This window comes from Rana temporaria, chromosome 1, assembly GCF_905171775.1.
Source record: "Rana temporaria chromosome 1, aRanTem1.1, whole genome shotgun sequence".
Classification (NCBI taxonomy): domain Eukaryota; kingdom Metazoa; phylum Chordata; class Amphibia; order Anura; family Ranidae; genus Rana; species Rana temporaria.
This window is the reverse complement of record NC_053489.1, coordinates 358,567,885-358,674,955: the sequence shown is the minus strand read 5'-3', so window position 1 is coordinate 358,674,955 and position 107,071 is coordinate 358,567,885. Positions and strand designations below refer to the sequence as shown.

The window sequence follows — 107,071 nt, the reverse complement described above, 5'->3', positions numbered from 1 at the left end:
GCACACTGACAGTGCATGGAGAAGGACTGACTGCACTGGACTAACACTGTGCACACTGACTGTGCATGGAGAAGGACTGACACTGTGCACACTGACAGTGCATGGAAAAGGACTGACTGCACTGGACTAACACTGTGCACACTGACAGTGCATGGAGAAGGACTGACACTGTGCACACTGACAGTGCATGGAGAAGGACTGACACTGTGCACACTGACAGTGCATGGAGAAGGACTGACTGCACTGGACTAACACTGTGCACACTGACTGTGTATGGAGAAGGACTGACACTGTGCACACTGACAGTGCATGGAGAAGGACTGACACTGTGCACACTGACTGTGCATGGAGAAGGACTGACTGCACTGGACTAACACTGTGCACACTGACTGTGCATGGAGAAGGACTGACACTGTGCACACTGACAGTGCATGGAGAAGGACTGACACTGTGCACACTGACTGTGCATGGAGAAGGACTGACACTGTGCACACTGACTGTGCATGGAGAAGGACTGACACTGTGCACACTGACTGTGCATGGAGAAGGACTGACACTGTGCACACTGACTGTGCATGGAGAAGGACTGACACTGTGCACACTGACAGTGCATGGAGAAGGACTGACACTGTGCACACTGACTGTGCATGGAGAAGGACTGACACTGTGCACACTGACAGTGCATGGAGAAGGACTGACTGCACTGGACTAACACTGTGCACACTGACAGTGCATGGAGAAGGACTGACACTGTGCACACTGACAGTGCATGGAGAAGGACTGACACTGTGCACACTGACAGTGCATGGAGAAGGACTGACTGCACTGGACTAACACTGTGCACACTGACAGTGCATGGAGAAGGACTGACACTGTGCACACTGACAGTGCATGGAGAAGGACTGACACTGTGCACACTGACAGTGCATGGAAAAGGACTGACTGCACTGGACTAACACTGTGCACACTGACTGTGCATGGAGAAGGACTGACACTGTGCACACTGACAGTGCATGGAGAAGGACTGACTGCACTGGACTAACACTGTGCACACTGACTGTGCATGGAGAAGGACTGACACTGTGCACACTGACAGTGCATGGAAAAGGACTGACTGCACTGGACTAACACTGTGCACACTGACTGTGCATGGAGAAGGACTGACACTGTGCACACTGACAGTGCATGGAGAAGGACTGACTGCACTGGACTAACACTGTGCACACTGACTGTGCATGGAGAAGGACTGACACTGTGCACACTGACAGTGCATGGAAAAGGACTGACTGCACTGGACTAACACTGTGCACACTGACAGTGCATGGAGAAGGACTGACACTGTGCACACTGACAGTGCATGGAGAAGGACTGACTGCACTGGACTAACACTGTGCAAACTGACTGTGTATGGAGAAGGACTGACACTGTGCACACTGACTGTGCATGGAGAAGGACTGACTGCACTGGACTAACACTGTGCACACTGACTGTGCATGGAGAAGGACTGACACTGTGCACACTGACAGTGCATGGAGAAGGACTGACACTGTGCACACTGACTGTGCATGGAGAAGGACTGACACTGTGCACACTGACTGTGCATGGAGAAGGACTGACACTGTGCACACTGACTGTGCATGGAGAAGGACTGACACTGTGCACACTGACAGTGCATGGAGAAGGACTGACACTGTGCACACTGACTGTGCATGGAGAAGGACTGACACTGTGCACACTGACAGTGCATGGAGAAGGACTGACTGCACTGGACTAACACTGTGCACACTGACAGTGCATGGAGAAGGACTGACACTGTGCACACTGACAGTGCATGGAGAAGGACTGACACTGTGCACACTGACAGTGCATGGAGAAGGACTGACTGCACTGGACTAACACTGTGCACACTGACAGTGCATGGAGAAGGACTGACACTGTGCACACTGACAGTGCATGGAGAAGGACTGACACTGTGCACACTGACAGTGCATGGAAAAGGACTGACTGCACTGGACTAACACTGTGCACACTGACTGTGCATGAAGAAGGACTGACACTGTGCACACTGACAGTGCATGGAGAAGGACTGACTGCACTGGACTAACACTGTGCACACTGACTGTGCATGGAGAAGGACTGACACTGTGCACACTGACAGTGCATGGAAAAGGACTGACTGCACTGGACTAACACTGTGCACACTGACTGTGCATGGAGAAGGACTGACACTGTGCACACTGACAGTGCATGGAGAAGGACTGACTGCACTGGACTAACACTGTGCACACTGACTGTGCATGGAGAAGGACTGACACTGTGCACACTGACAGTGCATGGAGAAGGACTGACACTGTGCACACTGACTGTGCATGGAGAAGGACTGACACTGTGCACACGGACAGTGCATGGAGAAGGACTGACACTGTGCACACTGACTGTGCATGGAGAAGGACTGACACTGTGCACACTGACAGTGCATGGAGAAGGACTGACTGCACTGGACTAACACTGTGCACACTGACAGTGCATGGAGAAGGACTGACACTGTGCACACTGACAGTGCATGGAGAAGGACTGACACTGTGCACACTGACAGTGCATGGAGAAGGACTGACTGCACTGGACTAACACTGTGCACACTGACAGTGCATGGAGAAGGACTGACACTGTGCACACTGACAGTGCATGGAGAAGGACTGACACTGTGCACACTGACAGTGCATGGAAAAGGACTGACTGCACTGGACTAACACTGTGCACACTGACTGTGCATGGAGAAGGACTGACACTGTGCACACTGACAGTGCATGGAGAAGGACTGACTGCACTGGACTAACACTGTGCACACTGACTGTGCATGGAGAAGGACTGACACTGTGCACACTGACAGTGCATGGAAAAGGACTGACTGCACTGGACTAACACTGTGCACACTGACTGTGCATGGAGAAGGACTGACACTGTGCACACTGACAGTGCATGGAGAAGGACTGACTGCACTGGACTAACACTGTGCACACTGACTGTGCATGGAGAAGGACTGACACTGTGCACACTGACAGTGCATGGAAAAGGACTGACTGCACTGGACTAACACTGTGCACACTGACAGTGCATGGAGAAGGACTGACACTGTGCACACTGACAGTGCATGGAGAAGGACTGACACTGTGCACACTGACAGTGCATGGAGAAGGACTGACTGCACTGGACTAACACTGTGCACACTGACTGTGCATGGAGAAGGACTGACACTGTGCACACTGACTGTGCATGGAGAAGGACTGACACTGTGCACACTGACTGTGCATGGAGAAGGACTGACACTGTGCACACTGACTGTGCATGGAGAAGGACTGACACTGTGCACACTGACAGTGCATGGAGAAGGACTGACACTGTGCACACTGACAGTGCATGGAGAAGGACTGACACTGTGCACACTGACAGTGCATGGAGAAGGACTGACACTGTGCACACTGACAGTGCATGGAGAAGGACTGACTGCACTGGACTAACACTGTGCACACTGACTGTGCATGGAGAAGGACTGACACTGTGCACACTGACTGTGCATGGAGAAGGACTGACACTGTGCACACTGACTGTGCATGGAGAAGGACTGACACTGTGCACACTGACAGTGCATGGAGAAGGACTGACACTGTGCACACTGACAGTGCATGGAGAAGGACTGACACTGTGCACACTGACTGTGCATGGAGAAGGACTGACACTGTGCACACTGACTGTGCATGGAGAAGGACTGACACTGTGCACACTGACTGTGCATGGAGAAGGACTGACACTGTGCACACTGACTGTGCATGGAGAAGGACTGACACTGTGCACACTGACAGTGCATGGAGAAGGACTGACACTGTGCACACTGACAGTGCATGGAGAAGGACTGACGGCACTGGACTAACACTGTGCACACTGACAGTGCATGGAGAAGGACTGACTGCACTGGACTAACACTGTGCACACTGACAGTGCATGGAGAAGGACTGACTGCACTGGACTAACACTGTGCACACTGACAGTGCATGGACAAGGACTGAAAAAAAAACAGACCCTCTTTTTCGCTTACAGTAGCTGCTGCATTCTCACCCTAGACTTATACTCGAGTCAATACATTTTCCCAGTTTCTTGTGGTAAAAGTAGGTGCCTCGGCTTATATTCGGGACGGCTTATACTCGAGTATATATGGTAATATACATCTATTAGGATTATTTATTTATTTTTACCAAAGATGTGTAGCAGAATACATTTTGGCCTAAACTTTTGAAGATAGTAGATTTTTTTTATTATTATTATTGGATATATTTCATAATAGTAGAAAAAGATTTTTTTTTGGCCTTTTTTTGTTTATATGGCAAACGATTTAAAAGCCAGAGGTGATCAAATACCACCAAAAGAAAGCTCTATTTCTGTGGGGGGAAAAATGATCTAAATTTCATTTGAGTACAGTGTTGCACGATTGCTAGGTAAAGTAGCATAGTGCTGAATAGCAAAAAATGCCCTGGTCATAAAGGGCTAAAATCTGCTGGAGGCCAACGAATAAGTTCACCTTTAGCAGTGTGGTACATGTTACGCCTGTAGTTAGTGTGTAACAAGTCAAATGTTGCCATGCATCAGCCTCCCTCACCCACTTTCCTGTGACAGCAGGCAGGGGTTCCTTTCCCTGCAGCTGTTGTTACATTAAAAATTGTTCTAGCTGTGAGGGACTCAGTCTGCACCATTTATTCAGTGATCTGTGAATGTCTGTCTGCTGCTGTGTGGCACAGAGGCTTGTAGGTCTTTAGACTTTGAGGATACTCATCAATACGCTTGTGGTGCAGTGACAATTCCTGCAGGTAATAATTAGTGATAGCCCGCATGGAGGTACCGACACAGAGCTGCAGGAGCCTGACGTTGCACATGCGATCCACTGATCGCAGGTGCAATTGTTTGCAAGCTCTTGCGTTAAAAAAAAAAAAAAATGATAATATTTTTTTTTACCTGTAAAAACAAACAGAGGTGAACGTATCATTCAAATATATTTCATAATAGACAGAGGATATAAATCTACTTTGTGAACACCAAATTCCTTTGCAAACCCAAATATTTATGGAAAAAAGCAGTGGTGGAATCATCACCATGCTGTATAAAGACCTAGCAGGCCCCTCCTACTACAGGCTTTCTACCAAAAAATACAGGAGGGGGTGGATACAAGACTAGTCACCCTCTACAACAGTGGTCTCCAAACTGCAGTCCGGGGGCTAGATGCGGCCATTTGCTTGCTTATATCCAGCTCACTCCAGCCACTACTGACACCAACAATAGGGCATAATTCCCCCCACTGACACCAATGATGGGGCACAATTCTTCCCATAGACACCAATGATGGGGCACAATTCTTCCCATAGACACCAATGATGGGGGACAATTATTTCCAAATACATCAATGATGGGGCACAATTCTTCCCATAGACACCAATGATGGGGGACAATTCCTCCCAAAGACACCAATGATGGGGGATAATTCCTTCCAAAGACACCAACGATGGAGCCCAATTCCTTCCAAAGACACCAATGATGGGGCACAATTCCTTCCAAAGACACCAACGATGGGACACAATTCCTTCAAAAGACACCAATGATGGGGCACAATTCCTTTCAAAGACATCAATGATGGGGCACAATTCTTCCCATAGACACCAATGATGGGGGACAATTATTTCCAAATACATCAATGATGGGGTACAATTCTTCCCATAGACACCAATGATGGGGGACAATTATTTCCAAATACATCAATGATGGGGCACAATTCTTCCCATAGACACCAATGATGGGGGACAATTCCTCCCAAAGACACCAACGATGGGGGACAATTCCTTCCAAAGACACCAACGATGGGGCACAATTCCTTCCAAAGACACCAACGATGGGACACAATTCCTTCAAAAGATACCAACGATGGGACACAATTCCTTCAAAAGACACCAATGATGGGGCACAATTCCTTCAAAAGATACCAACGATGGGGCACAATTCCTTCAAAAGACACCAACGATAGGGCACAATTCCTTTCAAAGACATCAATGATGGGGCACAATTCTTTTTACTGCCACCAAAGATGGCGCATTGTTTTTTCCCCACTGACATTGGGACCCTTCCTACTCTCAATAGTCTGGTCCCCCTTAAAGCCTGGCCCTTTGTTTAGAAAGTTTGCAGACCCCTGCTTAAAGCGGGGGTTCACCCAAAAAAAAATGTTTTAACATTACATTCAGGCGAGTTTTTAGAATGACAATCGGTGGGGTTTTTTTTTAAATCGTTGCCGTACATACCGTTTTATATATATATATATAAATGTTCACCGCGGCTTCCGGGTATAATCTGCGGGACTGGGCGTTCCTAATTGATTGACGTGCTTCCGACCGTCGCATACAGCGCGTCACGAGTTGCCGAAAGAAGCCGAACGTCGGTGCGCAGGTGCCTTATAGAGCCGACTCGCAGTACGGCTTCTTTCGGCAACTCGTGGCGCGCTGTATGCGACAGTCGGAAGCATGTCAATCAATTAGGAACGCCCAGTCCCGCAGATTATACCCGGAAGCCGCGGTGAACATATATCTATAGAACGGCATTATAGTACGGCAACGATTTTAAAAAAAACACCCGATTGTCATTCTAAAAACTCGCCTGAATGTAATGTTACATTTTTTTTTTTTGGGTGAACCCCCGCTTTAAGGCTGCTTTACATACATAATAAAGAGCAGCAGTGCTTGGTCTTGATTTCAGGAATCTTCTCCCAAAGTCTTACACTGGATTATTAGACATATCTGGAGGAAATCCACAAAGCACACCAAGTCAGTACAAACATGTCTTTGTATTTAGACAATATTTGATGTTTGCCTTTGCCGTTTTTAGCTTTTTGTATTATTTCTCAGCTGTCAGGAGACTTGCAGCGCTGCTGTGCCGACAACAGAGGGCGCTGAGGCGTTCTGTCAAGTGACGAGTGGTTGTGTCGGCGCGGTGTGTTCTGGGAGATGATGTGTGCTGATGCTGCAGTGCCGAGGCTGTGACAGGGAGAAGACTACGTTTCCCACAAAGCCTCGCTCCTTTGGTTGCAGAGCAAGGATGGGGTACCGGTGGCTGGGAACGGTCTAATACACCGGAGGATGGCAGCGTGTGACAGGGAGATATTGTACCATAAGGACAGCTCCCAGGTGACAAATAGCGGATGGTACATGTGATGTGTCTGGGTGAGAATGGGCATTCATGTGGCGTGTATGGATTCTTTTTTTCCTGCATCTAGGCGGCATATAATGATCATCCGTTCCCCGTATGAAGAGATCCTGAGGATTGTGCTTGGGTTTATATACATCAGATGGCCATAGACAGTGTATAGGTTGCTGGAGCTGGGATTGTGTGTGGGATGGATGACATGTTGATGGGGGAGTCACATTAATGATTGTAAAGAATGGATCATACACCAGGAGACATCTTCCTGGCTCATCTATAGGAAAAGATTGTACAAATTGGCATCTGCTTCAGAGAGAAAAATGGATTTTGTCTGCCTAGCAACAAGAGTGTGGAGGCTGAGAGTAAACTAATTCATTGCTCCTGAAGTCCATCATCATTGGCCCTAAAGTCCTTTCCGTGAGAGGGCTCCACACCGGGCAACTTGTCCCTTGTATCACAATCGGCATCGGGAATATTTCCATTACTTTCTCGTTATGCTGCAGATCGAGCCCTAGTGCACACGGTCAGAAAATCGGACGAAAAATACAGTTTTCAAAGCGATCGTACGATAATCTGATCGTTAGTACACAGCTTTATTATCCGAATGGACAAACACGAAAAATTTTCTCCTACGATACCAGATTGTACGATTTTCGTTTAAGCAGTACAGTCTTCATCTGAAAATTCAATACATTACATCACTTCCAAATTTTTATTCTGTCGTACGAGAATTTCATACTCTTGCAATGGAGTCTAGCATGCAAAAAAAAAAGGGACGATCATTTGTCCGATAATATCAGGTGTACGAGGTTTAAGGGGATTCATTATCAATGTATTATGAAATCTTCATCAGATCCATACTTCTCGTTTCTTGGGGATCAGATTACATAGGATGCTAATATTACCTTACAGAATGTAGAAGTTTGGGGACCATTCCAGTTCTATGGGTGACATTTTTAACCACTTGACCTCCAGAAGGTTTTATCCCTTCTATGACCAGACCATTTTTTTTGCTATCCAGCACTGTGCTACTTTAACCACTTAAAGACCTTAGGTGTTTTTCAGATTTGGTGTTTGCAAGACTAAAACAGTTTTTTCTGCTAGAAAATTACTTAAAACCCCCAAACATTATATATTTTTTTTTCTAACACCCTAGAGAATAAAATGGCGGTCATCGCAATACTTCAGCCCCAGAGGATTTGGCTGCCCAATGACCGGGCCATTTTTTGCGATTCAACACTGTGTCGTTTTAACGTGCGATGTGGCACCCAAACAAAATTGACGTCCTTTTTTCCCCACAAATAGAGCTTTCTTTTGGTGGTATTTCATCACCTCTGCGGTTTTTATTTTTTGCGCTATAAACAAAAAAAGAGAGACAATTTTGTAAAAAAAAAAAGCAATATTTTTTACTTTTTGCTATAATAAATATCCTCAAAAAATATCTAAAAAACTAAATTCTTTCTCAGTTTAGGCCGTTACGTATTCTTCTACATATTTTTTGTAAAAAAAAAGGAATAAGCGTATATCGATTGGTTTGCACAAAAGTTTATGGCCCGGATTCAGAAAGGACTTACGACGTATCTCTAGATACGCTGTCGTAAGTCCAAATGTGCGCCGTCGTATCTATACGCTTATTCAGGAAAGCAGATACGCCTGAATTTTGGCAAGATACGACCGGCGTAAGTCTCCTACGCCGTTGTATCTTGGGTGCATACATGAACTTCCTCCTTTATATATCTTGGGTGCATATTTACGCTGGCCGCTAGGGGCGCTTCCGTTGATTTACGCGTCGAATATGTAAATGAGCTAGATACGCCAATTCACAAAGGTACTTGCACCCGTCGCAGTGAGCTACGCCGTTTACGTAAGGCATACGTCCGGCGTAAGTTTACCCCTCATAAAGCAGTGGTAAGTCATGTTAAGGTATAGACGACGGAAACGTCGGAACAGCCGTAGTATTTTACATTGTTTACGCAAGTCGTACGTGAATAGGGCTGGGCGTAGGTTACGTTCACGTCGCATGAATGGACCCGGCGTATCTTAGGGAGTAAATTCAACGTGATTCTGAGCATGCGAGCGCATGTGCCGTTCGTTCGGCCATGCATTTACATGGGGTCACGCTTCATTATAATACAACACGCCCACTGCCTTGCGACTTTGAATTACGCGGGCTTACGCCGGCCCATTTACGTTACGCCGACGTAAATATGGGAGCAAGTGCTTTCTGAATACTCAGCTTGCCTCTCAATGTTACGTCGGCGTAGCCCATCTAAAGATGCGCCGATCTCTCTGAATACCGGCTATAGTGTCTACAAAATAGGGGATAGATTTATAGCATTTTTATTAATATTTTTTTTTTTTTACTAGTAATGGCGGTGATCTGTGATTTTTATTGTGACTGTGACATTATGGCGGACACATCGGACACTTTTGATGCTATTTTGGGACCATTGCCATTTATACAGCGATCAGTGCTATAAAAATGCACTAATTACTGTGTAAATGACACTGGCATGGAAAGGGTTAACCACTAGGGGGCGAGGAAGGGGTTAAGTGTGCCCTAGGGAGTAGGGCTGCAACGGATCACAGGTGATCCGTGATCCGAACGGGTCACCCCCTTCGGATCGGCACACACTGTGATTCGCGGATTGCCGCGGCTCCGGAGCTAGGCCGAAGCCGCGGCCTTTCCTAATGTTATGTCCGCGGCTCCGGAGCTAGGCCGAAGCCGCGGCCTTTCCTAACGTTATGGCCGCGGCTTCGGCCTACCACCGGAGCCATGGCTATAACGTTAGGAAAGGCCGCGGCTTTGGCCTAGCTCCGGAGCCGCGGCCATCTTGGTACACCCGGCAGCAGCCCTCCTCCTCTGTTTACACCCACAGAGGAGGAGGAGCTCGCACTCGGACACACCGCTGAAACGGAAGTGACTTTGTACTACCTGAGAGGGGGGGGCGTTTGTCTTGCCTGAGGGGGGGGGCTGTGTCTTGCCTGAGGGGGGGGCTGTGTCTTGCCTGAGGGGGGGCTGTGTCTTGCCTGCGGGGGGGGGGCTTTGTCTTGCCTGAGGGGGGGGGCTTTTTCTTGCCTGAGGGGGGGGCTGTGTCTTGCCTGAGGGGGGGGCTTTGTCTTGCCTGAGGGGGGGGACTGTGTCTTGCCTGAGGGGGGGGACTGTGTCTTGCCTGAGGGGGGGGACTGTGTCTTGCCTGAGGGGGGGACTGTGTCTTGCCTGAGGGGGGGGGGCTGTGTCTTGCCTGAGGGGGGGGGCTGTGTCTTGCCTGATGGGGGGGCTGTGTCTTGACTGAGGAGGGGCTGTGTCTTGCCTGAGGGGGGGGACTGTGTCTTGCCTGAGGGGGGGGACTGTGTCTTGCCTGAGGGGGGGGACTGTGTCTTGCCTGAGGGGGGGACTGTGTCTTGCCTGAGGGGGGGACTGTGTCTTGCCTGAGGGGGGGGCTGTGTCTTGCCTGAGGGGGGGGGGGCTGTGTCTTGCCTGAGGGGGGGGCTGTGTCTTGACTGAGGAGGGGCTGTGTCTTGCCTGAAGGGGGGGCTGTGTCTTGCCTGAGGGGGGGGCTGTGTCTTGCCTGAGGGGGGGGGCTGTGTCTTGCCTGAGGGGGGGGGGGGGGGGCTGTGTCTTGCCTGAGGGGGGGGGGGCTGTGTCTTGCCTGAGGGGGGGGCTGTGTCTTGCCTGAGGGGGGGGCTGTGTCTTGCCTGAGGGGGGGCTGTGTCTTGCCTGAGGGGGGGCTGTGTCTTGCCTGAGGGGGGGGCTGTGTCTTGCCTGAGGGGGGGGGCTGTGTCTTGCCTGAGGGGGGGGGGGCTGTGTCTTGCCTGAGGGGGGGGCTGTGTCTTGCATGAGGGGGGGGGGCTGTGTCTTGCCTGAGGGGGGGGGCTGTGTCTTGCCTGAGGGGGGGGGGCTTTTTCTTGCCTGAGGGGGGGGCTTTGTCTTGCCTGAGGGGGGGGGCTTTTTCTTGCCTGAGGGGGGGGACTGTGTCTTGCCTGAGGGGGGGGACTGTGTCTTGCCTGAGGGGGGGGACTGTGTCTTGCCTGAGGGGGGGACTGTGTCTTGCCTGAGGGGGGGGGCTGTGTCTTGCCTGAGGGGGGGGGGCTGTGTCTTGCCTGAGGGGGGGGCTGTGTCTTGACTGAGGAGGGGCTGTGTCTTGCCTGAGGGGGGGGACTGTGTCTTGCCTGAGGGGGGGGACTGTGTCTTGCCTGAGGGGGGGGACTGTGTCTTGCCTGAGGGGGGGACTGTGTCTTGCCTGAGGGGGGGGCTGTGTCTTGCCTGAGGGGGGGGGGCTGTGTCTTGCCTGAGGGGGGGGCTGTGTCTTGACTGAGGAGGGGCTGTGTCTTGCCTGAAGGGGGGGCTGTGTCTTGCCTGAGGGGGGGGGGCTGTGTCTTGCCTGAGGGGGGGGGCTGTGTCTTGCCTGAGGGGGGGGGGCTGTGTCTTGCCTGAGGGGGGGGGGCTGTGTCTTGCCTGAGGGGGGGGCTGTGTCTTGCCTGAGGGGGGGGCTGTGTCTTGCCTGAGGGGGGGCTGTGTCTTGCCTGAGGGGGGGCTGTGTCTTGCCTGAGGGGGGGGGGCTGTGTCTTGCCTGAGGGGGGGGGCTGTGTCTTGCCTGAGGAGGGGGGGGCTGTGTCTTGCCTGAGGGGGGGGGGGGGGGGGGCTGTGTCTTGCATGAGGGGGGGGGGCTGTGTCTTGCCTGAGGGGGGGGGCTGTGTCTTGCCTGAGGGGGGGGCTGTGTCTTGCCTGAGGGGGGGCTGTGTCTTGCCTGAGGGGGGGGGCTGTGTCTTGCCTGAGGGGGGGGGGCTGTGTCTTGCCTGAGGGGGGGGCTGTGTCTTGCCTGAGGGGGGGGGCTGTGTCTTGCCTGAGGGGGGGGGCTGTGTCTTGCCTGAGGGTATGTGGATATTACAGTGGGGGGGGATGTGGATATTACAGTGGGGGGGGGGGGGGGGAGATGTGGATATTACAGTGGGGGAGAATTTTTTTTTTTTTGCCGATCCGAAAAATGATCAGATCCGTGACTCCTGATCCGAGGAACGATCCGAACCGTGAGTTTTTTGATCCGTTGCACCCCTACTAGGGAGTGATTCTAACTGTGTGGGGGATGGGCTACCAGTGACACGACACTGATCACTACTCCCGATGACAGGGAGCAGTAGATCAGTGTCCTGTCACAAGGCAGAACAGGGAAATACCTTGTTTACATAGGCACCTCCCTGTTTTGCCGCTCCGTGACACGATCGCGGGACATCGAATCTGTGGGCATGGTCACGGAGCTTGCGGCAGGGGTGCGTGCTCACCCCGCATGGCAGCAAATTCAAAGCAACGTACCTGTACATTGCTTTGTACAGCCGTGCCATTCTGCCAACGTGTATATGCAGGAGGCGGTCGGCAACCGGTTAACCACTTGACTTCTGAAAGATTTTACTCCCTTCATGACTACAGCATTTTTTGCTTTTCGGTATACTTTAACTGGTAATTGTGCGGCCATACAATGCTGTACTGTGTACACAAACCAAATTTATATCATTTTTTTTTCCCCACAGAGCTTTCTTTGGTGGCATTTGATCACCACAGGATTGTTTTCTTTTTTTATTATATAAACAAACAAAAAAAATTTCAATTATGAAAACAAACAATATCCTTTACTTTCTGCTATAAAACATATCCAATAACACAGTTTTTATCAAATTTCTTCATGAATTTAGGACAACATGTATTCTTCTATATATTTTTGTTAAAAGAAAAAAAAATCCCATTAGGCATATTTTAATTGGTTTGCGTGAAAGTTATAGCATCTACAAACTACAGTATATACCATATTTATCGGCGTATACCGCACACTTTTTCCCCCTGAAAATAGGGGGAAAATCAGGGGTGCGTGCTATACGCCGATAGTGTACCTTGGGCTCGGAGGGGAAGGAGGGGGATGAGCGCTGCCGAGTAATCTCACTGTGCCATTGCATTACATGCCTCCATTGTGCCATTACATGCCTCCACTGTGCCATTACATTACATGCCTCCACTGTGCCATTACATGCCTCCACTGTGCCATTACATGCCTCCACTGTGTCATTACATGCCCCCACTGTGCCATTACATGCCCCCACAGTGCCAATACATGCCTCCACTGTGCCATTACATGCCTCCACTGTGCCATTACATGCCTCCACTGTGTCATTACATGCCCCCACTGTGCCATTACATGCCCCCACTGTGCCATTACATGCCCCCACTGTGCCAATACATGCCTCCACTGTGCCATTACATGCCTCCACTGTGTCATTACATGCCCCCACGGTGCCATTACATGCCCCCACTGTGCCATTACATGCCTCCACTGTGTCATTACATGCCTCCACTGTGTCATTACATGCCTCCACTGTGCCATTACATGCCTCCACTGTGCCATTACATGCCTCCACTGTGCCATTGCCGTCCTCACTGTGCCATTGCTGGCCTCGACGATCTCCCTACCTTATTTTGTTTGCAGAGTTTAGGATTTCAGGCTGCGGGCATCCATTATTCAAAAGCCGCGCCTCCTCCTCAGACTTTTTCCAGTGATAGGCGGAACACTAATTTTCCCAGCAGAGCCTCTGTTTAGTGTTCCGCCTATCACGGATGTCTTCTCGTCAGAGGATAAGAAGGCATCCATGGTAGACGGAACACTGAACAGAGGCTCTTCTGGGAAAATGAGTGTTCCGCCTATCACGGAACAGTCTGAGGAGGAGGCGCGGCTTTTGAATAATGGATGCCCGCAGCCTGACTGAGACAGGTACCGGTGTATAAGACGACCCCCGAGTTTTGAGGCATTTTTTTACATCCAAAAGGTCATCCTAAAGTATTGGGGCGCCTACTCACACATGAACTTTGATGGCATCCCAGTCTTAGTTCGTAGGGTTCAATATTGAATTGGCCCACCTTTTGCAGCTATAACAGCTTCAACTCTTCTGGGAAGGCTGTCCACAAGGTATAGGAGTGTGTCTATGGGAATGTTTGACCATTCTTTCAAAAGCACATTTGTGAGGTCAGGCACTGATGTTGGATGAGAAGGCCTGGTTCACTGTCTCCACTTTAATTCATCCTAAAGTTCTTTTATCTGGTTGAGGTTAGGACTCTGTGCAGGCCAGTCAAGTTCCTCCAACCCAAACTTGCTCATCCTTGTCTTTATGGACCTTGTTTTGTGCACTGTTGCGTAGTCATGTTGGAACAGGAAGGGGCCATCCTCATACTGTTCCCACAAAGTTGGGGGCATGAAATTGTTCCAAAATGTCTTGGTATGCTGATGCTTTAAGAGTTCCCTTACTGGAACTAAGAGGCCAAGCCCAACCCCTTAAAAAAAAAAAACCCCTACACCATAATCCCCCCTCCACCAAATGATTTGGACCAGTGCATAAAGCAAGGTCCATGAAGACAATGATGAGCGAGTTTGGGGTGGAGGAACTTGACTGGCCTGCACAGAGTCCTGAGCTCAACCCGATAGAACACCTTTGGGATGAAATAGAGCGGAGACTGCGAGCCAGGCCTTCTCGTCCAAAATCAGTGCCTGACCTCAAAAATGCGCTTCTGGAAGAATGGTCAAACATTCCCATACACACTCCTAAACCTTGTGGACAGACTTCCCAGAATAATTGAAGCTGTTATAGCTTCAAAGGGTGGGCCAACTCAATATTGAACCATACAGACTAAGACTGGGATGCCATTAAAGTTCATGTGTGTGTAAAGCAGTGTTTCTCAGTTCCAGTCCTCATGCCCCCCCAACAGGTCAGGTTTTCAGGATTTCCATTATTTTGCACAGGTGATTTGATCAGTTTCACTGCCTTAGTAATCACCACAGCCTTTTCATCTGAGGGAAATCCTGAAAACCTGACCTGTTGGGGGGGCCTGAGGACTGGAATTGAGAAACACTGGTGTAAAGGAAGTGTGTCCCAATACATTTGGTAATATAGTGTATAAAAGAAAAATTACCAATTTACATGATCAGTAACATGATTACATGATTTACATGATCAGTGTATATTATTTAGTCTGTGTGAAAGTTATACAGTCCACAAACTATGGTATATCAGTGCAGCCTCACCAGTGGCCATCAGTGCAGCCTCACCAGTGGCCATCAGTGCAGCCTCAATAGTGCCCATCAGTGCAGCTTCATCAGTGCCCATCAATGCAGCTTCATCAGTGCCCATCAATGCAGCTTCATCAGTGCCCATCAATGCAGCTTCATCAGTGCCCATCAATGCAGCCTCATCAGTGCCCATCAGCGCAGCCTCATCAGTGTCCATCAGCGCAGCCCGATCAGTGCCCATCAATGCACCCTCAATGCAATGCAGTGGAATTGGAGGCATAGGTTTTGAAGGGGGGGGGGGCTTGGTGTGGAATTGGAGGCATAAGTATGACCTATGCCTCCAATTAACACCTCCTTTCCTCCCAGCACACATCTTGTTAGATTTCCTATTCAACGCCCTTAACCCCCTCAAGCATATGTGCTGCTTTTAGTCACAGCACACTGACAGTTACCTTTCTCCTGCAGCCAAGGGTTCAAGAATTGTGTAAACACTGAGGGCGGGGATGAGTGGCAGGAGGGAGGTGGAGAGGGGCTATAGGCAGCGGACTGCTCCTTCTGATATGCCCCTCACTGCGAGCCTGTGTGGGGGCATGGGGATGAGGGAGGTGCGGGGGGTGGTCCCAGGCGGACTGCTCCTACTGAAATGCCCCTCGCTGCAAGCCTGTGTGGGGGGTGGGCATGAGCGGCAGGAGAAAGGTGGAGAGGGGCGGTCCCAGGCGACGGACTGCTCCTACTGAAATGCCCCTCACTGTGAGCCTGTGCAGGGGGCGGGCATGAGCAGCAGGAGGGAGGTGGACAGGGGCGGTCCCTACGGCTGTACACGGCGGGGGGGAGGGTTGGGACTGGCTATACATTTCCAGGACAGCACAGCCCTGTCTATACTTGTGTACTCCTCATAAGTTCACTCGTCAAATGTGAGCAGGCGAGTTGAAATTTTGAGGGCTGTAATATATATATATATATATATATATATATATATATATATATATATATATATATATATATATATATATATATATATATATATATATATATATATGAAAATTGATCAATTTGATGTACTGATGGCCTATCTCATTTCTTGAGGCCCTAAAATGCCAAGAAATTAAAAAAATAATGTAACTGATGGGGCAGTGATCAGGGATACCGACTGGTGACAGTCTTTAACAATTTTTTTTCTGTCATTCTGTCATCAGAGTAGTTCAGTGTCATCATAGGATCATGGAGTGGAGTTTGCAATGCTGTGGTTACATTTTACCTGATTGAAGATTGTTGGGACTGTACAACTTTTAATTCGATGTTTCTTGGGACTGATTTCGGCCATTGAAATAAATAGGATTTTGCTTGAGCGATTCTGAGCGTCGAGCTGAAAACTGCTCAAGTGTGAACGAGGTCTAAGTGTATCCAGTGCATGCAGCAGCTGCACATACAGTGCCTTGAAAAAGTATTCATACCCCTTGAAATTTTCCACATTTTGTCATGTTACAACCAAAAACAGAAAAGTATTTTATAGGGATTTTATGTGATAGACCAACACAAAGTGGCACATAATTGTGAAGTAGAAGGAAAATGTTTTTCAATTTTTTTTTTACAAATAATTATCTGAAAAGTGTATCGTGCATTTGTATTCAGCCCCCTTTACTCTGATAACCCTAACTAAAATCCAGTGGAACTAATTGCCTTCAGAAGTCACCTAGTTAGTAGAAAGTCCACCTGTGTCTAATTTATTTTCAATATAAATACAGCTGTTCTGTGAAGCCCTTAGAGGTTTGTTAGAGAACCTTAGTTAACCTCTTCAGCCCTGAAAGGATTTCCCCCCTTCCTGACCAGGCCACTTTTTGTAATACAGAACTGCAACATTTTAACTGACAATTGCGCCGTGTGATGCTGTACCCAAACAAAATTGATGTCCTTTTTCCCCCGCAAATAGAGCTTTCTTTTGGCAGATCGAACTGGCAGGGGGACACATCTGAAGCCAGTGGGAAAGGCAGAGGAAGTATGCCGGCTTATAAGGGTGGTGGGGGGGGGGGGAGAAGGGGGATGAAGGGGATAGGAAAGGAGAGTGGGGGGAGCAGTTTTAGAAGAATAGGTGCAGCGGGAGGTGGAGAGGCTGAGGACAGGGAAGTGGCACATTTGAGGTTAAAAACTCTGATCAGCGGGTTGTAATCAGAATTATAGAATTGTTCAGCATCTGCTGAACAATTCTGTTATAAGTTTATGGTCACTGAAGTGACCATGAGATTATAGCAGAGGGAGAAATTAGGTCCATACAGCATACGGACCCGGCCAGCTGCAAGCAGTGCTGTAGGGCCGTACGGACTTGGCAGTGAAAGGGTTAAAGGACACGTACAATTAGAATATTTGTTGTATGGTCTGTCTAAGGCTTTGGTCTACATGTGTCATACAGTAGGTAAAACATGGGTACACAGTAAGTCTCCTTTCACATTGTGGCAGTGTTTACTGGTCCACTGAAATGCGATCCTTGGTGGATTGCTTTTCAGGGGAAGGTAAGAGGAGGTTTGCAAGCATTCAGGATTCAATACTGCCACCCCTTGAAGACTTTTTATTTTATTTAGAACTGTTGAATGTGCATTTTGCATTGCACTGCTGTGATGCAACCATGAGTCAAGCACTTGTGGTTGCATTTGCAGTCGGATAATACATGCTTTATTTATTCTCTTAAGTAACCATAACATTATAAGACTTTGGGTGCTGTAGTTGTGCATCCTATCCTATACTTCCTATCCTTATTGCAAAAGAAGGTTATGGTAAGTAAAACTGAGTTTTGGTTTTGGTTTTCCCTTTGCCTGATAGAGAATGCATGTTTACATAGTTACATAGTTGCACAGATAGTCAGGTTGAAAAAAGACACAAGTCCATCCAGTTCAACCAAAAGAAAAAAATATATACAATCCCATATACCCAACTCCATACCCACAGTTGATCCAGAGGAAGACAAAAAACCCCAGCAGAGCATGATCCAATTTGCTACAGCAGGGGAAAAAATTCCTTCCTGATCCCCCGAGAGGCAATCGGATTTTCCCTGGATCAACTTTACCTATAAATGTAGGTTGTGGGCATGAGGAGTATTTGGCTTCCCTCTGCCCTTTAGCCTGGAAGTGGGCACCTTCTCATTCTTCCCTGGAAACACACACAGTATGTGCACAGTATACCCCCTAGAAGCCAAAGAAATGACTGGTCTTCATAGTCTGCACTATGGAGGAGGTGGGCAGACAGCCCCCTTCTATTCTCTGCATGTCCCTGCAAGGGTGATAAGAGGTAGCAGAGATTTTAGAGATTGGATTTTACTTGTTCCCGGAGTGCTGATTAGTCTTCAGAAATGTACTGTTATTACATGTTAGAGCATAGGGATTGTGTACTCTGAAAAGGGTATTGGAGCGAGTAGATGGGCGAGCTGGTCATTTCTTTCTGTTCATGTAATATTTTATTTATTTAATACAATACTATTATCACAGTCTGTATGGTGGTGGATTAACAAAGATAGCTGCTTGAAATTGGCTATATACTACTAAAGCAATCTATGCCATGCACATTTGGAAGAATTTTAATAGGACAATAAATTCAATTCACTAAAGGTATACCATGTATTTTTCACGTTGATCATTCTTTTCAGCTCCCACTGGCTTTCTCTGCAGCGAAAAAAAAATGTTGCCAACAACTTTACACACGAAGCGGGCTCCATTGAGAGTCGGCCTGCTCAGCATGGAATCCGTTTGCTTATCTCTGCTGAGCATGTGGATGGCTGGTATGTGTTTGTTCTGCTTTTCCAGGGCGGACACAACCCACTCTCTTCTATGGGCGGTCAGAAGTAAATGGACCGCCTGTCTGTTTAGACTCGTTTGCCATCCGATCCGCCAGTCAGCGGACAGGATTGAATTGGATCAGGTGTCCAAATAGGAGACTGAAGGGTCCGATCGGGTCTGCCTGAAAAACTAACAGGTGGACCCGATCGGTCTGCCCGTGTGAAAGGGCCCTAATTGTTAGAGCTTAGAGTGCTTTCACACTCACAGCGCCCGGGCGTTGGCGTTAAAGCACCGCTAAAAAGAGTAATTGACTCATTTTTGCAGAGCTTTTTGGCTGCTAGCGGGACACTTTTAACCCCTGCTAGCGGCCCGGAAAAGGGTTAAAAGTGCCCGCAAAGCGCCGCTATTGCACTCGTGCTTTCACACTTGGATTGCAGCTGAGGCTTTTTTCAGGCGCTATTTTTAGTGCTAAAGCGCTTGAAAAATGCCTCCAGTGTGAAAGGGTTCTTATGCTGTGTACACACGATCATTTTTCGGGTTGTAAAATAAGTTTTTTGTCATTAAAAAACGATGGTGTGTGGGCTTCAGAGCATTTTTCGGGTTCTGAAAAACGGGCAATAAGAAATTAGAACATGCTCTATTTTGTAACAACGTTTTTAACGTTGTTGTTTTTCGGGTTGTAAAAAATGGTCGTGTGTGGGCTTTAACGACGTGAAAAATCCGCTCAGAAGCAAGTTATGAGACGGGAGCGCTCGTTCTGGTAAAATTATCTTTCGTAATGGAGTAAGCAAATTCATCACGCTGTAACAGACAGAAAAGAGCAAATCGTCTTTTACTAACACATAATCAGCTAAAGCAGCCCCAAGGGTGGTGTCATCCGAATGGAGATTCCCCTTTAAAGTGCCGTCTTACGTGTTATATGTCACCACGCTTTGTTAGAGCATTTTTTTTTAACGATCGTGTGTAGGCAAGGCGGTTTTAATGATCGGGTTGAAAAAAACGTATTTTTTTCTAGACCCTTAAAACGTTGGGGGTAATCCACAAAGATCCGGCGTAACTTAATTTTCCTGAGGCGTCTTTCAGGACAGCACCTTGAGATATGGTGACTCCTCCCACTCCATCAGGAAACACCTTCTTTCCAATCTTTTAAAAGGGAGGTCCTTCCTTGTACCAGTCAGTTTTTGTGTTTCCTCCTCCGGAGGGGGCATCTTTTTAGGAGGGAGTCTGATATCTCAGGGAGCTCCTGAAAGTCGGACTCTTTTTTTGTACTCCTACCTTTCTTTTTTCTTTTGCGGCGATTCGTCGCGGAGACTGTCCGCTCTCCTGTGCCACCCGCGTGGCGGTGATGGTATTCAGGCTCCTCTCTTCCCCGTGCTCAGTGGAGCCAGCAAATCTGGGACCTGGCATTCGATTCCCCGCGTGTGCGCGGGGCGCCGCCATTTTGGCGTAGCCAGGCTCCGGAGACGCGCGTCACTTCCGGCGCGCCGGGAGGAGGGGCAGGGCGGACGCTGGGGTCTATTTCCGCTTCCTGGTCCGGCGCAGCGGCGCTTTAGGAATCCAGGAAGCGCTACACATGCCACAGGAGTAGCGCTGTCGTTTCTACTATGGAGAACACAGAAGACACAGCGAGTGGAGCAGGCACTGGCACCAGCAGGACCTCGGCGGGAAGCAGTAACGTGAGTCTGTCTTCCTTAGGGGCGAGGGGGTCTTATTTTCTCTCTCTCGGTCTCCTTATTTTTTCCCCCCAGTGGCATGGGGGCCTGTCAGGACGCAGGTAGTGGTCACTTTCCTTCCTGGCGCACCTGGTGAATGGGGGGGTTCCTTTTCTTGTCTGAGACCGGGTCTCATTCCGGACCCCTTTATTGTTTTTTCTTCTCGCCCGTTTCCTTAGGTCAAATCGGATACTAAGAGAAGGTGTCCTGCATGCAGGACTAAATTGGGGGAGGACTGGAAGAAACCTTGGTGCAAAGCATGCATCGTGGCAGTAGTACAGGAAGAGTCAGCTTCTATTAGAGAGGAGTTAGTCTCTTCCGTTAAAAACGAGTTACTGGCCTCATTCCAGTCAGTTAGGGGATCCCTAGCTTCTACCCCCTCTACTCAGCCGTCCACCTCTCAGTCTTCCCAGGAGGTAGTGGTATTATCTTCTGGGCCCTCGGTCTTCGAGGAGGTATCTTTAGGGCAACCTCAGGACCCCTCTAGTGGGGAATCGGAGACTGAGGAGGAAACGGGGTCTTCCGCAAAGTTTAAACTTTCCTTAGAGGAGGTGGACAATCTCCTTATAGCCATTTACGCTACCTTAGGACTGGGTGAGGAGAAGAGGGACCTAAGTTTGCACGATAGAATGTATGCTGGTCTCTGCGAACCCAAGGGTCGTACCTTCCCGGTACATTCAGTTATTTCCGAGACTATTCTACGGGAATGGCAGGAACCGGAGAAAAAACCCTTTTTTTCCAAGTCCCACAAGAGACGCTTTCCTTTTGGAGAGGATCCATCAGCTATCTGGAACAAGGTTCCAAAGCTGGATGCAGCCTTTTCGCAGGTCTCGCGTTCCACGGACTTGTCCTTTGAGGACATGGGTCTGCTCAAAGATCCTATGGATAAGCGTATGGATCTTCTCCTTAAGAAAGCCTGGCAGTCTATTTTGATCAATCTGAAACCAGCCATGGCTACCACTTGCGTGGCTCGTAACCTGGAATATTGGGTGGATCAGCTTAAAGCACATATTGAGGCTGATTCCCCGAAACAGGATATTTTGGATTCTTTTTCCACTATAGCTGCAGCAGTTGCCTATATGGCAGATGCCTCGGCCGAGGCAATTCAATTTTCTGCCAGGTCCGCAGCCTCAGCCAACTCAGCCAGGAGGGCCCTTTGGCTCAAGACATGGCCAGGAGACGCAGCGTCCAAAAGTAAATTATGTGGAATCCCGTTCTCGGGAGACCTACTGTTCGGCCCTGAACTAGATAGTATCCTGGACAGGACGGCAGATAAGAAAAAGGCTTTCCCAGTAAAAGCGAAAAATCCTCCCCCTAAGCGGTTTTTTCGGGCCCATAAGCAGCAAAATAAGGGTAAAGGGCCACAGGGAAAGAGAGGTTGGTCAGCGCAGAAGGGTAAAGGTAAGGGAGTCCTTTTCAATCCTCCTGCGCAAACCAACAAGCCGCAATGACTCAGCCCCACGGGTAGGCGGAAGGTTGGAGAATTTCCTTCCGCAGTGGTCGGCAGTGACAGACAACCGGTACATTCTGACCACTATCGCCCAGGGTTACACTATAGAGTTCTCGGAGGCCCCACCAACAAGATTTTTGGTAACTCAGACCCCAAGAGATCCAGTGAAGGCATTGGCTTTAAAGTCCTCCCTGTCGGAGCTTCGACAGCAGGGAGTATTAATCCAGGTCCCTCTAGTAGACCAGGGCAGGGGGTTTTACTCTCATGTCTTCCTAATAAGAAAGCCCACGGGAAAATTCAGGCTAATCCTGAACTTAAAACCTCTAAACAGATGTGTAAAGTACAGAAGATTCAAGATGGATTCGATATTTTCCATCAGGAATCTTCTGACGCCAGGTTGCTTCATGGCATCGATAGACCTGAGGGACGCGTACTTACACATTCCTATATCCCCAAAGTCGCAGAGGTTTCTCAGGCTAGCTGTAGAGTTGGAGGGCACAGTACAGCATTTCCAATACAGGGCCCTCCCCTTCGGGCTCTCATCATCACCTCGGATCTTCACCAAGGTGCTGGCAGAAGCCTTAGCACCTTTGCGGCTTCAGGGGATACAGGTCATCCCCTACCTGGACGACCTCCTCTTCTTTGCCCCCTCGAAAGAGAGGTTGTTGGCAGATCTGTCTCGGGCACGAAGTCACTTGGAATCCCTGGGCTGGATCTTAAATCTTCAGAAGTCCGCCCTAGTACCCTCACAGGAGATTCGTTTTCTGGGATTCCAGGTGAATTCACTATGCCGGAGAATATTTCTCCCTTTGGAAAAGACAACCAAGGTCTTAGATTCCGTTCGGTTGTTGCAGGCCCACCAGACACTAACCGTCAGGCAGGTTATGGCAGCTCTGGGAGTCTTGACTTCCACCATGCCAGCCGTCCAGTGGGTGAGATTGCATTTCAGACCCCTGCAGGCTTTTTTGTTGAAAGCATGGGATCACAAGCCCAATTTCCTGGACTCCCAGGTGAAGATTCCAGCCAGTGTAAAGAGATCCCTATACTGGTGGAAAAATCAGAGAGTGCTTGTGGAAGGTCTGGAATGGTTCTTCCCAGTGGAAAAGAGGCTTACCACGGATGCCAGCGCCTGGGGATGGGGAGCCCACTTAGACGAAAGGTTCACTCAGGGAAATTGGCTAAAGGAGGAATCCCTGCGTTCCTCAAATTGGAGGGAACTGAAAGCAGTTGCCCTGGCCCTAGTGGGCTTTGCTCCACACCTACGGGGTCGCCATGTTCAGATTTTGACAGACAACTCCACGGTGGTAGCCTACTTAAACAGACAGGGGGGTACGAGAAGCCGGATGCTTCAGTCCCTTGCCACAGAAATCCTGCTCTGGGTAGAAAGCAACTTACTTTCCCTGACGGCCCTACATCTGAAAGGATCACTAAACCGGGTGGCGGACTTTCTAAGCAGACACCAGATTCGGGAATCAGAGTGGTCCCTGAATCCAGAGGTTTTCCTACAGATCACCGACAGATGGGGTCTACCAGAGGTGGACTTGTTCGCCTCGAAGGAGAACTCCCAGGTAGGAAAGTTCTTTTCTCTGAGCCAGGGGGATGGCTCCCTAGGGGTGGATGCTCTGGCAAATCCCTGGGAATTTCGCCTTTGCTTTGCCTTTCCCCCGTTTCAGCTAATTCCCTTGGTTCTGAGAAAGGTCCAGAAGGAAAGGGTCCCGGTCATCCTCATTGCCCCGTTTTGGCCCAGAAGAGCATGGTTCGCGACGCTCCTGACGATGGCAGCCGAACCTTGTTGGCACCTGCCCCTCAGGCGGGATCTTCTAGCACAGGGCCCGGTCTCTCACCCGGAAGTGGCACGACTTTCCTTGGCAGCGTGGCTTCTGAGAGAGAAATCTTAAAAAATAAAGGGTTTTCTGACCGTCTAGTTTCCACCTTGCTTAACAGTAGGAAAAAAGTGACCCGAGCTATCTATGCCAAGGTTTGGAAGGTATTTTCCACATGGTGTAGCTCAGCGGGCCAGGACCCTAGAGATTTAAGTTCCATCTTGGAGTTTTTACAGGCAGGGGCAGATAAAGGCTTAGCTATCAGTACCCTAAAGGTGCAGGTATCCGCACTCGCAGTGTTCTTGGAGAGGCCTGTGGCCACAGAACCCTTAGTGGGTAGGTTTTTTAGGTCTCTCACGAGATCCAGACCACTTCGGTTACAGGGGTTCCCGAAGTGGGAGCTCTCAGTGGTACTTAGATCCCTGGCAAACAAGCCGTTTGAACCCTTAGGGGAAGCATCGCTTAGGAATGTTACCCTAAAAACTTTGTTTTTGATCGCTATTACCTCGGCACGTAGGATCAGCGAATTACAGGCCCTGTCTATTAAGGAGCCTTATTTATGTTTATTTACGGATAGGGTAGTGCTTAAAACTGACCCTAAATTTTTGCCAAAGGTAGCTTCTAAGGCAAATCGTTTACAGGACGTTGTCCTTCCCAGCTTTTGTTCTAGTCCTTCGGGAGAGAAGGAATTATTTTTTCACATGTTGGATGTCAGAAGGACTTTATTAGGTTATTTGGAGATAACAGGTCCGTTCAGACGCTCGGATGCTCTATTTGTCCTCTTTGGGGGTATCAAGAAGGGCCAACAGGCATCTAAGGGGACCCTAGCTAGGTGGCTGAAGCTGGCTATCCGGGAGGCTTATTTACAGGCAGACCTGACCCCACCAGAAGGGGTTAATGCCCATTCAACCAGAGCTCTTGCAACTTCATGGGCAGAAAGAGCTGGTGCCACGCCAGAGCAAATCTGCAGGGCAGCGACGTGGACAAGTTTTCACACGTTTGTGCGACATTATAGATTGGACCTCACCTCGGCCAGTGATCAGGCATTTGGCAGGAAGGTCTTACAAGCTGTCGTCCCGCCCTAAGGTAGTAAGTCTCTGTTATCATCTCAAGGTGCTGTCCTGAAAGACGCCTCGGGAAAATTCAAGTTAGTCTTACCGGTAACTTGTTTTCCAGAAGTCTTTCAGGACAGCAACGACCCGCCCTATGAGTGTTAAATGAACTATGCTGTGACTAACGTATGTGTTTATGTGTTCCAGCCGGGGCCGGAGGTTTTTCTCTATTACAACTGACTGGTACAAGGAAGGACCTCCCTTTTAAAAGATTGGAAAGAAGGTGTTTCCTGATGGAGTGGGAGGAGTCACCATATCTCAAGGTGCTGTCCTGAAAGACTTCTGGAAAACAAGTTACCGGTAAGACTAACTTGAATTTTTTCCATTTAAGTTACACTGCCTTAAAATTTCTACCTAATTGCCCGATCCACAAAGCACTTACCTAGAATTCTTTGGCTTTCCTATTTTCATGGGGGCGATTCCCATTTAAATTAGGCGCGCTCCCGCGCCGGCCATACTGCGCATGCTCGTGACGTAATTTTCCCGACGTGCATAGTACGAAATTACGTTACGCCGAGCTTTGTGGATTGCGACGGGTCAATAAAGTTGCGTCGGAAAAAAAAAAGATACGGCGCGAAAAAAAAAAATTCAAAACAAAAAAAAAATCGCGTCGCTGGACAGAAGGGTCTGTTTTTACAAGGTGTAAACAGTTTACACTTTGTAAAAGCAGCCCTAATTTTGCGTTTGCAAACTAAAACTTACGGAGAAAAAACGAAGCTGAAAAGCTTCGTGGATCTCCGTAAGTGCTAATTTGCATACCCGAGGCGGCATTTCGACACGAAATGCCCCCAGCGGCGGATGCGGTACTGCATCCTAAGATCCGGCAGTGTAAGTCCCTTACACATGCCGGATATTCTGCCTAACTATGGAAAACTGATTCTGTGGATCAGTTCCATAGTTAGAAACAGGGATACGACGGCGTAACAGCAGTTACGCTGGCGTATCCCTTCTGAGGATCTGGCCCGTTGTTTTTTACAACCTGAAAAATGATCGTGTGTACGCGCCATCAGAATCACTGAGCAGGAGGTGGTCCGGCATTTGCCCAACCTTGCTTTGTGCTGATACCTTCTACAGACCCTTTTGCCGATTGGAAATTTTAGACACGCACAACGTTTATTGTCTATTGTTTGTAGATGACAGAACTATTGGTAGTCAAACAAAGATACTCCAAAGTGTTCTATAACAAGCATTCCAACCACTCTAATAAATGTTCTTGCAAAGCCATAGAAGAATGGCATCACTATGCATATAAGGTTTATGGTATCACATGCATATACCAAGGGGCTGACCAACACTGCAGGACCCCTCCTTCCAGCATGCTCTAGCACAGGGGTCTCCAAACATTCTAAACAAAGGGCCGTTTTTTTGTCCTTGGACTCTTGGAGGGCCGGACTTTGGCCAGCGGGAGTAGAAATTTTCCTGGCATCATTGTTAGTGAACATCTGGTATTAGGGGGAGGAATAGTGCCACATTGCTGGTATTATAGGGAGTAATGGTGCTCTATTAGTTGTGTCAGTGGGAGAAATGGTGCTCCATTGTCAGTGTCAGATGGCAGAATAGTGTCTCGTATCAGTGGGAGGGATAGTGCCCCAAGGGCCGGATAAAGGCAAGCAAAGGGCCGGATAAAGGCAAGCAAAGGGCCGCATCCGGCCTTCGGGCCGCAGTTTGGAGACCACTGCTCTAGCAAGTGCAGAATAAAATTTGCCGCTGCAACTTGTACTGGACGTAAAACAAACTTGGGACTGGCATTAGTATGGACAAAACGTATGATCGTGAGTAAGCCGTACTGGTGTAGAGTTTGGAGCGTGCGTCAGGAGGTGATATGAAGTATGTGTCCCAATGGCTGTGTAGAAGAAGCTTGTGAGATACGTACATAGTGGTGTTTGCATAAAAGTTGAGAAGTGTGGGTGCTGGGAAATGCATGTGTCCTGAAATATCTTCTCTCGGGTCTTGCAGAGTGAAGATATTGATGAGTGGGACGATGCTGCTCTTATTAAATCCTATGAAAAGGCTGTCCAGTCTTTCCAGGTACCTATACCTACTACATAGTTGTATTTCTCTATCCCTTTTTTTATGGCAGCAGTAACACTCATTGAGTTCTGTAACAGAATCTGCTGCCGAGTGGTTGAAATAGGAACCTCTTTATTTTTCTGAAGAATAAAGAGGGACAGTTACTGTGCCACTGGGCATTTCTAATAAGGTTAACCTCTATGGTTGAATTGTTTTTTTACTGTAAAGCCTTTCTGCTCAGGATTGCTTGTTGATTATTTACTTGTATTCTCCCTTCAGAGCAGAGGTGGCAGCTGAGGGTTGGGTTGTAAGGCCAACTTGCCTGAGCTCACTGCTGCAAACACACATTCAAAATCCTATAACAAGTGCACAATTAAGTTTATATAAAAGAAAACAAGAGGATTTATTAATTGAACTTTTTTTCTTCTTTAGCATCCCAGATTTTAACCTTGAGCACAGGCAGGAGACAAGTGTGCCTCTATAAAGACTTCACAGCCTGACACTGGACTGACATTTCTGCACTGCCATGGAAAGAATATAACCGAATAACAGCAATCACATCTATTTCAGCAGAAAGGCTGCAATGCTATAACAAATTAAAGCATTTGTTACCCGACACGTCATATTCCTGATATGTGGCTGCTGTACCATGTACTTGTATGAGAAAATATCCTGTTTTCTTTGTTTTGCTTCCTTTATGTGAAACCCTTGGTCTTCCTACTAGTCTCCTTGCTTTCCTATTAAAACTGACCACGCTAAGCAGGAGAGCACAACGTGGTCAGTTCTCTAGCTATGCTGGGAACTCAGCCTGCTCTCCTCCAATCACCTTATAATCACTTTAAGGAGAATATTTTCCCATTCGTGGATGAAGTGACACAGTCTTTTACTTCCTTGCTTCCTGATCTCACTTATATTCACTTTCACTCTGCTCCCCCACAGTTCTGTTGCTCTGTGGCATTGCAAATACCCAGGTGTAGGGGGCATGTAACCTTTTTCCAGGATGCAGTGGCCAACCGTCAGTTCTGAAGGCTGTTATCTGAACAGGGGGACAATGTCATCCACACTGCATAAGCTAGAATACTACCTAACATGGAGGTTACATTGTGATGGGAATGCACAGCAAGGGAGTAGTGGGGAAGTGCAGGGAAGGTTAGTATTAAGTAGATTGGGGAAAGGCTTTATAGAGGCTGAATGGGCAAAGCAACCAGTGAGTCTTACTGGTTATCTTTAAATCAGTCTAAAACTTTCTCAAAAATGAAAGTGTGAAGTGCCATTAACTGAAAAGAGATGCATATCATTACTTTAACCACTTACACACCGGAAGATTTGCCCCCTTAATGACCAGGCCACTGCGTCGCTTCAACTGACAATTGCGCGGTCGTGCGACGCTGTACCCAAACACAATTTACATTCCCCCCCACAAATAGAGCTTTCTTTTTGTGGTGTTTGATCACCTATGCGGTTTTAATTTTTTGTGCTATAAATAAAAAAGGTGACAGTTTTGAAGAAAAAATATTAATATTAAAAATAAATATTCCTCCCAAAAAATTCTTCATCAGTTTAGGCAATATGTATTCTTCTCCATATTTTTGGAAATCGCAATAAGCGTATATTGGTTGGTTTGTGTAAAAGTTTTAGCGTTTACAAAATAAGGGGATGTATTTATGGCATTTTTATAATTTATTTATTTTTTATTAGTAATGGCGATGATCTGCGATTTTTAGCGGGACTGTGACATTGCGGCGGACAGATCGGACACTTTTGACACTTTTATGGGGACCATTGACCATTGCCGCAGTCAAACCAAGAAAGATTCTATAAATGACTCCTAATGCCTCTGTTGCACCCTACTAAAACAAAGTTTTGCCTTCTCATTCCAGGGAAATTTGGTTACAAATTACCTTACAAGTCTTCCCACAGAGTCACCTTTTATAATACAGGTCACCTGTAAAATAAGCGTTTATATATTTGTCTTTCTGGCGGCTTGGAAATTCCCTGTTTCCCTGCACCCCAGAAGCTGCAAGTATTCTAATTCATTATGTGGAATACCTGCTCTCTCTTTGGCCACTGTGGTTCCTTCTGCCTTTCTGGATTTACGGATCATTTTGACATGTGTTTTCCACTGAAGGTAACCTAAGTTAATGGGTTTTCCATTCATTTTAGGGCTTGATCCCCTAAACATTAATTCATATAATTTTAAGTGACATTAAAGGTTATATTTTTTCTTTTAAATAACAAACATGTCATACTTACAGTGCCTTAAAAAAGTATTCATACCCCTTTTAAACTTTCCACATTTTGTTATGTTACAACCAAAAACTTAAATGTATTTTATTGGGATTTTATGTGATAGTCCAACACAAAGTGGCACATAATTGGGAAGTGGAAGGAAAATGATAAATGGTTTTCAACATTTTTTACAAATAAAATGTGAAAAGTGTGGCATACATTTGTATTCAGCCCCCCTGAGTAAATACTTTGTAGAACCACCTTTCACTGTAATTACAAATTACAACTGCAAGTATTTTTGGGGTATGTCTCTACCAGCTTTTTACATCTAGAGAGTGACATTTTTACCAATTTTTCATTGCAAAATAGCTCAAGCTCTGTCAGATTGGATAGAGAACATCTGTGCACAGACATTTTCAAGTCTTGCCACAGATTCTCAATTGGATTTAGGTCTGGACTGTGACTGGGCCATTCTAACACATGAATATGCTTTGATCTAAACCATTCCATTGTAGCTCCGGCTGTAGGTTTAGAGTCGTTGTCCTGCTGGAAAGTAAACCTCCACCCCAGTCTCAGGTCTTTTGCAGACTCTAAACAGATTTCCCTGTATTTGGCTCCATCCATCTTCCCATCAACTCTGACCAGCTTCCCCGTCCCTGCTGAAGAAAAGCATTCCCACATGATGCTGCCACCACCATGTTTCACGGTGGGGATGGTGTGTTCAGGGTGATGTACAGTGTTAGTTTTCCACCACACATAGCGCTTTGCTTTTAGGCCAAAAAGTTAAATTTGGGTCTTATCTGACCAGAGCATCTTCTTCCACGTGTTTGCCAAGACCCGCCCAGCCCCATTGCCATCCCTCCTATCCTGTATAGATCATGATCTCCTCCTGTCTTCATAGCCTTGTTTTGGTCAGCAGCTTCTCCTGAGAGAGAGAGGGCATGCTTTGGAAGTATGTTATGTTTTTTAGAAACTGTAAGATAGATTACAATCTAACATGCTGCAGGTTTTCTATAGTGTAGAACCACGTGGTTGTGTCTGTATGGCACTGTGGGTACAGTGTGCATGGTGTGACACACGCCCAGCTGCTGCAAACGGCAGAGCTGGGGAAGAAATATGAAAGAAATGGGGTACAAAGGCACATTTTGGAAAGTTTGGAAGGATACAGATCAATTTATATTGCTCATTACATGTGAGTAATACGTTTAAGGCTCCATTTCCACTGGCTACACAGGAACAGTGTCCCAACCGGGAAGTGATGTCACTAGCTTTCAATAACCACAACCACTGGCTGCTCTTAGATTTAGAAGGAAGTAAAATTGAAGTCATGTGACGGCACTGGATACTGCAAAATAAAGGTAGAAAAACTGGGATTTTTTTTTTTTTAAGGCATAAGGCTGAACTTAGCTCACATAAATGATTGCTGGGGAGAATTTAAGTGTTAGGGTGGACTTCCACTTTAAATGACACACAGGTGGACTCTATTTACTAACTAGGTGACTTCTGAAGGCAATTGGTTCCACTGGATTTTAGTTGGGGGTATCAGAGTAAAGGGGGCTGAATACGAATGCACACCACACTTTTCACATATTTATTTGTAAAAAAATATTAAACCATTTATCATTTTCCTTTCATTTCACAATTATGTGCCACTTTGTGTTGGTCTATCACATACAATCCCTATAAAATACATTTGTTTTTGGTTGAAACATGAAAAAATTTGGAAAATGTCAAGGGGTATGAATACTTTTTCAAGGCACTGTACCTGCTCTGTGTAATGGTTTTGCACAGAGCAGCCCCATTCCCCCTCCTTTTCAGGTCCCCCTCCGGTGCTCCTGGCTTCTCTTCTTCAGCCATTGCCCCCAATAGCAATCTGCTTGCAATGGGGGTACTGGTGCATGCTTGCCCCTGAGCTCCACTCTATGCATCCATAAGGCACACAGAGCCATGGCTTGGCCCTAACCCCTGTTCTGTCCTTATTGGCTTACTGGCTGTGATTGACAGTAGGAGGAGCCAATGTCTCCTGGGAGAAGCTCAGGTGTCATGCACATCGCTGGATCGAGATCGGGCTTAAGTGGGTAATGCATGAAGGTAACTAACCTTGAGCCTTTACAACCACTTTAAAAAGTAGAGAATAAAATAATAATGCTAACAAAAAAGTAGGTGAAGATCTCCTGAAGAATATTAACCACTTTAATCCCTATCCCCAGGATATGCTTAGATGCACTGATAAAAACCGGAGGGCAGAAGAAGCCACTGCATCAGGTGATCCCCAAAAAGATTGTCAGCGAGACGTGACAAGAGAATCAGAGTGGGAGAGAGACGGTCACAGGGATCACCCAAAGCATGAGGGGGACAAGTGGAGTAAGAAGAAGAAGGCACAGCCTCCTCCTCCTCTGACGCATCCTTCTTCTCATTCAACCTCTCGCTCTCTCATAACCAAAGTGAGTGGCTTATTTTTTTTTAAAATAGACTAAAATACATAAATGCAGAGTTGCAAGTTAAATTGTATTTTATTTGTTTCTTCTTTTAACTTTGGTTTCTGAGAATTAAGTAAAAGTTGAAATGTATTTTGCCACCCATGCTCAATATCATATTTTTTTCCCCTCTTAGTGGAAAGTGGGAGACCCTTGTAGTGCAGTTTGGTCAGAGGATGGATGTGTCTACCCTGCTACAGTAAAATCCATTGACAGAGAAAGCAGCACTTGTGTGGTCCAGTATGATGGCTATGGAAATACCGAGAGACATCAGCTGGATGAAATAGTGTCTGTGGGGAGCAGTGGGGATAGCACCCCACCTGTCAAACAGGTGACTGAGTCTTTTCTGTAGTACCAAACCCAACCAGCTTCTTCTAATTGACCTCGCTGCTCAGTGTCTGTATTGCCTTCTTAGTTAACCCTTCTTACAATACTTTCATATTTTCTCTCATAGTTTAGTGATTACAGCTTCTAAGTTGTGTTAATGGATTCGTATACCCCCTCTAATAAATTATTATCACAGTTCACTGTAGTTGTGATATGTTGTTACCTTAGGGGGTCATTTATAAAGTTCAAAGGAATGAGATTTGAATAAACCCATGTTCACGCAGTAGGCATCAATTTTCTATATTTCAAACTTTGTTGATATGATGCCTCCAAATTGCAGCATTTTGCTTGCTTTTATCTGGCCCTTGGGGCATTATTCCCCCTACTGTTGCTGGCATAGTTCCAACCACTGATACCGACGATGGGGCACTATTCCTTCGATTGACACCAATGTTGGGGCACTAATCCTCCCGTTGACACCAATGTTGGGGCACTGTTCCTCCTGTTGATACCAATGATGGTGCACTATTCCTCCCATTGACACCAATGATGGTGCACTATTCCTAACATTGACACCAATGATGGAGCACTATTCCTCCCATTGACATCAATGATGCTGCACTATTCCTCCCATTGACACCCATGATGGGGCAGCATTCCTCTCAATGACACCCATGAAAGGGCAACATTCCTCCCATTGACATCAATGATGTGGCACTATTCCTCCCATTGACATCAATGATGTGGCACTATTCCTCCCATTGACACCAATGTTGGGGCACTATTCCCTCCATTGACACCAATGATGGTGCACAATTCCTCCCATTGACACCAATGTTGGGGCACTATTTATCCCATTGCCACCAGTGATGGTGCACTATGCCTCCCATTGACACCCATGATGGGACAGAATTCCTCCCATTGACATCCATGACATCCACTATTCCTCCTATTGACACCAATGATGGTGCACTATTCTTCCCATTGACACCCCTGATGGAGCAGCATTCCTCTCATTGACACCCATGAAAGGGCAGCATTCCTCCCATTGACACCAATGATGGGGCACCATTCCTCCAATTGATACCAAAGATGGGGTACTTCCTTTAATACCAATGGAGCATTGTTGCCAGGACATTTTTTTCTCCCATTGGCCACAGTGCAGCGCTCCCTAAAATGTGAGGGACAGTAAACTGGCCCTTTGTTTAGAAGGTTTGGAGTCCCCTGGTTTAGATAATATCTGTAAATGGGCCAAATCAGTTGGATTTAAAGAATTATTAGATTAACACTTATTCATGTAAAACAAGATATTATAAAACTTTTAATTTCAAAGGGGTTGAATAAGGACAGTAAAGAAAGTGTTTCATGATTCTGAGGTGGTTGACCCAAGGTTTTAACCTGCCTGTAAACAATCATGAAAAAAATACATTCATTGGTAAATTCAGACAAGCACATTGGAAGCGTACCTGTTTTGTGGGAGAGCATTCTGCAGTTTATAAATGACCCTTTTGTGCATCTACTCTCTCAGAATAGTTGGCAAGTTACAACAATTTATTATCAAACGTTTGAGCTCCTTTTCCCCATTAACCTCAGTGGTCATTAGGACAACCACCATTTATACCACTAAGCTTACAATCTATGCCAAACCAGTTGTCCTTTCTAATTCCATCGTAAAAGGTATTGAATAGATTACCCCAACCCTCCCTCTGCTTTAACTGGTATTCCTGTATAGTATTAGATTTCCTGCCTGCCAGGTTGTAGCTTCTTTATACACAGACTTTTTCATCTAATGGCAGATATACTATTTTTCTTCTCTTTCTCTTTCAATTTTTCTATTACATTTATATATTTTTTTATAACACCTACAAGTCCACAATCTCTAATTTTTTTCTCTTATATAGTGGAAGGTTGGTGACCGTTGTTCAGTGCAGTGGTCTGAGGATGGACAGCTATACTCAGCCGTTATTCGCTCTGTGGATGAGGTTTTGGGCACCTGTGTGGTGGTGTATAAGGGATATAACAATGAGGCGGAGCAGAACTTGGCTGATCTGATGCCTCCATCCAGACTCCCCGCACACACTCACGGCAAGAAGCAGGCGAGTCCTGCACCTCTAGGACTGGATAGCTCAGGGGTACAGCCTGATATGTGTGGAACTGAGTTGTGTTTGGTGCCTGGACCATTTAGGGCTGTAAGAGGTAGAGGTTTAAATTTATTACCCTTGTGCTAATAGTGGGGGTGGTAGGTGTGACATTTCTAAGATTCAAAGTAAAAAATATTGTGCATAGTATACGGAGAGACAATGACTTCAGACTTAGCATATAACATTATCGAGACTGACCAAAGAATTGGACTTTTAGCTACTTCTGCCTATTGGGGATAATATATGTTTAACCTTTTCATTGTCACCGAAAGAACACATGCACAGCACTTTCTTATGTTTCGCGTGTACTAGAACTAACATCTGTTAGTTCTAGCACCAAAAAGTATGTCCAGCATCACGTCGATGTAAAAACACTGCAAAACGTATGGGCCATTGAGTACTTTCTCTAGTCGTTAACACACAAGGTAACGTTTAGAGAAAATACATAATTGGGGATTTAACAAAGAATGGCCCAGGCTTTATGCCTCTCCTACTGTTCTAAACTAAGAAAAAACAGAGCAGATCCTACTCTTATTTAACAAAAAGGGTGCAAGCCTTTGTTAATTAAGAGCAATCTGTCGGTGTTCTATGCTGTGTCTGCATCAGGCAGAGCACAGAAGTCAATTCAGCTGGAGCTGTAGGTTTTGTTAATGTGCCGCATGCCAGTTACACCAGTTTCCTGTGCCATTATAATGGTGCAGGAACCTTTTTTTTAATTCCCCTGAATGTCATAAACATAAGTCATCCTCTCAATAATGATACCTTTTTGAATGGATCTGTGATGCCAGACATACTTTCATGATCTGCTTTGTTACACTTTTTTTTTTGCTAAGTTTCCTCCTGACAATGAAAGGGTTAAGACTATTAGATGAGCAGACTGAGTTTGTTACTAGTTCAAATGGTGCAGGGGGAGACTGAGCATGATTCACTAGGGGCTGGCTGGCTTTCACATGTAACAGCTTTGATTGGCAGGATGAGGAGGATACAGACTGGATGTACACAAGAAGAAGTTCTACCTCATCACCTGATCTATCACGTAATTGGAGGAAACAAGGGAAGAAGTCTGACTGGATGTACACTTTTCCACCTCCTCCACCGCCTCCGCCTCCCCCTCCACCACCTCCACCCTCATTACCTCCTCCTCCTCCACCCAAGGTGAGTATCCTACAGTATGTTCGGTTGAGGAAAAGCTTACCTCTGTAATCTGGTGAGATAGGGCATGATGAGTCTTTGACTTCTTCTTTAAACGTGCCAAAAAGTAAATATTGAAATAAATATTTTATTTTTTTATTTTAGGGCTGTTTTTGGCCACCACCTCCACCACCTGTGAGAGCTCATCTTCCTGCCTGGCACAATTGGCCCCCAGTAAGTGGCTGCTATACCGCTTACATTTTTAATCTGCCTTATTTCGTTTTTGGCTCCTAAAGTGGTTCGCTTTACTTTTGTCAGTCAGCACCCCTTCCTCCACCACCGCCACCACCTCCTTTCTTTAGCACAGAGTGGGAGGACTATGATGAAGAAGAGCAGGAAGATGAAGATGTCTTAGCTTGTATGCTGATGGCTTGGTATATGACTGGATATCATACAGGCTTCTACAAGGTATCTATCTTTGCTGGCTTCTCAGTGACTAGATAGCCAAAGGAAAGTTCATTAAGAATAAAGTGATCCTTTTGTTTTCCCCTATTAGGCAATGTGTTCTTTTTAACATGCTGTGATTACCCTATCTGTGCTCAACCGCTGATTTAAAGTGGAAATAAACTTCTATCTCTTGCTTTTACCTATAGGTAAACCTATAATAAGACTTACCTATAGGTAGTGTAAATATCCCCTAAATGTGCACCGTTTAGGACATATTTACTGTACATACAGCCAGTGACATCACAGGCGCATGCACTCTAAATGGCACCGGTGCCGTTCCTTTAGAGCCCTCTGCCGTGAACGTCGGCTCCTGCGCAGCAAGTCACAGAGCCGGAGCTCGCAAACCCGGAAGCAAGATGGAAGCGGCTTCCAGTGATGACATTGCATCGTTGGAATGCTTCGTTTTCAGGTAAGTACTAGCACATTAGGATTACCTTGCAGGTAAGGGGAAAAAAATGGCCAGCGGTTTACAACCATTTTAATCTACTTTAGTCAACACCAGAAACACCACTCTTGTGGAGTGCAGTGATTAAAGTGATTGTAAAGTTTTCTTATTTTTAAATAACAAACATGTCATACCTACCTGCTTTGTGTAATGGTTTTGCACAGAGCAGCTCCACCCCCCTGCTCTCTCCTCATTGGCTCACTGGCTGTGGCTTCTGCTGCTGTGTGAGCCAATGAGAGGAGAGAGACCTGTAAGAGCTGCTGTTCTCATGCACATCGCTGATTTGAGTTGGGAGCTGGGGGGGAGCTGCATCCAGAAGGTTTTTTACCTTAATGCAGAGAATGCATCAGGGTAAAAAATCTTCTGCCTTTAGTTCAACTTTAAATGTTCAAAACGAAATATTCTGATAGTGATTCAAAACCACTATAATGAAATTCCAATAAGTGAAAAAAAAGTAAATAATAAAATATACACATTCACTGCTGCCGCTTAAAATAAATACTTAAAATACACATTCCTTGCATTCCCCAATATTTGGATGTGAGGCAGCGCTGTGATAAATCAATTCAAACACATACATCTAAATGCCCTTATAATAAAAGCCCTTTCAATAATAAAGTCCAAAGAACACCACACCAGTGATGAGAAACAGAATCTTGTTCCTGATACTGCTCACACAAAATCCACTGCCACTCTCATGTGACACCTGCTGTGTAGTGCATCTGCTCCCAGGCACCAGATGGATTTGCCTCTCAAACTAAAGAAAGGCTGATACACTTGTGGTAATCAATCCAACAGCTCCCCAGTGGTCACCCTTACCTCGCTTCCACCTTTTCCTTAGTTAACTCAGGTTGACCATAAAAAGAAAAATGCTCCACATAGTGTACTCCCATTCAGTAAAATAAATTTATTCCAACCAGTTAAAAACACTCACATGCAAAAATAGATGGTACACATAAAGAACAATACACGTCAGCCTCCCTTCGATTTCGGTAGTGACTTCCGATGAGTCACTTCAGGTGGGGGCCCTATGTCAGTTCTGGGTGCCGTACGTTCTACTCTAACGCATTTCGTCTGTTGACCTCATCAAATGGTACCATCTATTTTTACATGATCCTGATGACATTGCATCTGAATGATGAAACGCATTGGTATAGACTTCCATGCATGTCACTTCTGGTCTGGTGGAATGCACGCTGGAATTTCCTGGTACACTAATGTGAAGGTCTAATCCATTTTAATGCATTATCTAGTCCATTTTTACTTTGTTAAATGCTCTGAATAAATAGTATTTTTTTTATGGGAGGAGTCCCCTTTTCTTTTTGATGTTTCCTTTATTAATACCTGGTGGTTCTTGGAGGAATTTGGAGACAAGTACAGCTGGAGGCTGGCAGCATCCATGGCTACTTATTTATCTGATTGATCATTCATAGTTCCTGCATTAAAGTGGCACTGTTCCCATCCTTGGAGGTGTATATCACAACAGGCATGATTTGACTTTCTTGTGCAAACAAGGAGTCAATTAATTCTGGTGAGTGCGGTATATATTGGCACGTGGCAAAGTGGAGCATATATCAGTACAAGCTTTGTCACACATGTGGGAATTTTGGAGCACTGAGTGTCATTTCTGGACTTTTTTGGACTTGTGTACATAAATTATATTTTTGGTGTGATCGCTGTTTATATTTGTTTTGATTACTAATTTGTTGCACTTTGACCTCTCCACAGCCCCCTAGATTTTCACCAAGGTGCTTGTCCCCTTTCTGGCTCTACACTCAGGGGATTCATATTTGTTGGTACCTGGATACTATTCTGTTCAAGAACCAATCCTCCCATTCATTAGCATCCAACATTCAACAGACCTTTTTAAAGTCTGCAGATCACAAGTGGATTCTCAATCTGAGGAAGCTTTGATGGACCAATCTCAACAGACTGAAGTACTCAGACCTGACTATAGAGATGGCCCTGTCAAGGATATTCCTACCCTGGAACAAACTCCTGGCCCTTCCTTGTCAAGCTTGGGTCCAGAGGAAACCCTTGTTTTGTGAATGCATGAGGGTACTGGGTCACATGGTTACCTTTTTCCAGGTTGTGTTATACCTCCAGTTTTACTTCAGACCATTGCATCTCAACATTCCAGCAGCATGAAACAAACAGGCTAGGTCCATCGACCACTCCATGTGTCTGACTTCCAAGGCCAGACTCTTACTAGCATGGTGGATTTCCTACTCGGTGCTGGAGTTAGGGAAGCCATTTCCTAGACATAGTTCTCAGTTAATAGCTTCTATACTTGGACAAATGGGCTCCCTATCCAGAGGAGTTTTTGTCACTTTGCCACACATGGGGGACTCCAGATGAGGATCTTCTGGCGTCCATATTCAACAAACTGGACAGGTTTGTACCTAGGTCCAGGGACACGTTGCAGTGGTATCAGTTTATCCTGATCTATGCCGCTTTGCCTCTTCAGATTATTCCTCTTCTACTTTGCAGGATTGAGGTTACATTCCATTGATTCTCATTATACTGTATCAGCCCAGGAGGACATGGTACTCAGACATACTCCTAACAGACCCTCCATGGGCCCTTCCAGATCATTCAGAGCACCTGTCCCAAGGGCTAGTGTCCCATCCTGCTGCTTGGTTGCTGGCTTTAATATCATGCCATGGTCCTATGGGACAGGGGCCTCTTGGATTCTGTCATCCCTACCATCTTATAGGCTCGGGAGCTGACTTCTCGCAAAGTCCACCATTGCAACCTGAAGACATATTTTGCTTGGTGGGAGGCGAGGAACTTCATCCCAGAAAGTACTCCACAGGACATATTTTTTTTTACATCCAGTCCAGTCTGAGCCAACATCTGGCCTTGAGTACCATCAAGCGACAGATCTTGGCTTTGGCCGTTTTTTGATTCAAAGACCTCTGGCCTCTCACTCACTAGTTTAGATCACTTTTACTGACTTTTCTTACAAACCTTCCTATGCATTACAGCGTGTTCAGTGCATTAATATGCAGACGCTCCTTCATATTAATATGCAGGTGCTCCTTCACATGCACTTCACTGCCTTGCTTGTCCACTGTTCATATTCTAGCTGTGGACAATTGTCAGACAGACTACCTCAGCTGGCAGAGCCTGGACTTGGGGGGGGGGGGGGGGGGGTTGGGGGACAGTGTCATCTTAAGAGCATTATAGGCCCCCGGGCAATACAGTGCACTGGGGCCCTGTCTACACAATCACGCACAAGAATTTACTGACAAAAATCATAAAATTTACTGGCAGAACCACATCTTTTACTGCCAGTGCAAAAAAAAGTACCTAAAATTACAGTTTTCAGTGCCGAACAATGCAAATGTCAGTATTTAAACTATAAAATGTCTTCATTGACATGGAGGTCAGGTTACTCTAACCCAGCCAGCACAGAGTTTCCTCTTAAATCAGAGTCTGCAGGGATCCCCCTTACAGTGAAAGGGAACTCTTATGTAAAGGGGAACGCTGCAGATCATGATCTAAGGAGGGAACTCTGATGTGGAGGGGGGCTCTGGTGACCAGAGACCACCTTATATCAGAGTCCACTGCTTTCTTTTTCCCACTTACATCAGGGTCCGCAGACTGAGTTCCCCCTTGCATTGTAAGGGGGAATCCTGCAGACTCTGATGTAAAGGGGAACTCTGATGTGGGGGGCACTCTGGTGACCAGAGACCACCTTCCGTAGAGTAAATACACTAAGGTAAGGGTGGTCACTAATATAGGAGGGGGAACCTTTATATCAGTGCCCCCTTACATTTTTGCATTCACTCCCCCCTTACATCAGCAACCTCCCGCACTCATGGAAGAATCGGATCTTCTCTGTGATTTCCGCAAACTGGGCATTAGCAGTTCTAACCCGTCACTCTCCACAATTTTTTACTGGAGTTGCTGGGCAGCCGGTGGGGCCCCCCAGGCAAGCAGGGCCCCCGGGCAACTGCCCAGCGTGCCCAATGGAAAATATGGCCCTGTTGGGGGATTCTCCCTAGACCTAGAAGAGTTTCTGGAACCATGTCACTGCTCGGGGGTGCTCGACTTTCTGCCCTCCATGTTCAACACAAAACTGAGCAGTTTTTTAACTAGATACAAAGATCCTCTGGCAGAAGCAATGGATGCTCTCATAGCTCAGTGGGCTCAGTACAGCCTGATCCATGTCTTCCCTCCTCTAAAACTCCCTCATTTTCTACTTCAAAGGATCCAAATGGAGGGGATTCTGATGATTAGCACCCAACTGGCCAAGGTGGGATTTGTACTCTAGCCTTGTCAAACTTTTGGAAAACTCTCTGTGGGCTCTTCCAGACTGACTATATTACCTACCTTAAGGTTCTGCCTACCACCCTGCTTTACAGTCACTGGCTAATACAGCCCCAGTCTTGAGAGACAGGGGTCTTTCTGAGTCAGTAATTTCCATGATTTTAAAAGCTAGGAAACTTCCCTCTTGCAAGGTTTACCATCACTCATGGAAGGTTTACTTCATTGGATGCGAGGAAAGAAAACCACACCACTCAGTGGGCTGAAACCTAACCTTTTCTAATCAGGTCTGAATCAAAATTTCATCCTAATTATCATTAAGGGACAAATCTTGGCTCTTTCAATCTTATTCTTCAGAGTGCTAGCCTCCCATCCCTTGGTCAGTACCTTTGTACAGGGAGTCTCCCATGTTGTTCCTCTTGTACAACCTGCTGTGACATCTTTGAATGTAAGTTTGGTTCTGTCGACTCTTCAGAAACCACCTTTTGAACCTATTAGGAATATTTCTTTCCATTCTCATTCACAATGTTGTTTTACTTGATGACATAGTTCTCCCAACTTTATGTCCGCGTTTAATGGCTTCTCGCAAACTGCAAACTGGACTTTTTATGGCTTTCTTTCAACTATGGCTTTGTTCTTGCCACACTTCCATAAAGGACAGATTTGTGGAGTGCACAACTAATAGTTTCCTATGGACAGATTCTCTCACCCGAGCTGTGGATCTCTGCAGCTCCTCCAGAGTTATCATCTGATTAATGCTCTCTCTCTGCCCGGCCTGTTGGTTTAGGTGGACGGCCATGTCTTGGTAGGTTTGCAGTTGTGCCATACTCTTTCCATTTTTGGATGATGGCTTGAACAGTGCTCCATGAGATGTTCAAAGCTTTACACTTCTCCACAACTTTATCCCTGACCTGTCTGGTGTGTTCCTTGGCGTTCATGATGCTGTTTGTTCACTAAGGTTCTCTAACAACCCTCTGAGGACTTCACAGAACAGCTGTATTTATACTGAGATGAAATTACACACAGGTGGACTGTATTTACTAATTAGGTGACTTCTGAAGGAAATTGGATCCACTAGATTTTTAGCTTGGGGTATCAGAGTAAAAGGGGCTGAATACAAATGCACATAAAAAAAAATTGAAAACCATTTATCATTTTCCTTCCACTTCCACATCCCAATAAAATACATTATGTTTTTGGTTGTAACATGACAAAATGTGGAAAATTTCAAGGGGTATGAATACTTTTTTAAGACACTGTATGCCTTTCTATGAAGAATGTGCAGAACATACTTATCATTTGTATTCCAGGGCCTGAAGCAAGGACGGGCTGAAGCTTTGAGACCCAATCTTAAAAAAGGGCCCAGAAGAAAATAACATGAAACGGTGAGCCATCACACTGATAGAGTAAATTACAATCATCTATAGTAAAAATTGTATTAATACATGCAGTGGAAAATGTATTAATAATCTTAATGCAATGAAAACCAATTTCAGACTGCATGTCTCCATTTTTGAAAAAGAGGAATCACCGCATACACCGCACACAACATACTAATCAGAAAATCTCCTCACCTGATCCAAAGCCAAGGGTGCTGGCAATGCATGGAATGATGCAAAAAGAAGGAAAAACGTTCTGGACAGCCGCACTCCAAAAATAAATTGCTTTTATTGTAAAATAAAAAAAAAAACACACAAAAAGCATGCCACAGCAGACAGGGTAAAAATCTGATGCGTTTCACATCAAACTTTCGTACTTATTCATATTTTTGACCCCTGATATCTCACCTGCCCTCCAGTGAAACGAATGGATTGCAGATTGTACCCCATTAGCTTCTTCTTCCGCCACTGTGGCAAGTGACAGCTGATTTTACTAGGTAGAATATAGAAGTAGTTATTATACAGGATATATATAGCACCAACAATTTGCTCAGCGATTTTCAACGTTAGGGCAGACAGTACAGTTACAATACAATTTAATACAGGAGGAATCAAAGGGCTCTGCTCGTTAGAGCTTACAATCTAAGAGGGAGGGTCAAGTGATACAAAAGGTAGTAGCTTTGGGGATGAGCTGATGAAGAGGCAGGATAGGCTTCTCTAAAGAGAAAAGTTTCAGGGATCGCCTGAAAGTGGATAGAGTTGGGGATAGTCTGACAGATTGGGGTAGGGAATCCCAGAGGATGGGAGAGGCTCCGGAGAAGTCCCGGGGGTTAGTATGGGAGGAGGTGACAAGGGAGCTTGAGAGCAGGAGGTCTTGGGAGGAACGAAGAGGACGATTTGGTTGGTATTTTGAGACTAGGCTAGTGATTGGATGTTGAGTTCAGAATAACACCTAGCACCTTGGCATGCCGGGATGATTGTGCCATTGCTCTTGAAAGAGAATTTAGGGGAAGAGGCACATGGGGGAGGAATTATAAGACTGATGGAGTGAGTTGAGGGGTGAGAGATAGATTTTATAGAAATTATATTGAAAGCCATGGGAGGCTATCAGCTGACCCAGGAAGGAGGTGTAAATTGAAAATAGGAGCGGTCCAAGAACAGAACCTTGGGGGACCCCAACGGAGAAAATAGGAGGTGCGGAGGAAGTAATTGCAAGTGACACTGAATGGGGAGGAAGGAATGGGTAGGATGAGAGCCATTGAAGAGCACAGTCTCTGGGACCAAAGGAGTATCGTTTTTTTTGAGGAGGAGTGGGTGGTCAACCGTATCAAAGGCAGCTGAAAGGTCCATAAGTAGAAGTACAGAATAGTGTCCATTGGTTTTTGCTGTTTTTGTGGAGTGTTGAAATCCAGACTGAAGGTGATCAAGAAGGTTATTCTTAATGAGGTGGTCACTCAGTTGGTTATAGACCAGACGTGCAAGGAGATAGGTCATAGATTGGTAAGGTCCAAAGATGTCTTTTTAAGTCTGGGGGTGACTAGTGACTGTTTTAGAGAGTTGAGGAAGATGCCAGAAAAAAGAGAGATTGAATATGTGGGTTAGGAAGTATAGGATAGAGTCAGAGGCTGACTGTAGTATTTGGGAGGGAACAGGGACAGGGGACAAGTAGTTCACTGGTCTACTTCCCTATTACGTGATGGCACCTGTTATGGAGTTTCAGGCCCGTAGTTGGGGGAGTGTAGCCCAGAAAACATGGGTGAGCCTTGTGAATGTAATGTGAAAATGTGAATACTGGTGGTGGTGGCTTTTCAGATTTACATACATAAGCTACAGCAACTGGGAGTGTTAATAACCCCCCCCCCCCCCCTTCCCAGTGCTGCAGGCATATGCCATATGACGGTGGCAGCCAAAGGCTTATTTTTTGTTTTTAGATACAGTGTAACTGTAAAAACCTGTATAGAATTTGCCTAGGTTGGAGAGATTTTATGGGAATAAAAAGATGACTTAAAGAGGAACTTCAGTAATTTTTCAATCTTTCAATCTTTTAAATCCTCTGCCCTTGTTGTTTGAACTTTGGATAGTAAAAAAAAAATTTTCTGCCAGTAAATACTATACAGCCCACTTCCTGTTGCTTGTCTGGTAAAAAGCCTAGGCTTATGACATCATGCACAGCTCTCTCTCTCTCACTCTCATTAGAGTTTGCCAGGTAGGAAGGGGGATGAGTCATAAGAGGGCTGCAGAGCTGGAGGTGTGCCTCTGCGTCTCTGTGTAAATCCAGAAAGTGAGCAGACAGCAGCTTCAGCTGCCCACAGTTAAAATGGATGCAGCCAGACTCCGTGGAGGGAGATTTCTGCAGCATATTTGGCAAGTACAAAATCACAGTGGGGTAGATTCAGGAACAATTTCCGCCGGTGTAGACTGAGATGCGCGGCGTAAATGCCAATTTGCGCCGGCGTATCTCCGCGCCGTATTCAGCAAACAATATTACGCCGTAACGTAGATTTTTTTTTTTCGTTTGGACCTTTCCACGCCGGTGCGGCGTGGGCGCCCATTTACGCTGGTCTGAACTAGCGCGGCCCTGGTTTTTCTATTTTAAATATGCAAATGAGGGAGTTGGTCCGATTCAGCAAATTACGAATTGCCGGCGCAGGCTACTCCCGGTGCGTGTAACTCTGGTTTGCAGCGGAAAGTTACCCTTTATAAAGCAGGGGTAACTTTGCACCAGACTTGCTCAAGTCAGCTGGAGAGGGCCCGGATGGCCCGGATGGGAACCCCCTTAAAGGTCCGGAGGCCACCAGGGCCCCAGATGGCAACCCCCCTTTTTTTTATAAAAATAAATTACCAAATAAAGGGGGCTTTCCATCCGGGACCTCTGGGCCCTTTAATAATAATAATAATGATAATAATAATAATTATATATATATTTTTTTGTCCGAAAGGCACTGGCCGTGAACTTGTTCTGCATACAGACGGCAGAACTTTTTCAGCCAACATTCACAAAACTACGTAGTTTTTCTGCTCTTTTGTCCGATGGAGCGTACAGACAGTTTGATTATACGACAAAACACGTCCATCGGAATATTCGATCCCAAAGGTGTTGAGGTCAGGACTCTGTGCAGGCCAGTCCAGTTCCTCCACCCCAAACTCACTCATTTATGTCTTTATGGTCCTTGCTTTGTGGACTGGTCCAAATCATTTGATGAAAGGGGGGATTATGGTGGGGGGTTGTTTTTCAGGGGTTGGGTTGGCCCCTTAGTTCCATTGAAGGGAACTCTTAAGGCGTCAGCATACCAAGACATTTTGGACAATTTCATGCTCCCAACTTTGTGGGAACAGTTTGGGGAGGGCCCCTTCCTGTTCCAACATGACTGCTCACCAGTGCACAAAGCAAGGTCCATAAAGACATGGATGAGCAAGTTTGGGGTGGAGGAACTTGACTGGCCTGCACAGAGTCCTTACCTCAACTCGATAGAACACCTTTGAAATGAATTAGAGCAGAGACTGCAAGCCAGGCCTTCTTGTCCATCAAAAAAATATAATTACAAATATATTAAAAAATATATAAATTTTTTTTTAAAAAAAGGGGGGTTCCTATCTGGGCCCCTGGGGACCCCCGGGCCCCTTACAGGTGTACTGCCTGTACCCCCCTGATGGCGGCCCTGGTCATAAGTCTCCATTGCTGTTATGAGGGCTGACAACTCCTGGGTGTTAAAGTTTTTTTTCCTCCTCTGCCTGTGGGGAACGGGAGCAGCCATCTCACAGCAAATGTACCTTCCCTGGGGGGGGAATAAAACTGGATGTACATTTGCATCGGCTGGGCGTAAGTTGGGCCGGCGTATCTCTGTAAGTTGGGCCGGCATAGTTGTGAGCATGCTCAGAAGGGAACGAACGTACTGAGCATGCTCCGTTCAAGATACGCCGGGCGTAAATCACTGCTCCACGTTCAGAACATCATTTGCATAAGGTCACACCCACTTCCACTTACGCCGAGGAAATTAAGTTAGGCCGGTGCAAAGTTAGGCACAAGTGCTTTGTGAATACCCTACCTGCCTCTCCACGCTGGTCCGGCGTAGTGTAAAAAAGATGCACTGTGCCGGACCAAAGATCCGCTGATGTTCCTGAATCTGGCCCAGTATATATAAAATAATATGCAAAGTGGTTGGAGGGAAGATTCAGAATGGCAAAGATGTTTTTATTACAGATTATGTGAGCAGATTGCAGTTCCTCTTTAGCCAAGCTTGTGTAGAGAAAACTGTTTCTGAGATGATAATCTTACATTATGATTATTTCTGTTTTGCTTCAGAATAAAAGGATTATCTCTCCCATGGAGAAGGCAGGACACTTCGCTACGTTCCTCTTTTTCCCTTGGACAGCCTCCTCCACTGCCCTCGCCCTATTTCATGACAACTGCTCACACATGTTGAGAGACCCACATACAGAGATATTAAATAATATAATAATGAAATGTTTCCAGTTTATTGCCATATTCTATTTATCATGTACACAGCTATTATATTTTTCCTTTCTCTTTTACTGACAAAAATTTAAAATGTATCTGAGTATTAAAACAACTTTGCAACAAAATAAAAAAAAAGATTAACAGGGTAAAAATAAAATCAATGGTAAAAATGTTTTGTAAAGCTTCTTAATGTAATGTTAAAAGATGATGTGATTATAGGTCAGTATTAAGTTGCATAAAATGTAGATCAGAAACCATGTACAAGCTCACAGTCTATCCCATCCAAATACTCACAAAATAGTATTTAAAATTGTTAACTGTAAGGCTGATTTTACTAGGCATATATAGAATGAACCAGTAAGAATCTTAATACTAGTTTATTTTGGCAGAGAGATTTGTTTTTTGGAGCGGTATTTGTTAAATAAACATTAACTGGTAGAGATCCTATGTGGCGTAATATTTACATTGTGTTGACCACCTCATATATATTACCTCACATTTTTTTTACCCAAATTGAGAGGTCTTTTTTTGAAGAGGTCAGCACTACATTAAAAAAAATAAATGTATTATACAAAATTCTATTTAGATAAAATGACAGAAAAATATAGGGGCCTCCAATACTTTGCATAAAATAGTCCCAAAAAGGCTTAGTAGTTACCCTATGTGGACACATATATTTTTAAGTTATTATTTTTTTGTAGCTACCTCCAGAGTCTATGTTTCACAGATTTCTTATCCACGTCTTCAGTCCAGTATTTTTCAAACATACTGGGCCAGATTCTCAAAGGCGTTACGACGGCGCAAAGCCATTTGCGCCGGCATAAGTCCTAATCTGGCCCGGCCTATCTATGCGACTGATTGTTAGAATCAGTTACGCATAGATATCCCTTAGATCTGACAAGCGTAAGGCTCTTACGCTGTCAGATCTTAAATGCATTTTTTTTTCTCACCGATAGGTGTCGCCGACGTCGTTTTCCCCGTCGCTTATGTAAATGAGCAATTTACGACGATTCCCGAACGTACGCGCGAACGACGCAGAGAATTTACGTTTACGTAAGCGTAAACTTGCCCCTGCTAATATGAGGGGCAAGTTTACGTAGGTCCGTCGTATGCCATGTTAAGTATGGCGTCGGGTCAGCGTCGGCTTGTTCCGTCGGTTAGGTCGTTTTCCTAAGTCATCCGCGAATACGACTTTACGTCAATGACGCCCACGTCGGCGTCATTGACGTTTTCCGTCGAGAACTGGAGCATGCGCACTGGGCTATTTTAAGCCCGGCGCATGCGCAGTTCGATCGGCATGGGGGCGCGCTTAATTTAAATACCAGCCGCCCCCTTTGAATTACGCGTCCTTACGCCGGGCCAATTATACTACGCCGACGCAAATTACGAAGCAAGTGCTTGGAGAATACGGCACTTGCTCCAGTAAGTTGCGGCGGCTTGGTGTAAATGGCTTAGGCTACGCCGCCGCAGATTCTACAAGAATCTGGCCCACTGTTTCTCTTTCTTAAGATCAGAGCACAGGTTTGTAGACAGAGTAAGGTTCACATGTATGTGTGTGCCCTGCACCACCACCCCGCAGAGGATCCCACAATCTCCAGCCCAGATTGTCATTTAGCGGAAAGCCTATAATGAACTTTCTTCTGGAGTTCTCCACAGTGTGGTGAGGTGTTAGGAGGTTGGGGGACCCACAACATTTTTTGTCTTCATGTTGAAAATACTGCAACTCCTGACCTTATTCACCCCCATTGATGTATTTAAAGGTTTCAAACATGTCTCTCCTTTCCCTTCTTGCCTCCAGACTGTACAAATGTAATTCCTGACGTCTCTCTTGCTGTATTTTATCCCTCAGACTGTCACAGTCTAGCTTGCAGATTTCTGTTTGTGAAATTCTTACCTCTTTTCTGCAGTATTCTGCTAGATCTCTGACTTCATTTCACATGTGCTGCTGGCTTCTCTGCTCACCTTTGTGCATCGTCTGCTCTACTGTTGATTTATATCCTTTTCCCTTTTTTTACTTGATGGGTCGCCTCCTTATTTCCCTATATATACACACACGTGTTCCTTGCCTGAGCAACTTTACAGTTCTCTGAGCTCTTGGTCCCTATCATTACAAATATTCTGTGTTTGACTTCCTGTGTACCGACCCCAGCTTGTCTAACGTGTGTGCTTGTCTGACGCCCACTTTCACCTCATCTTGTGTCTTGGATTTCCTTCTGTCTCTTGCCGTTTGTACTCGAGTGGTCTCCAAATTTACAGCTGGGCATACCTGAGGGCTGCAACCTGGTTCCAGCTTGCTGCAAGTCTATCTCCACCATCAGAGGCCCTTGTGAAAAAGCAGGCTGGGGCTTAGACACCGCACCCTGGGGACCCAAAGTTGGCAATCTACAAAGGCTCACTACCATTGAAACCTGACCGTTTGCTCAGGTCATGAGCTACTTGGAGACACTGTGAATATTATATATACCAAAGTATATATGCACTTGTGCCAAACTAGGATAAATATTAAAGAGATATGGTGCAGCAGCTGTTGCAAACAAATGAGCTAATAAAGTGTTAAGTGATCCACTGGGGTGACTGTGAAGAAAACTGCGCTGTGAACAACTGCATATCAGTGAAATAATACATGATATATTATGTATAAATGTGAAAAAATTAATCTAGGATTGAGTCCATTTCATATAAAATTAACAAGCAAATGCAAAAAAATCCTCTGTGAGCAAAAAATTGTGACATCCAATGTAAAAAAAATGATTTCAGGTGTATAGGATCATCCTAGTATTAAAGTGGAGTTCCAGCCTTTTAATGTTTATTAAAAGTCAGCAGCTACAAAAAGTATAGCTTCTGACTTTTAATAAACAGACACTTACCTGTTCCACGGTCCAGCGATGCGGCCGCATTCACACTCTGGGCACCCGGCCGTGACAGCTTTCGGCTTCAATGTGAATCGGCTTCAACGTGAATCGTGCTGCACTCCCGGAGTGGACAGGCGATCTCCTGGGACCTGTCACGTGTCCCAGGAGATCGCCTAAAGGGAGGGTCCGCCTAGGGACAGAGGAGGAGTCGCCTAGGTGGCCACTTAGTGGAAGTAGGAACTGGAACAGAAAGTCCCACTCCTAACAAAGTCCCCACTCCCCCCCCCCCAAATGTGGCATGTAAGGGGGCGAGAAGTGCTTAAAGCGGAAGTTCCACTTTTGGGTGGAACTCCACTTTAATGAACCGTAGAGGTTGATGTATATCATAGACAGCATAAGCGAAGAATTTCCAGTGGGACACCAGTACAGGATAAGGTAAAAATTCCAACTCACCGGACATTGTTGACCCTATTTGCCGTATGGCAAGAGGAGTCAAATCAGGCTTAGTGGTCTCCATGACCGGAAAAGGGACAGAAAATGACCGATCCTCACGTCCCCTCCTGACGATGATGCGCGGTTCCGACACTGAGGTCTCTTTGTAATCAGGATACGAAAGCAAAGAAAAAACAGAGATCCTCATAGCTTAAATTGTTCCAAATTGTTTATTGAATCTAACTGCGAGGTTACAGCTACTAGACATGTGCAATTCATTAGTTCCGAATTAGTTTAACAAATTTTGACAAATTAGTTCATTCCGAATTTTTCAATTTCTGAATTTTCGAAAATTTGAAAATTCTAAATTTCGGAAATTCGGAAAATTAAAAATTTTGAAAATTCAGAATTTTGGAAATTTGAAACTTCGGGAATTCGGAAAAAATAAGAAATTTCAGAAATTAGAAAATTTAGAAGTTTGAAAATTCTAAATTAGGAAATTAAAATTTCGGAAATTAGAAAATTCGAGATTTTGAAAATTCAAAAATAGACACACTCCTATATCTTGTGGACAGCCTTCCCAGAAGCGTTTAAGCTGTTATAGCTGTAAAGGGTGGGCCAAATCAATATTGAACCCTACGGACTAATGCCGCGTACACACAATCGGAAATTCCGACAAGAAAAACTGAATGAGCAATTTACGACGATTCCCGAACGTACGCGCGAACGACGCAGAGAATTTACGTTTACGTAAGCGTAAACTTGCCCCTGCTAATATGAGGGGCAAGTTTACGTAGGTCCGTCGTATGCCATGTTAAGTATGGCGTCGGGTCAGCGTCGGCTTGTTCCGTCGGTTAGGTCGTTTTCCTAAGTCATCCGCGAATACGACTTTACGTCAATGACGCCCACGTCGGCGTCATTGACGTTTTCCGTCGAGAACTGGAGCATGCGCACTGGGCTATTTTAAGCCCGGCGCATGCGCAGTTCGATCGGCATGGGGGCGCGCTTAATTTAAATACCAGCCGCCCCCTTTGAATTACGCGTCCTTACGCCGGGCCAATTATACTACGCCGACGCAAATTACGAAGCAAGTGCTTGGAGAATACGGCACTTGCTCCAGTAAGTTGCGGCGGCTTGGTGTAAATGGCTTAGGCTACGCCGCCGCAGATTCTACAAGAATCTGGCCCACTGTTTCTCTTTCTTAAGATCAGAGCACAGGTTTGTAGACAGAGTAAGGTTCACATGTATGTGTGTGCCCTGCACCACCACCCCGCAGAGGATCCCACAATCTCCAGCCCAGATTGTCATTTAGCGGAAAGCCTATAATGAACTTTCTTCTGGAGTTCTCCACAGTGTGGTGAGGTGTTAGGAGGTTGGGGGACCCACAACATTTTTTGTCTTCATGTTGAAAATACTGCAACTCCTGACCTTATTCACCCCCATTGATGTATTTAAAGGTTTCAAACATGTCTCTCCTTTCCCTTCTTGCCTCCAGACTGTACAAATGTAATTCCTGACGTCTCTCTTGCTGTATTTTATCCCTCAGACTGTCACAGTCTAGCTTGCAGATTTCTGTTTGTGAAATTCTTACCTCTTTTCTGCAGTATTCTGCTAGATCTCTGACTTCATTTCACATGTGCTGCTGGCTTCTCTGCTCACCTTTGTGCATCGTCTGCTCTACTGTTGATTTATATCCTTTTCCCTTTTTTTACTTGATGGGTCGCCTCCTTATTTCCCTATATATACACACACGTGTTCCTTGCCTGAGCAACTTTACAGTTCTCTGAGCTCTTGGTCCCTATCATTACAAATATTCTGTGTTTGACTTCCTGTGTACCGACCCCAGCTTGTCTAACGTGTGTGCTTGTCTGACGCCCACTTTCACCTCATCTTGTGTCTTGGATTTCCTTCTGTCTCTTGCCGTTTGTACTCGAGTGGTCTCCAAATTTACAGCTGGGCATACCTGAGGGCTGCAACCTGGTTCCAGCTTGCTGCAAGTCTATCTCCACCATCAGAGGCCCTTGTGAAAAAGCAGGCTGGGGCTTAGACACCGCACCCTGGGGACCCAAAGTTGGCAATCTACAAAGGCTCACTACCATTGAAACCTGACCGTTTGCTCAGGTCATGAGCTACTTGGAGACACTGTGAATATTATATATACCAAAGTATATATGCACTTGTGCCAAACTAGGATAAATATTAAAGAGATATGGTGCAGCAGCTGTTGCAAACAAATGAGCTAATAAAGTGTTAAGTGATCCACTGGGGTGACTGTGAAGAAAACTGCGCTGTGAACAACTGCATATCAGTGAAATAATACATGATATATTATGTATAAATGTGAAAAAATTAATCTAGGATTGAGTCCATTTCATATAAAATTAACAAGCAAATGCAAAAAAATCCTCTGTGAGCAAAAAATTGTGACATCCAATGTAAAAAAAATGATTTCAGGTGTATAGGATCATCCTAGTATTAAAGTGGAGTTCCAGCCTTTTAATGTTTATTAAAAGTCAGCAGCTACAAAAAGTATAGCTTCTGACTTTTAATAAACAGACACTTACCTGTTCCACGGTCCAGCGATGCGGCCGCATTCACACTCTGGGCACCCGGCCGTGACAGCTTTCGGCTTCAATGTGAATCGGCTTCAACGTGAATCGTGCTGCACTCCCGGAGTGGACAGGCGATCTCCTGGGACCTGTCACGTGTCCCAGGAGATCGCCTAAAGGGAGGGTCCGCCTAGGGACAGAGGAGGAGTCGCCTAGGTGGCCACTTAGTGGAAGTAGGAACTGGAACAGGAAGTCCCACTCCTAACAAAGTCCCCACTCCCCCCCCCCCAAATGTGGCATGTAAGGGGGCGAGAAGTGCTTAAAGCGGAAGTTCCACTTTTGGGTGGAACTCCACTTTAATGAACCGTAGAGGTTGATGTATATCATAGACAGCATAAGCGAAGAATTTCCAGTGGGACACCAGTACAGGATAAGGTAAAAATTCCAACTCACCGGACATTGTTGACCCTATTTGCCGTATGGCAAGAGGAGTCAAATCAGGCTTAGTGGTCTCCATGACCGGAAAAGGGACAGAAAATGACCGATCCTCACGTCCCCTCCTGACGATGATGCGCGGTTCCGACACTGAGGTCTCTTTGTAATCAGGATACGAAAGCAAAGAAAAAACAGAGATCCTCATAGCTTAAATTGTTCCAAATTGTTTATTGAATCTAACTGCGAGGTTACAGCTACTAGACATGTGCAATTCATTAGTTCCGAATTAGTTTAACAAATTTTGACAAATTAGTTCATTCCGAATTTTTCAATTTCTGAATTTTCGAAAATTTGAAAATTCTAAATTTCGGAAATTCGGAAAATTAAAAATTTTGAAAATTCAGAATTTTGGAAATTTGAAACTTCGGGAATTCGGAAAAAATAAGAAATTTCAGAAATTAGAAAATTTAGAAGTTTGAAAATTCTAAATTAGGAAATTAAAATTTCGGAAATTAGAAAATTCGAGATTTTGAAAATTCAAAAATAGACACACTCCTATATCTTGTGGACAGCCTTCCCAGAAGCGTTTAAGCTGTTATAGCTGTAAAGGGTGGGCCAAATCAATATTGAACCCTACGGACTAATGCCGCGTACACACAATCGGAAATTCCGACAAGAAAAACGTGGATTTTTTTCAGACGGAATTTTTTTTTTTTTTTTTTTAAAGGAAAATTTTTATTGAGTATTTATGCATTACAGAATTGTTTATAGTAAAGCAGTACATACGGTGGTAAATATGTAACATATCATAAACAAGCTATTCAAATTAGGGACAACAGAATAAAACCCCTGCAGTGAAAATATTCATATGCTTTTTAGAAATAAAAGACGTGTAAATTAGGGTAACTGTTCTATAAACCTTATGAAAGGACAATCAAAATAAGACAGAACATCCTTAATCAGATAACACTTCAGAGAATGAGAAGTGGCTTCCCCCATCCCACCCACCCCGTAAAGGGAACAATCTGTGGGTGACATGTAGGGGACGAAACCCCAAAGTGAGAAGGTTTCTTTCTCAAAAATATCAGCACACACTTGCCTAGTGCTGCTTTGTACCTAACTCAATGGTTCCCTTCTGCTCTTGGGAGGACACTATAGGGAAGCGGTGGGGGGGAACAATGGCTAAGCGGGGGGTGAGAATTCCGGTTAACCGACATTCCCTCTCCCCGGTGTTGTTGAAGGATCTGTAGGACTGGGGATCGCTGATTGTGCAAGGGAGTCTATGTAATGCAACCAATTTGCCCATGTGTGTCTGTATTTTTCATGTGAATCTTTAGCTTGATGGATTAGTCTTTCCATTTCTTCTGTTTTGTTTACCCTTTTCAGCCAGTCATCAATTGTCGGGGGGGTTTTGGATCTCCAGTACAGAGGGATACATTGTGTGGCCGCGTTCACTAGATGGAGCGCCAGAGAATGTTGATATTTCGATTTTGTTATGGGAGAGTGATGTAGTAAAAATTGTTCCGGGGAAAAAGCTATCGGCAGAGTGGTGACCTGGACTATGCGCTCGTGTACCGTTTTCCAGAATTGAGTCAATGAGGGGCATTCCCACCAAATATGTAGGAATGAGCCCTCTGCTCCCTCACATCTCCAGCAATTTGAGGACACTGTCGGGTAAATTTTATGTAGCTTGTCAGGTGTCCGGTACCATCTAGTGCATATTTTAAATCTATTTTCTTGTGCTGTTACACTGATAGAGCCTTTATGTGTGTATTCCCAAGTGAGTTTCCAGTCCTCGTCAGATAGATGTAAGGTAAGGTCGGTATCCCAGGCAGTTCGGGTATTAGTGATGAGAACTTTATCCTGGGAAAGCAAGGAGTATAAACTCGAGATCAGATGGCGCATAGGTTCCCTGGAAGCACATATTTGCTCCAGAGGTGACAGATCTCTACACCACGACGATTTTGACTGGGTAGAGCTAAAGAAGTGTTTAAATTGAAGGTATTTAAAAACTGAAATGGAAATGTGTGGAAGCTTGGTGACTAGATCCGGATATGCTAAAAAATTGTCATTGTGGTAAAAATGGTGTGCTCGGAGTGTCTGAAGAGTCGCATCCGATACTGGGTGAGTATAGGTTACGTCGGGGGGAAAGTCTGGGCTAAGCGATAGAGGCGTCAGTGGACCTGGAGAGGGGTTTATTTTGAGGGTTTTACATGCCGCTTTAAAATTTAATATCGTGGGCCCGATTAATGGATGTTCTATGCAGTTTTTGGGTATTGAACCAGGTTTTATCCAGGGTAAATGGGAAATGGGAAATTTAAGGTATGCATTTTCCAATTCGACCCAATCTTTGTTAGGCCCATGGAGGTGCCAGTCAACAAGTCTCGTGAGAAGGCAAGCTTTGTGGTAAGTGGATATGTCAGGGATGCCCAGGCCGCCGTTGCATTTTGGTTGGATCAATTTGGCCCAGCTTAGTCTCGGAGCTTTACCTGCCCAGAGAAAATTTCTACAGTGTCTCTTAAATGTGTTAAAAAAGGTCTGTGGGAGCTTAATGGGGATTGCTTGAAGAAGGTATAAAATCCGCGGGAGGACATTCATTTTAAGTACTGCTGCCCTGCCAAACCACGAAATTCTTCCCTTGTTCCAATCCGACATGTCTGTCTTGATGGACGTCAGGGCAGGCAGAAAGTTGAGATCGAACAGTTTTTTTAGGTTTTTCGGGATCTTAATACCTAAGTATGTGATATACTCTGTTTCCCACTTAAAGGGAATTTTTTTTTTACATAAGTCTATTGTTGTGGTCGGCAGGGTAACGTTTAGCGCTATTGATTTATCAAAATTAATTTGGAGATTGGATAATGAGTTGAATAATTTGAAATCTAATAGGAGGTTAGGAATCGAAGTGATTGGGTCTGAGAGGAACATCAGAACATCGTCCGCATATGCGGCAATCTTATACTGTTTCCCCCGGACCTCAATCCCCCTAATAGCGGCATTGGCCTGCAATCTTCTGAGGAGGGGTTCCATTAAAAGGATGAAAATGAGGGGGGAAAGACGGCAACCCTGACGAGTTCCAATGGCTATGGAGAAGGCACTCGATAGGTGGCCGTTGACTCTGATCCGCGCCGATGGAGCAGAGTATAGCATCAGGATCATTTGGACAAGACGAGCCGGTAAACCAATTCTATACAGCACCGCTGTCATGTAATCCCAGGCCACTCTATCGAATGCCTTCTCAGCATCTAGGGATAAAAAGAATCCAGCTTTATTAGACGTTGTTAGCCAATGGTGTATGTTGAGAGCTTTGGTGGTGTTGTCCCTGGCTTCTCTACCTGGGACAAACCCCACCTGCTCTGTTGAAATTAGACTGGGGATCAGTGGAATAAGACGGTTGGCTATTATTTTGGCATATAGTTTAATGTCCACATTTAGTAGTGAGATTGGGCGATAGTTGGGAACGTGGGTAGTATCTTTACCTGGCTTGGGGATTAAAGAAATATGCGCTTCCAGGAGGTCTTTGTTGTAGGATGGGGAGTCAATGACGGCATTAAAAGTTGTCAAAAAATTTGGTAGTAATAGGTCGGTAAAGGTTTTGTAATAGCTGACCGGCAAGCCATCCGGACCTGGGCTTTTCCCAGGTTTGAGTTGTTTCAATGCTTGGGTGGCTTCTTCCAAGGAGATTGGGGAGCCAAGATCCTTAATGTCTTCGGGTGTGGAATAGGATGGACAATGTTCGGCTAAAAAATCCTCAATCAAGGTCTTTCTATTAGGCATTGTAAGTGGTGATGATGGTGGTTGTAAATTGTATAGGCCCGATAGATATTTTAAGAACTGTTCAGCAATTTCATTATTGGTTACAATGGAATTACCGGCCGCTGTTGTAATATTGTTAATGGTATAAGAGGCTTTTTTCTTTTGTAGGGCGGCGGCCAAAAGTTTGCCCGACTTATTACCATGTTCGTAGAACAGTTTGTTAGTTAGGGTATATCTACGTATAAGCCTTTTCCTAATTTCCCCAAGAAGTTCCTCTCTTGCTTTCACTAAGTCTTCTTGTACCTGGGATGCTAACGTACGTTTGTGTGTAAGTTCCAAGGCTTTGATCCTGTCAGACAACTCAACAATCCGTGCTTTGCGTAATCTAGCCCTTTTAGCCATTATGGAGATGAACGATCCTCGAACCACACATTTGTGTGCAGCCCACACCAGTGGAGAGGGGGAATCTTCTATTGTGTTTTCTCGAAAGTAATCAGATAAGACCTTCGAGATGCTCGTAATGTTGGACTTGTCTAACAGGATGGAGTCATCTAGTCTCCAGATGGGTGATCTGGCCCGGTGAGAGGGGATTGAAAGTGTGATAGTTATTGGGTGGTGGTCGGACAATAGCATGGGATCTATGGTTGCATCCACCAGTACGGTGAGGTCGGCCTGTGATATGAAGAAGTGGTCAATCCTTGAGTATTTCTTGTGTAAGGGGGAGTAATATGTGAAGTCTTTTACATTGGGGTGGAGGGTACGCCAAGCGTCATGAAGGGACAATGTGGTTAGGCTAGATTTGATTGTCCTAAGGGCATTAAATTTAATACATGAAGATCCATTGGACGTATCTAGAGTCGGCTGCAATGGGACATTAAAATCTCCGCCCAAGATAAGTGTACCTCTTTGGAAGGCCGTCAATTGGTATGTTACAGAGCGGAAGAAGGCTACTTGTTTCGTGTTTGGTGCGTATATGCTCGCGATTGTGTATGTTAGGTTATGAAGAGAACCGCGGATAAAAATGAACCTGCCATTTGGGTCTCTTAGAATTTCTTCAACCTGAAAGGGACAACGCCGGGAAATCAGGATCGACACTCCCTTAGATTTCGCTGTATTGTTAGGGGCGTGATATACCAAGGGGAAATTTCTATCGGTAAGTTTTGGAATTCCGTCAGATCGAAAATGAGTTTCTTGTAGAAGTGCAATGTGAATTTTTTCCTTCCATAATGTATACAATAGGCGTGATCGCTTTTCAGGGGTATTCAAGCCACGGGTGTTTAGGGAATATAATTTGATCCGATCCAAGGATCCTCCCGTCTTATCCTTAAATGAAGGGTTCAGGGTTGTGGTCATTTTGTGTTGTGGGGGATCCTTGATGGGGGGGGAGAGGGGTAAAACACTGGGAAGGGTCTGGGCGGGATAGGGGTATCCCAAGAGGTATCAGAGGGAACTGTAGTGTTACACAGAAGTCTAGTGGAGGGTCTCCAACCTCCTGTAATTACAATAACCGATTAAGTGGTGGAATGTACTTCACCCACTTCCTATATTTACAAATTAATCGGATTAGTATGGTGAGCACCCTGCTCCCACCCTCCCGAGGGGGCCTAGAAGCACAGGTGCACCACCGTTGTGGGGTTAACCAATACCAAGACAATGGAATGAAACAATACTGAAATACTTAAATATGGTTTCGAAAACTGATCTGCGATTGGAGATAACAAAAATTCAGACATGTCCGTGCCACCCCAGAATAGAGTCATGCTGAGAGAAGGCAGATATTGTGAGTATAAATTTGAATAGCACTGAGTGCAGCAATAATAAGTATTACTTTGCGCACCTTGCCAAGAATCGGTGTGTTGCTTTTGGGGGGTCTCTCAGAATGAGTCCATTTGTCCGAGGGGCATGAATAATGTATATCTTTACTCAACACCTAAATGGGTATGTAATCCCAACCTCCCTGATATCTTTTCAGGACTGACAGACCATCCTCCTCCCTGTTAGGTTAACAACTCGGGATAACCTTCCTCCCCCATAAGGGAACACATTGTTTACCCTGGTTAAAGTTAACTACATCCACTTATTACCCTTTATCTATACTATGAACCGTGTATAACCTTATTTAAAACTTATCTGTATGAAACGTCAAGTCTCTGAGGCAGTCTTTGTGGCAAAAACCGATCCAATAGAGGTCTGTTATACTTCTATCGAAGGCTTGTATCTTCGATTAGGGTGTCATCCGATGAGTATCGCGTTGACCTCTCTTGACTGGTCACCTCAGTTGACGAAGGTCTAAAAGTTGGGCGATATGACCTCAGAAAGTGTTGGGGAGAAACGTTACTTCCCTTATTCTCAGTTGTCGATCCTGGCCCTTCGGGCATCCGGGGGGGTCAACTGATCTTGATCCCTTCTTGCTCCACGTGAGCCTTGGGGATGTCTTGGGGTGGATGGGGATCTCCTCCTTCGGAAATTCGTCGTTTGGGTCTCCATAGGTGTTTCAGGCGGTTTGCCCCATCTGCCTACCGAGCGGCGGTATGGTGCATACCAATCTGGTACAGAGATTGGTGGTAAGCCGAGTGTCTCACAAAACTTGGGGAGATCTTCCGGCACTCTTAAAGATGCGTTGCGGCCTTGGTGGGATGCAGCTAGGCAAAAAGGGAACTTCCACTTATATCTAATTCCTCTCGATATTAAGGCTTCCAAAAGTGGTTTGAGGTCACGTCTGTGTTGAAGAGTTATTCCTGAGAGGTCTTGATACAATTGAACTGTGGTCTCACCGCAATAAAGCCTTTGGCCCCTTGCTCGGCGTAGTATTTCTTCTTTTAGCTTAAAGTCAATTAGGCAGCAAATTATATCTCTAGGGGGATCCGTGTCTTTTCCCCGGGGACGAAGAGCGCGATGGATCCGTTCGAAATTAATGGCTGCTTGCCGAGGTTTCTCTAGTATGGAGTTAAACAGGGCAGTAATTTCAGTTTGGACTTGTTCTCCTTCAACTGATTCGGGTAGCCCCCTCACACGCAAATTTCGGCGACGGCCCCTGTTGTCCAGATCTTCCACTTGACGGTTCACTTCCCTCAGCTGGAGGGTATGGTCGTCGATTTTTCTTGTTGATTTCTGGAGAACTGTATCGTGTTCATCCAGTGTCTGTTCGGTGCGAGTGACCCTATCAGATAGTGAGCGCAGGTCAATGCGGAGCTCGGCAATGGCCGCCGATAGGGTGTCTTTGATATCTGCTGCCACCGCTTTCAGATCTGTAATACTGAGGTGTGAACCTGTGGTGGGCTCCGAATCGCTCTGGCCTCTACCCAGTGGCGGGGGAGGCACTGCATCTGATGCACTAAGCACTATATCTGCTTGGTCCTGTGCGGTGTTGTGTGTTAGATCTTGAGGGGAACCCCGGCGTGTCTGCGCCATGTTTCCTCGGGGTGTGCGAAAAACTTCTGGAGTGTTCTGGTTTTGTGCCCCGGCGTGTCTACGTGGGGAACGGGACCGAGAGCCTGAGGAACCACGGGAGGCAGTCCCCATGTTATCCAGTCTGTCAGGTAGTTTTGCTATTTATGACAGGCAGTTCTCTCCCCAGGGGCAGTTAGGAATGGTTAAATTGTGGGTATTCCTGACAATGGATGGCAGAAGTGTTGAGTATTAGCAGGGAGGGGGGAGCGGTGTACTAGATATTGGGTTATCTGTGGGTGAATCAATATGGCCGCAGACCTGAGGGCTTATATGAGTCTCCAGCCCTTCCTACAGTACATACCGGGTGTTGTTGGTGCTGCTAGCGTCCCCTGATTTCCGGGTGTCCGTTTCACTGGATGGGGGAACGTTGGGGAGTCTGGAGGAGTAAGTTTATGAGGGAGAGGTCACCCCTGTGAGGATCAGTATGGCCGCCGACTCTGGCTGCTGGCCGAATTTGCGGCTTTTCAGGTGGTTGGTGCCTGGAAAAGTGTTCTGTGGCGGTGTCCTCGGGTCCCCCTGTCACTGTTCCGGGTGTTGGTAAGGTGTTAGAGAGCAAGGGGGAGTCTGTGGAGTCGCCTAGAGCCGTTTCTGCTATGTCCAGTATGGCCGCTGTCCTCCGCTCCGCGACTAGGCCCAAGCCGCGGTGTTTCCTAAGGCGCTTCCCCCGGTCCGGAGCGGTGTTTTTCGGCGGTTTCGGGCGTTGACAGTTTGCGGTCCGGTGCCACTCGGGATGTGTGGAGGGTGGTTGCGCCGAGGTTGTGAGGTGGTTTTTGGAGAAAATTGAGGTTATTAAGTGCCGCAAAATCCGATGTGTTTTTCTGAGGTGGCAGGAGCGCTGCACTTAAGCGTCCATCTTCCTTGCCGGCTTGGCCACGCCCCTTCAACGCAGTGACGTACAACACTATGACGAGCTGAGAAAAATTAAGTTCAATGATTCCGAACATGTGTCGACTTGATTCTGAGCATCTCTCAAGTTTTTGCTGTCCGAAATTCTGACAGAAAAAGTCCGATGGGGCCTACACACGGTCGGAATTTCCGACCAAAAGCTCACATCGAACTTTTCTTGTCGGTCGATCGTGTGTACGCGGCATAAGATTAGGATGCCATTAAAGTTCATGTGCGTGTAAAGGTAGGCCTCCCATTACTTTTGGTAATATAGTGTATGTAAACAAGGAACATATTGACAGCAGAGGAGAGCAAAAGAAAAAAGGTCACCAGTCTACTGCTGTTCCTTCACTGTCTAACTGTGGTACAGGTCAGGGGGAAGGGTAGGGTTCAAACTGTATTGTTTAACTGCAATAAAAAAGAGTTAGGGCTGTGTAATAATTATAGAACAAGATGAATACAAATACTAATCCTAAGTGCACAATTTGGAGCATGTTATTTAGGGTGTAACATGTAACATACTCGTGTTCCTCTCCTCGATAATCCCTTCCTGTAATTTGTGAATGAAGAAACAACAAGTCCCATCTGCCATTGCGGCCAATGGCTTGTAATTCTTCAATGAACTGGTTCATTGACTGGATCTCTTCCCCCAGCTTTTTAACAGAAAGCCCATACAGAGGTAGTGTCTGCAGGAGCCAGACATTGCATCCATGATCCACTGATCATGGGTACAGTGCTTTGCAGGATCCCTTAGGAAAAAAATTATAAATGCACATTTTTTTTTACTGCACAAATATGTGCATTTATTATTTTTTCCTTTAGGCTAGGTTCACACTAATGTGAATTGGAATGCGGGTTTTCCCCACAACCAATTCGCATGTCATGAGATTGTGACCTGCTCTCTATGGAGCTGGTTCACACATCGGAGCGAATTGCGCAGGAGTCCAGTGCATCTTCTGGTCTGTTTCAGGTCCGAATTCAGCCAAAATCGGTCCTGAATCGGTAAACAGGGATGCACCGGACCCTTGCTGTGAGCCGCTCCGTGCTGTGGTTGACTGGGTTCACACTTGAGAACAGCAGGAGCCCTGAGCATCTCCATTCATCGTTTCAGGTCCGATTTCAGGCCGAATTTTGGACGCACTGTGCAATTGGCACCAAAGCAACTGCGGAGATGTGTTAACCGGCTCCATAGAGAGCCGGAAACAAACTCCGGCTATGCGATTGGGTTTTCGGAAACCTGCATCCAATTTGCAATAGTGTGAACCCAGCCTTAAACGTTGTTTTAGTTGCTTTCCTGGATACATTTGAGTACAAAATAATGCTTGCAGCAGTTTTGCATGCAGATAACAACAAAACCTGGGGAATATAGAAATTATATTGAAAGCCATGGGAGGCTATCAGCTGACCCAGGAAGGAGGTGTAAATTGAAAATAGGAGCGGTCCAAGAACAGAACCTTGGGGGACCCCAACGGAGAAAATAGGAGGTGCGGAGGAAGTAATTGCAAGTGACACTGAATGGGGCAGAAGGAATGGGTAGGATGAGAGCCATTGAAGAGCACAGTCTCTGGGACCAAAGGAGTATCGTTTTTTTTGAGGAGTGGGTGGTCAACCGTATCAAAGGCAGCTGAAAGGTCCATAAGTAGAAGTACAGAATAGTGTCCATTGGTTTTTGCTGTTTTTGTGGAGTGTTGAAATCCAGACTGAAGGTGATCAAGAAGGTTATTCTTAATGAGGTGGTCACTCAGTTGGTTATAGACCAGACGTGCAAGGAGATAGGTCATAGATTGGTAAGGTCCAAAGATGGCTTTTTAAGTCTGGAGGTGACTAGTGACTGTTTTAGAGAGTTGAGGAAGATGCCAGAAAAAAGAGAGATTGAATATGTGGGTTAGGAAGTATAGGATAGAGTCAGAGGCTGACTGTAGTATTTGGGAGGGAACAGGGACAGGGGACAAGTAGTTTACTGGTTTACTTCCCTATTACGTGATGGCACCTGTTATGGAGTTTCAGGCTCGTAGTTGGGGGAGTGTAGCCCAGAAAACATGGGTGAGCCTTGTGAATGTAATGTGAAAATGTGAATACTGGTGGTGGTGGCTTTTCAGATTTACATACATAAGCTACAGCAACTGGGAGTGTTAATAACCCCCCCCCCCTTCCCAGTGCTGCAGGCATATGCCATATGACGGTGGCAGCCAAAGGCTTATTTTTTGTTTTTAGATACAGTGTAACTGTAAAAACCTGTATAGAATTTGCCTAGGTTGGAGAGATTTTATGGGAATAAAAAGATGACTTAAAGAGGAACTTCAGTAATTTTTCAATCTTTCAATCTTTTAAATCCTCTGCCCTTGTTGTTTGAACTTTGGATAGTAAAATTTTTTTTTTCTGCCAGTAAATACTATACAGCCCACTTCCTGTTGCTTGTCTGGTAAAAAGCCTAGGCTTATGACATCATGCACAGCTCTCTCTCTCTCACTCTCATTAGAGTTTGCCAGGTAGGAAGGGGGATGAGTCATAAGAGGGCTGCAGAGCTGGAGGTGTGCCTCTGCGTCTCTGTGTAAATCCAGAAAGTGAGCAGACAGCAGCTTCAGCTGCCCACAGTTAAAATGGATGCAGCCAGACTCAGTGGAGGGAGATTTCTGCAGCATATTTGGCAAGTACAAAATCACAGTATATATAAAATAATATGCAAAGTGGTTGGAGGGAAGATTCAGAATGGCAAAGATGTTTTTATTACAGATTATGTGAGCAGATTGCAGTTCCTCTTTAGCCAAGCTTGTGTAGAGAAAACTGTTTCTGAGATGATAATCTTACATTATGATTATTTCTGTTTTGCTTCAGAATGAAAGGATTATCTCTCCCATGGAGAAGGCAGGACACTTCGCTACGTTCCTCTTTTTCCCTTGGACAGCCTCCTCCACTGCCCTCGCCCTATTTCATGACAACTGCTCACACATGTTGAGAGACCCACATACAGAGATATTAAATAATATAATAATGAAATGTTTCCAGTTTATTGCCATATTCTATTTATCATGTACACAGCTATTATATTTTTCCTTTCTCTTTTACTGACAAAAATTTAAAATGTATCTGAGTATTAAAACAACTTTGCAACAAAATAAAAAAAAAGATTAACAGGGTAAAAATAAAATCAATGGTAAAAATGTTTTGTAAAGCTTCTTAATGTAATGTTAAAAGATGATGTGATTATAGGTCAGTATTAAGTTGCATAAAATGTAGATCAGAAACCATGTACAAGCTCACAGTCTATCCCATCCAAATACTCACAAAATAGTATTTAAAATTGTTAACTGTAAGGCTGATTTTACTAGGCATATATAGAATGAACCAGTAAGAATCTTAATACTAGTTTATTTTGGCAGAGAGATTTGTTTTTTGGAGCGGTATTTGTTAAATAAACATTAACTGGTAGAGATCCTATGTGGCGTAATATTTACATTGTGTTGACCACCTCATATATATTACCTCACATTTTTTTTACCCAAATTGAGAGGTCTTTTTTTGAAGAGGTCAGCACTACATTAAAAAAAATAAATGTATTATACAAAATTCTATTTAGATAAAATGACAGAAAAATATAGGGGCCTCCAATACTTTGCATAAAATAGTCCCAAAAAGGCTTAGTAGTTACCCTATGTGGACACATATATTTTTAAGTTATTATTTTTTTGTAGCTACCTCCAGAGTCTATGTTTCACAGATTTCTTATCCACGTCTTCAGTCCAGTATTTTTCAAACATACTGGGCCAGATTCTCAAAGGCGTTACGACGGCGCAAAGCCATTTGCGCCGGCATAAGTCCTAATCTGGCCCGGCCTATCTATGCGACTGATTGTTAGAATCAGTTACGCATAGATATCCCTTAGATCTGACAAGCGTAAGGCTCTTACGCTGTCAGATCTTAAATGCATTTTTTTTTCTCACCGATAGGTGTCGCCGACGTCGTTTTCCCCCGTCGCTTATGTAAATGAGCAATTTACGACGATTCCCGAACGTACGCGCGAACGACGCAGAGAATTTACGTTTACGTAAGCGTAAACTTGCCCCTGCTAATATGAGGGGCAAGTTTACGTAGGTCCGTCGTATGCCATGTTAAGTATGGCGTCGGGTCAGCGTCGGCTTGTTCCGTCGGTTAGGTCGTTTTCCTAAGTCGTCCGCGAATACGACTTTACGTCAATGACGCCCACGTCGGCGTCATTGACGTTTTCCGTCGAGAACTGGAGCATGCGCACTGGGCTATTTTAAGCCCGGCGCATGCGCAGTTCGATCGGCATGGGGGCGCGCTTAATTTAAATACCAGCCGCCCCCTTTGAATTACGCGTCCTTACGCCGGGCCAATTATACTACGCCGACGCAAATTACGAAGCAAGTGCTTGGAGAATACGGCACTTGCTCCAGTAAGTTGCGGCGGCTTGGTGTAAATGGCTTAGGCTACGCCGCCGCAGATTCTACAAGAATCTGGCCCACTGTTTCTCTTTCTTAAGATCAGAGCACAGGTTTGTAGACAGAGTAAGGTTCACATGTATGTGTGTGCCCTGCACCACCACCCCGCAGAGGATCCCACAATCTCCAGCCCAGATTGTCATTTAGCGGAAAGCCTATAATGAACTTTCTTCTGGAGTTCTCCACAGTGTTAGGTGTTAGGAGGTTGGGGGACCCACAACATTTTTTGTCTTCATGTTGAAAATACTGCAACTCCTGACCTTATTCACCCCCATTGATGTATTTAAAGGTTTCGAACATGTCTCTCCTTTCCCTTCTTGCCTCCAGACTGTACAAATGTAATTCCTGACGTCTCTCTTGCTGTATTTTATCCCTCAGACTGTCACAGTCTAGCTTGCAGATTTCTGTTTGTGAAATTCTTACCTCTTTTCTGCAGTATTCTGCTAGATCTCTGACTTCATTTCACATGTGCTGCTGGCTTCTCTGCTCACCTTTGTGCATCGTCTGCTCTACTGTTGATTTATATCCTTTTCCCTTTTTTTACTTGATGGGTCGCCTCCTTATTTCCCTATATATACACACGTGTTCCTTGCCTGAGCAACTTTACAGTTCTCTGAGCTCTTGGTCCCTATCATTACAAATATTCTGTGTTTGACTTCCTGTGTACCGACCCCAGCTTGTCTAACGTGTGTGCTTGTCTGACGCCCACTTTCACCTCATCTTGTGTCTTGGATTTCCTTCTGTCTCTTGCCGTTTGTACTCGAGTGGTCTCCAAATTTACAGCTGGGCATACCTGAGGGCTGCAACCTGGTTCCAGCTTGCTGCAAGTCTATCTCCACCATCAGAGGCTCTTGTGAAAAAGCAGGCTGGGGCTTAGACACCGCACCCTGGGGACCCAAAGTTGGCAATCTACAAAGGCTCACTACCATTGAAACCTGACCGTTTGCTCAGGTCATGAGCTACTTGGAGACACTGTGAATATTATATATACCAAAGTATATATGCACTTGTGCCAAACTAGGATAAATATTAAAGAGATATGGTGCAGCAGCTGTTGCAAACAAATGAGCTAATAAAGTGTTAAGTGATCCACTGGGGTGACTGTGAAGAAAACTGCGCTGTGAACAACTGCATATCAGTGAAATAATACATGATATATTATGTATAAATGTGAAAAAATTAATCTAGGATTGAGTCCATTTCATATAAAATTAACAAGCAAATGCAAAAAAATCCTCTGTGAGCAAAAAATTGTGACATCCAATGTAAAAAAAATGATTTCAGGTGTATAGGATCATCCTAGTATTAAAGTGGAGTTCCAGCCTTTTAATGTTTATTAAAAGTCAGCAGCTACAAAAAGTATAGCTTCTGACTTTTAATAAACAGACACTTACCTGTTCCACGGTCCAGCGATGCGGCCGCATTCACACTCTGGGCACCCGGCCGTGACAGCTTTCGGCTTCATGACCGGGCATGCACTGCACATGCGTGAATCGTGCTGCACTCCCGGAGTGGACAGGCGATCTCCTGGGACCTGTCACGTGTCCCAGGAGATCGCCTAAAGGGAGGGTCCGCCTAGGGACAGAGGAGGAGTCGCCTAGGTGGCCACTTAGTGGAAGTAGGAACTGGAACAGGAAGTCCCACTCCTAACAAAGTCCCCACTCCCCCCCCCCAAATGTGGCATGTAAGGGGGCGAGAAGTGCTTAAAGCGGAAGTTCCACTTTTGGGTGGAACTCCACTTTAATGAACCGTAGAGGTTGATGTATATCATAGACAGCATAAGCGAAGAATTTCCAGTGGGACACCAGTACAGGATAAGGTAAAAATTCCAACTCACCGGACATTGTTGACCCTATTTGCCGTATGGCAAGAGGAGTCAAATCAGGCTTAGTGGTCTCCATGACCGGAAAAGGGACAGAAAATGATCGATCCTCACGTCCCCTCCTGACGATGATGCGCGGTTCCGACACTGAGGTCTCTTTGTAATCAGGATACGAAAGCAAAGAAAAAACAGAGATCCTCATAGCTTAAATTGTTCCAAATTGTTTATTGAATCTAACTGCGAGGTTACAGCTACTAGACATGTGCAATTCATTAGTTCCGAATTAGTTTAACAAATTTTGACAAATTAGTTCATTCCGAATTTTTCAATTTCTGAATTTTCGAAAATTTGAAAATTCTAAATTTCGGAAATTCGGAAAATTAAAAATTTTGAAAATTCAGAATTTTGGAAATTTGAAACTTCGGGAATTCGGAAAAAATAAGAAATTTCAGAAATTAGAAATTAGAAAATTTAGAAGTTTGAAAATTCTAAATTAGGAAATTAAAATTTCGGAAATTAGAAAATTAGAGATTTTGAAAATTCAAAAATAGACACACTCCTATATCTTGTGGACAGCCTTCCCAGAAGCGTTTAAGCTGTTATAGCTGTAAAGGGTGGGCCAAATCAATATTGAACCCTACGGACTAATGCCGCGTACACACAATCGGAAATTCCGACAAGAAAAACGTGGATTTTTTTCAGACGGAATTTATTTTTATTTTTTTTAAAGGAAAATTTTTATTGAGTATTTATGCATTACAGAATTGTTTATAGTAAAGCAGTACATACGGTGGTAAATATGTAACATATCATAAACAAGCTATTCAAATTAGGGACAACAGAATAAAACCCCTGCAGTGAAAATATTCATATGCTTTTTAGAAATAAAAGACGTGTAAATTAGGGTAACTGTTCTATAAACCTTATGAAAGGACAATCAAAATAAGACAGAACATCCTTAATCAGATAACACTTCAGAGAATGAGAAGTGGCTTCCCCCATCCCACCCACCCCGTAAAGGGAACAATCTGTGGGTGACATGTAGGGGACGAAACCCCAAAGTGAGAAGGTTTCTTTCTCAAAAATATCAGCACACACTTGCCTAGTGCTGCTTTGTACCTAACTCAATGGTTCCCTTCTGCTCTTGGGAGGACACTATAGGGAAGCGGTGGGGGGGAACAATGGCTAAGCGGGGGGTGAGAATTCCGGTTAACCGACATTCCCTCTCCCCGGTGTTGTTGAAGGATCTGTAGGACTGGGGATCGCTGATTGTGCAAGGGAGTCTATGTAATGCAACCAATTTGCCCATGTGTGTCTGTATTTTTCATGTGAATCTTTAGCTTGATGGATTAGTCTTTCCATTTCTTCTGTTTTGTTTACCCTTTTCAGCCAGTCATCAATTGTCGGGGGGGTTTTGGATCTCCAGTACAGAGGGATACATTGTGTGGCCGCGTTCACTAGATGGAGCGCCAGAGAATGTTGATATTTCGATTTTGTTATGGGAGAGTGATGTAGTAAAAATTGTTCCGGGGAAAAAGCTATCGGCAGAGTGGTGACCTGGACTATGCGCTCGTGTACCGTTTTCCAGAATTGAGTCAATGAGGGGCATTCCCACCAAATATGTAGGAATGAGCCCTCTGCTCCCTCACATCTCCAGCAATTTGAGGACACTTATGGTAAACAAAAGAAAAGTATGAATGACAATAGTCAAAACAGTTCGGTGTGTACTGTAGCAGCGCTACAAACAGAGTATGCACTCTGAAACAAGTTCTATGGTGACATAGGTATCCCAAATAATGGTGCGGGTGGACAGCGGCAATAAACTGTGTTTTCATCAATCTGTGCTTCTTATCACCAGGAATATTTGTGTTTCACCACGTGGGGGGATATCAACCCCTTATGGGGATGCACTCACCAGACCAAAGGTATAAATCAGCATTGGATACATCAGCCTCTGCCACCAGCCTTGCACTCTCCACAACTCTTGCTTAAGTGTGTCTTGCTCGTATACATATAAAGGAATGAACTTTTGATAGTGTATTATCGTTTAAAAGTTTATTTAGCAAACCCACAGGTCCCCTTACAATATATGCGTACCATAGTGCAATAAAACATAAGCATGAAATGTACTGTGCCTGATTGTAAACAGTAACTGGCGCTCCAGCGCGTTCCTCTGTTCCTGATCCACCAGGCTGACAGTCTGTCGGTCGTTTGATGTTGGCCACACCCTGACGCGTTTCGTCATTGGCTGACTTCGTCTGAGGGTGTGGCTGCAACATTCGGCGACCTGTTAAATAATGGAGCGACTCCCTAGGTACCGCCCCCCTAATGCCGTGATGGCGTCTGTCCCGCGCATGCGTGTTAAGCATCGCGAGGTCCGCGTCAGGCACAGGGCGGAAGTGGGGCGTGTATTCACACTCCTTGTCCAATCCGGACCGGGAACGTGCGATACAGCTTAGTGACGCTGGTCTCGGACGCATTGACGTCCGTGAGGCCAGTGCCAACAGCAGGGCGGAAGTGAGCTCCGAGGCTCATTATCCCGCGCAGTCGCACATTGTGGAATGAAGCCTCTGCCCACAATGGGTCCGGACTTAACACCACAATGTTGTGACAAGTAGGATGCGCGCGCATCTCGATGACGAGAACTGCAGGCGCGCTCATCCTTATCACTTCAGCCAGTCAGTTTATGGTGTCAGAATCTCTCATTGCAAAATCACACACGGATGTTTGTTTTTAAAGAGTGTTCCCCCAAGCGAGAGATCCATACATAAATGTATGCACCTAATAGCTGTGCCATTGGAAACCAGAAAATAAATCATCAATATATATATATAAAACCACATCAATATATATAAAAAAAAACCAAAGGCATCAGTAATAAAACAGACCATACTCAAACATAAATAGATTAATATATAAAGCCTACGTAAGACATAAGCACAATATAAAATCTAAAAAGAAATCTTAAAAGGAAGTCTATATTAATATATGTATAAAACCATATAGATATAAACTCTATATTAAAATGTATGTTTAAAAGGGGGCCCCTTAAATATAAATCAATATAATACATTAATACATAAAAAAATAATAATAAATGTTAAAATACATAACAACCACACTGTGACTAGGAAATCCTTAGTCTAAAAGATGCATAGCTCATATTAATGTGTGCATGTTATGTAAACTCCAAAGAGACATGAGTGACTGGTCAAGGAGCTAAATGTGCTCAGTATCATAATATAGGTTCCAGGAGAACCGGATCTATTGTGGAAATAGCTTATGTGTCACTTATGAAGCAATTAATGTCTAGTTCAATTTTCATGCCTTTAGGCGCAAGCGATTCGGTCAAATAAATCCATTTCGTTTCGCATTTCGATAGTTCACGAACTCTATGGCTTCCTCTCCAATTTTGCATTACATGTTGGACTCCCCAGAATTGTAGTCCGGTTGGATCTTGATTGTGCTTCAATTTGAAATGGAGGGACACATTGTGGTCTTTATATCCTATCTTTATGTTATTAATGTGTTCCATCACCCGTATTCTCATTTTTCTCTTAGTCCTCCCTATATAGAGTAGGCCACAAGGGCATTTCAATGCGTATACAACATGATCAGTGTTGCACGTGATAAACTGCTCTATATCAAATTCCGTATTCTTGGTTGGACAGCCAAATTTCTCCAGTCCTCTCATCGTTCGTGTTACTTCTCTGCATGGTTTACATTTTCTACATGCAAAGAATCCATTTTGATTCCAAAAGGTTTCTGGTTTGGCTGGCGGGTCAAGTACCTTTTTTACCACTCGATCACCATGGTTAGGGGCTTTTTTATAAATAAACTGAGGTTTGGGAGGTAGAAGTGGTCCCAGTTTCTTGTCAAGCAATAATATATGCCAATGTTGATTGAAGATTTCTTCAACTTCTTTGTACTGGGAGTGGAATTGAGACAAAAAACCCCACTCCTTTGTGTTTGTCATTGGTTCGTTGCTAGACTGTTTAGTTAGTAAACATGTTTCTCTTGGGATTTAAAAAATACCTTAGTGGCCAGCTTAGTCCCTTGTCGATATATAGTTACATCTAAAAAATTGATTTCAGTAGCGTTGGATTCAGAGGTAAGCTTAATATTGTTACTGTTGTTATTTAAAACATTTAAAAAGTTTAAAAGTGAGTCAGTAGTGCCTGCCCAAATAAAAATTTTACTGGTTACTGCGGATGTATCGTCTCTTTATTCCATCATACAACATGATGATGCATTACTTGCCCTCAATTGGGCATTAAGCCAAAGAGACGATCTACCGCATAATCAAAAAGTTTTTATTGGAAACGCTTTAGATTTTTGTCTCTCACATAATTTTTTCTGGTATGACAGCCGTTTTTATTCACAAAAAAGAGGAGTAGCTATGGGCGCTAAGTTCGCACCAAGCATTGCGAACCTTTTCATGGCTGAGTGGGAGGACAAGGTGATTTTTAAAGACAGACGGAGTGAATTATTGTTTTATAAACGATACATAGATGATTTGTTTTTTATTTGGGCAGGCACTACTGACTCACTTTTAAACTTTTTAAATGTTTTAAATAACAACAGTAACAATATTAAGCTTACCTCTGAATCCAACGCTACTGAAATCAATTTTTTAGATGTAACTATATATCGACAAGGGACTAAGCTGGCCACTAAGGTATTTTTTAAACCAACTGATAGAAACAGTTATCTCCCTACCACTAGTGGCCACCATCCCCTATGGATTAAAAATATACCCAAAGGCCAAATCATGAGGGTGAAAAGGAACTGTACGGAAGAAGAAAACTTTATTACACAGTCAAAAATTCTAACTGAAAGGTTTGAAGCCAGAGGTTATCACCCTGACACTATGCACAAATTGGTAGAAGAAATACGCACTATCCCAAGAGAAACATGTTTACTAACTAAACAGTCTAGCAACGAACCAATGACAAACACAAAGGAGTGGGGTTTTTTGTCTCAATTCCACTCCCAGTACAAAGAAGTTGAAGAAATCTTCAATCAACATTGGCATATATTATTGCTTGACAAGAAACTGGGACCACTTCTACCTCCCAAACCTCAGTTTATTTATAAAAAAGCCCCTAACCATGGTGATCGAGTGGTAAAAAAGGTACTTGACCCGCCAGCCAAACCAGAAACCTTTTGGAATCAAAATGGATTCTTTGCATGTAGAAAATGTAAACCATGCAGAGAAGTAACACGAACGATGAGAGGACTGGAGAAATTTGGCTGTCCAACCAAGAATACGGAATTTGATATAGAGCAGTTTATCACGTGCAACACTGATCATGTTGTATACGCATTGAAATGCCCTTGTGGCCTACTCTATATAGGGAGGACTAAGAGAAAAATGAGAATACGGGTGATGGAACACATTAATAACATAAAGATAGGATATAAAGACCACAATGTGTCCCTCCATTTCAAATTGAAGCACAATCAAGATCCAACCGGACTACAATTCTGGGGAGTCCAACATGTAATGCAAAATTGGAGAGGAAGCCATAGAGTTCGTGAACTATCGAAATGCGAAACGAAATGGATTTATTTGACCGAATCGCTTGCGCCTAAAGGCATGAACATTGAACTAGACATTAATTGCTTCATAAGTGACACATAAGCTATTTCCACAATAGATCCGGTTCTCCTGGAACCTATATTATGATACTGAGCACATTTAGCTCCTTGACCAGTCACTCATGTCTCTTTGGAGTTTACATAACATGCACACATTAATATGAGCTATGCATCTTTTAGACTAAGGATTTCCTAGTCACAGTGTGGTTGTTATGTATTTTAACATTTATTATTATTTTTTTATGTATTAATGTATTATATTGATTTATATTTAAGGGGCCCCCTTTTAAACATACATTTTAATATAGAGTTTATATCTATATGGTTTTATACATATATTAATATAGACTTCCTTTTAAGATTTCTTTTTAGATTTTATATTGTGCTTATGTCTTACGTAGGCTTTATATATTAATCTATTTATGTTTGAGTATGGTCTGTTTTATTACTGATGCCTTTGGTTTTTTTTTATATATATTGATGTGGTTTTATATATATATATTGATGATTTATTTTCTGGTTTCCAATGGCACAGCTATTAGGTGCATACATTTATGTATGGATCTCTCGCTTGGGGGAACACTCTTTAAAAACAAACATCCGTGTGTGATTTTGCAATGAGAGATTCTGACACCATAAACTGACTGGCTGAAGTGATAAGGATGAGCGCGCCTGCAGTTCTCGTCATCGAGATGCGCGCGCATCCTACTTGTCACAACATTGTGGTGTTAAGTCCGGACCCATTGTGGGCAGAGGCTTCATTCCACAATGTGCGACTGCGCGGGATAATGAGCCTCGGAGCTCACTTCCGCCCTGCTGTTGGCACTGGCCTCACGGACGTCAATGCGTCCGAGACCAGCGTCACTAAGCTGTATCACACGTTCCCGGTCCGGATTGGACAAGGAGTGTGAATACACGCCCCACTTCCGCCCTGTGCCTGACGCGGACCTCGCGATGCTTAACACGCATGCGCGGGACAGACGCCATCACGGCATTAGGGGGGCGGTACCTAGGGAGTCGCTCCATTATTTAACAGGTCGCCGAATGTTGCAGCCACACCCTCAGACGAAGTCAGCCAATGACGAAACGCGTCAGGGTGTGGCCAACATCAAACGACCGACAGACTGTCAGCCTGGTGGATCAGGAACAGAGGAACGCCAGTTACTGTTTACAATCAGGCACAGTACATTTCATGCTTATGTTTTATTGCACTATGGTACGCATATATTGTAAGGGGACCTGTGGGTTTGCTAAATAAACTTTTAAACGATAATACACTATCAAAAGTTCATTCCTTTATATGTATACGAGCAAGACACACTTAAGCAAGAGTTGTGGAGAGTGCAAGGCTGGTGGCAGAGGCTGATGTATCCAATGCTGATTTATACCTTTGGTCTGGTGAGTGCATCCCCATAAGGGGTTGATATCCCCCCACGTGGTGAAACACAAATATTCCTGGTGATAAGAAGCACAGATTGATGAAAACACAGTTTATTGCCGCTGTCCACCCGCACCATTATTTGGGATACCTATGTCACCATAGAACTTGTTTCAGAGTGCATACTCTGTTTGTAGCGCTGCTACAGTACACACCGAACTGTTTTGACTATTGTCATTCATACTTTTCTTTTGTTTACTGTCACTTGCATATATTTCCTTTATAAGCGGCTGCTTATTGTGTATCCAGGTGCCTATTTTGCCTTTTATCAGTAACCTTAATTGCTTATTCCTGTGCGCTGAGCAGTGCTTTTTTATTAGGAAGGGCGGAGTTAAGCATTTTTTACATAATTTGAGGACACTGTCGGGTAAATTTTATGTAGCTTGTCAGGTGTCCGGTACCATCTAGTGCATATTTTAAATCTATTTTCTTGTGCTGTTACACTGATAGAGCCTTTATGTGTGTATTCCCAAGTGAGTTTCCAGTCCTCGTCAGATAGATGTAAGGTAAGGTCGGTATCCCAGGCAGTTCGGGTATTAGTGATGAGAACTTTATCCTGGGAAAGCAAGGAGTATAAACTCGAGATCAGATGGCGCATAGGTTCCCTGGAAGCACATATTTGCTCCAGAGGTGACAGATCTCTACACCACGACGATTTTGACTGGGTAGAGCTAAAGAAGTGTTTAAATTGAAGGTATTTAAAAACTGAAATGGAAATGTGTGGAAGCTTGGTGACTAGATCCGGATATGCTAAAAAATTGTCATTGTGGTAAAAATGGTGTGCTCGGAGTGTCTGAAGAGTCGGATCCGATACTGGGTGAGTATAGGTTACGTCGGGGGGAAAGTCTGGGCTAAGCGATAGAGGCGTCAGTGGACCTGGAGAGGGGTTTATTTTGAGGGTTTTACATGCCGCTTTAAAATTTAATATCGTGGGCCCGATTAATGGATGTTCTATGCAGTTTTTGGGTATTGAACCAGGTTTTATCCAGGGTAAATGGGAAATGGGAAATTTAAGGTATGCATTTTCCAATTCGACCCAATCTTTGTTAGGCCCATGGAGGTGCCAGTCAACAAGTCTCGTGAGAAGGCAAGCTTTGTGGTAAGTGGATATGTCAGGGATGCCCAGGCCGCCGTTGCATTTTGGTTGGATCAATTTGGCCCAGCTTAGTCTCGGAGCTTTACCTGCCCAGAGAAAATTTCTACAGTGTCTCTTAAATGTGTTAAAAAAGGTCTGTGGGAGCTTAATGGGGATTGCTTGAAGAAGGTATAAAATCCGCGGGAGGACATTCATTTTAAGTACTGCTGCCCTGCCAAACCACGAAATTCTTCCCTTGTTCCAATCCGACATGTCTGTCTTGATGGACGTCAGGGCAGGCAGAAAGTTGAGATCGAACAGTTTTTTTAGGTTTTTCGGGATCTTAATACCTAAGTATGTGATATACTCTGTTTCCCACTTAAAGGGAATTTTTTTTTTACATAAGTCTATTGTTGTGGTCGGCAGGGTAACGTTTAGCGCTATTGATTTATCAAAATTAATTTGGAGATTGGATAATGAGTTGAATAATTTGAAATCTAATAGGAGGTTAGGAATCGAAGTGATTGGGTCTGAGAGGAACATCAGAACATCGTCCGCATATGCGGCAATCTTATACTGTTTCCCCCGGACCTCAATCCCCCTAATAGCGGCATTGGCCTGCAATCTTCTGAGGAGGGGTTCCATTAAAAGGATGAAAATGAGGGGGAAAGACGGCAACCCTGACGAGTTCCAATGGCTATGGAGAAGGCACTCGATAGGTGGCCGTTGACTCTGATCCGCGCCGATGGAGCAGAGTATAGCATCAGGATCATTTGGACAAGACGAGCCGGTAAACCAATTCTATACAGCACCGCTGTCATGTAATCCCAGGCCACTCTATCGAATGCCTTCTCAGCATCTAGGGATAAAAAGAATCCAGCTTTATTAGAGGTTGTTAGCCAATGGTGTATGTTGAGAGCTTTGGTGGTGTTGTCCCTGGCTTCTCTACCTGGGACAAACCCCACCTGCTCTGTTGAAATTAGACTGGGGATCAGTGGAATAAGACGGTTGGCTATTATTTTGGCATATAGTTTAATGTCCACATTTAGTAGTGAGATTGGGCGATAGTTGGGAACGTGGGTAGTATCTTTACCTGGCTTGGGGATTAAAGAAATATGCGCTTCCAGGAGGTCTTTGTTGTAGGATGGGGAGTCAATGACGGCATTAAAAGTTGTCACAAAATTTGGTAGTAATAGGTCGGTAAAGGTTTTGTAATAGCTGACCGGCAAGCCATCCGGACCTGGGCTTTTCCCAGGTTTGAGTTGTTTCAATGCTTGGGTGGCTTCTTCCAAGGAGATTGGGGAGCCAAGATCCTTAATGTCTTCGGGTGTGGAATAGGATGGACAATGTTCGGCTAAAAAATCCTCAATCAAGGTCTTTCTATTAGGCATTGTAAGTGGTGATGATGGTGGTTGTAAATTGTATAGGCCCGATAGATATTTTAAGAACTGTTCAGCAATTTCATTATTGGTTACAATGGAATTACCGGCCGCTGTTGTAATATTGTTAATGGTATAAGAGGCTTTTTTCTTTTGTAGGGCGGCGGCCAAAAGTTTGCCCGACTTATTACCATGTTCGTAGAACAGTTTGTTAGTTAGGGTATATCTACGTATAAGCCTTTTCCTAATTTCCCCAAGAAGTTCCTCTCTTGCTTTCACTAAGTCTTCTTGTACCTGGGATGCTAACGTACGTTTGTGTGTAAGTTCCAAGGCTTTGATCCTGTCAGACAACTCAACAATCCGTGCTTTGCGTAATCTAGCCCTTTTAGCCATTATGGAGATGAACGATCCTCGAACCACACATTTGTGTGCAGCCCACACCAGTGGAGAGGGGGAATCTTCTATTGTGTTTTCTCGAAAGTAATCAGATAAGACCTTCGAGATGCTCGTAATGTTGGACTTGTCTAACAGGATGGAGTCATCTAGTCTCCAGATGGGTGATCTGGCCCGGTGAGAGGGGATTGAAAGTGTGATAGTTATTGGGTGGTGGTCGGACAATAGCATGGGATCTATGGTTGCATCCACCAGTACGGTGAGGTCGGCCTGTGATATGAAGAAGTGGTCAATCCTTGAGTATTTCTTGTGTAAGGGGGAGTAATATGTGAAGTCTTTTACATTGGGGTGGAGGGTACGCCAAGCGTCATGAAGGGACAATGTGGTTAGGCTAGATTTGATTGTCCTAAGGGCATTAAATTTAATACATGAAGATCCATTGGACGTATCTAGAGTCGGCTGCAATGGGACATTAAAATCTCCGCCCAAGATAAGTGTACCTCTTTGGAAGGCCGTCAATTGGTATGTTACAGAGCGGAAGAAGGCTACTTGTTTCGTGTTTGGTGCGTATATGCTCGCGATTGTGTATGTTAGGTTATGAAGAGAACCGCGGATAAAAATGAACCTGCCATTTGGGTCTCTTAGAATTTCTTCAACCTGAAAGGGACAACGCCGGGAAATCAGGATCGACACTCCCTTAGATTTCGCTGTATTGTTAGGGGCGTGATATACCAAGGGGAAATTTCTATCGGTAAGTTTTGGAATTCCGTCAGATCGAAAATGAGTTTCTTGTAGAAGTGCAATGTGAATTTTTTCCTTCCATAATGTATACAATAGGCGTGATCGCTTTTCAGGGGTATTCAAGCCACGGGTGTTTAGGGAATATAATTTGATCCGATCCAAGGATCCTCCCGTCTTATCCTTAAATGAAGGGTTCAGGGTTGTGGTCATTTTGTGTTGTGGGGGATCCTTGATGGGGGGGAGAGGGGTAAAACACTGGGAAGGGTCTGGGCGGGATAGGGGTATCCCAAGAGGTATCAGAGGGAACTGTAGTGTTACACAGAAGTCTAGTGGAGGGTCTCCAACCTCCTGTAATTACAATAACCGATTAAGTGGTGGAATGTACTTCACCCACTTCCTATATTTACAAATTAATCGGATTAGTATGGTGAGCACCCTGCTCCCACCCTCCCGAGGGGGCCTAGAAGCACAGGTGCACCACCGTTGTGGGGTTAACCAATACCAAGACAATGGAATGAAACAATACTGAAATACTTAAATATGGTTTCGAAAACTGATCTGCGATTGGAGATAACAAAAATTCAGACATGTCCGTGCCACCCCAGAATAGAGTCATGCTGAGAGAAGGCAGATATTGTGAGTATAAATTTGAATAGCACTGAGTGCAGCAATAATAAGTATTACTTTGCGCACCTTGCCAAGAATCGGTGTGTTGCTTTTGGGGGGTCTCTCAGAATGAGTCCATTTGTCCGAGGGGCATGAATAATGTATATCTTTACTCAACACCTAAATGGGTATGTAATCCCAACCTCCCTGATATCTTTTCAGGACTGACAGACCATCCTCCTCCCTGTTAGGTTAACAACTCGGGATAACCTTCCTCCCCCATAAGGGAACACATTGTTTACCCTGGTTAAAGTTAACTACATCCACTTATTACCCTTTATCTATACTATGAACCGTGTATAACCTTATTTAAAACTTATCTGTATGAAACGTCAAGTCTCTGAGGCAGTCTTTGTGGCAAAAACCGATCCAATAGAGGTCTGTTATACTTCTATCGAAGGCTTGTATCTTCGATTAGGGTGTCATCCGATGAGTATCGCGTTGACCTCTCTTGACTGGTCACCTCAGTTGACGAAGGTCTAAAAGTTGGGCGATATGACCTCAGAAAGGTTGGGGAGAAACGTTACTTCCCTTATTCTCAGTTGTCGATCCTGGCCCTTCGGGCATCTGGGGGGGTCAACTGATCTTGATCCCTTCTTGCTCCACGTGAGCCTTGGGGATGTCTTGGGGTGGATGGGGATCTCCTCCTTCGGAAATTCGTCGTTTGGGTCTCCATAGGTGTTTCAGGCGGTTTGCCCCATCTGCCTACCGAGCGGCGGTATGGTGCATACCAATCTGGTACAGAGATTGGTGGTAAGCCGAGTGTCTCACAAAACTTGGGGAGATCTTCCGGCACTCTTAAAGATGCGTTGCGGCCTTGGTGGGATGCAGCTAGGCAAAAAGGGAACTTCCACTTATATCTAATTCCTCTCGATATTAAGGCTTCCAAAAGTGGTTTGAGGTCACGTCTGTGTTGAAGAGTTATTCCTGAGAGGTCTTGATACAATTGAACTGTGGTCTCACCGCAATAAAGCCTTTGGCCCCTTGCTCGGCGTAGTATTTCTTCTTTTAGCTTAAAGTCAATTAGGCAGCAAATTATATCTCTAGGGGGATCCGTGTCTTTTCCCCGGGGACGAAGAGCGCGATGGATCCGTTCGAAATTAATGGCTGCTTGCCAAGGTTTCTCTAGTATGGAGTTAAACAGGGCAGTAATTTCAGTTTGGACTTGTTCTCCTTCAACTGATTCGGGTAGCCCCCTCACACGCAAATTTCGGCGACGGCCCCTGTTGTCCAGATCTTCCACTTGACGGTTCACTTCCCTCAGCTGGAGGGTATGGTCGTCGATTTTTCTTGTTGATTTCTGGAGAACTGTATCGTGTTCATCTAGTGTCTGTTCGGTGCGAGTGACCCTATCAGATAGTGAGCGCAGGTCAATGCGGAGCTCGGCAATGGCCGCCGATAGGGTGTCTTTGATATCTGCTGCCACCGCTTTCAGATCTGTAATACTGAGGTGTGAACCTGTGGTGGGCTCCGAATCGCTCTGGCCTCTACCCAGTGGCGGGGGAGGCACTGCATCTGATGCACTAAGCACTATATCTGCTTGGTCCTGTGCGGTGTTGTGTGTTAGATCTTGAGGGGAACCCCGGCGTGTCTGCACCATGTTTCCTCGGGGTGTGCGAAAAACTTCTGGAGTGTTCTGGTTTTGTGCCCCGGCGTGTCTACGTGGGGAACGGGACCGAGAGCCTGAGGAACCACGGGAGGCAGTCCCCATGTTATCCAGTCTGTCAGGTAGTTTTGCTATTTATGACAGGCAGTTCTCTCCCCAGGGGCAGTTAGGAATGGTTAAATTGTGGGTATTCCTGACAATGGATGGCAGAAGTGTTGAGTATTAGCAGGGAGGGGGGAGCGGTGTACTAGATATTGGGTTATCTGTGGGTGAATCAATATGGCCGCAGACCTGAGGGCTTATATGAGTCTCCAGCCCTTCCTACAGTACATACCGGGTGTTGTTGGTGCTGCTAGCGTCCCCTGATTTCCGGGTGTCCGTTTCACTGGATGGGGGAACGTTGGGGAGTCTGGAGGAGTAAGTTTATGAGGGAGAGGTCACCCCTGTGAGGATCAGTATGGCCGCCGACTCTGGCTGCTGGCCGAATTTGCGGCTTTTCAGGTGGTTGGTGCCTGGAAAAGTGTTCTGTGGCGGTGTCCTCGGGTCCCCCTGTCACTGTTCTGGGTGTTGGTAAGGTGTTAGAGAGCAAGGGGGAGTCTGTGGAGTCGCCTAGAGCCGTTTCTGCTATGTCCAGTATGGCCGCTGTCCTCCGCTCCGCGACTAGGCCCAAGCCGCGGTGTTTCCTAAGGCGCTTCCCCCGGTCCGGAGCGGTGTTTTTCGGCGGTTTCGGGCGTTGACAGTTTGCGGTCCGGTGCCACTCGGGATGTGTGGAGGGTGGTTGCGCCGAGGTTGTGAGGTGGTTTTTGGAGAAAATTGAGGTTATTAAGTGCCGCAAAATCCGATGTGTTTTTCTGAGGTGGCAGGAGCGCTGCACTTAAGCGTCCATCTTCCTTGCCGGCTTGGCCACGCCCCTTCAGACGGAATTTTGGCTCAAAGTTGTGTTGCATACACACAGTCACACAATATTCCGACCGTCAAGAACGCAGTGACGTACAACACTATGACGAGCTGAGAAAAATTAAGTTCAATGATTCCGAACATGTGTCGACTTGATTCTGAGCATCTCTCAAGTTTTTGCTGTCCGAAATTCTGACAGAAAAAGTCCGATGGGGCCTACACACGGTCGGAATTTCCGACCAAAAGCTCACATCGAACTTTTCTTGTCGGTCGATCGTGTGTACGCGGCATAAGATTAGGATGCCATTAAAGTTCATGTGCGTGTAAAGGTAGGCCTCCCAATACTTTTGGTAATATAGTGTATGTAAACAAGGAACATATTGACAGCAGAGGAGAGCAAAAGAAAAAAGGTCACCAGTCTACTGCTGTTCCTTCACTGTCTAACTGTGGTACAGGTCAGGGGGAAGGGTAGGGTTCAAACTGTATTGTTTAACTGCAATAAAAAAGAGTTAGGGCTGTGTAATAATTATAGAACAAGATGAATACAAATACTAATCCTAAGTGCACAATTTGGAGCATGTTATTTAGGGTGTAACATGTAACATACTCGTGTTCCTCTCCTCGATAATCCCTTCCTGTAATTTGTGAATGAAGAAACAACAAGTCCCATCTGCCATTGCGGCCAATGGCTTGTAATTCTTCAATGAACTGGTTCATTGACTGGATCTCTTCCCCCAGCTTTTTAACAGAAAGCCCATACAGAGGTAGTGTCTGCAGGAGCCAGACATTGCATCCATGATCCACTGATCATGGGTACAGTGCTTTGCAGGATCCCTTAGGAAAAAAATTATAAATGCACATTTTTTTTTACTGCACAAATATGTGCATTTATTATTTTTTCCTTTAGGCTAGGTTCACACTAATGTGAATTGGAATGCGGGTTTTCCCCACAACCAATTCGCATGTCATGAGATTGTGACCTGCTCTCTATGGAGCTGGTTCACACATCGGAGCGAATTGCGCAGGAGTCCAGTGCATCTTCTGGTCTGTTTCAGGTCCGAATTCAGACAAAATCGGACCTGAATCGGTAAACAGGGATGCACCGGACCCTTGCTGTGAGCCGCTCCGTGCTGTGGTTGACTGGGTTCACACTTGAGAACAACAGGAGTCCTGAGCATCTCCATTCATCGTTTCAGGTCCGATTTCAGGCCGAATTTTGGACGCACTGTGCAATTCGCACCAAAGCCACTGCGGAGATGTGTTAACCGGCTCCATAGAGAGCCGGACACAAACTCCGGCTATGCGATTGGGTTTTCGGAAACCTGCATCCAATTTGCAATAGTGTGAACCCAGCCTTAAACGTTGTTTTAGTTGCTTTCCTGGATACATTTGAGTACAAAATAATGCTTGCAGCAGTTTTGCATGCAGATAACAACAAAACCTGGGGAATGCTGCCCCCACCCCTCCTGTAGTAAAAAAAAAACAAAAAAAAACTGGCCCTTTAAGACATTAGAATGTCTTTCTGCAGCGCCGCCACCTCTGGCTCTCGCAAATAACATAAGTTCATTGCATTAATGTATGTTATTGTGGCCAGCTACCACTGGTATATTAAGATAGCCGGACATAGGGCACTGGATACCTGAATAACTGCAGCTGGTTGGCTGTGCGGAAGTGCCTATCAGAGCCAGCGGCTCTGATAGGCTATCCGAGTACAGCCCCTCGGCTCCCTGATGTCTTATCCTCGGAACGTACGGGGGCTGCGTCCCTTGGATAAGACTGACGGCCGTCTCAGCCAATCAGGTTCACCGATTCTGGTTATCCGTAACCTGATTGGCTGAAGCGTCATCGAGGGCGGTAGAGGACATCGAGAGACATGGAAGCAGAAAAGTAAGTGCATTTTTCAGGGCACAGCACGGACAATGGGCACAGAGGCAACAAAGGGCACAGTGGCATCAATGGGTAGGTACAGTGGTGACAAAGGGCACAGTGGCGACAAAGGGCACAGTGGCATCAATTAAAGGGAACAGTGACATGCACAGTGGCAACAATGGGCACAGTGGTGACAAAGGGCATAGTGGTGACAATGGGCACAGTGGCAACAATGGGCACAGTGGCAACAATGGGCACAGTAATGACAATTGGCACAGTGGCGACAATTGAGGGGCACAGTGGCTACGTTTGGCATGGCACAGTGGTGACAATTGATGGCACAGTGGTGACAATTGATGGCACAGTGGCTGTGTTTGATGGCATGGCACAGTGGCTGCGTTTGATGGCATGGCACAGTGGCTGCGTTTGATGGCATAGTAACTGCATTTGATGGCATGGCACAGTGGTGACAATTGATGGCACAGTGGCTGCGTTTGATGGCATGGCACAGTGGTGACAATTGATGGCACAGTGGCTGTGTTTGATGGCATGGCACAGTGGTGACAATTGATGGCACAGTGGCTGCATTTGATGGCATGGCACAGTGACTGCGTTTGATGGCATGGCACAATGGCTGCGTTTGATGGCAAGGCACAGTGGCTGCGTTTGATGGCATGGCACAGTGACTGCGTTTGATGGCATAGTGACTGCACTTGATGGCATGGCACAGTGGTGACAATTGATGGCACAGTGGCTGCGTTTGATGGCATGGCACAGTGGTGACAATTGATGGCACAGTGGCTGCGTTTGATGGCATGGCACAGTGGTGACAATTGATGGCACAGTGGCTGCGTTTGATGGCACAGTGGTGACAATTGATGGCACAGTCGCTGCGTTTGATGGCATGGCACAGTGGTGACAATTGATGCCACAGTGGCTGTGTTTGATGGCATGGCACAGTGGCTGCGTTTGATGGCATGGCACAGTGGTGACAATTGATGGCACAGTGGCTGCGTTTGATGGCATGGCACAGTGGTGACAATTGATGGCACAGTGGCTGTGTTTGATGGCATGGCACAGTGGTGACAATTGATGCCACAGTGGCTGCGTTTGATGGCATGGCACAGTGGCTGCGTTTGATGGCATGGCACAGTGGTGACAATTTATGGCACAGTGGCTGCATTTGATGGCATGGGACAACGGTGACAATTGATGGCACAGTGGCTGCGTTTGATGGCATGGCACAGTGGCTGCGTTTAATGGCATGGCACAGTGGTGACAATTGATGGCACAGTGGCTGCGTTTGATGGCATGGCACAGTGGTGATAATTGATAGCACAGTGGCTGCCTTTGATGGCATGGCACAGTGGTGACAATTGATGGCACAGTGGCTGCATTTGATGGGCACAGTGAGGCTGCAATTATTTTTTTCGCCCCCCCCCCCCAAAAAATTTAAACACCAGCCGCCACTGGTCCTAACACTAAACAACGAGCGTCCCCACAGTGGAGGCACATGCATTCTAATGGTGTGAGCCGCTTGAGAACAGCAGGAGTCCTGAGCGTCTCCATTCATCGTTTCAGGTCCGATTTCAGGCCGAATTTTGGACGCACTGTGCAATTCGCACCAAAGCCACTGCGGAGATGTGTGAACCAGCTCCATAGAGAGACGGACACAAACTCCTGCTATGCGAATTGGATGTGGAGAAACCTGCATCGAATTTGCAATAGTGTGAACCCAGCCTTAAACTTTGTTTTAGTTGCTTTCCTGAATAAATTTGAGTACAAAATAATGCTTGCAGCAGTTATGCATGCACACAGCCAGCCAAAGTGACTAGTATAATTATGCAAACTACTTCTCTTTATTCCAATAAACGTGTTAATTGTAGTGTATTCTTTAGCTTACACTTACTGTATGCACAATTGGGGGCGGTAAAACCCTGCTGTTCAGTTGCAATTTTACAGCCCCTCAACCGCTACAGAGGCAGTATGGGGGTGTACACATAGCATGGGCACGCTGCTTTGCGGCAGAAATTATATTCTCTTTCCCGCCAACCATGACTCATTCAAGTGATTGCAGCTGTGCTGTAACCATTGCACTATTTTCCAGTATTTAGGGGGTTAAAACAGGCAGTGATGAGGCAACACAGCACCTCCTCGCCACCTGTAAAATTCTTTCTGAAGAGTGACCCAGAGGGCAAAGCAGGTGTAAACCAGCCCTAAGTGATTTTTAGTGCATGCCTACATGGAAAAAATACATTTTAGCTACTATTTTGAATTCCAAAGTTAGGCTTCCTCTATTTAAATGCTAATTAACTTCTCTAAAAGAGCTGGATAAATAGGAAATAATGGCAAGAAATTGGGAAAGGGAGGAAATTAGATCATGTACTGGTGCTCACAGAGCTGGAAACTGGAAGAGCTAAGCCAACTATGGCTGGGCTTCCTGAGCAGCCAAAAAGATCTTGAAGAATGCATCAACCATCAGAATTTATGATTGAACTGGGTTAAATACATACAGTAGGGTTGATTGCTTATGTATGCACATATATAGATAGATTCGTTGGTTTCCTCAAGTGCCTTTGAACCTATTTGACTTTCTGATAATCCAGTAAAGATACCTGTTTACACATTTATTTCGTGTAAATACCTATACTTCTTGAAGATTGCTGTACAACGTGGAACATATTTAGATTTTAAAAAAATAGCGCTCGCTCCAAATGAAAATTTATTTAATCCCGGACTAACCCCCAAATTGTTTATTGGGGGGCTTGTCCGAGATTGCACCAATTTTCATTTGGAGTCAGCACTATTTTTTATTTTTGCTGATTTAAAAATGTTTGTTCATGAGGAATAGGCATGCAGAGAAAGTCAGTGGAGAACAGGAGGTGTGCAACCTGCCTGCTTGGGCTAAAGATAGTCCATTAATGCTTGTTTCAAGGGAGCTTGAAGTACGCTTTTCCTTTAAACAGAGTTTAGGATGATGCAGTCTCAGATTTTTCCTCAGACTTTAGTCCTGAAAGTTTTGGGTTCAATAAGGAAGAGATGCAGACAGGAGCTGTGTTTGGTTACAACTTCCTCTATGCTCCATTTGCAGAATCCAAATGAGGAAAAATGGCTGAGCTGGAAAAAAAATCTTTTCCTCTTATGTATAATATGGGGGGTTTATTTCTCCCTTTTCTGGGCAAAGGCTCTCAAAGCTGCTGATAAATGCTAGTTTACAAATTTCTCTGTATTATGCTGCAAAATTTCAAGAGGTGGAATGTATTTCTATGGCTATTTTAGTCAGTTTTTATAGCATAAAATATATGGAAAATCTTTTTTTAGCTACCATCTGGAAGTCGAAAGCTGGGCTTCTTGTATTCAAATGCCAATTAACATGTTTGCCTGGATTGTAAATACTAGTTAACCACTTGCCAACCAGGTCAATTCTGACATTTCTCTCCTACATGTACAAATCATCATTTTTTTGCTAGAAAATTACATAGAACCCCCAAACATATATGTTTTTTTTTAGCAGAGACCCTAGAGAATACAATGGCGGCCATTGCAACTTTTTTTTCCAACAGGGTCTCTGCCAGGCTAAATGGAGTAATTAACAGATTCCTCCATCCATACAAACAAGAAGGATGGAGAGAAACAACCCACCCCCCCCCCCCTTTTCACCCAGGTCTTCTAAAGATAGCACCCACTGCTATCAAAATACACTGTTTAGCAGCCGCAGTCACTGATCAATAAAACAAATCCAGCATGTCCCTTGGACAGTAGTCATCCAAACAACAGTTAAACACTGAAATTCAACTGGTCCCTGCTGAACTGTGCCTGGAACATCATGCTTTAAAGCAAACCTGTAAAGACAAAAATGGACTGGACTAATCTTTCTTCTGAAAATGTTTGTAGCATAGCTTTCCATGATGATCAGGAAAGAATAAATAGAATCAGAACTCTTAATGGAAAGTATTGAAGCCACTGGATCAGCATTGGCAGTTACAGTACTAATATCTTCAAAAGGAGAGGTCAGCAGTGGTAGCCTGCATTTTTCTTAGTGAAGGTCTCCTTTAAGCTAACAGTTGATAATCTGTTCACATACAAAGTCAGTGTAAAAATCTGGGGTTATTTTTGCATGTCTGTTTACAGTGCCTTGAAAGTGGCACATAATTGTGAAGTGGAAGAAAAATTATAAATGGTTTTCAAATGTTTTTACAAATAAATATCTGAAAAGTGTGACGTGCATTTGTTTTTGTTTTGTTTTTGTGCATTTGTATTCAGCCCCTTTTACTCTGATACTCCTAACTAAAATCTAGTGGACCCAACTGCCTTCAGAAATCACCCAATTAGTAAATAGAGTCCATCTGCATGTAATTTAATCTCAGTATAATTACAGCTGTTCTGTGAAGCCTTCAGAGGTTTGTTAGAGAACCTTAGTGAACAAACATCATTATGAAGGCCAAGGGAAACACCAGACAGGTCAGGGATAATGTTGTGGAGAAGTATAAAGCAGGGTTAGGTTATAAAAAAAATCCCAAGCTTTGAACATTTCACAGCCATCATCCAAAAATGTAAAGAGTATGGTACTACAAACCTACAAAGACATGGCCATTCACCTAAACTGACAGGCTGGGCAATGAGAGTATTAATCAGAGGAGCAGCCAAGAGGCCCATGGTAACTCTGGAGTTGCTGCGGAGATCCACAGCTCAGGTAGGAGAATCTGTTCACTGGACAACTATTAGTCGGGCACTCCACAAATCTGGCCTTTATGGAAAAAAGAAAGCCATTGTTGAAAGAAAGCCATAAGAATTCTCATTTGCAGTTTGTGAGAAGCCATTTGGGGGACAAAGCAAACAACTGGAAGAAGGTGCCTGGTCAGATGAGACCAATATTTTACTTTTTGGCCTAAAAGCAAAATGCTATGTGTGGTGGAAAACTAACAATGCACATCACTCTAAACACACCATTCCCACTATGAAACATAATGGTGTCATGTTGTGGGGATGCTATTCTTCAGCAGGGATAAGAAAAGCCGGTCAGAGTTGATGGGAAGATGGATGGAGCCAATAACAGGGCAAATTTTAGAAGAAAACCTTTTGGAGTCTACAAAAGACTTGAGACTGGGGCGGAGGTTCACCTTCCAGCAGTACAATGACTCTAAACATACAGCCAGAGCTACAATGGAATGGTTTAGATCAAAGCATATGCATGTGTTAGAATGGCCCAGTCAAAGTCCAGACTTAAATCAAGTTGAAAATCTGTGGCAAGACTTGAAAATTGTTGTTCACAGATGCTCTCCATCCAATCTGACAGAGCTTGAACTATTTTGCAAAGAAAAATTGGCAAAAACGTATCTTTCTAGATGTACAAAGCTGGTAGAGACATACCCAAAATGATTTGAAGCTGTAATTGGAGCACAGGGGGATGAATACAAATGCACGCCACGCTTTTCAGATATTTATTTGTAAAGAATTTTGAAAACCATTTATCATTTTCCTTTCAGTTCACAATTATGTGCCACTTTGTGTTGGTTTATCCCATAAAATCTAAAAAAATACATTTATGTTTGTTAGTTGTAACATTACAAAATGTGGAAAATGTAATGGGGTATGATTACTTTTTCAAAGCACTGTACATAGCCTTACAAACAGCAAGTTCAGGGCCACTTTCTACGGGTATAATGATTCTATTTTTCTGATGACTGGTTGTCTTTTTTACAATTTCTTAAAGCCAGTGTGTTAAGACCAGAAATAATAGGTGGGAGGAGAATTCTAGAGCACTGACGCATCATCCGTGACCCTGTTTTATTCCTCACTGGCAAGGCCACTTTGTGCAAACATTCACCCTTTCAGCATTCAGTTTCATATATTCTTCCCAAACATGTAATGTATTAGTAATAAATCATGCATCTCTCTTACATGAATGTCATTACACTGCAAAATTAGGTTGGCAGATGTTATCATTATATCAGTAATAGCTCTTTGTTCAAGTGTAAACAAATGCAGATTGGTGAATTTGACAACATGTCAGCCAGGGGAAATAAGAACGCCATGGTTTGAGCCAAGTCAAAATGAAAATAGATTTTCCAATTCAGATAAAAAGATAAACAGAATCCTTTGAAAAATTAAGTGTTTTTGCTACCCATACATTTTTAAAGTTAAAAAAATATTTACAAATAGGAATAAAATTCAGGTTCGAGTCAAGGGTCAAGGAAAACACAGCCCATTCGCCGTTTGTGGACCTGCCAAACAAATGCATGATTTCTCTGCCACAGAAACCATTTACCAGCAATGCACTTCCTAAGATATTTTTTATTTTTTTCTTGTTCAATATGTTTATTCAAAGGTATTTCCATTTTTCCATATAATAAAAAGTACAAATGAAAACGTACAAACAACTTATATGGACATATGCAGTAGAAAATACACAATACTAGAATCAATAATCTGATAACTGTCAAATAAGATGCTTTATCAACAATCGGTAATGTTCTAGATGACGGTTATTTTATACAATACAAAACCTATCAAGTATGTCTCCATGAAGGATCTTTGTTTTCAAATCCATTCATTAGAGTGTTATCTAAGAGCATTTCATTTCAATCTTCCGTTTTTTTTTTTTTTTATCTAAAACCAAAGTACCGTAAATAATATCTCGTATATAACGTGTGCGATGAAAAACATATGTGAACTATCATGTGTAAAAATGAATAATGAAGAATACATTTCCAGAGGCACACATTTACCCTTATCATTTCAGATTCAATCCAATTTAGGGATGATATCAGGTTTATTTGGGGTAGAACCTTGGGATCCTAGTTTTACTGTTCGAAATTTACCAAATTAGAATATATATGAAATGAATAAAACAATTAACAAAGAGAGATTATAGAAGAGAAGAAGAAAAAGAGAGGGAAAAAAAGGGGGGGGGGAATATTTCCGTGCCGTCTAATACAACATTTAAAAACCTTTTTAGTCTAGGATCATCAGATAGATACCTGACCCATGGATCCCAGATTTCCTTAAATAATTCCAGCTTATCATGTAGAATAGCAGTCATATGTTCATTGAGCATGATCCAGGAGAGTTTATTTTTAAGTTGTTCGAATGGCAATATGTCCGATTTCCACGATTTAGCTATAATTTCTCTTGCTGAGATAAATATAAATTTTATGAGGCATTTTTGAGGTTTAGAAGCAGTTTTTAACTCGTATCCTAGCAGCTAAGATATTTTTTAAATATCTCTGTTTTTGTTATAAATTTAGGCAGATTGTATTTGTTCTCCCTTTTCCAATTTTTGTTTTGTTTATATATATTTTTTATTTCAAAAAGATAAAACAAACAGATATTAGGCCCCTTTCACATGGGCAGACTGCTCAGGTCTGCCTGTCAGTTTTTTAGGCGGACCTGAACGGACGCTCCATACAGGTCTATGCAGCAATGGATGTCAGCGGTGACATGTCCGCTGATATCCGATCCGCTAAAGTCCGACGATGGAAACCCTATTTTCCATCAGTCTGGCGGATCGGATGAAAACGGACTCTATGGTCCATCTTCATCCTATCCCCCATAGGGGAGCCCTGACAGGTCTGTCCCTGCACAATGTGCAGAGATGGAGCTCTCATCTGCCTGCTCAGCGGAGATCAACGGACTGATCCCCGCTGAGCAAAGCGGAGCCCGTACACGGACACATCCATGTGAAAGGGGCTTTAACTGAAAGTGATGCACTTACTGGCTTTTGAACCTTGGACAAATGGCTTAGGAGGGCCAGTTAGAGGTCATTGGCTAAGCCAGCCTCCTCACTATAAAGGTTGGATTCCCTAAAAGCATTATTGACAATGTGCCTATCTGTGTTAGGTAAAAGCATAGTGTAGAGCAGGGATATGCAATTAGCAGACTTCCAGCTGTTGAAAAACTACAAGTCCAATCCTGCCTCTGCCTCTTGGTGTCATGCTTGTGGCTGTCAGAGTCTTTCTATGCCTCATGGGACTTGTAGTTCTGCAACAGCTGGAGGGCTGCTAATTTCATATCCCTGGTGTAGAACTTGTAGTCATTGATCATTTAAAGGTTAAGTAGGGCCAAAACTCTTTTTTCTCTATACTCCTCCTGCGGGTCACAGAAGTGCAGTTAGTTCTGCACTCCTGTGACCCAGATTGAGATGACAGCAGGATTTAGTCCATCAATGGTGCACTTTTATTCCAAGGTTCAGTCATTGGATCAATGATCATGATATATTCAGACGTCTGTTGCCTGGCTCGTAGTCGGCTATAAGTATGGAAATCAGTGGCGGCTGGTGAAGTTTTAGGATGGGGGGGCGCCAGACCCCACCCTTCTGTTTGATCCCTCCCATTTCTCATAAGCCCCACCCCTTATAAAATCAACCCACTCCGTCCCCTGTATTCCACCCATATAGTGTCAGGAGTATACAGCTCAGCATCACAGATCAGGGTATATAGGTCGGCATTAAAGATATGGTATATAGATCAGCAGCATCACATATACTGATCTCACAGCACACTGTCAGCATCCACACACTGGTGGAGGACACGATAACATCACCCCCTCCCACCCGGATCGCAGCACACTGGCTCGGGGCTCACAGGACACACTGACAGCAATTTCCCCCCCCCCCCAGCGGGGATCGAGGCACACTGATAACACCCCCCACCTTGGGGCTCACAGGACACACTGACAGCAATTCCCCCCCCCCCAGCGGGGATCGAGGCACACTGATAACACCCCCCACCTTGGGGCTCACAGGACACACTGACAGCAATTCCCCCCCCCCAGCGGGGATCGAGGCACACTGATAACACCCCCCACCTTGGGGCTCACAGGACACACTGACAGCAATTCCCCCCACCCCCAGCGGGGATCGAGGCACACTGATAACACCACCCACCTTGGGGCTCACAGGACACACTGACAGCAATTCCTCCCCCCCCCAGCGGGGATCGAGGCACACTGATAACACCCCCCACCTTGGGGCTCACAGGACACACTGACAGCAATTCCTCCCCCCCCCAGCGGGGATCGAGGCACACTGATAACACCCCCCACCTTGGGGCTCACAGGACACACTGACAGCAATTCCTCCCCCCCCCAGCGGGGATTGAGGCACACTGATAACATCCCTGCACACTACCTGCAGAACAAGGCTGGCTCTTGGCACATTCTCCCCTTTCTGAATCCTGAAAGGAAGAAAGCCAGCGCTGCAGGGGTTAAACACCAGGAAGAAGGTAGAACTTTTGGCTCTCCTCTCCTGCAGGGGCAGCCATCACAAATGTTGGGGTGCCTTACACAGCTTAAGGTCAGCCATCCCACCAAATGGTCATAAATGACTGTCACTTTATCTGGACATACACAGAGTGATTGGGGGATGTTTATGCAGTGATGTGTGCCTGATTGGGGGGATGTGTACCAGCTATGGGGAGACTGCAGACTTAGTTACCCCCCTTCCCCCCACCCACACACACTCCCCTACTCTTTTGACACTACTTGTCAGTATCTCATGTCCTGCAAACAAATCCATCTTATATCCCGACATGAAAGGCCACCTGCTTATCTGCACAAACTTCCCTCAGACTGCAGCTCAGCTCACCTCCCTCTCTGCAGCGTCAGACTCCGCATAGGCTATGCTCTGGCTCTGGCTTCTGACAGTGGGGCACTGGAGATCGCGGTGGGGGGGGGGGGGGAGAGGCTCGAGTGTGCAGGAGATAAGGATACTCAGGTCTTCTAAATACACACACATGTTAGGCAGTAGGGTTGTCCAGATACCGATACTAGTATCGGTATCGGGACCGATACCGAGTATTTGCGGGAGTACTCGTACTCGCGCAAATGCTCCCGATACCTAAATAGAATACTTTTTTTGTATTTATCAACATGTTCTATGAAAATTCTTTGAGTTTTTTACTACTGCGTGACAAGCAAATAAAACATTTTTATTCATTTTTACTCATTTTTATTCTTTTATAATGTCTTGAGTTAGAGTTCTTCATAATTCTAAAGAAAATATCCTTAGTCTGTATTGTGGTTTGAAAACTGTCACATGACATTTAAAAAAAGTATCGGTATTCGGTATCGGCGACTACATGAAAAAAAGTATCGGTACTTGTACTCGGTCCTAAAAAAGTGGTATCGGGACAACCCTATTAGGCAGTGTATGTATTAAGATGTAATGATGTTGCTGCTGACCAAGCCCAGGAGTGAGCTGTAGACGGACAGTACTGCTGATAAGCTGGGGCCCCTTACATGTGTACATCTGTCCCCCTCTTCTAGCTAGGCTCACAAAACACCCCCCCTTCTCCGTAGGAGCTTTGGCACTTACCAGGCTGACTGTGGTATCCTCTCCTGTGTGCCTCTCATCTCCTTCAGTGGGCAGCAGGCAGCAGCAGTGGTGGAGGAGTCTGCTCCTCATGCTTCCTTCACTTGGGCGCTCCGGCACACTGAAAACCGGAAGTGATGCGCCTCTAGTGTCAATCAAAGCACCCGGCCGTAGTAATACATACTATGGCACGGGTGGATGCTGATCGGCGGGATCGAATGCGCCGCAGGGCGGGTTTAAAGCCCGCAAATGAAGCGCCTAGTCTGCAATCTTGTGATTGCATAGACGTGGCACTTCCCACAGCGCATTGCGACCGGCGCTCAGCAACAAAGAACTTAAGGAACTTTTGAAAAGAAAAAAAAGAATCTTAAAGGGACAGTTTAAAAAAAAAAAAAAGTTTTTTCTTTTATTTTTTTTTATTTTGTGACTGCCTGGGAGGGGGGGGGCGGCGCCCATGCGCCCCCTATGGACGGGCCGCCACTGATGGAAATAACAGCAGAGCTAAGTTAGTAATCTTAGGACAGTTCAATCCGCTGGCAGCATGTACTGGTTAGTGTTTGCAGTCATATATCACCACTGGGTTGACCAGAGTCACTGGTCATTTAAAGGCGAAGTGGGGTCAAAACTCTTTTGGCTCTACTTCTCCTGCGGGTCACAGAAGTGCAGCTAGTTGTGCACTCCTGTGACCCAGATTGAGATGACAGCAGGATTTAGTCCATCAATGGTGCACTTTTATTCCAAGGTTCAGTCATTGGATCAATGATCATGATATATTAGGACGTCTGTTGCCTGGCTGGTAGTCGGCTATAAGTATGGAAATAACAGCAGAGCTAAGTTCGTAATCTTAGGACAGTTTAATCCGCTGGCAGCATGTGCTGGTTAGTGTTTGCAGTCATATATCACCACTGGGTTGACCAGAGTCACTCTATGCTGTTCAATCAGACCGGTAGCAAATACTTATTAGTATAAATAATTATACATTACCACTGTGTTGCACTGTATGTGAGTGAGTGAAAAACGTATATAGCGCTACAAATGCGAACTGAATCGCTTCAAGGCGCTTGGTATACATTTCCTTCTATTTCGCTTTCAGAATAGGTGGGTCTTAAGTTTTTTCCTAAAGGCCTGGTGATCCACTTCTGTTCGGATATTAGTTAGTAATGCGTTCCATAGTCGAGGTCCTTGGACTGCAAATCTCCGTTCTCCTTTGGTCTTGTAGCGGGCCTTGGGGATTTGTAGTAGACTTTGGTTAGTTGATCGAAGAATGCGATTGGGGTTGTGTTTTTTTATTTTCTCACATAAATATTGGGGGACGATTCCTTGTATACATTTGTGCGTCAGGCAGAAGGCCTTAAATGTGATCCGGTCCTTTACGGCCAGCCAGTGGAGGGACCTCAGGGAGGTATCAGCTGGTTGATAAAGCTGTGGCTGATTGAAATCACTTAGGACCGTCTTATGGTAAGGAGGAAGGAGATGCGATTCCAAGTGTCCACATATAGGCAGATAGAAATCAAAGTAATCTGTCCATGTGGAGGGATTGGTATGAATAGACTTTCATCTCCAGATCCAGCGATCCTGCAGGCGATAATCCCAACTCAAAGGCTGCGTCCCATCACCTCACCTCCGCCATCTCGTCCGTGAACGTCTCATTATGTAATACTCACCTCCGATCAAAGCCCCCGCAGCCGTCCTCTTCCAACGCCCGGGCAGCCAGCATCTTGCCCAGGTGTTACTTCCGCTATTCTGACTCCGATTGTTGTGAAGTGATCTATCCCTTGTGAGACCTCTATGCCTGGCCTGTATAAGCAGATATAATCACTGAGGACAATCCTTATCAGATAGCTTGAACTCACCAATACCGATTCCATTCACAGAAGTTGCTTTAATCCAAACATCAGAATACATCAGATGACAGGTTACAGCAGATGAACAGGTTGTAGTATTGTGCGGTCAAAAGATGATACTGACTGAAGCTTACAATGCAGAATACATGTGCCCTTGTTACATGTGGCCTGATAAGATGTCTCCATAGACAGGAAGTACAAAACTGAGGAAGAAGGGTGGAGCATTACACAGAAAGGAAGTGAGTCATAGATCAGACACATAAAATACAGAACTGTGCATTACCACAAAAGGTCACTAGATGGCAGCACTTAAACAAAACATAGCATACATAGAAAATGGTTAAGAGAAACAATATTATATATAACAAATTATATGCCTATTGGGCGGAATACTCCCCGTCTGGCATTGTAAATGTCACTATATACATCCGAACGGTAGTGATGCAACTGCAAATAACAAACAGTGTAATTTGCATTGATGTATTGAAGACCTTAAAGACATAAAAGAACATGCATATACAGTGGGGATCAAAAGTTTGGCCACCCCAGGTAAAAATTTGTATTAATGTGCATAACGAAGCCAAGGAAAGATGGAAAAATCTCCAAAAGGCATCAAATTACAGATTAGACATTCTTATAATATGTCAAAAAAAGTTAGATTTTATTTCTATCATTTACACTTTCAAAATTACAGAAAACAAAAAATTGGCGTCTGCAAAAGTTTGGGCACCCTGCAGAGTTAATATCTTGTACTGCCCCCTTTGGCAAGTATCACAGCTTGTAAACGCTTTTTGTAGCCAGCCAAGAATTTTTTTATAATTCTTGTTTGAGGTATCTTTGCCCATTCTTCCTTACAAAAGTCTTCCAGTTCTTTGAGATTTCTGGGCTGTCTGTCACGCACTGCTCTTTTAAGGTCTATCCATAGATTTTCAATTATGTTAAGGTCAGGAGATTGTGAAGGCCATGGCAAAACCTTCAGTTTACGCCTCTTGATGTAATCCCCCGTGGATTTTGAGGTGTGTTTAGGTTTATTATCCATTTGTAGAAGCCATCCTCTCTTTAACTTCAGCTTTTTCACAGATGGCATCAAGTTACCATCCAAAATTTGCTAAAATTTTATTGAATCCATTTTTCCTTCTACTCGTGAAATTTTCCCTGTGCCACTGGCTGCAATACAACCCCAAAGCTTGATTGATACACCCCCATGCTTAACAGTTGGACAGAAGTTCTTTTCATTAAATTCTGTGCCCTTTCTTCTCCAAACGTACCTTTGCTCATTCCGGCCAAAAAGTTATATTTTAACCTCATCGGTCCACAGAACTTGTTTCCAAAATGCATCAGGCTTGTCTATATGTTCATTTGCAAAGTTCAAACGCTGATTTTTGTGGTGAGGACGTAGAAGAGGTTTTCTTCTGATGACTCTTTCATGAAGACCATATTTGTACAAGTATATCTTTATAGTGGAATAGTGTACCACAACTCCAGTGTCTGCCAGATCTTTCTGGAGGGATCGTGCAGTCAAACGTGGGTTTTGAATTGCTTTTCTTACAATCCTGCGAGCTGTTCTGTCTGATATTTTTCTTGGTCTTCCAGATCTTGCTTTAACTTCCACTGTTCCTGATGACTGCCATTTCTTAATTACATTCCAAACAGAGGATAGTGACATATGAAAACGCTTTGCTATCTTCTTATAGCCTTCTCCAGCTTTGTGAGCGTCAACTATTTTCAGTTTCAGTTTTCTAGACAACTGCTTAGAAGAACCATGGTGCTGATTGTTGGGGCAAGGTCAGATGACATCACTTGGTCTTCCCAGACGATGATTGAGAACAATCCATGACACTGGCAGGTCTCAGCTTTGCAAAGGGGGCAGTGCATGCTATAAATTCTGCAGGGTGCCCAAACTTTTGCAGGTGCCATTTTTTTGTTTTCTGTAATTTTGAAAGTGTAAATGATGGAAATAAAATCTAACTTTTTTTTGACATATTATAAGAATGTCTAATCTGTAATTTTTGAATAGAGAAAGCAGACTGCGCAAAGGACAAAACAATAACAAAGCTGCTGAACACTGAGGGTCAATAAGTCCTTGGTCAGAGTATGTAAAAAAAGCAGTGCAGCGCTACTAACAAAATGATGAAAGTCCAAAAAAAAAAAAAAAAAAAAAAAAAATTAATCAAAATGAAGAGAGGATAAGGGTGACTTCTGGAACCTCAATAGGTGATCGGATGAAGACTCCTTATAAAACAGTCAAGTATCCTTAGATAAAAGTACAAGCCGCTCACCTTAGCAGATGGACCTGTGGGTGAGCAGCAGGTCGAATGCGCTGTCCCTCTTAATAAGGGGGTATTATAAGATGATAACGGTGCCTCCTCGGTCGATCCTTTTCTCCAAACCGACTTTCAGTGGCGGATGGTCATCTGGTATACTCTCATGTAGTTGAATGGCATGAAAAAGTATAAAGTAGACACATAGTGCTCTCCGTATAGTAACCAAAATACAATAAGTTTATTTAAAATAAAAGTACTCACAAAAGAGGCACTATATCCTAGTGCGTAGAATATGAGCATATATCGATAAAATACCAAGTAGGTGGCTGTCCTGACATCAAAATTGGAAGCCCCCCGCACGCGTATCGTCCCAAGGTACAGGACTTCTTCAGCGGATAAGGGGCTATGGTGTCAGGATTCAATATATACCACCAGGACCTAATTTGGCCAATTGGACAAAACCCCGCCCCTCAAGGTAAGGAAACACCCATGGACATGCATTTAAAAGACAACAACAGACAAAATAAAGAACAACAGATAAGCAGAAAAACTTATGCTACCGGGATGTGCAGGCAAACAAATTAGCCACCATAACCCATCATATGGCTGTAAACAGACAACACGGATCTAATGTACATAAGCAATACTTAAATGAAATAAAATAAATAACCAGTACCTACTAGAATCACAAGATCACGCTGTGCAGCTAAGATAGGCATACATACACAGATGACCAGTACCTACTTGCATAGCGATGACATATTGTGTGGCTCAGATAACACGGATCTAATATACATAAGCAGTACTTAAATGAAATAAAATAAAATAGATAACCAGTACCTACTTGCATCACAAGATCACGCCGTGCAGCTAAGATAGGCATACATACACAGATGACCAGTACCTACTTGCATAGCGATGACATATTGTGTGGCTCAGGTAGACAGACAAACCAAAGGATGTGTCCATAAACAAACAGTGTCCACCATAGGTCACATGACCGCAACCAGTCACATGACACACCAAAGGCAGGAAGTGCCTATTGGCTGAGAACAGGGCTAGACCAGCCACCCAACATGGGCGGTACCCAAGCGTCATGACAGGACAACGTGGGCGGTGACGAGCAGACACAAGGCTCATAGGGGCTGGCTAGATAACTAAAAGGACGCCCATATAAGCAGCAGTCTAGTGCTAATTAGAACGGGCTAGCAAAGCCAAGCATATGCAGCAATGATAAAAAACCATGCCATAAAATATCCTTAACCAACCAAATGGTACAGAAAAAAGGCTCACAAAACCTAAACAAGGCAAATGTCTATAATGCAGAATATCAAAAATGAGGGGGAGGGCAAAAGACAAAATTACAATTGTCCCCGAACTGACCACTTGTCATAGACAAGAACAGAGATACAAAAAATTCATAACTAAATAACCGTGGTCAGCGTGAATACAAGGACACATCACATAAAAACCAAGGATAAAAAGTACAATGAGTGTTTTATACCGTATAGAATTAATCTCCAAACATAGGGAGCCAAAAAAACACGGGCTTCACTCTATGATAGGTGGAGATAATGCGAGATGAAAAAACAAATTTAAAATGAAATAAAAAAGAGACATCAGCACAGCCACCTACCAGGCACATAACATAATAAAATGCAATATACAAATACAAAAATATTAGCTCACAGTCAACACAAGCAAGCACAGAATAAAAAACTGAATAAAAAGACTAACGATCTGAAATAAAACAATTCAGGTCAAATTCTACAGCTGGATTGCAGTTCTGGGCTATAGAAAAGGTGGCAAATCACTGGCGAGGTGGTAACTTCATCAGGCATCTCAGCCAGCGAGAGTCGTTTTGGGTTTATGAATTGAAAGTAGGTGTACCGTTGGGGTTAAATGTAGAATTTGACCTGAATTGTTTTATTTCAGATCGTTAGTCTTTTTATTCAGTTTTTTATTCTGTGCTTGCTTGTGTTGACTGTGAGCTAATATTTTTGTATTTGTATATTGCATTTTATTATGTTATGTGCCTGGTAGGTGGCTGTGCTGATGTCTCTTTTTTATTTCATTTTAAATTTGTTTTTTCATCTCGCATTATCTCCACCTATCATAGAGTGAAGCCCGTGTTTTTTTGGCTCCCTATGTTTGGAGATTAATTCTATACGGTATAAAACACTCATTGTACTTTTTATCCTTGGTTTTTATGTGATGTGTCCTTGTATTCACGCTGACCACGGTTATTTAGTTATGAATTTTTTGTATCTCTGTTCTTGTCTATGACAAGTGGTCAGTTCGGGGACAATTGTAATTTTGTCTTTTGCCCTCCCCCTCATTTTTGATATTCTGCATTATAGACATTTGCCTTGTTTAGGTTTTGTGAGCCTTTTTTCTGTACCATTTGGTTGGTTAAGGATATTTTATGGCATGGTTTTTTATCATTGCTGCATATGCTTGGCTTTGCTAGCCCGTTCTAATTAGCACTAGACTGCTGCTTATATGGGCGTCCTTTTAGTTATCTAGCCAGCCCCTATGAGCCTTGTGTCTGCTCGTCACCGCCCACGTTGTCCTGTCATGACGCTTGGGTACCGCCCATGTTGGGTGGCTGGTCTAGCCCTGTTCTCAGCCAATAGGCACTTCCTGCCTTTGGTGTGTCATGTGACTGGTTGCGGTCATGTGACCTATGGTGGACACTGTTTGTTTATGGACACATCCTTTGGTTTGTCTGTCTACCTGAGCCACACAATATGTCATCGCTATGCAAGTAGGTACTGGTCATCTGTGTATGTATGCCTATCTTAGCTGCACGGCGTGATCTTGTGATGCAAGTAGGTACTGGTTATCTATTTTATTTTATTTCATTTAAGTACTGCTTATGTATATTAGATCCGTGTTATCTGAGCCACACAATATGTCATCGCTATGCAAGTAGGTACTGGTCATCTGTGTATGTATGCCTATCTTAGCTGCACAGCGTGATCTTGTGATTCTAGTAGGTACTGGTTATTTATTTTATTTCATTTAAGTATTGCTTATGTACATTAGATCCGTGTTGTCTGTTTACAGCCATATGATGGGTTATGGTGGCTAATTTGTTTGCCTGCACATCCCGGTAGCATAAGTTTTTCTGCTTATCTGTTGTTCTTTATTTTGTCTGTTGTTGTCTTTTAAATGCATGTCCATGGGTGTTTCCTTACCTTGAGGGGCGGGGTTTTGTCCAATTGGCCAAATTAGGTCCTGGTGGTATATATTGAATCCTGACACCATAGCCCCTTATCCGCTGAAGAAGTCCTGTACCTTGGGACGATACGCGTGCGGGGGGCTTCCAATTTTGATGTCAGGACAGCCACCTACTTGGTATTTTATCGATATATGCTCATATTCTACGCACTAGGATATAGTGCCTCTTTTGTGAGTACTTTTATTTTAAATAAACTTATTGTATTTTGGTTACTATACGGAGAGCACTATGTGTCTACTTTATACTTTTTCATGCCATTCAACTACATGAGAGTATACCAGATGACCATCCGCCACTGAAAGTCGGTTTGGAGAAAAGGATCGACCGAGGAGGCACCGTTATCATCTTATAATACCCCCTTATTAAGAGGGACAGCGCATTCGACCTGCTGCTCACCCACAGGTCCATCTGCTAAGGTGAGCGGCTTGTACTTTTATCTAAGGATACTTGACTGTTTTATAAGGAGTCTTCATCCGATCACCTATTGAGGTTCCAGAAGTCACCCTTATCCTCTCTTCATTTTGATTAATTTTTTTTTTTTTTTTTTTTTTTGGACTTTCATCATTTTGTTAGTAGCGCTGCACTGCTTTTTTTACCTAATCTGTAATTTGATGCCTTTTGGAGATTTTTCCACCTTTCCTTGGCTTTGTTATGCACATTAATACAAATTTTTACCTGGGGTGCCCAAACTTTCGATCCCCACTGTATATATGCAACAATAATAACTGCAATAAGGCATCAAGTTAATGACAACTAAAGTTCAAGACACTTTCTTCTTGAAATCACAAGTAGGATCCAGCAGCGTAAGAAAACATGTTCATTCTCCAAAGGGCAAGAGCAGAATAAGTTCCGTGATAGGTCTGATGAATGTCTTTACAATCCTTTGTCTTAAAACCTTCACCTCCCCCTTGCGTACCGTCATCACTAGGAACGATCTTTACAATAAGTCCCATGGGCCATTCAGTTCTTTCAGCTTCCTGGTCCTTAAGCAGAACAAGGTCTCCAACTTGGAGGTTAGGGTTCAGATCAGTGGCAAACGTCTTGACTTCAGGACGGATCTCTGGATCTTTTTCAGGTTCTAGAAGACTGAAGACATCAGCTGTGGTTTCCTCTGGATGATCCAGCAGGAATTCAGGACCTGTTAACCATGAAGAATGAGGTTGGCCTCAGAAAGCATACCTTGTGTCCTTTGGAGCAGGTCTATGGATTCTTCAGCTGTAGGTAAAGATTTAAGTCTATCGTCCACATAGAAGTCTCTCTCAATGAAGTGTCGAGCATCCGCGCGATACTTTTTTTCTCCAACATTTCCGAAAACATGTACCTTCATGCGGTATTCAATGATCTCATTGTCCATGTTGTTGTCACGGTGCTACAGAAAACGTAGGAAGTTCCTATGGTCTTCACGTACAATGAAGCAATGAAACATTTGTTCAATGTCAGCAGTTATGGCAACTGGCTCTCTTCTAAACCACATAAGTACACCTACAAGGTTGTTGGGTTCGGACCAGTGAGAAGAACATCGTTCAGGGATACGCCTTGGTGCTTGGCACTGGAGTCAAATACTACTGTCACGTACCTGGTAGGAGTCTGATATGATGAGGTTGGCCTCTCTTGTATCTCCAGCCCAAGCCCCACTGAGAGTGGGACAGATGGCGGGTAGGGTCAGGAGGAACACGAGTGCCTGTAAGTGTTGCTTGCAGAACTTGCAGGTGAAGATGTAGGCTTGGAGACACGGGCAGGTCAACAGGCACAGAGTACGGGTAGTGCTTGAGGGGCCAGCCGAAGTTAAGGGGAACTCCAACCAACTTGCAGGTTCTGGGTTAACAGCTTGCTGGAACTTCCGGAAGGCAGAGGTCAGAGGAATAGCCGAGTTGGTAAACAGGCGGGCACAAGGGTACCAAGTCATCAGCAGGAGCAGGGTCAAGTGGGTAGCCGGGTTCGGTAACGGGCAGGCAGCAAAGTACAAGGGAATCAGCAGGAGTCAATGGATAGCCGGGATCAGGAACCTAGTAATCAGAGAGGTATCAGAGTCCAGAGGCGGTGTCAGGGAGAGCCAAAGTCTTGTGAATAGGGCACTGATGGTTAGGGTCTTTATCTCTGTCACCCGAATCGCTCTGGTGAGCAGGAGAGGATAAGGGTGGAGAGATGTCTGTCCTTTTAACAGATATTGCTCTATTAAAGTCTCTACGTTTTGCTGCTGTGATATACCTTGATGAAGATGATGATGATGAAGCAGGCAAGTTGGGTTCACTGAAGCTGAAGCTGGGATTGTTTCTCATCCAGGCTTGATCACTGATGAACCTGCAAAAATATGCGAATGGAGGAAAAGATATGTTATAGTCTCTTTTGTACCTTGAGCCCTGTTGTAACCATTTCTCTTGCAGGCCGTATGGCAGTTTAGACACCACTGGATTGACACCACGAGCAATGTCCAGGAATCTTAGTCCAGATAGACGTGGGTCTGTCTTTGCCAACTCTAGTTCCACGGGAAGGTCACTCAGATCTTAAAGCTTGCGATAGTCTTTGTTCCCTATTTTTAGGACGTTTTGCAGTCTCTTGAATAGAGCGCTCTCTATGGCTTCAGAGCTACCATAGGCTTACTCAGGTCTTGCCCATGCAGCGACAAGACCTGCATCTGGGTGGTCAACATGCATTGTTCGCAGTCTTTTAACACGATCTGCAGATTCTGGCCCCAGCCACTTTATGAGCAAATCAAGTTCCTCCTTGGCAGTAAAGTAGAGATCAGCAATAGTAGCTTTGACGGTTGATCTCCAGGCCCTGTAGCTCTCTGGATAGTCATCAAACCTTGAGAGGGTAGTGTTAATGAGCTCACGGCGTACCATATATCTGGCAAAGTCATTCAAGTCTGACCTCTCACTCTTTGGTGCCAAAGTAACTTGTGGAACCCCTCGGGTGTGAAAGTTCTTTGGTGAAGTAGGGTGAGGTTTACCAGGATAAAATGATGTTGCAAGAGCGTTTAACTGTGGTGTAGTCCCTAAGGCTTGTGCTGGCTGTGGCTTGAGCTGTGGCTTGACACTGGAAGTCACCTTGTTGTCAGCTAGAGGTGATGTGGTTTGCTGCATAGATGCACTTGTGTTGTAGACTTGAAGAAGCTCAGGCATTTGGAGCTGAGAGGTCACTGTGTTGTGTTTGCAGAACCTTTATTTGGGAATCTGCCTCTGTTTGTTGAGCTGCCATCTCTTCTTCAAGAGCTTTGCTTTAACCATCCAGCTCTGCTTGGCAAGCTTTCCTTTGAGCATCCAGCTCTGCTTGGTGAGCTTCCATCTTTGCTTGGTGAGCTTCCATCTTTGCTTGGCGAGCTACCATCTTTGCATGGCGAGCTGCCTTTTGTGTTTCTATTTCTGCATCCTTTCTGGTAAAGGAGCTTTGCACTTTATTTTCTTCCAGACATGCACGGGCCTCTATTAGCTTGTCACTTAATGTTGAGCTTCTGGAGCGAGAGGATCTGGAAGTATGTGCAGTGTGCTTAGTTGATGTGGATCTGTGAGGTCTGGTCTCCTGCAGTTGAGCAATGCGGAGTTCTGCCTTATTCTGAGCTTTTTGCACTAAGAGATCCCTTTGTTGGTTAAGTGTATCAGCCCTGGCCAGTTCTGCTGAAGAGTCCTCTATATTACAGTCCTACAAGAAAGCTGTGTACTTTGCAAACAGCCACTGGTATCGTTCATACGCGACAGATAAGCGATCTATAGAGTCTCTTAGTTCAGCTTGTTGATCATTAAAGTGGGACAAAACTGACATGCAGTGTGAGATTCTGTCCCATAAGTCTGACAGATTGCTGGAGAGCTCATCTCTAGTGGTTTCATCGTTTTTTCTGAGTTTCTGTGTCGGTTTCATTGCACGTTTGGGTCTTACAATCTGTTCGGCAATGTCTGCAGAATCTGCTCCCTGTACATCTGCGGGTTCAGAGGCATGATGAATCTGCATTGGTTCAGCCACAAAAAGGTGCTCAGAGTCTTTTGTAGACATCTTTCAAGTTTTGCAAAAAATGGTACTGTCTCTTTAAGAAGACGAACAGCAGCTTAGACAGGTGGGGTAACACAGTTCAATGTAGAGAAACTGTTTTTAACATTCACATGAGGTGCAGTAAGCTTGTGCGACCATGTGCTTTCACAATATGGCGGATGGCGCTAAGCTTGATTGCAGATAAGGCACACACATATAAAAAGCAGGCCATAGGAATTCTATACATCTTTTGACTAAGCTTGATTGGAGATAAGGCACATATATGCACAGCAAGTTGTAAGAAAATCAATCTTTTGACTATTCTGACTCTGATTGTTGTGAAGCGATCTATCCCTTGTGAGACCTCTATGCCTGTATAAGCAGATATAATCACTGAGGACAATCCTTATCAGATAGCTTGAACTCACCAATACCGATTCCATTCACAGAAGTTGCTTTAATCCAAACATCAGAATACATCAGATGACAGGTTACAGCAGATGAACAGGTTGTAGTATTATTGTGCGGTCAAAAGATGATACTGACTGTAGCTTACAATGCAGAATACATGTGCCCTTGTTACATGTGGCCTGATAAGATGTCTCCATAGACAGGAAGTACAAAACTGAGGAAGAAGGGTGGAGCATTACACAGAAAGGAAGTGAGTCATAGATCAGACGCATAAAATACAGAACCGTGCATTACCACAAAAGGTCACTGGATGGCAGCACTTAAACAAAACATAACATACATAGAAAATGGTTAAGAGAAACAATATTATAGGGTTTACAACCACTTTAAGGGGCCATGGCTGGGGGTCCTATGTCTACATAAAACAAAAAGTCCATAAATCTATCCCATAGTTTGTAGGTGCTATAACTTTTGCGCAAACCAATCAATATACGCTTATTGGTATTTTTTTTACCACAAATATGTAGAAGAATACATATTGGCCTAAACTGATGAAGAAATTATTTGTTTTACATTTTTTGGGATATGTATTACAGCAGAAAGTATAAAATATTGTTGTTTTTTTTTTAGTTTATAGCGCAAAAAATAAAAACTGCAGAGGTGATCAAATACCACCAAAATAAAGCTCTATTTGTGGGAAAAAAAGACATCAATTTTATTTGGGTATCGCAAAAAAAATGGCCTGGTCATTAAGGGGTATATCCTTCCAGGGTTAAAGTGGTTAAGGACCAATGTCCATGTGCAACAATGGACTGATTGCTAGCTCATCAACACCTTACCTGCTTTTTTCTAATAAGTGGGGTCTTTTCCACCTTTTGCATTGTTTGAAAAAAAAAAAGAAAAATAAGTGCTGGAACAGTATGCACCTAAGTTAGTGGTTCTCAACCACCGGGCTGCAGCCTTCCTAGAGCTGACCCTGGTTTCCTGTACTACCCTGGCAACTAGACTTTAGCTAGTGAAGCAGATAGAGGCTGTGTGATGTCTTGCACTCCTGCCAGCCCTTTTAGTGTGGGTGGAGATGCAGTGGTCCTTCTGGCCAGCTCTGGCTACCCTGAATGCCTGACAGTCAAGGCAAAGTGATGCACATCAGGTTTCAGCTTCCCTACTAGTACAGAGCAGCAGCCAGAGCTGGAAACAACTTTGTGGGTTTGGCCCCATTCCTGTCTTTGCAATCCCAAGCCTGCAACTTTATTTTTGTAAGGCAACCTTGGGATTTCTAAAAGGCACCTATAAATAAAATGTATTATTATCTCTGCAGTGGAACCAAAATTGCAGGCATGAGCCCTGTCTGGAACAGGAGTGAGGAGAGGAACTTGTTAAGCAGCACACAACTGCATTGAAATGCACAGAAGTCTTATTTGGTCACCAGGTTAGACTGAACAGCAGACACACATAGCAGATTGTCAAGGAACTGTGCAATCTGCTAATGGGATGTTTTGTGTGTGTGTAGGGAGGGGGGGGGGGGGGGTCAAGCTTGTGGTATGCACTCACTTTGACATGTACTCTTGTTATCTATTGCTGGAACTGTGCACTACCCTCATACTGATAACCTTTCTCTGCCGCCAGGTTCAGTGCTGCCTTAGTCTTTACTCTTCTAAGGCCGCGTACACACGGTCGGACCAAACTGATGAGAATGGTCCGACGGACCGTTTTCATCGGTTCACCGCTGAAGTGGCCTGATGGTCTGATGTGCGTACACATCATCGTTCCAAAAACCGATCGGGTCAGAACGTGGTGACGTCAAACACACGACGTGCTGAATAAAACGAAGTTCAATGCTTCCAAGCATGCGCCGACTTGATTCTGAGCATGCGCAGGTTTTGAACCGATGCTTTCTGTACTAACCATTGGTTTGGACCGATCGGGCAGCGGTCCATCGGTTCGGTTTTGAAGCATGTTTTAAAATTTTGGACCGAAGGAAAACAGACCGATGGGCTATACACACAGTCGGTTTGGACTGATGAAACTGAACCTCGGTCCATTCTCATCGGTTTTGTCCGACCGTGTGTACGTGGCCTTACAGTGATACCCAGTTTGAAATTGCTTGTTGCAAGTTTTTATCCATTATGATTTGTGTGTGCAACGCTGTATCCTGGCCTAGGCCAACAAGGCCCAGGCCTAGGGCAGCACTTTGCAGGGGGGCAGCACGGAAAGTGT

At 44.7% G+C, this 107,071-nt stretch overlaps 1 protein-coding gene across 8 annotated transcripts; it reads left to right on the top strand.

Annotated features, from left to right (window-relative positions):
* The first annotated feature begins 7,027 nt into the window (after window positions 1-7,027).
* On the top strand, window positions 7,028-64,303 carry LOC120909852 (survival motor neuron protein-like). Of its 8 annotated transcripts, none has more exons than XM_040321601.1 (10): window positions 7,028-7,214; window positions 27,096-27,167; window positions 31,589-31,822; window positions 31,992-32,186; window positions 34,084-34,314; window positions 35,296-35,478; window positions 35,620-35,688; window positions 35,773-35,922; window positions 41,989-42,063; window positions 63,708-64,303. In XM_040321601.1, exons 1-9 carry the CDS (start codon window positions 7,167-7,169, stop codon window positions 42,052-42,054), a joined length of 1,248 nt encoding a protein of 415 aa, XP_040177535.1. In that variant the 5' UTR covers window positions 7,028-7,166; the 3' UTR covers window positions 42,055-42,063; window positions 63,708-64,303. The 8 variants fall into 8 exon arrangements, with proteins under 8 accessions (XP_040177535.1, XP_040177526.1, XP_040177544.1 ...); XM_040321592.1 differs by lacking the exon at window positions 63,708-64,303 and adding an exon at window positions 46,361-46,956; XM_040321610.1 differs by lacking the exon at window positions 63,708-64,303 and adding an exon at window positions 46,361-46,956 and having other exon boundaries at window positions 7,029-7,214; window positions 34,084-34,278.
* Window positions 64,304-107,071: the final 42,768 nt, after the last annotated feature.

Bases quoted from the DNA above. Each gene is read 5' to 3' on its own strand.
- LOC120909852 (XM_040321601.1), top strand. From the start codon at position 7,167: ATGGCAGCGTGTGACAGGGAGATATTGTACCATAAGGACAGCTCCCAG. The intron at 31,823-31,991 runs GTGAGTGGCTTA...TTCCCCTCTTAG, and splicing joins CTCGCTCTCTCATAACCAAA to TGGAAAGTGGGAGACCCTTG. The intron at 35,479-35,619 runs GTGAGTATCCTA...TTTTTATTTTAG, and splicing joins CTCCTCCTCCTCCACCCAAG to GGCTGTTTTTGGCCACCACC.